This window comes from Pygocentrus nattereri, chromosome 8 (genome assembly GCF_015220715.1).
Source record: "Pygocentrus nattereri isolate fPygNat1 chromosome 8, fPygNat1.pri, whole genome shotgun sequence".
NCBI classification, from domain to species: domain Eukaryota; kingdom Metazoa; phylum Chordata; class Actinopteri; order Characiformes; family Serrasalmidae; genus Pygocentrus; species Pygocentrus nattereri.
In genome coordinates this window covers 16,023,883-16,168,061 of record NC_051218.1, presented here as the reverse complement: position 1 = coordinate 16,168,061, position 144,179 = coordinate 16,023,883, and the positions used below count along the sequence as shown (strand labels likewise).

Sequence of the window (144,179 nt, the reverse complement as noted above, 5' to 3'; positions counted from 1 at the left end):
ATGAACTGCTCTGCGTCTGATTCATAACAATGATGTACAAATTGGAAACAGGTGGAGATTTGAGCATAAATGATAAATCAGCTACAGTGCATAAAACCAGTCTACCAGCACCTCACCACACATATCATTTACATTAAGCACACACTAATTCATGCAGATGTTCCAGTAGCCAGCCAATGAAACGGCAGTGTTTAGCATGGAAGTTAATGGCCATGCTCGTGGGTGGAGTTTGATGTCCAGCAGTGCATGCACTCCTCCTCTGCTGACCAAAATTAATAGTATTAAAATGACAACAACTGGAAAAAAATAAAATGTGAAATAAACAAAATATTCTCTGTGTTGTTAACATAGTAGAGTGATTGTTTAGTGTAATTAATTCTCTAAAATAAATGCTGTATTATTGCAGTGTATGACAGCAAAAGCACAATGTAATGTGTCTTTAAACTGAACATGAAATAGTTGCAGCATTTGTTTATATCAATGTGAATGTAAAGTAAGTACCTCCACTTTTGTACTAGACTGTCATGCACACAAATTAGTATTATTGATATTTTCTATTGTTGTTCTTATTTTTGCTACTACAGATTATGTTGATAATAATTTTGGTTATGTAGCCAGATACGCCAAAGATGAAAGCGATGAATAACAAAACCCTCCATGAATTCGTGTGCACTCATCTTACGCTCACATGTGACCATAAGCATCTTTAATGAACAAGAACCAATGTGAGAAAAGTGAAGCAACTGAATATATGAAGGTGATGGAAAGTTAATTAACAAATAATTAACGGGACTAACACAGAAGTGCCAGTAAGTTATCAGGTTACTTCTTTATATAAATAAAAATGCTTATTAGTTCAACAATATAATAATCAGCAGTTAGTGCTCAGATAATGAGTAAGTAGGCCATAAACTGACAATGAACTAACGAATCAACTAATATTGTACTCCATTACTAATTGAGAAGTGCTTAATCATTTACTAAATAATAACTAATGCTTAATGAAGAGTTAACTAATAACTAAATAATGGGAAATTAATAGTTGATTATTATATAATTAATGATTAATTAGCGATTCTTAATGTAAATGTAATGGGTGTTACCCATAATACTATAATGAAAACTAGCAGGAAACCCTCAGAGAAGACCTAATAGTTTCTAACACATTTTGATTTACAATAAGGGAGACCAATTTTATCTGGAAAAAAAATCATTGCTGGCTTTATGGAAGCCTGAGATACGTCACTGACTGCTGTAGTCTTACCAGGTTTCAGTCAGTTGTTAGAAATGGAGAACAGGAGCAGCTCTATGCCAACACTCTTTACTAAAATAATCACTAGTGAACTGCAACATAAGGTGAAATGTTAATACTACAATACCGTTTCTTAGTTAATAAGTAACTGATCAGGAACGAAGGAGAAACAAAAGAGTACTTCTGCATTAATGCTATTACTAAGGTAATAGTGAACAAATGATTAGGGTATTTCACTATTAACTAAACAATAACTACTGAGTCTCATAGAGAATTTCTTAGTAACTATGGTTTCTTAGAATAACTACTGATCGATTCTACATTAAGTGCTCACTACCTGAGTCTGACATGGTTCCTGCTAAACTATTAACTGATGTAGTGTAATCCAACACTTCCAACAGTAGTGAAATACACTACACAGTGTGCAGTCTCTATAATATATTATGTTATATATATTATATAATGTATATATATATATATATATATATATATTAAGTTATACCCTCCAATTCTATTTACAGAAATAGGTATGTCCCTCATGTGTTTGTTTTGATCAGAAACCTTAAAAGTCTAATGTACATCTTCATATTTGGCAGTGTGAACCAATTTGCGCATCAGCCTACAAAAGGGACAACTGCTAAATATTTCAGTATTCAGTAGATCAGTCTGCTTACCTCTCATATTTAGAAAAGAAAACACCATTTTTTTGCATGAGCACATGTACCAGTCTTTCTTTTGAACAGTAGTTCTACTTTATTGTCCTTTTGAGGGCATGTAATTACTGTAATATTATGAATGAGGGGTTGATGTTTTTCATTCGGAGCTAATGATAATCAGGAACAATATAAAATGAAACAATGGTAACCCATTATTAATGAACTAAGAGTTATTGATTATCAGGAACAGTATAAAGTGAAATTCCTGGTAACTCATAGCTAATGAACTAGAACTTAATGAAGATCTGGAACAGTATTATAATATGAAACACATAGTAACTCACTATTAACTAGGAGTTAATAATGATCAGGAACAGTATTATAAAGTAAAACATGTGGTAGCTCCCTAAAAATGAACTAGGAGTTGTTTGATGTATCGCTCTGTGTTGGAAGTATTGGTCTGTGTTTGATGTTTACTTTGTTTCTCCATGTTGTTGGTTTGATTCTGGTATTTGTCATGTCTGTCCACCCTCGACTCGGTGTAGATTATTGGAACCTGGACTGTCTCGACTACGACCCTGGATTTGCCCTTAATAAATCTCGCTTATCTCAGCGTATGCGTCTGCCTCATCGCTCCTCGTTACACATGATAAGGAACAGTATTATAAAGTGAATCACATGGTAACTCCCTATTAATAAACTCACACAAGCACAAGCACAAATCATGTACTTGAGTTAAAGTAGAGATACCCAAGGTAAAATATTACTCCAGTAAAAATAGAAGTCCTTACTCTAGACCTCAACTTGAGTAAAAGTACTAAAGTATTTACCTTCAAATGTACTTAAGTATCAAAAAGTATAGAGTAAAAGTACTAAAAGATTAATATTGCCTCTAATGTCCTATTATCGTTGTTGTAACAAGACTCGCTTCATGAACTCATATTAGGTGAAAATACTCTGACACTATTAAAATTATGTCATTGCGAGTCACAAAACACAGAAGGCAAACAGTTTTCATCAGGTAGAACCGAGTGGCTCTAAAAGCCTTTTTACAAGCAAGCAAAGTTTCAGTTTAAGATTTATTTGTAACTTAGTTACAAGTTTAATAAAAACTTGCTTTCAACTCAGGTTCATAAATAAGTTTTCCTTTACTGTATTGCAGCTGTAGACCTCTGTTCATAAACATAGACTAGCTGAAACTAATTTAGTATAGATTGAAAGTGTTTGTATGAATTCTGAAAAAAAGACACATGACAGTCACGACTGCATATGTGATATGTGTACATATTTCTATATTGTGGTCTATTTACACAAAGCTATGTTAGTTCCATCACTTAGGTAGACGTACCTGCTCCCAAAGTTTTACGCTGCTGTGCTGACGTTGAACCGTGTGCTTGCACTGGGTCGGTATGACCAACAGGTCAAAACCGCTGTGTCCTGATTGGTGCTCTTGCTTCACGCTTCTTTCACTTTAACATGTTATGTTTTATGCACGCATAAACCAAAAGAAATGACAGATTTCTCCTAATGTAGTGGAGTAAAAAGTCAGATATTTGACTTTAAAATGTAGTGGAGTGAAAGTAAAAAGTCACCCAAAATGGAAATACTTAAGTAAAGTATAGATACGCGAAAAAACTACTTAAGTACAGTAACTAATTACATTTACTTAGTTACTGTCCACCACTGTGAGGCACAAAAGTCTACTTTCTATGAGCTTAGCTCTAGTTAGCCAGCATGCATTCATAACAGAACACCAGCAGCAGCTTTAGGTTTAATAAAGCACTAACATGTGTTTATAATTCTGAAACAACACTGTAAAACAGACATTGTGCAAGAAGACCAAACCTATTTAGCTCAGATTAGTCAGCAAGTCAGCTAACTGTGTCTCTACATTAGTGCTGCAATCTGAATAAAACCTTGAATCTGAATCAAAAGTCTCATGAGGGGGTCTGTCATGAGTCTGATTCACTCATACATCAGGAGATACAGTGAGTCGCAATTAAAATATAAAGAGAATTATCAAACTGATCCCCTGAGAATGGAGGATTAACTGCTCTCTTTTACCAGCACTGGCAAAAACCTCATGGGTGCTCAACAGAAACACCAAAGCTATCATAATAAGAGTCCTGTGCAACTCTAGTGTTAAAAGTTTACTTAATTCAATAGAACTCTGAAATGTTTATTTTATATGAAAATAAACCTCTATTTATTTATTATACTACCACAACAACAATAACAACAATACTACTACTACTACTACTACTACTACTACTACTACTACTACTACTAATAATAATAATAATAATAATAATAATAATAATATTATTATTCTTAGTAGTAGTAGTAGTAGTAGGAGCAGTATTATTATTATTATTATTATTATTATTATTATTATTATTATTATTATTATCAGTAGTGGTAATATTTTAAGTATTTGGATGAAAAATGCAGAATATTTTTACCTACATTTTTTGTGCCAGGTATTTTTGGGGAAGACAACCTGATACTTGGCCCACAGACAATTAGATTTTCTGCCCCTTTATTTTGTATTTTATTTAAAATAAAGTTTAATTGGACTTTTCATGATGGCTTATCTGGGCAGATCAGAATTTAATAATAAAAATGGATGCATGTTGTTTGGTTTATATTTAGTTGACCATAGGAGGTTTTTATTTTTAGAGAAGATTTCACAATATTTATGTCCATGTATTTATGTAAATATGTTATAAATATATTACTCATCTATATATAATGTATAATGAACAATAAGGAACATTTTAAATTTTAAATTTTAAAAACAGTTTCAGTGTTTTTTCTCTATTTTCTTTTCATTTTTAAATTCTGAAAAATCTTGTCTTGGTCTCAATCTTGCCTTGGTCTTACCACTCCTGTTGTTTTGTTTTTTGTATTTTTTTTCTATAGTAGTAGTGGTAGTGGTATATATATATATATAGAGAGAGAGAGAGAGAGAGAGTCTGACATATAAAACAAGAAACATTCTTCTACTGAACATTATTCAATTGAATTAAATAATCTTACCTTTACCAGAAGAGTTGTACAGGACTCTTATTTCAGCTTTGGTGTTTCTGTTGAGCGCCCATGAGGTTTTTGCCAGTGCTGGTAAAGGAGAGCAGTTAATCCACCATTCTCAGGGGATTAGTTTGATAATTCTGATCATATTTTAATTGGGACTCACTGTATCTCCTCATGTATGATAAGTGAATCAGACTCACAGGAGACCCCCCCGGGCCGCTAATGTGAGACTTTTGATTCAGATTCAAGGTTTTATTCAGACTACAGCACTAATGTAGAGACACAGTTAGCTGACTTGCTAATTAATCTGAGCTAAGTAGGTTCGGTCTTCTTGTGCAATGTATGTTTTACCGTGTTGTTTCAGAATTATAAGCACAAAACTTAAAGCTGCTGCTGATGTTGTGCTATGAGTGCATGCTTGCTAGCTAGTTAATTTAGCTGTGAGCTAAGCTAATAACTAAGTAAAATTTTGTGTCTCACATATTAAACAGAAAGTTGTGTCCTTATGTACTAGCAGAACATACTGTGATCATTTTCAGCTCTCAGACTTTCTCCTTCAGTAGTAATGACAGATTTTGATTTCATTTTGTTTGGGTGTGTTATTTTCAGTGATATAGATAGCTAGCCCAGAGATGTTTTCACATTTGGACTGTTCACAAATAAAAAAGGACTCAATAAACAACTCATCTACTCTTACTTTAAGAAAAATGTATTAATACTTTTTTCTACAGTATATCATTTCTTTAGCTGTTTTTATTTCTAATGTAGTTCAGTTTATAATACTGTTCCTGATCATGTTTAACTCCTAGTTGATTAATAGCAAGTTACCATGTGTTTCACTTTATAATACTGTTCCTGGTAATCATTAACTCCTAGTTCATTAATAGGGAGTTAACATGTGTTTCACTTTAGAATACTGTTCTTGATCATCATTAGCTCCTAATGAAGAACAGCAACAATTATTATCTAACAATATGTAGAACCAAGTGAATGTGAAGGCAGGACACATACGCATTCAGATATTTCTGTGAGCCCTCTCTTCAACTGACCCTAGCTTCAAGAGGACATTAAATGAGAACTACTGTTAAGAAGACACACTGGTACATGTGCTTCTGCCAAAAAGAATGGTGTTTTCTTCTCTAAACATGAGAGGTAAGCAGACTGGTCTACTGATTATTGTAATATTTTAGTAGTTGTCCCATTTGTGTAACGTATGTGTAAATTGGTTCGCACTGCCAAATATGAACATTAGACTTTTAAGGTTTCTGATCAAAACAAACACATCAGTCAGTACAGTGTGGTGTGATGCCCTCAGCCTTCTCTGAGCATACCTATTTCCGTGAATAGAATTGGAGTGTATAATTTAATACATTGTAGAGACTGCACACTGTGTAGTGTATTTCAATGAAATTTGAATACACTACATCCGTTAATAGTTTAGCAGGAACCTTGACAGATTCAGGTAGTGAGCACTTAATGTAGAATCGATCAGTAATTTAAGAGTAGTTATTCTAAGAAACCATAGTTACTAAGAAATTCTCTATGAGACTCAGTAGGTATTGTTTAGTTAATAGTGAGCTACCCTAATCATTAGTTCACTGTTACCTACTGAGTAGTTAACTAGTAGTCTTTGGAAGTTAAGAGTAGTTACTGAAGCAATAATGCTGAATTACTCATTCGTTCTTGCTTCCTTCCTGATTAGTCACTTATTAACTAAGAAACAGTATTGTAAAGTGTCACGGGTAACATACATGTTAAACCCCTTTGCAAGGACAGTCCCACTCATGGGATTCAGCCACTGGTTTAGAATGTTCAGTGTCACGAATGGAGCAACAGGCTCGATCTCCCAGAATCCTGTGGGAGATCACATGACCTTATCGCTTCCCTAAACACACATGGACTTCATTTCCCAGGATGCACATTTCCCAGTCAGATCAGCTGACTTTTGGTTCCCACACATGCTCCTATCAGCGTTCGAGATCACCCAAATTCTAATGTGTTACATGTTGTTATAATCACATGACACTATCAGTTTAGCTTATAAGCCTGGGCTTTAGCAGTAGTTAGTCGTGAGGTATTGTTTCTACTGAAAACTACTGAGCGTCCTATTGAATGTATTTACGTGTCTGACTTGTTTTTCCCCGTTTTCTCTGACTCTGGTTTTTGCACTTTGGATTATTTTCTCTGGATCTCTTGATGTGTGTACTTTGACCTCCTGTCTGTTTTTCAGCTACGATTTTGGATTCTGAATTCAACATTAAAGCCTGCTTGTTTTCCTTTATCTGCCAGCATCTATATTCTGTGCAAGCATTACATTCAGTTTAACACACTGACACAACATAATGTGCACAAGCTTAGTAGAGATGAGCATTTTCATATTTTTTTCTTTTTGGTGTGGGGGCAGTGGGGGGTTTCATTCCCCTAACTGAAGAAGTCATGTTAGAAAAAGGTCACTATTTTCTTGACCTTTGCAGTACACAATGTTCTGTCTGCCTTGAATGAACCCTTCAGTTAGAACGGCCTGCGTAGTGTCTAGTGTCACTTGATTCTCTCAGCCTTGAATTCACTACTTGAATTATTTTGTTGCCATGCAGTCTCAACCTCACCATTTTCCTTTCATCCCTCCAACCTCTTTGCATCTCTCCTTCCACCTGCCATGCCACAGTGTCCCCAGGCTTTACTGAAGACAACAGAAAAACATGACATTTTGTGTGTGTGTGTGTGTGTGTGTGTGTGTGTGTGTGTGTGTGTGTGTGTGTGTGTGTGTGTGTGTGTGTGTGTGTGTGTGTGTGCCTTCCATGCAATTACTGCTGAGATAAGTTTGCCTAAATCTCCAGGAAACAAATGGAAGTCTATTCACAGGAACAGGAGTTGTGTGTGTGTGTGTGTGTGTGTGTGTGTGTGTGTGTGTGTGTGTGTGTGTGTGTGTGTGTGTGTGTGTGTGTGTGTTTGGTATGAGGGACTACCTTCTTTCTTTGCAATGACTAAATAAAGCTAAAGTGAAAATCAGTAGCAGAGTAATGAATTCATTTGTCCTTTGAAACAATTTTGTAAACAAAAAAATGGAAACAGCAATTGAAAAAGATTAGAAAAGAAATCAGATGTTGCTGTGACTCAACCTCGACACCTTCTTAATGTTAATACAACTTAGGTGTCAACTGTAAAAGCCATTTTACTACTGACACCTTTATCAAAAGGATCATGAGTCATCTAACAGATTGACAGTGGTTAGTTGAAAGTTCAGATGGCAAGTTGCAGGTGCGTCAGTAGTAAATGTTTCTGTTTTTCCAGGGGGATGTGCCAAAGCAAGCATATACTGACACAGAAACGGAGATATGGAACAATGATATCAAGTTGAAGCCCAGGCTGAAGAATTAACAGAGTGGAATTTATGGTGCCATCTGGTATCAACTTGAAACCAAAGTCAATGCGAGAAAACGTTGATGGACCTTGTAGGGCATATTCATTGGGTTTTTTGTTGGGATTTTTTTTTGTACTCTTGTGGTTTTATGATACTAACATTTAGGTCAGAATGCTAGCACAAATCTTCAGAAGTTGCTAAGAATGACTTACTGAACGACTGAATGAATTTTAGCAACATAATTTGAAAAAAGTTGGAACCGTACGTGAAATGATAAAAACACATATTAAATTGAAAATGGTACAAAAACACAATATTTGATGTTTTACCTTATGAACAACATTGTTTTTGTAAACATACGCTCATTCCAAATTTCATGCCTGCACTACACTCCAAAAAAGTTGCCACAACACCAACTGATCCAGTTTTAAAAGAGTAATTATTTGCCATTTTTCTGTTTACAGCTTCAGCTGTGCAACTTAATAGGCACAGACACATGCTTTTGATAGAAGACAGGTCTGAACTGCAGGCAGGCTAATCTTGCACCCACACTCTCTGATTACAAAGCCATGCTGTTGTAACACATGCAAAATGAAACTTGGTGTTATGTTGAAATAAGCATGGACATCCCTGAAAAAGCAGCCATCTAGAAGGCAGCATATGTTGCTCCAAAAAGTGGTGCTTCACACACTAATGCTCCCCCATTCCATGAGAGACCCTGGCATTCAAACTTTACACTAGTGACAATCTGGATGATCTCAGAGAACATAATGTCCATTATTTCCATAATTAATCTTAAAAGTTGACTTTTCACACCATTGCACACATTACCATGGTGCCTCAGTTCATTTCAGATGAGCTCATATCCAAAGAATACAGTAGCATTTCTGAAAAATAGGGCAAAAAAACTCTAATATCGCTGGAATTCTTGGCTGATGAACAGTATTTTTAAACTGTTGGATTTTCTGCCAATGGTTTTTTTTTTGACAAAGTGGTGATCCTTAACCATTCTTGCTCTTAAAGGACCAGGCCTTTCCTGATGCCCCATTTTACAATGTGGCCAGTCTTGCATTGTGTGCAATCTCAGGAAGAGTGTATATTTATACACTGACTAAATAAAACATTATTTATCTTGTCTTTGTACTGTTTTTGTTCAAATATAGGTCAAAGGTTTCAGTTTGGCTACAGCTTACTGTCAGCTGCTTTTTGGCTCACATTTGGCTACAGGCGTGCAAGAAACTTCAGGACCAATGAGCAATTTGACTTAGTACCAGATATAGCAGACAGATCTGGGCCCAAGAAAATGCTGGATCTGAGCCTTACTGACTAGGTGGGAAGTCTTTCGTCATAGGAAAGTATGGAAAAAGGAAACAGACAAAACCACTTACTCTAAAAATCTGTTTTGCAAACACGCTTGCTGACTTGCATAATAGCTAATCCAGCTTACGTTTTAGTATGTTTTTAAAATTTGTAAAATATACTTCATTAAAACTTTAAATAGATTAGCCATGTTGGCCAGCTAACACAAGCTTACTTGCTATCCATACTACATGCTAGTTTCAAGTCACTTTGCCTCTTTCCTTCAAACATCAAATTTACTACATGTCGCACTTCAGTTCTGTCCATCAAACTGAAGGTTTTATACATGAACAGCTCGTTATTTGAAGCTGTTTCAAACTTGCAGCTGCCACGAGCTGCAGGAGAACCGCATATGACCAGAGCAAACTGACAGGCAAGGCGCATGCCTAAGATTCGAAAGTTTTATTCGAAATTTTATTTAGTTCAAATTTCTTATATATTTTTCCTCACACTGAAATCTTATGAGACATAAATTACAAATCAGAGTCAAGTCAAGAGTCAATTAATACCAAGTTCTGGTTGAGTCTTGAGCCAGTCAACATGTGACTAGAGTGCGACTCAAATCCCCATTCTGACTTCTATAATTCACCTCATTATTGTTGAAATGCATTAGCTGTGTGCAGCTCAGTGTTCATGGACATGAACGTTCAAAAGGCAAAATACTGATGTTTAGTTTATTTATTTTACCTTCTGAGACAGAGAGCATGCCTGTCCAGTTTTCTGTTGAAGTTATAAATCTGCTTTTACAGGTAGTCATAAACATACTCACTTAGTCATACATATATGCACACACTCTGCTTTTGAGTCATTTAAGCAGTTTATATGTGCCATCTGCAAGAATGTAAACACACTTTGATGTTTGATAGTGATTTAAAAGCCTCAGAATATGTCAGTTACAGTATTTCACTCTAGACTTGGCTTTTCATTGATGTGTAACCTGTAAGATGCTGCAACAAATACCTTGTTTTAGTATGGACACAGAAAGCTATCTCTGAAAGTGTGGCTTCTTCTTGAAGTGAGCAATCACCCTAGACCTTAAATCAAGGACATTGTTGTGTGACAGGAGAGGGTCACTATCTCACAGTGTTTAGTCACTCAACCATGAAGCCTTTCCTCACAGGTTTAATCAGGTCTCACCCCGATTGTGCTCACGCCAAAGCATTAAGCAATAATGAATTCAAAGATATTTCAACACAAGAGAGTGAGACATGACCAGCGTGCTGCAGTTCCACTAAAGTGAGAATCTTTGTCCGTCCCTCATTAGTTACTTAGGAAATGGCTCGATACACATCTCCACATCATCTCACAGGATGTGAGCAACCCTCATCCACCATCAGGACTTAGCTGATAGATGAGGCCTCACTTGGGCGGTGTTTTTGAACCCTCCACACAACTTCACACGGCTGAGCCTGAGGGCAGTTAAGAGACATCTAAACACTACCATCATGGCTCTGTTTCACTGTGCTGGTTCTTAGCCACTCCGGTGTTGTTGTATCTCTGTGCCATCTTCAGCTGTTTGCCAAGGTTGAGTTAGATTACCTGCTCCCCTTTTGATGCTATTAAAGATATCACGTTTAAACAGATCGTTCTCGCTGATCCATTATGATCCTCTTTCCTGTTCATTAATCCCAGGTAATGCCCTGAAAAAGAGCAAAAAACATGCATGCTACACGAGTTGTGGGCAAAGGACTCTCAAAGTGAGGATAGGAAATGAAACAAGCCATGGCTCAAAACAATGTGTATTGATTTTACTCAGTTTAATTAAATCCCACTCATAGTTAAATGTTTTTTTTTCAAATGGATAGCCCTGATTCCAAAATCTGATTAGCTGAGCTGCATTCAAAGCCAATGTAAAATAGTTGAAAACAAATACATTTAAAAACACATCCATCAAATTCTGATTCAATGCATCAAGTTGTTAAAAACCATGAATATTCTGTAAGTCCTACATATTTCTTGTCTTTTATTCTTTACCCTGGAGTCAAGTTATTTCCTTTGTTGTTTGAGAGTTTATGCCCCAAAAACAGCTATTTGAAGGGATAAAAAGAAGTTGAAAAAGGTTGGAATAATACCTGTTTTTGGTGCATAAACCCACACAAATTTGTAAGTTGACCCCAGGGGGAAAATTTTAATACAAAAAAATATATATAGGCTATGCACCAAAACAGTCATAATTCACTTTACATGACCTTTTTCCACACTCTTTTTATCCCTTTGAATAGCAGTTTTTGTTACTATGCCTTTAAGACCGTAAATGAACTCTGTTCTGACTGGCCGTCCTGCATTGTGCTTCACTCATAAAGCAGAGCTTGAATCACACTATAACTTCAACATGAATGGGCTAAACTGCTGTAAACAGAAGAACTGATATATGTAAATAAATACATCGGTTTTTAAAACATCACAGATTTCTACATATTCACTGCATGGACTAGTGAATTAATTATATATTGTGTAACTTTAGCAGTGTTAATATATTATATCAAACTCTGTTATTTCAAAAAAGTGCAACATTTTTTTTTTTTGCCATGATGTGATCTCTTTAATTGTTATATTGCCTGGCAACCATAGCCTGCACCATAACTGCACCAGCACTAGATGTGGTTGCAGAACATTGACAAAAATGCAATTATACTTCAAGCAAAAATTTAAAGCACAATTACATTTTTGCACTATTTAGAGAGATTGTGTGTGGTGTTCTGTTGTGTGAGGATTTTAGTGATAACTATGCAGAGAGTGTGATGTCAACTCTAATCATATAGATTTAATGTAATACACCTTTTAGCATTGTTCATCAGCTAACTACCTCTTCAAATGAAAAAAGGTAAAAGGTGAAGTTAAATGAAGAAAAATGTGACTAGGTTAGTAATGTTAGCTAAGGTAACAGAGCTGCCATTGCCGAATCTGCATCATTGTCACACATGCGTAGAGCACATTACTTTAACCAGCACCACACAATCTGTATCACGCATATGTAAGGATTTTATGGCAGTAGCTCAGTTGTAAGAAAACACATTCCCCAATAGTAGTGATGTATTTTTCACTCCTTCTGCTCAGTTGGTAAGCTGTCCTATTTGTTTAGCAGTGAAGTCACCTAACTTTAAAGTGTGATTTTGCTTTTTGTAAGGCAACATTCTTAGCCTATTTGGGCACTATAATAACTATAAAATGAACAAAGGTGCACAAAATATAGGCTCAGTCTCAAATAGCTTCATGCTCCCTGTTTAGTGTGCACTACATAGGCCATTATACTGCACTTTTATTCTGTCCTACCAAACATTTAATGCACTGACTGGGTGTAGATGCCAGTGTCATGGCTTGTGCAGCATAACTTGTCTATTGTGTGGTAGCCTTAAGTGATCTGATGACAACATTTTCCCCATTGCTTACCATACTGGAATTACAGAAAGAAAAGAAAGCTGCATTGAGAGCAATGAAGTAATGCTACTGGGTAACAGTGTCAAAGACAGTTAATCAGAGGCAGAAAGTTTAATATTGAAAGTAAAAAATTGATAAGGTACAAAAAGTCTGTAGCCATGACGTTTGGAAATGCTTCATAGATACTCATAGTACCACTGAGAGATTACAGGAAATAATACTGCACTTTATCTATCCTAATAGTATAACCTTTCCCACCCATCCAAAATATAGGCTGTGGAAATCCATAGCACACTCTAAATTCAAATAAAAAAAATGAAAATTGGATGTGAGATGCAAATGCATAGAATGAATAGGATGTGTAATGCCTGATAGACTTTGCAACAGTTGCTACAAAAGAACGGATTTGTGGGTGGTGCATTGCTAAGTTGAACTATTCCTTGAACATTAGCGTGTTTTATCATCACTGTATTTTTGCCTAACAACACCCCTGACCTGTAACATCAATGTAGTGCATGGCCTCTCGTGGCTTATTGTTTTATTTAGTACTTTTAGATTTCAGCATTTTATGGAGTTATATCTTGTTCCATGCTTGCTTATATGCGTGAGCATGCTGTGTTGGGATTGTGAAAGGGAGCAGCTGACTGAAGCTGGGTAATGACGTTGATTTAATGCTGTAGTGTTTGGGAGTAGATTTGCGCTAATTTATCTGAAACATGATAGTGCTGCAGCTGCAGTTTTCCTGCACCTAAACACACGGCCCCATAACACACTCAGAAATGGGCACACACACACACACACACACACACACACACATATACTCTCTCTCTCTCTCTCTCTCTCTCTCTCTCTCTCTCTCTCTCTCTCTGTCCATCTCTTCTTCTGTTCCTACAACAGTCTTACACATGACAGACATAGATAAATTACATACTATTTGTAGCATTCACTATTTACAAGGGATGCACAATATTGTGGGACAATATTTAATATTTTACATGTATACATCTGCTGGTTTCAATGCATCTATAAAACTGGGACTACATCTGCCTGATAGTATTACAGAGAAACAACATGATTTTCTAAGTAAAAATACATACACATCCTCTACAAAGAACACACTTCTGCACATTTGAATGCACTGTTTATTTGCTTGACTTAACACATTGGGGACAAAATAAAACATAAAATGTGTCCTGTGCAAAGGCTGTGGCACATTTTTTTCTGAAATGTTGAACTCAGACAGTGAGTATGTTTACTTATTTACACTTAGAAAATCAAGTAAATGTGTTTTTTGGATGCAGATTGTTCAATGTTTTTGAATACAGCTGCAGCATGTATTTATTATGTTTGCAAATGCAGCAAAAAATGAATTACAGACACTTTAATGTAGCATCTCAACATATTCTTCAACAAAATTCTGCACTTCTGGAATACAAAAAGTCATCATCAAATATCTGCTTCAAATACTGAACATCTGTCCGATATTTTGTCCTAAACAATTTTCTTCCAATACCCATGTGAATCTGATATCATTGTGAATCTCTTGTATTTATAATCGCTACTACTTTTTAGGCTTTATACGTTTATACGTACTTTAGCTACGTTATGTTCTCAAGTTAAAGTACGAGCAGTTAATCTACTTTGTTGTGACAACACTCACAAGCTTAAGACTGAAGACACATTCCAAAGAATTGGAAGACACTCTCTCACTCTCTCTCTCTCTCTTGCTTCTGTTCATTAAAACCTGTCAGTCATCTTGCTCATGCTGGGGTTTTTGATTGTGGTTCAGCTGTCAGAAATGAAACACCTCGCCTGAGTGCTAAACGCTTCATCTCACAACACTGCAGCCAAAGTGACAGAGCTCCAATAGCGTTAAGCTATTCTCTCCGACCCAAAATGCATTTTCGAGAGGTTAAGCTGTGGCTCAGTGTTGTGGCAGTGCCTGTCAGAGATGTGTTTTGTCTTCTCCTCTTACAGTGAGCGCCTGATATTTAATCACCTCTTATATGGTCAGAGAAGGCCTCCCTCCAGAACCAGACCGCTTTGTCACTGACATTTTGCTGATGTCAAACAGATTACTTTGGCAGGATCCTTGGATGGCATATTCTTTTCTGTATGTCTAGAATTAAAAAAGAAACAAGACATTCATTAGGAGCGCCACCAAAGTCAACAAAAAATATAAATTCAGATCAATATTCTATATTGATAGCTGTTCGTTCCCTGCATCTATGACAATAACGTGCTGGTTTTTGGTGTGTCTGCTGCAGGTGGGTTTAAATATAGCGTTATAATTGCTAAATGCAGCCAGAGGATGCAGTGCAAGCCTTGCGTGCAGCAGGACTGGGCTAATGAGGCAGCAGGTATGTGCAGCGGGAGCTAACGCGATTTAGCCCGAGTGCTCAGCGGATCCTATGGCGCATAAGTGGCTATGATGGATGAGCTGGTCCTCTCACCCTTCTGATACACCATCCACACACGCACACACACAAACACACACACACAAATGCTGCCCAGAACCTCTAGACCCAGGCCCGCCTGAGTGGTGCCGACCCTGGTGTGACATCACCCCACACTGTGGATTGTTTCTGTTGCCTGTAAGTGCTACCCTTGTCTCCAGCATGAATTATGCAGCGGGCCTGAGCTGTTGGGGCTGGCCAGTTGGGCTAGCATGAGTGCTGCAATTAAGGCAGTACGGTCTCCTAATCGTCTGCAGCTACGCTCCCTGGGCCTTGGGGCAATGGATACTCTAGAGTCTGTCCTCTCAAGGGCAAGACAGAATGTGGTTTTTAAACAGAGAGACTAAGGACCATCTGGCAGGGGGGAGGTCGGCTGTGGTAACTTGACCAAACATTGGTGAAGAGGAGATGGTTCCACACGCCCTGTTGTCCATTAGTACAGGGATGTTTTCAGAAAGCAGTACAGCTTTATCCCACTGTAGGATCTCTAACAGGGCTACTGAAACCTTAGCATGGTGTAAAGGAGGACAATAGACAGAGATGAAGCATGCAGTCTCAAGGTTCTTTAAAGATTAAGCTTAAATTAAATGGCAGAAATCTAACACTAGAAAAAGTGATGCATTGAATTGACATACATTGAAAGTTCCACATAAACAAAATATATTACATCAATACAATTACTGCCAAAAGTTAAGCAAAAGACACAATCATGTCAACTCTATAGACTTTATTCATTTAAAAAATCATGTGTTCAACTGAATCAAGAAAATTTGCAAAATAATATCCAATTCTGATCATCTTTTTATGTGCCTCCTCTTGTCATAGCTTAAGACTAAAATGTCATTTTTGTCCCTTGTTTGTTGTTGTCAACTCTGCTGCTGATTTAAAATGGAAATTACCCAAGTGTAATGATTTGCATTGGAACAATTTTGAGTTTCAAATTTTAACATGCTTTTGTGAGATAGATACAGTGAAGACTTGTCAAACAAGATGTTGTCTCCCTCTGTGGAATTCTACAGGAGGAACTGAGGCGTTTGAGCAGGTGTCTGTTTTGCAGAAGATGTCAACAGCAGCGTTCGTCAGTTACGCATCACCTGCATTTTGGAGAGAGCATGTACAGGACATGTCAGTCATTGCTGTGGTTGTAGAACAGGATGCTGAATTTTGGTATAGTTATCCGTTGTTGCGGTTAGAAATATAATCTCTGACATCAGTGATGATGTCCTTTATGTCACATATATTCCTCACTGTTGATACATGTTACATTTCATTTTGTATATGATGTCATGATATGATTCTGCTTTTGAAGATAAAACTATGAAACGTTAACACATTGTGTAAACTGGCTGTGCATAGCCTGGTTTCAAGAAGGAGATTCAAGATTTAATTATTTAGTGAAAGGTATTTGAATAGCCACATTTGTCAATTCATATCCAATTATTAAATTTAGTATGAAAAGGACAGAACACATTCTGATTGGTTTAAAATTATATTTATGGTTATACATTGGTTTAATATCCAACAGTGCAATTTTTTGTGTTTACAAGTAATTTATTCTCAGTCACGTGTGTCTGCCCTGCAGTGGACTGGTGGCCTGTCCAGGGTGCATCCTGCCTTCCACCCAGTGATTGCTGGGAAAGGCTCTAGCACCCACTGCAACCCAGGAGGATAAGCTGTTTTTAAAATGTTTGTGTGTGTGTGTGTGTGTGTGTGTGTGTGTGTGTGTGTGTGTGTGTGTGTGTGTGTACTTGTCTTGCTATTCTTGTGAGGACCACCATATGATAAACGGCCTTCTTGTGAGGACATTTTGGAGAGTGAGGACCAAAATCCCGGTCCTCACTTGATTTTGCTAGTAACGGCCCCCAAAGGTCATGTGACATCAGCTGAGCGAATTTCGTGGTGGTCCTCACTGGAATAGAAAATTGAGAAATCTGTGTTTTCGGCGTGCTCCCTACTGCCCCTGGTGGACACACTCCACTGCTTTAGTGCCTGTTTTCTATTGGTTAGCAGAGAACGCCTGCTTATTGAATATTCGCGCTGTGGGTGGAGTCTGTTCTTAAAGGCGCAGCAGAGGTGCCCCTCAGTGGGGGGGGGGGGTGAACAGTTAACTAGTTGAGCTGAACTTTTAACCTGAGCGGCTCTCAGAGTAACAAACTGAGTCCTGCAGCCTCTCAGAGAGAGTTCTCCATATAAAATACACAGCGTGGTGTTCAGCCTGTACTGCTGGTCCAGTTCACACTGACAGAGATTTCACTACATTAACACAGAGAAAGGGACATAAGGCCGACATGACCTCACTGGAGTAAATCATTACATAGCTACACTTAGTGATGTATATGTGACACAAGCATGCATATAGAGGAGATGCAGAGGGCATGATGTTGGGGGGGTGGGGGAGGGGTGAACAGTTAACTAGTTGAGCTGAACTTTTAACCTGAGCGGCTCTCAGAGTAACAAACTGAGTCCTGCAGCCTCTCAGAGAGAGTTCTCCATATAAAATACACAGCGTGGTGTTCAGCCTGTACTGCTGGTCCAGTTCACACTGACAGAGATTTCACTACATTAACACAGAGAAAGGGATATAAGGCCAACATGACCTCACTGGAGTAAATCAGTACGTAGCTACACTTAGTGATGTATATGTGACACAAGCATGCATATAGAGGAGATGCAGAGGGCATGATGTTGGGGGGGTGGGGGAGGGGTGAACAGTTAACTAGTTGAGCTGAACTTTTAACCTGAGCGGCTCTCAGAGTAACAAACTGAGTCCTGCAGCCTCTCAGAGAGAGTTCTCCATATAAAATACACAGCGCTGTGTTCAGCCTGTACTGCAGGTCCAGTTCACACTGACAGAGATTTCACTACAGTAACACAGAGGAAGGGATATAAGGCCGACATGACCTCACTGGAGTAAATCATTACGTAGCTACACTTAGTGACGTATATGTGACACAAGCATGCATATAGAGGAGACATGATGTCTCAGATGTGCTCAATCGGATTCAGGTCTGGGGAACGGGCGGGCCGGTCCATCGCTTCAATGCCTTCATCTTGTAGGAACTGCTGACACACTCCAGCCACATGAGGTCTAGCATTGTCCTGCATTAGGAGGAACCCAGGGCCAACCGCACCAGCATATGGTCTCACAAGGGGTCCGAGGATCTCATCTCGGTACCTAATGGCAGTCAGGCTCCCTCTGGCGAGCACATGGAGGGCTGTGCAGCCCTCCAAAGAAATGCCACCCCACACCATTACTGACCACTGCCAAACCGGTCATGCTGAAGGATGTTGCAGGCAGCAGATCGCTCTCCACGGCGTCTCCAGACTCTGTCACGTCTGTCCCATGTGCTCAGTGTGAACCTGCTTTCATCTGTGAAGATCACAGGGCGCCACTGGCGAATTTGCCAATCCTGGTGTTCTCTGGCAAATGCCAAGCGTCCTGCACGGTGTTGGGCTGTGAGCACAACCCCCATCTGTGGACGTCGGGCCCTCATACCGTCCTCATGGAGATGCAGAGGGAATGATGTTGGCGGAGCAGGCAGGGTTGATACTAGGTTTTGCGGGCAGGAGTGACCCTGTGCCCTTGCACAGCTCTGCTTGGTGTGTTTAGATAACTTTGGTTTGTATTGTTGTGTCCAAAATTCAAATGAACAAATGAACTATTGAGACCCACCTGCTCAGTTCAGTGGGCAGTGTTCACACTTACGCTAAGGAACCGCACTAACAGGTTCACTTTAATCTAACCAAAGCTGATACGTCTGCTCTTTGTACTGTTCTGCAGTGTCCATTCCCTCTAAAGGGAATCACTGGACTTCTCACTGCATGGTTTGAGCATGGTTTCTTGTGATTTGGATACAACTGACCACTCTGATGGTCATTTATCTTTATAACAGTCTTCTGCAATGTAGCATATGCATTCCATGCATGCTTTCAATAAATTTTTATTCTCAAAAGAAGCATCACTGAATGGTTGAGTAAAGATGAAATGATGTGTAAACCACATGCTATGGCCGCCTTAATCACCAGATATCAGTCCAGTTGAACATCTACTGGACTTTGTACTTATTAATATGTACACTGCTCAAAAAAATAAAGGGAACACTCAAATAACACATCCTGATCTGAATGAATGAAATATTCTCATTGAACACTTTGTTCTGTACAAAGTTGAATGTGCTGACAACAAAATCACAAAAATCATCAATGGAAATCAAATTTATTCACCAGTGGAGGCCTGGATTTGGAGTCACACACAAAATCATCATCTCTATCGTGTTTTAAAGCCGGTCTTAAAACCTATCTCTTCCAGCTAGCATTTGAGTGAGAATTTCTCTCGAACTTCTATTTATTTTAGTTAAGTCTTTTATTATTGTTTTATTTTTATTGTTGTTATTTTATATATTTTTTTTTTCTTAGTTTATTTTATATATCGTTATAAATCTTAATGAATTATCTGTTTTACTTTTTTTGTATTGTACAGTGTCCTTGGGTCTCTTGAAAGGCGCTTTATAAAATAAAAGTATTATTATTATTATTATTAAAATTAAAGTGGAAAAACACACGACAGGCTGATCCAACTTTGATGTGATGTCCTTAAAACAAGTCAAAATGAGGCTCAGTGTTGTGTGTGGCCTCCATGTGCCTGTATGACCTCCCTACAACGCCTGGGCAGCTCCTGATGAGGTGGCGGATGGTCTCCTGAGGGATCTCCTCCCAGACCTGGACTAAAGCATCCGCCAACTCCTGGACAGTCTGTGGTGCAATGTGGCGCCCAGGGCCAACCGCACCAGCATATGGTCTCACAAGGGATCTGAGGATCTCATCTCGGTACCTAATGGCAGTCAGGCTACCTCTGGCGAGCACATGGAGGGCTGTGCGGCCCTCCAAAGAAATGCCACCTCACACCATTACTGACCCACTGCCAAACCAGTCATGCTGAAGGATGTTGCAGGCAGCAGATCGCTCTCCACGGCGTCTCCAGGCTCTGTCACGTCTGTCACGTGTGCTCAGTGTGAACCTGCTTTCATCTGTGAAGATCACAGGGCGCTAGTGGCGAATTTGCCAATCCTGGTGTTCTCTGGCAAATGCCAAGCGTCCTGCACGGTGTTGGGCTGTGAGCACAACCCCCGTCTGTGGACGTCGGGCCCTCATACCATCCTCATGGAGTCGGTTTCTTTCGGCACGTTTGTGGCCTGCTGGAGGTCATTCTGCAGGGCTCTGGCAGTGCTCCTCCTGTTCCTCCTTGCACAAAGACGGAGGTAGCGGTCCTTCTGCTGGGTTGTTGCCCTCCTACGGCCTCCTCCACGTCTCCTGGTGTACTGGCCTGTCTCCTGGTGTACTGGCCTGTCTCCTGGTAGTGCCTCCAGCCTCTGGACACTACGCTGACAGACACAGCAAACCTTCTTGCCACAGCTCGCATTGATGTGCCATCCTAGATGAGCTGCAATACCTGAGCCACTTGTGTGGGTTGTAGAGTCCATCTCATGCTACCACGAGTGTGAAAGCACCACCAACATTCAAAAGTGACCAAAACATCAGCCAGAAAGCAGAAAGGTGCTGAGAAGTGGTCTGTGGTCCCACCTGCAGAACCACTCCTTTATTGAGTGTGTCTTGCTAATTGCCAGTAATTTCCACCTGTTGTCTGTTCCATTTGCACAACAGCAGTGAAATTGATTGTCAGTGTTGCTTCCTAAGTGGACAGTTTGATTTCACAGAAGTTTGATTTACTTGGAGTTATATTGTGTTGTTTAAGTGTTCCCTTTATTTTTTTGAGCAGTGTATATTGTCTCTCTCCACCACCGTCATATCTCCAGTTCATAGAATAGGTCAATGCATATATCCAAGAAAATCTAAACTGAATATCACTTGAATATCACATGTGCTCTGGCTGCTGGGGTGATTCAGTGCCTCCCAAAGACTTTGTGTTCTCTTACTGACTGACTGATCACTTTTGCTGAAATACACATGCACAGCTATGGATGACAAGTATCTGTGCTCCCGAGAAGAGATGTAATCTTAGGGTAGCTGATGTTGTGTCTCCTTCCTGTAAATATTACTGTAAAGGGAAGTGATAAGACATACCATGGCATTAATATGTGTCAATATTTGTAGTGATGGCATGTCAGCTCTCAGCCTCATCCAACATCACTACCTCAGTGATAGCTTGGCATCTACAGGCATTTGTCCAACATTGCTACCAAAGCTTTGTAGTGAGGTGCGTGAGTGATTCACAAATCATGTTCATGAGGCCCACCATCAGAGTGGTCAGTTGTACACAAATCACAAGAAACCATGCTAGAACCATGCTGTGAGTAGTCCAGTGTTATGTGTAAATACTTTTCTGTGGTACCTTAATTTAAATCTGCGCTCTACAGTTTAAGGCTCTGTGGATACAGGGTTGAATCCCTGACCAGGCAGAGGAACAAGAAGGTCTGAGTTATGTTTGAAGTTCTAAAGATACGTCAGTCTCAAACTTCCAGTTGTTGAAATGCCATTAATGATTCTACATTGCCGATGGTGGTGCAGCAAAACCTGGACTGCCTGGTCTCGCTGTTAGCCGTCTGTATGTGGTTGTTCTTATTTCAGCTACATGTTTAAGCACAATAGTTTACGCCTTTCTGTTTCACTATCCTATCCATATGAGGAGGTATGCAGACTAGACACTCACATATGCATTATTAATTGGCTAAGATCAAAGAATGAAGTGAGGCAAACAGTTGTTGACCTTCATAAATCAGGCAGTGACTACAAGACATGCTAATGTTTCAGGTGACATGCTTCACATCTCCTGTTGTTTTTCTTTGTCTTAATGGTAGAGACTGAAATGCTCAGTTGTGGGGACAGATGTTTATGTGTGGGAACAAGGCCTCTTTCTCATTTAGTGATTCAGTTCATTCCACAAGTACAGGAAGTGGCTGAGGTCGGGGCCCTGTGCAGGTCAGTCAGAGCGGTCTTTATGGAGCTTGCTTTGTGCGCAGGAAACAGTCATAACAAATATGTTGACACAAAGTTTGAAGTATATATTTGTTGTTTCTATGCACGTGTCCCAGACTGTTATTTGTCCTTCATCAAACTTTAGTCTTGGCAGAGCGTATTCAGTGAAGAAGCATTTTACTGGCTAGCGCCAAATCCAGATTTGTCCATCGGACTGTCGGCTGGTTAGGCAATGATTCATCATACCAGAAAACAATGTGTACTGCTCCAGTTGCAGTGTGATTTATGGCAGTCCATCTGACGCTTAATATTGTGTAGATCCTAGACCCTATTTACACCTGGTCACTTCATGCACCTTGAGTATCAGAATCATATCTGGATCAAACTACATAAATATGCAAGTAGTATATCCAAGACACATTCAACAGCCCCCCATGTACAACCAGAACACCAGTTATAATGGCCTCACAATGAGGCAATATACATATTCTGCCCCACACAGTGACTGGATTCCAGTCTACATAACTGGAGATGCATGTCACTTCCCCGTGTACATGCATGTGACTAAAACCACATTTTTTAGGCTCTGTGGATACAGGGTTGAGTCCCTGACCAGGCAGAGGAACAAGAAGGTCTGAGTTATGTTTGAAGTTCTAATAAAGATCCATGTCTATCCTGATCAGGATACAGTCCAGATGCTAATTACATGAAGTGGCTTGGTGTAAACAGGTCCATTTGATTGTGTGTGGGTGATCTATTAGCTTATCGTGTAAATCTATTCTATGAATCTCCCTGTGACCGCACCTGCTGACACTTCTCAACGCCAAACTAGTTCTCTTCCCTACTTTAATATAAACCCACTGCTGGTCGTTCTGGTCGTGAAAGGTTTTGGTGCATTAACTGTTTGTTTTGAGTATAGAAACAGTAGTAAGTGTAAAAAGTGTACATATACTATTTAACAACAGTTCAGTCTACTTTAAAATCTGTAATAATATTTAAAGGGCAGGAGTTTCTGTAAAGGCCTGTTGGTTTCTATGTTAAGCGTCTCCTGTTCTCTTCTCAGTACAGATAAACGTGATGTAATGATTGTGTAGTAGACACTGGCAGTAAAGATTCTGCAGTACGGCTTTAAGGTCAGTAATTCTCAGTGTGAGGGGTGAACAGTACACAAGGCCTACAGTCACTCTGTTTCAGAATGGATCGTTTTATAACGCGATTAAAGAAACTTCGTGAGCATCACAAGAAGCAGGAGGAGAAGTATCAGCACATCCTCAACCAGCAGGAAAAGGAGCAGCAGAAGACTTTAGAGCTGCTGAACAAGGTAAGAGAATCTCAGGTAAACCTTCTAATGAACCTACTTGGGCTCCATGTCTGAAATAAGTAGCTGATATTTAGATGAGTCGCGTGACTCGGTTATACTGTTTAACTGTAGTGGATGAAGTTCAGTGTTAGAGCAGAGAGTCGCTCTTTAACTCGCTTTATTTATTTCACAATTTAAACACTTCAGTTCATTAAACCGCTCAGACGCCATACAGCACGTGCCGGTTCAGCGCGAGTCGGTTCAGCAGCTCGTGCTCGTGTATCTAACGGCTGTTCGGCTCGTGCGCGTTCACAGTTCAGCGGTTCGGTTCGGTTCGGCACTGCAGTCGCACACGCGTGGTGTAAGTACAAACATCTGTACATGTATCTGACAGTGTAAGCAGCTTCTGCTGAGGAACCGGGTCTCTGTGGGGCGGATTTCGGGGGAAATGTGCGGTTTGAGTGGAATGAGGAGAAAGTTAGTTAGCTAGCAGTAGTGAGCTAGTTAGCTAGCGCTAGCTGCTATAGCGTTGACTGTCCGGCCGGAGCGTCTCTGGTACAGCAGCTCGTTTATATGTTGGTTTATATTCGGTGATTATTCAGCGCCGTGTGTGTCGGTGGTGGAGTTTAGTGGTAGATGTTGATCTCGTGTTGAGTTCAGTACAGAGCTGGTGTGTGTGGTTGGTGGAGTTTAGTGGTAGATGTTGATCTCGTGTTGAGTTCAGTACAGAGCTGGTGTGTGTGGTTGGTGGAGTTTAGTGGTAGATGTTGATCTCGTGTTGAGTTCAGTACAGAGCTGGTGTGTGTGGTTGGTGGAGTTTAGTGGTAGATGTTATTCTCGTGTTGAGTTCAGTACAGAGCTGGTGTGTGTGGTTGGTGGAGTTTAGTGGTAGATGTTGATCTCGTGTTGAGTTCAGTACAGAGCTGGTGTGTGTGGTTGGTGGAGTTTAGTGGTAGATGTTGATCTCGTGTTGAGTTCAGTACAGAGCTGGTGTGTGTGGTTGGTGGAGTTTAGTGGTAGATGTTGATCTCGTGTTGAGTTCAGTACAGAGCTGGTGTGTGTGGTTGGTGGAGTTTAGTGGTAGATGTTATTCTCGTGTTGAGTTCAGTACAGAGCTGGTGTGTGTGGTTGGTGGAGTTTAGTGGTAGATGTTATTCTCGTGTTGAGTTCAGTACAGAGCTGGTGTGTGTGGTTGGTGGAGTTTAGTGGTAGATGTTGATCTCGTGTTGAGTTCAGTACAGAGCTGGTGTGTGTGGTTGGTGGAGTTTAGTGGTAGATGTTATTCTCGTGTTGAGTTCAGTACAGAGCTGGTGTGTGTGGTTGGTGGAGTTTAGTGGTAGATGTTGATCTCGTGTTGAGTTCAGTACAGAGCTGGTGCTTCGCTGCGGAGGGGTCAGTCCCACCGCCGCTGTACATACAGACCCGGTTACAAACTCGCTTTAAGATTAAACTACTCTTCAATTCCAGCACAGCTCAGATACAGAACAGCAGCTCCTCATACGAGTTATTCGCAGTAGGGGTGCAGGAAGTGATCTCTACTACAAGTTTAAAGGTCTAGATATTTTAAATGGTTGCCAGATATTGTAATAGTATGAAACGGTGAGACCAGTGTTTTATATGCCCTGCTGAAAAATCCAGATCAGGACTAGTTTTACTGGTTGCTGGTTTCAGCTGGTAAAATCATACCCGTTGCTAATTAGCAAGCTGGTTAAGCAGCTTCTGACCAGCATAGTACAGTCCAGTGCTTTTCAAACATGGCCCTGTGGACCCACTGCCCTTCATATTTCAGAGCTCTTCCTGTTTAACACAGCCACTTTAACTCAGGAACGGCTGTTAATGAGCTGATTAGTTGGATCAGTTGTGATGGGAGCTGGGACACCAGGACTGAAAAACACTGATGTACATTTGATTTGGTCATACTGGTCAACCAGCTCGGTCTTGCATAATCAAGCACGGTCATACTGGTGGTCTGTCTCGGTCAGCTCGATCATGCAAGTAGACCAGATAAACCATTAAACTCATAAAAACACAGGATCTAAACTGCTTAACCAGCTCGAGCTGTTTCCTGTCGTGTTGGTCTCTCAGATAGAAGAGATTTCATGTTACACCCAACAAAATGTGAAGTGCAGTAGAAGTTGATTTCCTTTTGTGTAACAGCTGTAGTACAAGTATCTCTGAACAACAAAGCTTTGTACTTAGAATAATTACAGTACTTTACTGATGAATTGCAAATGTGTCTTAGTAGATGGATGATGTGGTGATTTGTTTCTCTTTTCAGAGCATGGAGAACACAAAGCCTGTTGGCAGAGTGAGGCCAAACAAGAAGGTATGTAACACAGCTTTCATCAAATGAATATTTTAAGGAATAATTTAGCATAAAATAAAACCTAGATGGCTGAGACATGTTTGAAGTCAGAATTTTGCTTCGTTATAGTTGATCTAGGCTGCGAGGCCTTTTTACTGTGTAAAAATCATCAAAACTTCTCCAAGTGCATCTATTTGTTAGTTAAGGCCATAAAAGTTAATAAAAATGAAATGAGTTGTCAAAAACGCTGCCCAGTAAGAGTGCTGATCTAGTATCTGCTTTAGTGACCATGATCGTAAATAGGGAAGAGTCTGATCTGAGATCAGTCCTCTGATTTACCAGTTAAGTTCAGAAGTTTTTTTTAGTTCAGTATCTACTGTATCCAGAGGCACAGCCACTAGTCTGTGGGATCATTGTTATAACTTATAATGAGTTGAGAAAAGGGTTGTAGATTGATTTTTATTGAATGCAGTTGGGGCTGTTTGGTGGACTAATGGGATGTAGTCCTCACAGCTGCAGTTCTAAACTCAAGGAGCAAATTTTAGACTCCAAATGTGTCTTTGGCAGATTTTTATGTTTAAGTTAATCCAGTTTAATTTGACTGTTTAATTATTCTTGTTTTTTTAATGTTTCTGTGACAGGCTGAGCAGGAAGAGAGTGACGACTCCATTAATTTGTCTGAAGAGGATCTGGTGTCATCACATTCGGAATATGAACCTGATGGCAGCGAGTCTGACTCTGAAAGTTGTCTCTCCCTTTCAACCCAGCTGTCTTCCAGCTCGGTCCTGTCCAAGGAAGTTGAAAACGGTACGTCCATGTCAACAAAACAAAAAAAATCAAAGATTACAGTAAAATGCAGCACAAAAACTGACAATGGCAAACGGATCTGGAACAAGAAACATTTTTGTCTGTACTGTAAAAAACCAAACAGTAAAATAGCTCGCCACTTGGAAAGAAAACATGGTGAAGAAACGGAGGTTGCCCAAGCTCTAAGTTTTCCTAAAGGGTCCAAGCGAAGGGCAGCTTTGCTTGAGGAAATTCGAAACAAAGGGGACTTTGAGCACAATATAGACGTTCTTGAGAATGGTGATGGGCAGCTGATCACCTGGCGACAACCCAAGGCCAACGCAAGTCCAAACAATTACCTGCCATGTCCCCAGTGTTGGGGATTTTTTGTTAAAACAGATCTGTGGAAGCACGAGATTTCCTGTAGGGTAAGGCAAGCAAAGAACTTAAAGAAGACAAAAAGGATTCAGTCATGTGCATCCCGCCTAGTTCCAGTGTCATCTTCAGTTTCTTCAGGCTGCAAGGATGTGTTACACAGTATGCATCAAGATGAGATCAGCATTTGTGTCAGAAATGACCCTCTCATTTGTAAATTTGGAGATGTTTTATTTGAAAAACACGGACATAACAAATTTCAACATTCCTACATCGCTCAGAAAATGCGAGAGCTAGGGAGGTTTTTGATAGCCGCCAGAGAGATTGATAACAGTGTATGTATGCTCCAAGATGTCCTTGTGCCAGGAAAATTCCAAACTGTTGTGGAAGCGACAAGAACAGTCAGTGGCTTTATGGCTTCACAGAACGAGTATAAGACACCTTCTCTAGCATGTAAAATTGGATATTCGCTCAAGAGAGCAGCGGAAATACTGGTAGGGGAGAGCCTAATAAGTGGAAACACTAGAACAGAGAGGGATGCAAAGAAGTTCATTGAGGTGATGGAGACACAGTGGAACACCTATGTGTCAGGACGTGCCCTTAACACTCTAAAAACAGCCAAGTGGAACAAAGATGAAATGATTCCCCTGACTGAAGATATCATGAAGTTGCAGAAACATCTTAAAGCACTGGAAAAAGATGCAGTGCTTGGACTCTCGGTTGCACCCAGTGTTTCAGACTGGAAGAAACTTTGTCAGAGCCTTCTCACACAGATAATCCTCTTCAATAGAAGGAGGGAAGGAGAAGCCTCAAAATTACTCCTGGCAACATACCAAACACGGAACAGAGCTCCAGCTCACCCAGAAGTGTACGAGAGCCTTTCCAAACTTGAAGTCACTTGTCAACAACTTCACGCGACTGGAGATACGAGGGAAGAGAGAGCGAAAAGTCCCATTGCTCCTCACACATGACATGGAGGCATCGATAGACATTCTGATAAGCAACCGAACTGCAGTAGGTATCTGCAGTGAAAACCCTTTTGTGTTTGCCCGAATTTCAGGAACCAGCCATATGAGAGGGTCAGACTGCCTCCGCCAATTTTCATTGGAATGCCAGGCCAAACATCCAGAGTGTTTAAGATCCACCAGATTAAGGAAGCACATAGCCACTCTTTGCCAAATGATGAACTTGAAAAATTCAGAAATGGATCAGGTGGCAAAGTTCATGGGTCACGATATACGTGTCCACCGTGAATATTACAGACTCTCTGAAAACACCATTCAGCTTGCTAAAATTAGCAAACTGTTGATTGCCATAGAGAAAGGAAATCACACTTATCTGGGACGGTCTCTAGAGGAGCTGGAGCTGGATGGAGACACTCTGGATGGTGAAAAATCAGGTATGTTACCTACTGTCAGTAGTACAGTGATTCCCAAACGGATTGTCAGGACACGTTTATATCAGCGTATCGTATATTTGATGGTTGTCTTGTACAGGGACTTTGTATGTGATGTGTTCAAACTGTAATATGAACTGAATTAAAGTAATTAGAAATATTTATTGTGCAAATTGGTAGGTTTTAGCTGAACAGTATAAATACATGTTAGCTAATAAGCTTTCTAACCCCTACCACACCATGACATCGGGCGCCACGTCATTGTGGTGTGACGGCAATGGGCAGTATATAGCAAACGGCCTCACAAGCCTGGACCTTATGTAGACGTTTGCCCAATGTACTGGATGAACTGTATTTCCAATGTTTTGATTTATTTCAGATGGTGAATGTCCGCCAGGCGAAAAGAAGCAAAAGACATCCTCGAGAGCTCCATCCCCTCAGGATCATTTGGAGACGGGTGTCGAGGGTTCTTGTGGAGAACAACAATCAGGTATGTCAGTGTATCAGAGTAGTGTTTTCCAGTGTGCGCAATGCATTTCTGTTAAATGTTGTATTCTGTCTGACTCAGATCTAGTAACTGATATGTTGTGTTTGGTTATTTGTGTTATTCCAGATGGTGAATGTCTGCCAGGCAAAAAGAAGGAAAAGAGGTCCTCAAAGGCTTCATCCCCGAAAGATAAGTTAGCAACATGTGAAGAGGATTCTTGTGGAGAAGAAAAATCAAGTATGGGAAAGTAGTACAGAGACACATTTTCAGTTTTCCAACAGTTCAGATCAGTGACATGCAGTTCAGTTAAAAATTAGCAGCTCTGCCTTCAGACTTTCTTCTTCTATATAGATATATAGATAGGAATATCCAGCTCCTGCTGATTTTTCAGGAAAACTTTTTTGCTGTGATTCTCCCGTTCTGCCGTGTGTCAGATGTGTTCTATCGGACTCCTAGTAACTGATATGTTTTGTTTTGTTCCAGACCGTGAATGTTCGCCAGTCAAAAAGAAGCAAAAGATGTCCTCTGGAGCGTCATCCCAAGAAGATCATTTGGAGACAAGTGACAAGGATACTTCTGCAGAACAACAATCAGGTATGTCATTGTAGCAGAGTCATGTTTTCAGCTTTCCAATGTGCAATTTGCAGTGTGCAGTGTAGTTGTAATAGAATCAACACTGTGCAGTGCATTCAGAAAGTATTCACCGCGCTTCACGTTTTCCACATTCTCTTATGTTACAGTCTAATTCCAAATTCAAGTTCTACACACAATACCCCACAATGACAAAGTGAAAAAAGTTTGTTTGAATTTTTTGCAAATTTATTTAAAATAAAAAACAATAAAATCACATGTACATAAGTATCACAGCTGAACTCCTGAATGCCAAGCATCATGTCTGGAGGAAACCAGGCACTGCTCATCACCTGGCCAATACGATCCCTACGGTGAAGCATGGTGGTGGCAGTATCATGCTGTAGGGTTGTTTTTTGGCAGCATAAACTGGGAGACTAGTCAGTGTCGAGGGAAAGATGAATGCAGAAATGTACAGAGACATCCTTGAAGAAAACCTGCTCCAGAGTGCTCTGGATCTCAGACTGGGGCGAAGATTCATCTTCCAACAGGATAACAACCCTAAACACACAGCCAAGATAACAAAGGAGTGGCTTCGGGACGACTCTGTGAATGTTCTGGATTGGCCCAGCCAGAGCCCAGACTTGAACCTGATTTAACATCTCTGGAGAGATCTGAAAATGGCTGTGCACCGACGCTCCCCATCCAACCTGATGGAGCTTGAGAGGTTCTGCCTCTCAAGAATGGGAGAAACTGCCCAAACACAGGTTGTAGCATCATACTCAAAAAGACGTGAGGCTGTAATTGCTGCCAAAGGTGCTTCTACAAAGTATTGAGCAAAGGCTGTGATACTTATGTACATGGGATTTTAGTTTTTTGTTTTTTATTTTTAATAAATTTGTAATAAATTAAAACAAACTTTTTTCACTTTGTCATTATGGGGTACTACTGTGTGTAGAATTTTGAGGGAATAAATTAATTTAATCCATTTTGGAATAAGACCATAAAATGTGAAAAAAGTGAAGCGCTGTGAAAACCTGTCAGTACCTACCAAAGATTCTCCAAGGAAGGTGCACACTGCCACAATGCAAATGATTCCAGAATGGTTCTAGGAACACAACAATGAGTTCAAGCTCAATGTTTTGGTCCAATCCAGTATCTGGGGAATATTTTGGACAAACAAGTTTGATCCATGGAGACCCCACCTAACAACTTACAGGACTTGCTTAAAGGATCTGCTGCTAACGTTAGTCTTGGTGCCAGATACCATAAAACACTTAGAAGTCTTGTGGAGGCCATGCCTCAAATGCTCAAGCCTGTTGTTGTGGCTTTTATGAAGAATGTTGATGGGGTTTGTGGTGTGAGTGCACCACATAATTTAATGTGACTGCTGTCCAGTGTATTTGACCACCCAAACTCAAGATCAAAATGATTTTGTATAGACTTGCAGTACACAGTTTGTATTTTGTTTTCTAGAGAACGTTCGTTCCCCTGTCCGAAAGAAGAGGCCTTCCTCCAGGACTCAAAATGCAGACCTTGTTGAAGATGTAGAGACAAGAAAATCAGGTAAGTTACAACAATTAAGCCCTTTGAGATTTCCTTTCCAAGTGTCTGGTTTATTAGAAGCACCTATATTGTAGCTTCATCATGTCCATCTACAGTTGTGTGGAACAGGCAACTTTGGCTTTTTTTATAAAGGCCTTGGGCAGATTCTCAAAAGTAGTCTAATCATTAGCATCTGGTCAAGTTAACCTGACTTACAAACCTTTTTTGTTTGGGATCACTTTACTGGGATGGTCCATTGTAGATGCTCAAGTGACATTCAACTGAATAGTAATTAAATACAAGTTTAATGTAAATGATGGTCCATAGAATCTCAAACTATACCTAACCCTAACCCTAAACTTAACCTGGAATCAAGCCTAAAGCCTACACCTAAGCTTGGCAATGGAGCTGGGCAATATGACAATATTTTATGGTGTCATGATAAATTTGTTCTCAATATAGATGATATACTTTTCTGATCATATGGATATCATCAGTGCATAAAACACTGGCCAACTGCATGTTTCATTAGAGAGTGTAATTAGTGCTGTTTAATGGGAAAAAGTGCAACACATTTTAAATATTTACTCATCGTACTGCGACTAATGATCTGTGTGTCAAAATCTCACTGTAACACTATGTGTAAATATCATGATTTAATATTTTTACCATAGCGCCCAGGCCTTGACCTTGAATCAACCCTAAAACCTAAACAGAATCTTTTACTTAACCTAAAATGAAACCCAACCATAGCTCTTACTCGTGAAAGATTGAGGTTAGGGTTAGGGGTATGGTTAAGTTTAGGGTTATATTCAATAGAGAGTTATTTACGTTCAGCTTAGCGTTCAGACGCATTTAATAGAAATTCTGTTGAATGTCATTTGAATGTTAGTTGAGCAACGGTGATGCATCTACAATGAACCATCCTAGTAAAGTGAAACCATTTATTTTTATATGACTGGGTGTGCTGCGTTGCTATATATTTACTCGCTGTCATTCATGTCGTGCTGCACAGGTTATCAGTCCTCTCTACCGAGTATCTCACTGTAACTGAGTGTCGACCTGTAGATAGATATGTAAATATGTATCTGCTTGGCATGGTATGGACATCCTTTGTATCTGCAATACTGGAGAAAATGCCCTCTATTTTATTTATTAACCTTATTTTAAAAACTAAAATTCATTGCATCTGTCTGTGCTTTTTGTTTCAGATCGTAAACACACAGTCCAGCCCAGGCGACCATGGACCGACAGAGAGAAGGAGGCAGTGTGGCGTCACCTGACAAAGTATCGTGCCCTAAAGAATGTTCCAGGAAAAGCGGACTGCCTTCGGTGCATCCAAGCAGAGCTTGCTTTGAAGACAAGAACATGGAAAGACATCAAAAATTTTGTTTACAATAGTATTACAACAGAAAAGCGAAAGGCTGCTTCTCTCATTACAAAAACCTAGACAGTAGATCTGTTTAAGGTACTTTGCACTTTACAGTACAGTTACAGTTCAGATCAGTGCAGCTGCACACCACTGTTCCAGTTAACCCTGCAGCTCCACACTACAGTTCAGGTGACTGTACACTACTGTTAATATAAAACTACCTCTACACAACTGTTCAGGTGACTGTACACTACTGTTAATGTAGAACTACCTCAACACAACTGTTCAGGTGACTGTTCACTACTGTTAATGTAGAACTGTTCAGGTGACTGTTCACTACTGTTAATGTAGAACTGTAGCTCTACACAACTGTTCAGGTGACTGCACACTACTGTTAATGTAGAACTACCTCAACACAACTGTTCAGGTGACTGTACACTACTGTTAATGTAGAACTACCTCAACACAACTGTTCAGGTGACTGTTCACTACTGTTAATGTAGAACTGTTCAGGTGACTGTTCACTACTGTTAATGTAGAACTGTAGCTCTACACAACTGTTCAGGTGACTGCACACTACTGTTAATGTAGAACTACCTCAACACAACTGTTCAGGTGACTGTACACTACTGTTAATGTAGAACTACCTCTACACAACTGTTCAGGTGACTGTTCACTACGGTTAATGTAGAACTGTTCAGGTGACTGTTCACTACTGTTAATGTAGAACTGTAGCTCTACACAACTGTTCAGGTGACTGCACACTACTGTTAATGTAGAACTACCTCAACACAACTGTTCAGGTGACTGTTCACTACTGTTAATGTAGAACTGTAGCTCTACACAACTGTTCAGGTGACTGCACACTACTGTTAATGTAGAACTACCTCAACACAACTGTTCAGGTGACTGTACACTACTGTTAATGTAGAACTACCTCAACACAACTGTTCAGGTGACTGTTCACTACTGTTAATGTAGAACTGTAGCTCTACACAACTGTTCAGGTGACTGCACACTACTGTTAATGTAGAACTACCTCTACACAACTGTTCAGGTGACTGCACACTACTGTTAATGTAGAACTACCTCAACACAACTGTTCAGGTGACTGTTCACTACTGTTAATGTAGAACTGTTCAGGTGACTGTTCACTACTGTTAATGTAGAACTGTAGCTCTACACAACTGTTCAGGTGACTGCACACTACTGTTAATGTAGAACTACCTCAACACAACTGTTCAGGTGACTGTTCACTACTGTTAATGTAGAACTGTAGCTCTACACAACTGTTCAGGTGACTGCACACTACTGTTAATGTAGAACTACCTCAACACAACTGTTCAGGTGACTGTACACTACTGTTAATGTAGAACTACCTCAACACAACTGTTCAGGTGACTGTTCACTACTGTTAATGTAGAACTGTAGCTCTACACAACTGTTCAGGTGACTGCACACTACTGTTAATGTAGAACTACCTCAACACAACTGTTCAGGTGACTGTTCACTACTGTTAATGTAGAGCTACCTCAACACAACTGTTCAGGTGACTGTTCACTACTGTTAATGTAGAGCTACCTCAACACAACTGTTCAGGTGACTGTTCACTACTGTTAATGTAGAACTACCTCTACACAACTGTTCAGGTGACTGTACACTACTGTTAATGTAGAACTACCTCAACACAACTGTTCAGGTGACTGTTCACTACTGTTAATGTAGAACTGTTCAGGTGACTGTTCACTACTGTTAATGTAGAACTACCTCAACACAACTGTTCAGGTGACTGTTCACTACTGTTAATGTAGAGCTACCTCAACACAACTGTTCAGGTGACTGTTCACTACTGTTAATGTAGAACTACCTCAACACAACTGTTCAGGTGACTGTTCACTACTGTTAATGTAGAGCTACCTCAACACAACTGTTCAGGTGACTGTTCACTACTGTTAATGTAGAGCTACCTCTACACAACTGTTCAGGTGACTGTTCACTACTGTTAATGTAGAGCTACCTCAACACAACTGTTCAGGTGACTGTTCACTACTGTTAATGTAGAACTACCTCTACACAACTGTTCAGGTGACTGTACACTACTGTTAATGTAGAACTACCTCAACACAACTGTTCAGGTGACTGTTCACTACTGTTAATGTAGAACTACCTCTACACAACTGCTCAGGTGACTGTACACTACTGTTAATGTAGAACTACCTCAACACAACTGTTCAGGTGACTGTACACTACTGTTAATGTAGAACTACCTCAACACAACTGTTCAGGTGACTGTACACTACTGTTAATGTAGAACTACCTCAACACAACTGCTCAGGTGACTGTACACTACTGTTAATGTAAAACTACCTCAACACAACTGTTCAGGTGACTGTTCACTACTGTTAATGTAGAACTACCTCAACACAACTGTTCAGGTGACTGCACACTACTGTTAATGTAGAACTACCTCTACACAACTGTTCAGGTGACTGCACACTACTGTTAATGTAGAACTACCTCTACACAACTGTTCAGGTGACTGTTCACTACTGTTAATGTAGAGCTACCTCAACACAACTGTTCAGGTGACTGTTCACTACTGTTAATGTAGAACTACCTCAACACAACTGTTCAGGTGACTGTACACTACTGTTAATGTAGAACTACCTCAACACAACTGTTCAGGTGACTGTTCACTACTGTTAATGTAGAACTACCTCAACACAACTGTTCAGGTGACTGTACACTACTGTTAATGTAGAACTACCTCAACACAACTGTTCAGGTGACTGTACACTACTGTTAATGTAGAACTACCTCAACACAACTGTTCAGGTGACTGTTCACTACTGTTAATGTAGAACTGTAGCTCTACACAACTGTTCAGGTGACTGCACACTACTGTTAATGTAGAACTACCTCAACACAACTGTTCAGGTGACTGTACACTACTGTTAATGTAGAACTACCTCAACACAACTGTTCAGGTGACTGTTCACTACTGTTAATGTAGAACTACCTCAACACAACTGTTCAGGTGACTGTACACTACTGTTAATGTAGAACTACCTCAACACAACTGTTCAGGTGACTGTACACTACTGTTAATGTAGAACTACCTCAACACAACTGTTCAGGTGACTGTACACTACTGTTAATGTAGAAGTGCAGCTCTACACAACTGTTCAGGTGACTGTACACTACTGTTAATGTAGAACTACCTCAACACAACTGTTCAGGTGACTGTACACTACTGTTAATGTAGAACTACCTCAACACAACTGTTCAGGTGACTGTTCACTACTGTTAATGTAGAACTGTAGCTCTACACAACTGTTCAGGTGACTGCACACTACTGTTAATGTAGAACTACCTCAACACAACTGTTCAGGTGACTGTTCACTACTGTTAATGTAGAGCTACCTCAACACAACTGTTCAGGTGACTGTTCACTACTGTTAATGTAGAGCTACCTCAACACAACTGTTCAGGTGACTGTTCACTACTGTTAATGTAGAACTACCTCTACACAACTGTTCAGGTGACTGTACACTACTGTTAATGTAGAACTACCTCAACACAACTGTTCAGGTGACTGTTCACTACTGTTAATGTAGAACTGTTCAGGTGACTGTTCACTACTGTTAATGTAGAACTACCTCAACACAACTGTTCAGGTGACTGTTCACTACTGTTAATGTAGAGCTACCTCAACACAACTGTTCAGGTGACTGTTCACTACTGTTAATGTAGAACTACCTCAACACAACTGTTCAGGTGACTGTTCACTACTGTTAATGTAGAGCTACCTCAACACAACTGTTCAGGTGACTGTTCACTACTGTTAATGTAGAGCTACCTCTACACAACTGTTCAGGTGACTGTTCACTACTGTTAATGTAGAGCTACCTCAACACAACTGTTCAGGTGACTGTTCACTACTGTTAATGTAGAACTACCTCAACACAACTGCTCAGGTGACTGTACACTACTGTTAATGTAAAACTACCTCAACACAACTGTTCAGGTGACTGTTCACTACTGTTAATGTAGAACTACCTCAACACAACTGTTCAGGTGACTGCACACTACTGTTAATGTAGAACTACCTCTACACAACTGTTCAGGTGACTGCACACTACTGTTAATGTAGAGCTACCTCTACACAACTGTTCAGGTGACTGTTCACTACTGTTAATGTAGAACTGTAGCTCTACACAACTGTTCAGGTGACTGCACACTACTGTTAATGTAGAACTACCTCTACACAACTGTTCAGGTGACTGTACACTACTGTTAATGTAGAACTACCTCAACACAACTGCTCAGGTGACTGTACACTACTGTTAATGTAGAACTACCTCAACACAACTGTTCAGGTGACTGTACACTACTGTTAATGTAGAACTACCTCAACACAACTGTTCAGGTGACTGTACACTACTGTTAATGTAGAACTACCTCAACACAACTGCTCAGGTGACTGTACACTACTGTTAATGTAAAACTACCTCAACACAACTGTTCAGGTGACTGTTCACTACTGTTAATGTAGAACTACCTCAACACAACTGTTCAGGTGACTGCACACTACTGTTAATGTAGAACTACCTCTACACAACTGTTCAGGTGACTGCACACTACTGTTAATGTAGAGCTACCTCTACACAACTGTTCAGGTGACTGTTCACTACTGTTAATGTAGAGCTACCTCAACACAACTGTTCAGGTGACTGTTCACTACTGTTAATGTAGAACTACCTCAACACAACTGTTCAGGTGACTGTACACTACTGTTAATGTAGAACTACCTCAACACAACTGTTCAGGTGACTGTTCACTACTGTTAATGTAGAACTACCTCAACACAACTGTTCAGGTGACTGTACACTACTGTTAATGTAGAACTACCTCAACACAACTGTTCAGGTGACTGTACACTACTGTTAATGTAGAACTACCTCAACACAACTGTTCAGGTGACTGTTCACTACTGTTAATGTAGAACTACCTCTACACAACTGTTCAGGTGACTGTTCACTACTGTTAATGTAGAACTACCTCTACACAACTGTTCAGGTGACTGTTCACTACTGTTAATGTAGAACTACCTCTACACAACTGTTCAGGTGACTGTTCACTACTGTTAATGTAGAGCTACCTCAACCCAACTGTTCAGGTGACTGTTCACTACTGTTAATGTAGAACTACCTCTACACAACTGTTCAGGTGACTGTTCACTACTGTTAATGTAGAGCTACCTCAACCCAACTGTTCAGGTGACTGTTCACTACTGTTAATGTAGAACTACCTCTACACAACTGTTCAGGTGACTGTTCACTACTGTTAATGTAGAGCTACCTCAACACAACTGTTCAGGTGACTGTTCACTACTGTTAATGTAGAACTACCTCTACACAACTGTTCAGGTGACTGTTCACTACTGTTAATGTAGAGCTACCTCAACCCAACTGTTCAGGTGACTGTTCACTACTGTTAATGTAGAACTACATTGAGTTTGTTGGTTAATGAATAGAATGGTGTTGTGTGTGTTGAACACTGGAGCTGAAGTGAGCAGTTGTTGTTGTGGTGAGTGTGTTGTGTATGAGGAGCTGAGCAGTGTGTATAAGTGTGTATATGTTTACTGTAAAGCTGTCTGTATAAATAATGAGCAGGTCATCACCGTGTGAGTGGACGCTCTCAGTGACTGCTGTACTGCCCGCAGTAGCCTTAGCTCAACAGAGCTCACCAGCTTGTTGGAGATGAAGTCATTCTTATTAAATATCTTGTGCGTCTGTTGTGAGTTTCAGGCGTCTGTGTTGAAGCTAAAATGTAATTGAATGACTGCTGACTGCAAATTACAGGTTTATACTTAAAATATTAATATGTAAATATATACTTTATTTGGATAACAGAGCACCGTCCACAAACTTTTGGCCAAAATACAGGGTGCTAAAACGTATTTGTACAGCTCTTTACAACTGAATTCATATATGAATTCACTAATAATGTTCAACAAAGCATAAAATACAAAGAGCATGAAAAAAAACAAACAATAAACAGCCCCCCCCCACCCCCGCGAGCTGACTGACACGAGATTAAGATTCGGGGCTTTAATGAAATGTTTCGGAATTTAGACCCGGAAGCTCCGCTGTGACTCGCGCGCTGCAGCCGCTGTGTAAAACGGAGCGGTCACTTTTTTAAAATAACGGCTCAAAAACGACTTTCAACATAACACGTAGCGTAACGTAACGACGTATTTCAACGCAACACGCTTAAAAAACAACATTTCCCATGTAGCCGCGGTGTCATGCCTACATTCTGGCCACGCCCACCATCCGCAGCGCTCCGCTGCCAGCTGTCCAATCAGAGAAAGCGAATTAGCATCCACCAATCAGCGGCCGGTCCTCGCACGATTAGCGTTCTACTTGTTCTTAAAAGTTGAGTTGCAGCTAAATACAAAACGGGTTGCAGTTCCTACGGACATCTAGTGGCGAACTGCGTTATTACTTTTTCGCTCAGAGGTCTGGAACAGGGGGCCCTCACAGGCTGGTAGTATGTCATGGTCCTCACAGCGGATGCCAAACCTGTATGTGTGTGTGTGTGTGTGTGTTCAGTCACATTTGAATTTTCTCTTAATCAATCAAGTGATAACTCACTTTTTATACATTTTATTTTGATGGATTTGATTTTCTTTATATTTGGGTTCAAGCAAGTACAGAGAATATATGGACCATAGGATATGTAACATTTCATTTATCGACATTAATATGTTAAGAACTATATATTATATAAGGAGAACAAGAGGAGAATATTCTTGTTTTCCTGTAATACAGACTAGAGTTTTGATCACTGTATACAAAAGGACAGGGAAAATAAAGTTTACCAAGCATATTTCCCCTCCCATTTCCAGCTGTCATTGAGGGAAATATTTAGCTAGCTTAGCCTTAGAGGGAGGGAAAGAAGGAAAATGCGTTATGATTTCTGATTTACACTTTAATTACTGCTGTTAACTTGGCTTAAAAGCATCAGCTTGAGCTTAGCTGCTATCGGTCTGGTCTACTGTATTTCAAAAGTGACAGTTTCCCATCAATATGTCTTCTTGAAGCAATGTTCTGCCACCATCTGGTCAATGTATCACTAAACTTGACCTGCACTGTCCAGGGGCCTGACCTTTGGGATTGGCAAATGACCCATGCAGTGTGGTGAAGTTCAGTAGAGGAAAATGTGTGGTATAAATCCCACTATGAGCTGATTAGATACTGTGATTTTTTTTTACATTTTCTTTTACAGTGATTATGAAAAGGTTACAATGATTATACAGGTTTTTTTGCAATGATCATATCAGTGTAAGAGATTGAATTGCTGTCCCAGATCAGTTTTAAAGAGCTACAATATCCACTGTAGCTAAATCTGCAGAATTTATCTAGAGTCTTCTAGAGTTTGGAGGCTCATTATGGCCCTGCTTTGGTTTCCATTTCAGATAATCCAAAAGTGGTGCCATTAGGTGTCAACATATCTCAGAAAAGTCAGCGCAGTCCCTGTCTTTCAGCATATTGGATGTGATTGATGTGAAGTTTAGTCTATGCCAGAGGTGGATGGACTAGCCTAAATCGTGTTCAAGGGAAAGTGCCGTTACCTCAATAATAAAATGACTCCAATAATGAAATGGAGAATTAAAAGCAGTCTAGCACAAAACATACCTAGGAAGAAGTAAAAAAAAACAGGTAAATAAGTTCTGTTCAGTGTTATTGTTGTTGATCTGTTTTTTTTATCCTGATGGTCTAAAATAAACTGCTAAAGTTCACAAGTGTGAGCAACAGCAAAGCAGTCCAGCTGCTGCAACTCAGCAAAATGAAGACTCAACAAAAAGAATTAATAACTAGAATTGGTACAATGTAAATCATTGTAATGTAACTTACAAGTATGCCTATACATGTAAACTGATAAATGTATATAAAAGCTTTGAAAATACTCAGAAAAGAACAAATCCATGAATATTTTCTTAAGTTCATACAGGGGTGGGTTACATGTTACATGTATTTAAGTCAAATTTTGATGGATTTGTATTTTCTTGATTATTTCAATCCATAACGCTTTTACTGGTATATTTGTACTACAATTTTTTTTGCTTAAATTCATTGTGCTACATTGTGACCTCTCACTTTTCATTTTTACTTTAATGCAAGTCTTCAGCTCCCATGCTGATTGATGTTCAAGAAAGTTCCACTCCAGTTCTATGTTGCTCAGTGTTCAGCTTTTCAGCTGCGGCTATTGTACTTACACTTTTTCTGCTTTCCTCTACCTTTTCTTCTACTTAAATCACTATTTCACAGAAGCAGCAGTACTCTTAAGTATCAGTTTGGATCAGACTGCCCACCTATAGTTACATGCAACTGAGTAAAGTACTAGTATTTACCTCTGAACCATGGCAAGAATAGATTCTAATGATTTACTCTTTTAGTTTCCAACATACAGAAAATACATAGATTTTCAGCCATTCTATTTTTTCTAACTTTGTGAGATGTTCTCTGAGACACTTCAACAGAGCCGAGAGGCTTTTAATTAGACAGGAACACAGAGGGGGTTGGTGTTTTCATCAAAAACTGAAATAACATTACTGAAGAGACTTTCAGCCCTTTTTTGTCTTGTTTTCCCTGTATTGCAGGGTATGTAAATATATGCAGGGAAAATTACAAGGTCATTTGCATATTTCCCTCTGGCCAACTGATACATCCAACAAAATTAATTTGAATAAAATGATATGGAATTGTTGAGGAAATATCACAGCAGTATGTTTTTATCATACGAAAGAAAGAACATGTTGTGTATACTTACAATATCATGTTAGCTTTATTTTAATCTTTAGCCTAATTGTATGCTATCCAGTTATGCCTAGCCTAATGGTTATGTGCACCAGTCATGATTCTGAATAATATTATCTTGCAAAATGGAAAACTTAATAGCATTTCATGAGTCTCCTATACAATTCCTCAGAGTTAAATAGATGTACCATAGAAACATCCAATAATTTTTGGTCTGAAGTCATGAGAAAAGAATTTGTCAGAGTTTATTAGCACATATAAAAAGAGTTTATCGCCATCATTGGCCATTGTTCCAGCTATAATCCGTGAAACAGCGCATCAACGAGTAAAGTACAATAACTCAGTTCTTAACGGTCAGTGCAAACAATGCCAAATCACATTAAATTTCATTGAGATTGCTGCAATAAAGATTGTCAGACATAAAAAGGGGCATCAGTCGCCCCAGCAGAACCATTCAGCAGTGGCAGCAAACATGATCCATGTCTCAATACTGTCCTGAAGAGCATGCTGGGAGTCCAGCGCTTTAGCACCAACTAATTAGACCACCATAATATTAAGAGCTGCTGGAAGCAGTGCATCATGGGAAACGTTTACACTATTAGTTCTGATGGTTCGTCTGAAATTTAATGGCTCATATGAGTCACATGGCGCAGGCTGCATGGCTGCAATCTCTGTCATTCGACTCCTCTGTTGATTCTTCATAATTTAACTGGGAAGGGGGAAAAAATTCAAATCATATGTAATTGTTACATCACAATAGGGAAATAAAGCAGTGTGCTACAAGGGGCTGCTCCAATTACTGTTCTCATTAAAGCAATTGAAATGACATGATGATATTATAAAACTCTAATGTGAAGGAGCGCTGAGGCCTGTGCTGCAGTATAAGAGAGCAAATGGCTGAAGAAACACACCAGGGCTAATGTGTGGGTGATATTTATATTCATATGGCTTGATTGGTTTGTATTCTTGCTTGTGGTGTGGAGATCCGGTCTGGAATTAAGGTTTTAATGTAAAGAATTTTAATGTGAATCACTTATTGCAAAGACTCTAAAGCAGGGCTACTGAATCTTACTCTTGGAGTTCTGCTACCCTGTAGAGCTCAGCTCCAACCTTCATCTATTACACTTGATCCAGGTAATGATGATCTTCAGGAGTGTCTAAACATTAGAGTCAGGTGTGTTGGAGCCGAATTCTCCAGGGTGGTAGATCCCCAGGACCAGGAATGGGCACCCCTTGCTCTAAAGTCAGGGGCTTGCAACAGCAGACCATTTAGCCCCCAACAGGGGCTAAACAGGACTGTTCCCTTCTTTATTTTTATTTTTTAGTCTTACTGAACGATTCTCAATTAAAACATTTCAGCAAATAATTGAAACAAAATTAATTTAGGCCTAATCGTAACTACACAAGTGTGAACAACAATGAAAGGTTACATCTTACAGCCAAGTTTTCAGCTCTCATAGGTCATAAAATAATGGCTTCTACACCTAAACAGTGAATTATATGCTGAATAAACAGGAAGTTACATTTAGCCATTAGCTGCACAACTTCTAACAAACATGTGGTACTGCTCTATAGATCCCCACACCCACCTCAAGTGGTTCAGCCCTGGTGTGTTGTGTCTTGTACAGTGGGTAGAGAATAGAAGATGTTTAAGTGAGCTTCTTATTCTCATTTCCAGTTCCACCTTACCTGGTGTAGTAGTTATATTCAGATGTTGGCGTGGGTTCTAACATGTAACTGCTGCTCTTCTTAAGGTGGAATGGTAATTCAAATAGAAAGATAAAAAAAGCTTTGAGAGTTTAGCATATCAATGTCAGTGTGACAGAGTGGATCTGTTACACACAGATGTTTCACAACAGACAATGTAACACAGCGTTCATTGCTTTTATTACTGATGTAGCAGGTTTCATATGTGAATCATCTAAAGATGGACAGCAGCATTAAGAAAATAAGGTTCCACCAAGAAGACAAGAAAATGAAGAAAAGCAGGTGGGCAGTGAGAAATGCAACCTTAAATAGTTTTAGTTTATAGCATTTTGACTGTCATGATTGTCATGTAAAAATAAAAACTTTCAACAGTTTTCATCACTAACTAGCAACCTTGGTTATTTCAGTGGAGCATATAAACAATAAATACGAATGAGAACTGAACAAAATGCACAGATTGTAGAAAAAGTGATTCTGGACAAAGGCAATGCTGTGTGTGATAGGAAAACTTACTATTTAAGTAGTTAGGATATTTTGCTGGTCCTCACTTGAGCCTTTTTCCACCACAATTTTTATTCATTTTTTTTTGGGTGGGGGAGGGTGGACAAACTAAAAGAGCAGAAAGATTTCCTTTTTGGTACTTAGCTTGGGTATAGATGTTCATGACATTGGTAATACAATACGTGGGTATAGAGTTTGGGGTGGGCTGGTCTTCATCATGTAACTCCTGGTCTGAAAATATGTCCCACTTTTGCCCTGGATGGAAATGATGTGACAGAGCTGTCTAAACTAATTGTACTACTGCAAATGTTTTGCATTTTTTCATGTTTCCCTAATACATCGATATTATAACATACCCTCTGTTTTTGTGTTGTCATGTTGTATCAACCATTGAAACGCAAAAGTAGAAAGTGGTCTGTAGATCATTATATAATCTAAAGACACTCTCTAATCTCCTATTCTATAATTTGGCCTGGAAAAGTGCCAGTTAAAACCAGAAGAGTTTCATTATTCCATGTCTAAATTTTACAATTTATCACTGGATAAACATGTATGTTTGTGGAAATTTTAGTGGTCTTTGAATAAAATATATCTGTCCATATAGTTAAGAACAGTTCATTATAAAGTTTCAATCAGTTCTATACAGTCTATACAGACATGGCAGGGTGGTGAAAGGAAGAATTGGAATTATGGAGCTATAACATACATATTATGGTATTTCTGCAAGTGAGATGAGGTACGGTGTCCATGCATGAAATTTTAAGGATGCCCAAAAATTCATGGTGACCCAATCTAAAGAACTGAGGGAGGGATTCATCAAACTTGTGGATGCTGGAATAAAGTCTTTTTTTTTTGGTGTGTAAGTGTTTATGTGTGTGAACATTGTGTGTGTGTGTGTGTGTGTGTGTGTGTGGTTGTGTGTGTGTGTGTGTGAGTGTGTGTGTGTGTGTGTGTGTGTGTGTAGGTATGTGTGAGTGTGTGTGCATGTGTGTGTTGCCCCTGTCTGCTACCAGGTTTAACGTGTCAATAGCTCCTTGCTTTAGCTTATTGATCTGTCCGATCCCAGCCATGTGAACTTTGGAGAGGGGTGCTCATGTTTCCCCTGACAACTGTGGCCAATCTGCCATGTACCCTAGTTTAGAAACCTCGGACATTAGAGAGGCCAGGCAGTCATCTGGGGAGCAGCAGGGTTTGTGTCTGTGATCTCCGAGGGTCTGAAATGGAAAAGGAATGTATGACAAGAACATGGAGGCTAGACTCCTCTCACTCCATCCAACATTCTACTGAGATTAGCTCAACTCATTCTATGGTTCGGGAATGTAAAGCAGCATATAAGCCTACTTAAACAGAAATGGTATTAAAGGGCTCATAATATGGAAAAATAATTTTCTTCATTTTTATACTTAAAAGAATTTGATGAAATTAATAAAAATGAATAAAGTTTTAAATGTCCTATTTGGTCCATAAGGTTCACATTGTTAAATCAAGCTGCAAAGCCAGTTCATTTTGAATCGCTTGTCTTCGGGATGTCACAAAAACAAACATATTTGCATATACAGCCTAAAATGCCTTAGGATCACTTTTCCAAATGTGCAGATTAAAGCATTTATGTTCATTTTTTATTACTAGATGTGGCTACTCAAGATAGTTGTTAGCCATGACCCCTTACATCTCAACCCCCACCCCTCCAAAATGAAATGCACTAGAACTTCCATTTCTGCAGTCACATGAGACATGAACTTTGTAGCAGTGGTAGATTGACTTTATTGTAATATAGCAATACCACACCTTGTGGCTATCAAACATGACAATAATAACCATAAATCAACCAAAAAACAACCATGTACACATCTGATTATATGCATGTCATCTAGTGTGCAATAAGCTCAATCATTCTGAACAAAGTGATACTTTTTGCTCATCTTTTAGCATTGTTAGCTGATTTTTAGCATTGTTAGCTGATTTTTAGCATTGTTAGCTGTTAGATATAATATTGGCATCCATAAGCTGGCACATTTCGGCTTGTAATAACAGCAGTCATTCTCAAAAAATATTATCAAATGATGTTGGCAGCCCCACGATGTTCACTGCCTTAAACAATAGTCACTTAAAGAAACATCTCAAAAAATATTAAATAATTTCTATTTTGGTAATAATTGAAACATAATTAAATAAATTAAATAAAATATATATTTTTTAATTTACTGTTTAATACACAGAGCATTTTGCATTTGAAGAACAGTAAACGACAATGGATACATTCTGTCCGTCGGATAAAGAAATGATTTAAAACTAATTAAATTAATTTAAAAATTAGTACGTTAAATTACATACTTGTATGAGTGGTGGTTCGATTTTCCTTATTTTCTTTTTTACCACATTCTTGTGTGTTTTAAAATAGTTGCTTAATAAGGTGAGACAGTGAAACCAATGAATCTAAGAATTTAACAAATGTAACATATTGGCATTATCCTTAGAGATTACTGTTGAACAGTTTCATGAGTACGACTATGGTATTTTTGACTAGGCTATCATACAATGAAAATGTTAAACAAAACACCTTTACCTCCCTGTTCTCATTGAATGAAGTAAAAAAACAAAAACAGGGCAGAGCTGAGATCATTTACATATATCAGTAAAAGTCTTATGACCAGCCCATTTAATTCTAATAGACAAAGACAGGATAGAAAATGGTCATGTGGTCAGCAGTGACTGCTAGGGTTCCAGCTCCCCCCAACCACACACCAACCCCCTCCCAGACCCCTGCCAGCCAGAATAATAAGTGGCTTAGAAAATGTGTGTGTGTGTGTGTGTGTGTGTGTGTGTGTGTGTGTGTGTGTGTGTGTGTGTGTGTGTGTGTGTGTGTGTGTTTCTGGTACAGTATATAAAACAACAAAAACTTCAGAAGTGGAACCTCAGGTGAAAACAAATTTGGAGTGCAGCCACATGTTGTGCCTGTCCCTGGGTATCAAGACTGACGGTCAACAAGTGGCTGCATGTATAGGAGCAGAAAGAAAAACACTAATAGCTTTGATTTACAGATAAGCGTCATATTACTGACCCATGATTAACCCTCTGTCTGTATTTTGTTTGAGGGAAAGTACTTCAAATGCAAATATTTCTTTGTTCTGGTGAAGCAAACAGGCATGTTGAAGCAGGATTTGCTATGATGCGTCCACACTTTTGATGAATGACGAATGCCACCAATCAGATTTCTTCTCTCAATTCCACTGATGACCTTATAACATACTTAAAGTTGTTATTAGGTACTGGATGTAAAAGACTTAAGCATATTTATGTAGGTAACCAGCTTTCAGTGTTAATCAACCATGCTGCAAATGTGCTAGATACAGAAGTGTTTTCAGACACTTAATAATGAAATGGCCAGCAAAGGTTCTTTAAAGCAATGCCACTGAAGAACAACTTTTGGTTCTCAATCAGTGGATGGTCCATTAAAGAAACATACACTATATTTCCAAAAGTATTCACTTGTCTGCCTCCACACACATATGAAATTGAGTGAGATACCATTCTTAATCCACAGGGTTTAATATGATGTCGGCTCACCCTTTGTAGCTATAACAGCTTCAACTCATCTAGGAAGGCTTTCCACAAGGGTTAGGAGTATATTTATGGGAATTTTTGACCTTTCTTCCAGAAACACATTTGTGAGGTCAGACAGTGATGTTGGACGAGAAGGCCTGGCTTGCAGACTCCACTCTAATTCATACCAAAGGTGTTCTATCAGGTTGAGGTCAGGACTCTGTGCAGGCCAGTCAAGTTCTTCCACACCAAACTCGATCATCCATGTTTTTATGGACCTTGCTTTGTGCACTGGTGCGCAGTCATGTTGGAACAGGAAGGGGCCATCCCCAAACTGTTCCCACAAAGTTGGGAGCATGAAGTTGTGCAAAATCTCTTGGTCTGCTGAAGCATTAAAAGTTCCTTACACTGGAGCTAAGGGGCTGAACTCCTGAAAAACAACCCTACACCATAACCCCCCCTCCACCAAACTTTACACTTGGTAAAATGCAGTCAGACAAATACCATCCTCCTGGCAATGGCTAAACCCAGACTCGTCCATCAGATTGCCAGATGGAGAAGCGTCACTCCAGAGAACATGTCTCCACCGCTCTAGAGTCCAGTGGCAGCGCTTTACACTGCTGCATATGACGCTTTGCATTGGGCTTGGTGATTTAAGACTTGGATGCAACTGCTTGGCCATGTAAACCCATTGCATAAAGTTCTCTATGCACTCTTCTTGAGCAAATCTGAAGGCCACACAAAGTTTGGAGAGTCTGTAGTGACAGACTCTGCAGAAAGTTGGCGACCTCTGCGCATTATGCACTTCAGCATCCGCTGACCCTGCTCCACTTCGTGGCTGAGATACTGTTTTTCCCAATAACTTTCACTTTGTTATATTATCGCTGAGGGTTGACTGTGGACTATTCAGTAGCAAGGAAATTTCATGACTGGACTTCTTATCATGGTACCATGCTGGAATTTACTGAGCACCAGAGAGCGAGCCATTCTTTCACAAATGTTTGTAGAAGCAGTTTGCATCTCTAGGTGCTTGGTTTACTACACCTGTGGCCATGGAAATTATTGGAACACCAGAATTCATTGATTTTGATGGGTGAATGAATACTTTTTGTAAAAAGGTGGATTTGTTTATGAGATTGTGAATGAGTGTAAAGAGTCTTTTTTTACCTCTACACAATGTAGATGTTCTTTATTTTCATGTAGATTTTACTTACAAAGGATCATTTAGGATTCTTTATTTGAGTGCACTTTAGTGGTGGACAGTAACAAAGTATATGTGCTTCATTTCGGCATGCATATACTTTTTGGAGTACCTATGCTTTCACAGCAAAGACTTAAATAAAGGGTTTTTCTACTGTTACAAGCTGAAATTTAAACAGTAGAAGAACCCTTTTTGGTGTTATATAGAACCATTTTCTGAAGGTTCTATTTAGAGCCATAGACAGCACATTCTCCATCAGTCTGAAAAATTATTTCGACATGCAAAGAACTGTTTAAGCATGAAATTTTTATATATTAAATAAAAATTGTATATATTATATATAAAGTTTTATATAGAACTCATGGTTCTAAATAGAACTTGAAGAACCATCTTAGACTTTCCATGATAAGTTAAATAATATGATTAATTTTGCCGAATGTCCAGTCCTGGTTTAGCAACCATAACTAGGCCCAGGCTTTTCCAGAAAGTTTTCAGAATTAAAGAAAGTGCTGTAATATTGTGCAATGCATTTTTAAATCAGATACTTGATATGCGAGCATTTTGGATGGGGAGTAAAATTTTATCTATGCCATAAACTGAAAACATAAGAGGAGAAGCGGTGGATTGTTCGAATATGTCACAGTGCATAGTTGCTTACTTTGGTACCTAATTACATTTAAAAGCAAGTATTTTTACTCAAGTAAGAAATACAAATAGAGCACTAATACTTTTACTTGACTAATATACAAATATTTTCCTTTCTCTCAAATACTAGGTTTGTGTCCACTGCTGCTTTACACTGTAAGGCAGAATTACACCATGGAAAAGGCATTCAAGATTAAACCACTGACGTAATATGAAAAGTATTTGAAGTATTTGACATACCAAAAATGGTGGACACAGATGTATTGTGTTAGAAATGTAGTCCCTTTTTTTTAGGGAGATGAAACTGAGTCATTTGAAAAATGAGCCTCTGTGTAGCTGCACATCAGCCTCATATGGGTTATGTGCACAGTGAGATGCAAAGACATTAGAAAGATGTTGGGCAGCTGTGGATCTCCCAGACACCCAGCCTTACAGAGCACAATGCAGACAGCAGTCCCTCAGCTTAGACCTTTTGTTTGGGTTCTTTCATAGTCCCCTAGTCGAAGACATGAAACATGGGTAGTTGCTTGAAGAGTAGTAGTGTAAGACAGGGAGACATACTAGTTTGTCCTGTAACAGGCAGTCATAAAACATTACAATAACATTCCATTTTGATAACCTCAACCTCATTTGCACCAATATCCCAATCTAGCAACACTGATTTGTAATGTTGCCCACATTTTCTTAATATTTCCAGAAGGTTTGTCTTCATTTAGATGAACATTCACTGAAACTCTACTTTAATCTCATCTGCAGTGCACAAGAAAACCAGACCTATATATGTTGTCAGAACAACATTCCTAGAATGTTAGACTGTCACTGCAAATGAGGTTGAGGTAGTTCTGCTATACATTCTTCTAACTTAAGAACAATGTTCTAAGAACACTAAGAAAACGGGAACTTTCAACATAACATTAGCTACAGAAATGTAAACACTGGTTTAAAGGTACAGAGTCTGTGGAGACATTTCAACTTATAAAATATAATTTCAATGGATTATGGTACAATTATGTTTCCTGACTAAAGGTACTAAGATGTACCCTTGAGGGGTCCTGCCCTAGTGACGGTTTTGTACCTTCTTTTATTCTGGGGTGTACACCCCCAAATAATCCACTGCAAAAGAATTTGTAGTTTTTCAAAACTTACTACAACTTTTGACTCATCATAAGTATAGTTTTTTTCTGGTCTGACTGAAGTGCCAAAAAGATTCTTTGCAGCTATGCAGTTAAAGAACCATATTAATTTCCTTAAATAACCTTTCAATGGGCTGTTCTTTAAAGGAAACTTATCTCTATGTGTTGTTCATCTAATCAAGTAATAATTAGTGTATCCACTGCCAAATATGTTTTGTGTGAACTGATTTTTTGATATGTTAAACCTGGTAGCAGCAGACTGGAAAACCTAAATCAGAGGTACTTAAGGCTGTTCCTGGAGATCTTCCACTCAGGAAAGTTTAGTTGCCATACACCTGGCTCTAATATTCAGTTCTTAAAAGCTTTTATTTCCTGGATCAGGTGTGTTAGGTTAGAGATGGAGCAGAACTCTGTAGGGCAAAAGATGACCACTAGGACTGGGAAACCCTGTTCTGAGCTATTGTCTGTGTTAAATGATAATACACTTATGATGCAGATGACAGAGATTAGGTTGAAAACAGAGCAATTTACTGAAAGGTTCTGTAGTGAATCAAAGACAGTTCTTGTACGACTCATTCCACAAACCATTTTGGCACCTTTACTTGTATGACTGTAGCACAGAATGCAATGATAAGTATTTTCTCACTAACAAATAACAGATCTAAAATGAATGTTGAAATTTTATTAGTACTCAAATTTTAATAGTGAAGATCAGATTCTGGGGAGAATCTCTGTGCCCAGTTGTGTCCTTAAACTGCAAATATGTGTCAATAAAGGAGGAGTGAGTGAAATAAAAAGAGTAGAATCATTTCCCCAAGAAAGACATGATTGATCATGTGGATGATTGCACCAAAATGGGGCATCCAGTGTGTCTCTTAAAGACGTCCCCAGGGAAACATCATCCCCACCTCTGGCCACTGGCTCCTCTCAGTAACGCTATCCACATCAGAGACGTGGAACCATTGATTTAGCACTTAGCTCTCGCGTCCCCTATGAGCGCTTATCATTTCTGGCCCCTGGCCAGAGTGAAGGCGTCAAAGTTACAGATCGATTCGCCGAACTTTGAAGATGCAGAAGTGCCAGAAGGAGAGAAGGGAGGGAGGGTCAGATTTGTTTGCTTAAGTGACAGGGTGGTGGAGGGTATGAGGGGGAGGTTGGGGTTCCAGGCAAAAGACCAAAGCAACAGATGGCATTTTCTGCATCTCAGTCTCTTTCAATCATAGTCACTTGATAACAATCTTTCAGCATTTTGCAGCCAGAAATGAGCTCAAAAAATCAATGGTAAATCAATGATGAAGAAATGTAAAGATATGCATCTGAAATTTTGGTTAATCCTTGTCATAAAATGTAATGTAATAACAAAGTATACAGTTTCTAAAATGCTATATAATACCTCTGTAATAATCTATGATCCACCAATCACCACCTGCCTAATATGTTGTTGGTCCTTTGCGTGCTGCCAGTATAGCTCTGACCCATCAAGGCAGGGACTCTTCAAGACCTCTGGCCAAGACAACACCATCACGTTAACTGTAATTTAAAAAGTGTGACTTGTGCCACAGTAGCCATTTTGTTGGTTCGGACCAGATGGGATAGCCTTCATTGTCCTCTTTCTTCTTTGAGCCAATGCCATATCGCCAGTTCATGGTTCGTCCCTTCTTGAACTGCTGTTGGCAGGTACTCACCACTGCTGACCAGGAGCACCCCACAAGCCTTGCTGTTTCAGTGATGTCCTGAACCAGTCATCGGCCTTAACGATTTGGCCCTTGTCGCAATCAGTCAGGTCTTCATGCCTGCCCCAAGTCTTTCTCCTGCATCCAACACATTGACTACAAAAACAAACTGCTCGCTTACCGGCTAATATAGCCCAGACCTTCGCATGCACCACTGTTATGAGATAACCATCTTTATTTATTTGAACTCTGAGTAGTAGTATAATGTTTTGTCTCCATTGTGTCACCACTATATAATATACCTGTAGCATTACCTTCATCATACTCTTTAATACTTGAGTACCACGTAGTACACTGCCATCTAGGCACTAACAACACAAGAACAGTGTTTACCTGCATCTATCCAAAACATATTCATGGGATATTAAAAGATGTTTACATTCATTGGCATTTATATTAATTTATTAAACTGCACTATTTGCAAATAGAAACACTACCATCCACATTTGTGCAATACCCTCATGTACAATAACACCTGCTGCATTCTTTTATATTCACCCTTTTTATTTTATTTTTATGCTATTAAATTATATAGTCTTTTGTTAAATATCTTGCTTTTTATATTAGCTTATTTATTTGTTTAAATCCTAGTTTAATCTGTTTTTTGGCAATGCACCATTAGGTGTGCTGCCCAATTTCAAATTCTGGAATGGGAAATGGAAGCTGGTGAATGACAAACTGACTTTGGCCTCGTAAAAAGTCAAACATTGAGAGAGGGAAACTACTTTGCTATTGTGGAAAACTCAACTGCCGCAGACTTGAGAAAAGCAGCTATAGCTGAACTAAAGCTTAAAGCAGAGCAAAGTAAATCTGCATTTTTGTTTATATTTTTAGCCTGTGCTAGTGCATTAGCACATACTGAAACATATTTACGGCCAAGATGGTAAAATAGACATAGAATATTGTGGCTCCCAAGGTGGTTAGATTTTTGTTGAAAGGGTAAAATGGCTCTTCTTAACATTTGGGTTGCCAACCCCTGGTATAAGAAGAATCCTGACGGAATTCCTGAAGTATTACTATGACATTTTTCATAAGAAATGTAGTTAATTTAAGCAGTGGAAGTCAAAAGAAGTCAGCGGCATATGTTGGTAGTATGTAAGTACTTAATAACAACAACTGATCTTTTTCACAAAGCAGTCCAACAGAGGCCTCTCAATGTGTTTGTGTTGAAACAAAAACAGCACTCTGAGCTGAGCTTAATAATGGTCTCTTGTTTTGGCTACATTACTACAGTGCAGCAGCTTCTAAAGAGAAGAGATTTGTTCATAGTTCATGGAGAATGAGAGTTAATGGATCATGCAAACCATTTGATGGTAAGCAACAATCTTATAAATAGATAACAGTTCATTTTGTAGGAAACACTTTGAGTTTTTCTCTGCAAATGATATGAACTGACTCATAACTTTACCGCCTTTTGATACCATTGTTGCATGTTATGAGCTGGATATATAGAGGGCAATACTATGGTAAATTCCTGACACTGTTACAGAAAATATTTATAACACTGCATTAACTTCCATCTATTATTCAAAAACCACTTCTCCTAATGGCTTTTCAGGACAAGAGAATTTTAATGAAGTTTCAGAAGTTGGATCAGTATGACTTATAATGGATTGCCATGTGTTCATCTTTTCATTTGAAGGATCTTCCTTGGCATTGTAGGCCAACAACTATGGGCTATAGATTTGAGCCAATGTATAGCACTGTGGAAAAGTCAGAGACCACCCTGTCATTTATTTATTGTCCTGCCAAAAGGGCCTTTAATTATTTTCCCAGTCATTAATAAGAGAATCCAGAATTTCCAGAATCCAGAAAAATGCAGAAAACCATGCTTGACTGACCTTTGCCTTCTTTTACTTCCAAAGAATCTGAATTTAGATTGAGTAGCGCATAAAACCTTAACCCTCATCTCAGATGTCCATTTTCTGTGTTCTAATGCTTTTTTATTGTTTCTACTTCTTTTTCTCAGTAACAGTTTCTTGACGTCTATTCTTTCAGACCCACAAAGTTTTTCTCACAGTGTAATGATGGACAGAATCACCTGCTGATTTTCTTCAGATCTAAAGCAAGTGTGAAGCTCCTGTGTCTCAAAGATGAAAGGCTTAAGCACTGTTTATCTGATGGTGATAATTTTGGTCATCTACCTGGTCTTGTCTGGTTGTTAGGAGTCCCAATTTCTCTAATAATTTTAATGATGGTTTGAATTCTAGCTTTGAAAACTTTTGTTTTTGTCACTTATTTTCTTTTGACCTTACCTTTCCTTATTTAAAGTGGATGACTTTGTATCTAATCTGTTCGAAAATGTTTTAGATGAAAGCAAAAACATTTTTTAGATGCACATGAGGAAGAGATTGGCATGGCAGCTGAGGTGAATTTAGGTAGTTGCTTGTGTGACTGTTAATGTCTCTATGAAGGGTAACAATGTCAGAGACTCTTTTGAGAACAGCTTTTGTTTGAGGAGACAAAGCTGTAAATTGTTTTAGTCACATTGGAAGATTGGAAGTATGGAAAAGTTAAAGTGGGAGTACGTTGCACAAAAGCAAAGAGTGGACAAGTTAAATACTGATAAATCTGATGTCATATTTAGTGTTGGAAGCTATTTTCTCTTAAATATATGTTTCCTGCATTATTCTGAGTGTGAGAAATTAATAACTTAAATGAATTGTACTTAGAGGCCTTTTTGACTGGAAATCTAATATGAAAGGGTGACCTCTGACTTTTGCACAATAGTGTATGTTTTCAACCGTTAACATTCAGTAGATTGAACAACTATGTTTTTTTTATGCTCTTTGAATAATGCGTGACAAAAGAGAGACTACTTCTTAGAACAAAAAGGGGTCCAATCAAAACATTTAACGAAAGAGAGAGAGATAACGTGAACGTGCCTTGAAAGCAACTGTCAACTTGTGACAACATGCTCATATGTTGTGCCAACATCAGTGTGTGATTTACACTTATGAGTGAAGCCATTAACTGTGACAAACCCATAAATAAAATGAATTGCATGCAGAGTGCCAAAAACAACTCTGTATGCATGCTGAATCTCTAAAAGATACATGTGAGAATTTCACATAGCATTCAGTCCAAGCTCTTGTGTTACTTCACATGCTGTTCTTCTGGAAGAGGCCTTATGCTAACTTACACTCAGGCTGTATGCTAGCGGCTCCAACGTCCTGCCTGCTATCCGGTTCCCCAGCGTCAGCCAACAGCCATTACTCTCCATAAAGGATGATGAATTAAAGGCTGGTACAGAGAGCGGCTGCAGCGCTGCTGTCTCACTCCCGCTCATAAGAATGATAAAGTGCACTGCATCGCCCCAGAGCCCAAACACTGCACACGCCGCAGGGCTAAGGGATGCTGGAGGAAATCAGGTTTGAGGAAGACGTGCCTTTAATCGTACGGTGTACAGAGTAAGTGCAGCCTTGAATCCCTCTTCAATTGCCTTGACTGGCTGTAAATTTTAAGGACATTTGCTTCACTGCCACAACATAGTGAACACTTTTAAAAATATGGATTTCAAAAGGGTTCTTTTCATGCAGTGCCATAGAAGAACAACTATTCAATATATTGTACTTTAGTGGAATAATTCATCGTTTTTCAGTCTAAAATGTATCTGCTGCTGTTGTGTTCTCTCTGTTTAGGGAACGTACATAAAACCCATTGGGATCCTGTTATAAATGTTTTGAGCAGTGTTGAAGTAGTCGCTCAAAAAATAACCCATCACAAATTACAAGAGGGAAAACCTCAGGGCCTTCTAGGCCTAATGATATCTGGGAAAAAAATACATGTCTGTAATTTTTAGTTTATGGAATCATGCTTGTATTTCAATTCTACAGTTATAGATGGAAACAAAAGGGTCAAATATTTTAAACGTCTAGTGGAAAATTGGCCAGACCGGAATATTTTTCTCCGTGGTATCTCAATAGAAAGCTAAGCAAGTTTTCCTATTGATTAGGACTTCACAATAGCTGAAAAGAAGTCTTAACATGTAAGAGGAACCATCAGCATAATAAAGAAGTGGCAGAGAAATCAACAATCACATTTCAATTTCCAGTAGACGGGAGAAAAACATCACTCTAGGCCTTCTATAACTAATGGGAATCGCTGTTAGCACAGCGCTAACAAATGACTAGAATAGGGAAGCTAGCAGAAGTGAACATTTTTATGGTGGTGTATTTTTTCCTCATAAAAACAAGTTTTGACATTTATATGATGAATTACTTCTATCAAACTACAAGGAATTACTTATAATCTCACTATTCATTACTTTACTTTTGTGTTACTCTCTAAAAGCCAAACACATCTACAAACCAAATGGTCCTGTCAGTACTTTATTAAGAAAGAAATAGTATATCACAGTATATATCATTTACAAGGCCTGTCACTTTTCCTGCCTTGGAATAAGACAGAACTATTGTGCTTAATTAACATTATGAATGTCTGTTGCTCTTTAAAAACTAGAAACTATCCTCTAGTATGGGTCAAAAATAGTTGTCTCAAAATAAAATGAAAACAATAAAATGTGTAGACTGTAGAACATTTGCTGTACAAAAGATGATGTTGCGAGTCTCTGTTCATCAACAAGGGGGATTTTTATCCATTACTTTTACAGGGATTAAATGCTTTGACATTCTTACATTTATAAACATAGTCACACAGTCAGCTGTTGCAGATAATATATAATGTATATAGAGATAATATATGTTTTAAATGCATTGCACATAATTAATCTTGGACGCTGGAGACACATGAGTAGCACAGGTAACATAATTCCTGTTAAGTCAGTAACTATTATGTGAGTACTTTATATTGTGTTACCATCCAATCCATTGGTTTTGCATCAGTGGGTTTTCTGTTTGCATTTGTTGTCCATCGTAAATGACCATATGCTACAAATGCAATACTTAGAGATGAGCTTGAAAAATGCTGAAATATTCCTTTAAAGAATGATCTGCAGAAAGGCTCTTTGGCAACTGAAGGTAGTACTTCTATGGCATCTTTCCAAAGAAACTTTTTTGGCTCCTTTGTAGGCTTTACGTTTCTAGGCTGTATTTTACACAGAATTCAGCATCTGAAGGGTTTAATTGCAAAACACACTATAGATCTCTTTCAAGAATGTTCTTTTTCATGACATACATTTTTGAGAGTAGGCCTTACTCACACAAGAAAGATCAATGCTATAATTATGATTAATACTACCTTTAATAGAGAAATAAAACGTGCCTTCATTTCCATTATGTGTCAGTTGATATTCCTTTAAAAAGCTTTTTATATCTAAAACTGTTACAAATGGATCTGCAGGATTTTGGAATGAAACTCTTCATTTGTTTCATCACAGTTTAATGTAACCCATTATATAGTAGTTACAAGGTGCATAGAATCAGTTCTATTTTTGCCATAACCACAGTTTTAATTGTCAGCATGTGCAAATCTTCCTGCAAATGATTGACATGTTCTGATTTCATACATAATGTTCGTCTTCAGCTGTTTTTACTGTCAAAGCTCATTATAATAAATGATCTCAGGTTCATCTTCTAACCATCCATCACCAGCTGAACAGTTCTTGCCTTCCACTAAATGATGCTTTATGCTATTATTTGTCATTCAGATGATTAATCTTTTAAAATGTAATTGTCAGGCAAGCTGATACAGCTCCTGTTAGTGCACTGATAGGGGTTTATACCCCGGAGGACAGCTAGACTTAAAATGAAAAGTGTGTCTTAGTGCAGATGGTGTTTTTTCTAAGAGCCATTATTATTAAAGTAGCATGGTTAAAAAGTTGATACAGCAGTATTTCCATCAGCTTATCAGTGGTATTCATCAGTGACTTTATCAGATTATCAGTAGTCATTTTAGAGTTTTAGTAACTAAACAACAGTAATGACCCTCTCATTCTCAGTTTAAGAAACATGATCCTTTTACCTTCAAGTGTTGACAGTGAATCAGTACCATGAGTAGCAGGCTAACAGCTGAAGCTGTACTCAGATGAAGTGGTTTGTAGTGTAGTTCTTTCCTACCAGTAGTCACTCGTGTAGTAGTCAGGAGAATCACTGGGCCACTCACTACCACAGAATAAAACTCTCTCACCACCATTAGTGTCTCTTTGAAGCATTACATTCACCATAAACCTCATTCGTCTTTGTCACAAAATGGAAACGTTTCATAACCTTGGAACTTGCCCCCTTTTTCACATTCAGCATTTTTTTTTCCTGAAGGGCCACGTTGCATGCATGCTTTCATCGTCTGTGCAAGTGTGCCAGTAACGGCTGTCAAACCACTACATAAGGAAGGTGGATGAGTCTCTCAATTGGAGATAAATGACCTTTGCAGGTTTAAGTCAACACAAGCTAATTACAGTACCTCCTGTTTATTTGTTATTCTTTTCATGCAAGGCTGACGTTCTATGCTCGTTTAAAAATAGCTGCGTTCTTGAACTTATTTTGCTTTCAGCATTCAGTGAATGAAGAAACTAAATTCCTTTCACATCCTTGGCAGGTTAAAGTTGGAATCATAACATTATGATAACATTGTTGTGCAACAAAAATGTCCACTCTTAAAAATGAGTGTTCCTAAATGTTGTTTTATTTATTTATTTTTGCATGGAACTTCACTTCTACACACTTAAAAAGATGGTTCATCAAGAGTTCTAAATGGCTCTATGCAAAACCATGAACACTTAAAGAACCCTTTGCATGATTAAAGAGTTCTTTGCATCATAAAAAGGTTCTTCGGATTGAGGGAGAAAGTCTGCAAGATGAAAATTGTTCTATATAGCACTAAAAATGGGTTCTTCTGTTGTTAGAAGCTTAACATGAGCTGCTTCTCCACAAACAGTCAAGAAACTGAACTGGCCAATAAACTGAACCATGACCCCAAACATACAACAAAATCACTTGAGACAGGTTTCTGAAAAAGGAGGTGACGTTGCTTGCAAGTCTTCTGACTTGAGTCCCGTTGACATTGCAAGTCCATCTGAGGGAGCTTCATAATCTTGCAGAATTTAGCACAATGTGCCAAGAGGAGAGGCTAAAAGTGAACCAACTAATGTTGCAAAAAGCTAGTATTTCTAACCATAAATGTCTCAAACTGCAACTGCCAACAAAATATTAATATTATTAATTTATGGTGACTTTGTTCCACACCAACTGTTTTTAATCACATTTTTTCTGGTTATGAAAATATACTTTTTAAATTCTTTTTTAAGAGTATAAAGTCAAAAGACATTCGGAGTGCTGATCTAGGATCGGTCTGTCTAAAACTAATTCCCTCTCCCTGCCTTTTTTCCGAGTATACAACCGCCCACATGTCCTGCCAGACACTGAAGGACGACTGACTGTCAAGCCCTCCTGCTACCCACTTCAGACCAGCTGCCCACACCCCAGCTACTACCACCTACCTTGGACTAGCTGCCCACCCTACACTGATGTTTTCATGGACTCCTAGCTATTACTACTACTAATACTACTGCTATTAATATTAGTAGTATAATCACTTGTAGGTAGTTTGACCAGAGGAGGATGGGTCCCACCCGGTGAGCCTGGTTCCTCCCAAGGTTTCTTCTTCAGTTCTGAGGGAGTTTTTCCTTGCCACTATTGCCCCTGGCTTGCCCACCAGGAAACATTCTTGTTAAAACTTTGTCTTTTCTGGAATTCTGTGAAGCTGCTTTGTGACAACATCCATTATAAAAAGCGCTATACAAATAAATTTGATTTGATTTGATTTGTCTTAGGAAAGTCATACATAAGAAAGGACTTCTAGATTAGCTTTCCTACTCTGAGAAGCTTTTTTGATTGTAGGCCATTATGTGTATAAATATGAAGGGGACCTATGCACTGGAAGTAAATAAAATAGCAAATACAAAAGTGCCTGAATACTTGTTTTTGCTTACTGTATCATTCAAATGTCAGTAAAGCTATCACAGACACCTATATTCACTCAAAACTGCGGATGGGTCTACAATAAATAAGTTACCAGTTAGAGAAATTGTTAAATGCGCTCAATTTGTTTGCTTTAGTATAACTATTTTATATTTATAACTTTGCAGTCAATCTAATTAATGAATTGTATTATTTATGAAGCCTATTCTATCTAAGAAACCAAAACCATATCAACTATACATATTTCTCTAGCTCAAAGGTGTACAGAAAAGTGCAAATTCTTTTTGGATCCTTTTTTCTCAAATAAAAAAAACAATAATTGAGAAAAACCAATACCTGGAAGAATGTTATTTGTGGCACGAAGGCAGAGGGTAACTTTGATTACATCAATTACGAGTGAGGTTTCCCACAAAGAAAATGTGACGCTCATAGCTCACTGATTAATCTTCATCAAGTAATCTCTCTCTCACACTCACACGTACTCTTGGGTCTCCTGCACATATACCACATACCATTCTGAACATCCTCAATCAGCTCCAGAGCTGAAGATGATGGATGGGTGTTTGGGCACTTACCCAGTGTTTTGCATGTGTTTGCTTAAGCCTTAACTTGCAAATTCATACATCAAATGTCTTCAAGCTCTCTGGGGCGCTTTAACAGCTACTTTAAAACTGCTTACTTGGCAGCTAATCCGACTGGAAGTGACTTGTTTCCCCTGACTCACAGACAGGAAGTACACATACATTCAGATATCTGCATGCAACAGAGTCACCCTGTGAGACCTTCTCAGTCATGTTGCTCAAAGCTCATGAGAATGTGCTCTCAGGTCTTAGAATGTGCCACTTACATAAAACATTTTACGTTTTCACAAGTTTAACAGCATACTTAAGGGTTATATCTACCTAAACTAAAAGCATTGCAGTTAAACATAAGTGGCACTATTAGTTTAAGGTCATATTTTCGCAGCACTGTCGCTTAAAAAAATCCACAAGAACATGATTGTCATGGTTACCATAGTAACAGTGAGAAACTCATAACATCATGACTTGCTCCAGGAGATTTTGCTAATTGTCGCAAGTTTTATGTAAGCCTCTGCTAAATGTAAATCAGTTTGTCCTGATTAACTTTTTTCAATTTCCATGTAAGTAAGTGATTTTAACCAGCAAAAGTGTGGAAAGTAATTAGTTACACTACATCATTTACATGAGCTCAAGGGTAATTTTGATGGATCTGCACTTTTCTGGGTGTTTTCACTGGGTAATTTGTAAATATGCTCAAGTATATTTGTGAGGTAAAAAAAAAACATTTTTACATTTAATTACATTTAGTAATTAACATTGAGTTACTAATATTGTTTTATACAAATTTCATTCTGTTACATCTTATGGCATTTATTCTACTTTGCAATTTGTCACAATTCTTTTGAGGTTTAACATTTTATTTTAGACCAAAAATCCATCAAAGGATAATGCTTAAAGTGGCACTCTGACAGTAGGAATGTAACCATTCTTACATCTGTTGTGAACATGCTTATTTGCCTGCTATAGATGTGCAGAGCAAGATTTCCAGCTTAAAGATTAGGAAAACCTCAAGCTGAGAGGACTATTTGAAAATGTTTTGAAAAGGCTATGGGACGAGAACTTGAGTACTTGACTGAAATGTTTTAATGCAGAAGGAAGCCAGCTAGCTATCATTACTGCTAGACAGAAAAATACCACATTTGCATTTACTAGCCTCTACATCAGTGACTATGTTAGCAGTCAAGATTTCTCTATTAACTTGAGGGGATTCTCAGTATTTGTATGACACTTTCATAATGCATGCTTGATATTGTAGTCAGGGAACACTAGTAGAGGAAAACACAAAAAGGCTACAAAAATGTGAATTCTGTCAGATCGATAAAGCTGAGGGATGCAAGAGAATATTGTGTAGCATTACATAATAACAGCATGTCAGAATAGTCAGAATGCCACCTTAACAAATGAGGGATGTACTAAAAAGTTCTGTTGCAGTTTGGTAAATTGTTTCTGTTCTAATACTTTTTTGACCTTTTACTTTTGTGCTCAAATTGTTTCAATAGAAATGTACCTTTACTTTAGTTTTAACTAAACTAGAGTTCTGAGTATGGCTTTAGGCTGCTCAGCTCTGTACATATCTCACTATGTAAGTTAATACAAAAAGCCACTTTCATAAGTTAGAAAAAAAGTCATGAATTTCCAAAATGGTTGTTCAAAACATTTTAAAAGATATAGAGAAAGTAAGACTCCTAGCAATTGTGCAAGACCAGGAAGACAACCAAAACTGTCATGACCAGTACTTATAGCGTTCATTTTTGAAAGAGAGGAGAAAATCAAGCTCCACTCTTGCTTCAGATCTGAAAAAATCCACAGATGTTTTTGTCCATTTCACTGTGACTGTGCTGCTGTCAAGAAGCCTTTTACTGAGAAAAGGAAATAGACAGAAAAAGAATAGCATTTGCAAATCAAGCTAAGAAGCTGCCGGTGCTCTCAGAACAATGAAGCGTCCACCTCAGAGTCCAGACCTCAACAACAACGAATGCGTTTTGCATTACTGAGATCATGAGAAGCAGAAAAGGCAACCAGCTTCTAAGACTGGAGGTATGGAAAAATATCCCTGCGGATTTCTCAAAAACATTTCACTGAAAAGAATGGAAGGTGTAATAAAGGGAAAAGGTGGACACACTATATTTACAAACTTATATACTTATATTTTTAGGCTCCTGTTTAATATTCTATTGAATATATGTTTCAGCTTCACTCATGGATCATTTTGACTGGACAATAAATCACGGAAGTTAGCCTTCTGACCTTTGCACAGTACTGTAAATGCAGGATTCTTTACATATGTCAGGACTCATCAGCTACACACCAACACAGCCAATCTTTCCTCATATGATGTCAAATGATTAACTACATGTTTGCTCATTAAGGACTATAATCTTCCCTAATTCTTTTGAAAGTGAAATTAGTAGGGCTCAAATGTTGCCAAAAGTATACAACAGTAGCTTACTGCTTGTTTTTGGTTCTGCTACAGAGGCCCCGAGGCTTATCCCCTCTGTTTCTAGTTTGGCATGTGTTAATAATCAGCAGAGTGATGAGACTCAGGACTGTAGAGACAACCACAGTTCGTTTAGTCTACAGACTTCCTGATGACATCGCCTTCTACATCAACTCTCTTCTCGACGACAGATGCAAAGCCTCGTGGGACATGGCTGTCTGTGGCTCATGGCGAATGAATCGGAAAGGGAAGTTACTAGCCATATTGTGAGGGACAGTGTCCGCATGGGCACTGACAGCACGTCAGCGATAACGACTGAGGAATAAGGATAGCATCACTATCCACACAGACGGCACGCAACCCTCGCTGTCGGTGGACAAACTGAGCTGGCAGTCAAAATACCAAGAGTGGCCTTTCACATGTATACTGTTGAAAACAATATATAATGTTCGAGGACATGTTCTTGTCTGATTTGACAGTGAAAGAATGATAATATCTATGCTTTTGAAAATGCATTTAGTTGGCTCTCTCGATCCAGACCGACTTTTGATTGGCCGTTTCATGCATGCTGGTTATGTGAGCCATCCAGCCAATGAAACCTCGAGATGTGATGTGTCGTAATTGGTTGTCTGCATGTGTCTGTTTTAGGTACCTGTTTTCCTTCCTCCAGAGTCTTCTAGCATCCGTGCTGTCACAACACAGCGCATGTCTGTACAATGAAGATGGATTACCCTGCAGACGTTGTGGGGGAAGGGGTGGATAGAAAGTGAGAGAGCTAGCCATAGAGAGAGACAGACAAAAAGAAAGGTGTTTACAACAAGGAAAGCAGTGCACTTAGGAAAATTTCCTTCATGCACCCTCTAGATCCCTGTTTCAATCAAGCTAAGAGTAAAAACTGTAACAACTCAGACATCACGCCAATTATGTGTCTTCTCTTGCACTACCTCACTCATTACCCATGACCTATGCCCCAGCAGGTTGCAGTCATGTGATCGGATTACAGTGTGGCCTGAGGCGTTGAGAGGGCATGCTGGGTAAAAGCAAGATGTCCAATATTTCAGTGCTGGAGGAAGAGCTCTGACTGTGACATAATCTGGTCATTCTTCATTTGAATGGTGTCATTTCAAATGGCGCTTCATATCCAGATGGACCATTTCGTTGCTCTTGTAAGGAAACCTTGTATCTGTGAAGAGGCAATTCTGTATGAGACAGAACAAAATGTTCTTAATTATAATGCACAGATGAAACAATGATGTTTTATTCCAGGTAATTATGGGTCATTTCTATTGGTCCATTCGGGAGGAAATGAAGAGCATACACGACAGCTTGGAAAAAAAAATAAAGTTGGAAAAAATTGAGTTTTGATTTGACAGGAACTACTTGGCTTCTATCAGCGTTGGGATGTAATGGAATACAACTACTGGGAATACATATTTAGGATACTTTAGCAATACTTACAAAGTAAATAAAAAACAATAAAGGACAAACACAATTAATGGCTGTTTACTCATTATTTTACCATCTGTGTATGGCATGTAAAGATATAATCTAAAGTAGAACAGAGAAAAATGGCTTCTTTACAAACAGCAGTTTCTGCTAAAGCCTGAGAAGATGGATAAAGCACTCACTCTGACCTCACTGAGTGTCCATTTGTAACTTTGCCTCACTGCGTCATATTCTTTTCCATGGAAAGCTCTGTTGTACCGTGCAGCACTTTATGGTTTCTGGTGCAGCAAAATCTGCCTCGCTTGGGAGCAAAAATGTTCATCAGATTCCGACTTTGTGCAAATGAATGTGACTGCCGCATTATTTTTAGCCAATCAGGCAATGGCAGCCTAGGCTTCATCACAAACTGTTAACACAACTTACTTCACTTTAATCCATGACAGTTTTACATAATAGTAAAACTATCTGGTTTTATACAGAACTATTGACAGTAAAGATTTGGAGAGAAGAAGTTTGGGTGGGAGAGGTTTACATGATTTGAGTGAGAAGGTATAAATTAAGTCATACAGAGCTTGTGGGTTACTAGCTAGGGTAGCTCTCATGCTAGTGAGATTGAGCATGCTTCTAGCATGTGTGGATGACTGATGCATTCTGAAAACTATAAAAGCATAAAAAGCACACATGTATGTTTTACTCTCATTGTAACATAGATTGTTTGCTGACCAATATGTTTCTTCATTTGCAATAACAACATAAATACCGACCAGTCGCAAGCAAAGCCAGCTCAGCGGAATGTGATGAGAAAAAGTGGACACTTACGAGTGATTTTCAGGTCAAGTCAAATTTATTTGTATTGCGCTTTTTATAACTGATGTTGTCACAAAGCAGCCTCACAGAATTCAGTAAAGACAAAATTTTAACATGAATATAAAAACTACCAGGTGAACAAGCCAGGGGTGACGGTGGCAAGGAAAAACACCCTCAGAGCTGAGGAAGAAACCTTGGGAGCAACCAAGGCTCACAAGGGGTGACCCATCCTCCTCAAACTACCTACAAAGTTATTATACTACTAATATAAATAGTAGTAGTATTAGTAGTAGTAATAGCTAGGAGTCCATGAAAATGTCAATGTAAGTTGGGCAGCTAGTCTAAGGCAGGTGGCGGTAGCTGGGACATGGGCAGCTTTTCTGATGCGGGTAGCAGGAAAGCTCGACAGTCAGTCGTCCATCATTGTCCGGCTGGACAGGTGGGCGGTCGGAAAAAAAGTTAAAGAAATGGAATTAGGTTTTTAGTGTTGTACTGGACTTGTACATGCGTTTCATGGCAAGTTTTATACATGAAAATCATATAGCTACCCACTTATAGTCAAATTTACAAACTTTTCTTATTGGGTTATGGAAAATTGTTTCCTTAGGTCCTGAGATGGCAGTGGGATTATGGTAGCAGCAGTGGACTGAAGGACCAACATGAAACCACCACATGTTCAGCATTTCAGAAGAGGCTTTAGGGGCATGGTGTATAAAGCTGTGTTGCAGCCCTACATTCATTCATTAAAAGACTGTGCATTAGACTGTGTTCTATTGTGTTCAGCTCTGGTAGTGTGGGTCTGTGTCTCTAGCTTCGAGAGGAATTATATAGCTAGAAGTGACCTTTCTACTATTCTGTTTTTTTAATAGTGCTGGGCTGGGCAGTTCCTTTGTTGTTTGCCTGATAAAAGAGCACTCATCTGTATGTTGTAAATGTTTCTTTTCTACACCACACCACAATATTAACAGAATTAAAACTGCAATCCGGTAACAGTGAGAAACAGTGTGAATGAAATAAAAATGATGACAACTGAGTTTGTAATATGTGCCTTATCAACATGTATTCTCAATGATTTCTGAATATGTTACTTTTAATATGTTGAAGTAGTATAAACTGTTGAATATATTTAGTGTACTCAGTATTCAGCCATCACTAGTTTTTCTAAATATTCTGCCCAACTCTATCCTGCTATCCTAATTTTGCAGCCCAAAATATTTTTTATTATGGGACATCATTCAAAGCTGCTTTGAAATTCAATCTAAGTTTTGGGGATTTAGAGACCTCTCTGGTGTAATTGCAGAAGTACATTTTTGCTTATGATTTAAAACAATTTAAAACAACACTTTACCAAAGTGCTATACATAAAGAAATAAATGAAATTTCAAAATCCAAAAATACAGAGATACAAAAATGTAAATTTGATTGTAAATACAATCAAAAAGACTAAATAGTTTATCAAAAAAATAATGAATAATCAAATAAAAAAGAAAGAAACAATAATTAACACCATTTCAAAACACTAATGCTAAAAACGTTTTCTGTTAAAAATAATAACAGATAAGGCATTTCTAATATGTAGAGCCAACCTGTTCCACAGCCTCAGAACTGCAACTGTAAAAGTGTAGTCAACCGACTACATAAGCGACCTTAAGGACTTAGGAGAAAGTAATAGTTTAGCAAGTCTGCAATGTAGGAAGGGGCTAGTCCCTCAAGAGCTTTAAAAACAAATAGAAGTACCTTAAATTGAATCCTGTCATGCATAAGAAGCCACTAAACAAAAAGTAAAACTGGGGTGGTGCAATCCCTTTTTGGTGGGTGGAAGGGCATTTTGTAACCTTGGTCATGCTTTGGACCTCTTCCCCAAATCTGATGATTGTGAGAGTGTTGAAAGAATATTCAAAGAGAACACAGTCAAAACTTGCTGATCAACATCTTCCAATGATGTAAGTGGATCATCACACACTATATTGCTAAAAGTATTCATTCACCCATCCAAATCATTGAATTCAAGTGTTCCAATCACTTCCATGGCCACAGGTGTATAAAACCAAGCACCTAGACATGCAGACTGCTTCTACAAACATTTATGAAGGAATGGGTCGCTCTCAGGAGCTCAGTGAATTCCAATGTGGTAACGTGATAGGATGGCACGTGTGCAAGTCCAGTCATGAAATTTCCTCACTACTAAATATTCCACAGTCAACTGTCAATGGTATTATAACAAAATGGAAGTGATTGGGAATGATAACAACTCAGCCACGAAGTGGTAGGCCACATAAAATGACAGTGTGATGTCAGCGGATGCTGAAGCGTATAGTGCACAGAGGTCACCAACTTTCTGCAATCAATCCCTACAGACCTCCAAATTTCATGTGACCTTCAGATTAGCTCAAGAACAGTGCTTAGAGAGCTTCATGGAATACATTTCCAAGGCTGAGCAGGTGCATCCAAGCCTTACATCACCAAGTGAAATGCAAAGCATGGAATGCAGTGGTGTAAAGGCCACTGGACTCTAGAGCAGTGGAGATGTGTCTCCACTGATGTGTGGGATGGTCCCTTCCTGTTCCAACATGACTGAGCACCAGTGCACAAAGCAAGGTCCATAAAGACATGGATGAGCGAGTTTGGTGTGGAAGAACTTGACTGGCCTGCACAGAGTCCTGATCTCAACCTGATAGAACACCTTTGGGACGAACTAGAGTGGAGACTGCGAGTCAGGCCTTCTCGTCCAACATCAGTGTCTTACCTCACAAATGCGCTTCTGGAAGAATGGTCAAAAATTCCCATAAACACACTCCTAACCCTTGTGGAAAGCCTTCCCAGATGAGTTGAAGCCATTATAGCTGCAAAGGGTGGGCCGAGATCCTATTAAACCCTATGAATTAACAATGGGATTTTGCATTGAATTTTAAATATCAAGTCATGGTCTGAAAAACTCTGGGCCACCTTTGACTTGCAAATCATTATTTCAAGATTTGCAGTGACTCCCAGCAGCATAGCATATTTTAGCTTGAGTCAGTAATGCTACATCTTTCAGTAATTTCAACAAAAAATTGTATAAAGTGTAGCTTTAACTATAATAACCTTTCTTGATGCATCTCAAATCCCTTACTTAATCAAACTGTTCTTACTAAAGAGCCATTAATTTTCTTTACTAGTCTGAACACTGATATAGTGTAGCTTATGGCAGTACCATCCTAATAAGCATTATTGTGCTACCATAATGATCACTTCTAATATACAGGCAATTAAGATGCTACTGTCCCTGGGGATGTATCTTTGGATGTATGCATTATACCACATCCCCAGTGAAAAGTTCTTCCACTGACATTTACTACATTATGCTCATGGTGAGGGACTCTAATAATTTACTATGGTAGGTGATTGATTCCCCCTGCCTTGGCTCAAACCAGGCAATGCAAATGAAAACAGTCACAGCAATGTGCTCACGTGCGATTCTTCAACTGCTTACACGCTGCTATGCTCTTATTTCAGGGCCATAATAAATACAAGACAGGGATTTATCATATTGCTGGACTGTAATGTGATTCAATTCATTTCCTGACTCACTGTTTAATGAAATGGAGTAAACATCTCAGGCAGGGCCCTTTTCTACGGAAGCGATGGCGAGATTAGGCCCTATTGGATAGCAGCAGTGCATTCTTTATGCTTATGATTCCTCCTATTTTCAGCTTACAGAGGTATTCGCTGATGCCATGGTGTTGATTATAAGGAAAAGACAACGAGTGGATTAGATTTTTAATCTGCTGCAATGATGTTCAGATCAAATATAACATGACAAGATGCAACTCAGCAATTCCACATCAACTGTACTCTTCACGGTCAGGGAGATTGCCGGTGAGGGACGATTGTGATTGTGGCACTGAGATTTACAGAGAGAGGGAGAGAGAGAGATAGCAAGAGAGAGGGAGAGAAAGAGAGAGAGCAGCTTTTAAAAGGATTTTGTCGGTTATTGACTGGTTGCACTCTTCTGCTAATAGCCATTTAAAGATTATAGGCCTGCTGGTGGAAATCAAGGCCTCCATTGTTCTCCTTATTGCATTCTGGCAGATGGGGGCTGACACAACAACACTCTGCCTCCCTGCGGGCACACTCACTCTGCGCAGCCCTCCATCAGCACAGCTTCTATTGAACCAGCCCTAATAACTGCCCATGAATTATTAATCTACATGTGATATTGAAGGCCAAGAGGAGGAGAAGAAGAGGACAGGAGGAAGGAGGGGAAGGAGGGAAAAGGGGGGGGGTTGCTTTGAGATTAGTGTGCAGGTGCCGTGCCGGAGGATCTGCTGGTCCATCCCAAAACACTCCCAGGGTAGCTCTTTCTCGGAACACGGTGGGCATTCCGATAACGGAGCCTAGCCGAGATAAAATATATATTCATTAAATGTCAGTGGGTTGATGAAATGAGAGCGATCCATTAGAGGCTGGCCCAGGCAGGAGCAGCGAGGGCTAATGTTTCCCGGTTGTTTGGAGGGGCCGGACCGCTTTTAGTGCGGCCGATGGTGCCGCGGGGAGCAAAGCTCTTCATCTGGAAAGTTGGGCTGGCAGGGACTGCTGTTTAACATCAAAGCAGGACAGATGATGTGGGGAGAGAAGGAAACATTTCAGCTTAGATTGTGCTCAAACAATAAATATATCAAAGGGTTGTGCTACAGTTTCACACTCGCATAGCATAATCTTTTCTCCATGAAAAATTACCACTATTAGGCATTATTTGGTTTTGAATTATGCTCGCATTCCTCTAAGGACTTTTGCACTTTTCACATAGTTTCACAAAGTCAGCTGAGAATATTCCTCCTGAATTACATGGCCAGTGGCAAATCTATTTTCATATTCCCTACGATTCAAAATTAAATATGCACGCAGTTTGATGAATTTGATTTTCTCTCAGTCCAAATTTAGAGGAAAATAATGAACAACGCCTGAAGAATCCTCCACAAATATTCATTATAAAAGAGAAGGTTTAATTGCTCGGAAATGCAATTCCTTCTTAATCCCTCTAGTTTAGATGGAGCTATGAAGAAAACATCCATTTTCTTTTCTACAGCAAACATTATATGGCAGTGTTTCTCTGCAGTATGCAATGTTTTTAGGACTGTGATCATACACTTTTCAAAGACTCTATTGACCAGCTAAGGCCTTAAAATAGAAGAATTTCTCCAAAGTGATATCTGGTTTTCAGCCTGTGGAGGACTCCATGGGTCAGATAGTTATACTCTGTCAGCAGCCACTTGAGTTTTAAACAGCAGCATGGGCCCCAAAATGTCTCGCTTCCTCGCTTAGCCTGTCTCTGGTTCAGCGCCCACATTTCACTCTATCCAGAGACAACAGGAGAAAGCAAAACTTTAATAACATTCTGGAGTTTAGCCAGAGTCGAGACAAATAGCCTTGGCCCACATCCAGTAAAAACACGCCAACGGTTCACCACTGGCATCATTGCTCCCTTTTTCACACTTAAAGCAAACATGGCTAAACAAAGCAGTCTCCACGCATGTGAACAGTCATGGATAGGGGGATTGATGAAATAGATGGAAGCAGAGGGAAGACAACAGAACATTTAGACCGAATGAATGCAGCATATTAGGAGAAACTGAGAAAAAGAGTAAGAGACAGGGGTACATGTGGGTTTCTAAGACCGTCTCATGTGGGCTTTGATGAACACCACTGAAGCAGAGAGAAACCTTGCATATATTGCTACATGCCTGGCGCCATGCCTTTCTTTCTCGCCATCAGTTACACATTTAAATGTCCTGAATTTTGAAACCCTGATGGCATCATATAATGCAAAGTGCTTCTATAGTTACTTCTTGCTGAGGCACATTTGTATACACCGCATTTGTGTACAATACAGCGATTCAAATCACCCTGCAAGTGCAAGTGCAAAATGCAAACAAGGCAAGTTGAAAACACAAAAGAGATGTTCTTGACTACAAAACATATATTTCAAATGATGGACTGAAAAGGGGAACAAGGGAGGAGGAAGCCTGAGTGAGAATGAGAGGCGGATGCCTGTAGGGCAGATGAAAAAAAAAACAAATAAGCGTGTAGGGGAGGAACCAGCAACCAGCTCCTTCAAAATGAACCATCTGGGTACAAGAAAGAGAGGGAGAATGACAACAAACAAAAGCATCAGGGATGCCAGTGTTTTTCAGAGACCTCCTCCTCCTGTCCTCTATCAAGGAGTGAGAGGAGGGGGTGAAGGGTCGAAGAGGGTGGACCAGTGCTTCTGTAAAGAGCCAGAGAGAGGGAGAGGGCTGAGTGGTGCTTGTGAAAAGGCTCGTCTCCCCTAAGGCAGTGCTCTCAGTGCCAGAGGAGTCACAGGGCCCTGCAGGCTGACAGTCATCCAGCCTAATGGGCCTGGCTGTTTACTCTGCAGAGCTGGGAGTGGATTAGAGGGGTAATTAAGGTTAATGATCCTGCCGCTACGCTCGGGTGATCTGTGCTCAAGCACCGCAGGCTACATGCTAATGCTAACGTTAAGCCCCAGCCACAGAGGCATTCACATTGATTTAACACTGTGTCGAGCATTTATTGACTGCTTCAGAAAACTCAGAGCTAGTGTCTATGGTTGTTAAAACGTTTATTGTCTTCTTGTCATTGCTTGATCAGCCATGATAGGTAGATATGTTTTTCTTACACCAGGATTAGACAAAAGCTATTTAGCCTAATCCTAGCTGTTCATTTTAGTGAATTAAAGTGAGAGTTTGTCATGTGAGCAGTTTTAAAGAGGAATTCCACTGATTTTTCAACACTTCTGCGTAATTAAACAATTAAGATGTAAACAAAGAGATTTGTAGTGGTTTGATGTTAAATGTACCATTATAGAGACGTCATTTTTGACAGTGGTGGTGATAGGAACCAGAAAACTGAAGCTTTCAATGCTCCAAAAGTTACATGAAGTTACATGGAATGGTTATGAATACACTGCCTGATGCCTTGGATGTTGACATAAGATTCATGGTGTAAGGTACAAAAGTTCCCAAAGAAAGCTTTTTTTTTCAGATTTGCCTAATTTTACCACTATCTATATTACACATGAAGATACATGTATGTTCACTGGTTAGGTTGGATTATGAATGTCGTTGTAGATATCGCAACCCCAGGTTCCTATCACCACCATTGCAAAGAGAAACAGAGTCAGGATGTTTATCTACAGCGCACCATTTCACATCAAATCACTCTGAATGACTTTGTTTCTATCTCAATTATTCAATTCTCTAGATTTTTTTTAAGCGGAATTTCTCTTCAAAACTACTTAAATGACTAATCAAAAACATGTAAAACATACAAGGATGGAAACATAAATAACCCCGATTCAAAGGATACAGTTTGTTATGAGCAGCCCACTGTGTGCTCGAGTTTCTAGTGATTTATTTGATCAGATCACATATTTCTGTTGAAACTTTCTGTGTTGCCTGAGTGTCGCTGCATTTTTGCTGACAGAAAATATTCATGATTCATTATCGACTCCTGCCACATCTATTCCTTTAAAGAAAACATTTCTGGCTTTCATAACATGTCAAATATCAATTGATATAAAACAATGCTGTCAAAATAATTAATGTTTCTTTTATGCGGGTCTAATAGTTTTGTTTGAAGTCTGCATAGCAGACGTCCCATATTTTCTCAAAGATATATGAGAATACAGCGAGAGCAGGCCGTCTCCATGGATATAATCTTTGGCATAAATCATCTTTAATGTAACCTCCGTTATCTAATTATGCTGCATTGCATAGTACATGTAACAAAAGGCCTTCCCCTCTCTGGAAGGAAACATGCTCGTTTTTCACTGTATAAACTGATCAATTGAATGGGACATCAAAAAATGAAATTTGAAGCACCAATTTTTTTGCTCTTACTCCTCTTTGAAACACCACAGTAATAGCAACAAAGTGCTTTTTCGTCAAAAGTGTACTTTCCGCAGATGGAGTGAGGGCTCGGGGCAGCGCATTTGAGCGTGTGAATGACGGGACACATCAGGCCTAAGTGAATTATAGCCCTGTTAAACTGGGTTTTAGTGCCATCCATGGCAGACACATTTTCCTGACTTTTCCTGTAATTTTTGAAAGCCTTTTTGCTGTAATAAAATATCACTTTTTTCCTGCATTTGTGCATTAAACGTCCATCGTCTTCGTTGCTTTTTTCCGATGATAATCGCATTGTGTCTCGTTTCCCTCTCCAACCTCTGTGCTCCCTCCGTTAGATCACTTTTCTCTCATTCTGTGAAGATGACACTGGGGCCTGTGAACCACTCTCTTTCTCTCTCTCTCTTTCTCTCAAAGGCCCTCTGTGATGATGTCATTGCACTGTCTTTGGGTGCTCCAGGAGGCTTTTGCAAAGTGCTCTAATGTCCCATAACCCTGCTCTTTACCCACAACGCCCTGGGACCAGGTCCTGCACAGAGATGTGTCCACTGCTGCGTTATGTCCCGCTGCAGGCCCTCAAATGATCTGTTAGCTTCCAACAGCGTGTTATCAGTGGTGATGTTTGTAAAGCTCTGATGTCCCCTCCAGGTCCTGTTACAGAAAGAACAGAACATACTCACCTCTTATAACCCATGGTCTCCCACGGATGCTACCCACTGTTATTAAGCTGTGCAAATATGACAGCTGGCGAAGAGGCGACTGCTGAGCCATTGAAACCCAACTGTGGATGGCTGCAATCAGGCTGGGTCTAATTGTTTGCAAATGAGAACTGGAGATCGTTAAAAAAATGGCAGAACTGATGATTACTGCTTGAATGAAGCAGCTTAATTTCCCTTGCTGTGCAATGAGCAATCAGTAGTGCTCAACAACTGGTTAGAGTTTTTTACTGATAAGTATTATTGCAGTCAAACACAACACCGTCATACTCCATTTATCACTGCATCCTGCATCAGATTCTAATAATGAGTGTACAGTCTTGATGCCAAAGGCAGCAGAGCATGTCTATCTCTAACCTCAGCCTCATCACCTGCAGTCACCTGAAGATCCTATTCATCTTGTCAGCATGCTGTTGTCACTGCTCCTGCACTGAACTCAATCCAAGCATGCACTGTGAGAGGGCTTTAATTACTGTTTTTCTGAAGATACAGAGCAAACCATGCTTGTGCTGTCAGGTACTAGAAAGTGAACTGAAGATCATGCAGGGGAGGAAAACTTTAAAACTTTACCCATGCGTCTCTTAAAGAGACCATATCAAGGGCAGTTATTTTTTTTAATGAAAGAGTTTGAGGCAGGCTGTTAAAGTTATGTTCACTCTGTTCAGTCCTCATAAATATATGTATCCAGCTATATAGCCTGCACCATCTATGTTGAAGCTATAAAGAATGAATTGCTTTTTGAATAAGGCACAAAGCAGGGCACCCAATCAGAACAGAGAACATTTACATATATCAGTGTTAAAGGCACAGAAACACTCTGTATAATTCTAAATGTTAAAGATTTTATTAATTAGAATTTATGGTACCTACACCTACACAAATGTTAAAAGTTTATAAAACAATAAAAATATAGGATCTGGACTAAGCACTGTCCAAGCTATACTAGTTTTAATAGAGGAGGCTCTGTAATTTGTGACTGGCCGAGTCTGATGAATTATCTGTGTAATTTCACCAAATTACAACAAATAGCCCATATTGAGACATTATAGCCCAGATATATACATCAGCATTACATGACAGGCAACACACTCAATAACAATAACAACACACTACAGAGTACAGGAGGTCATTATACAGGTATTACTGAGTGTTATACAACAGTTAGTTCCAAACTCGAAAGCTGATTGGTTGAGAAGCATCCTAACCACACTGTTATTTCTCCATAACATCAGGGTTTTTCACAAACACTGTATCACTCTGCTGAGACGCCTTTGTCGCCTACTACTTTGACGCTCAAGTCGTTTGACTGTTTTAACGTCATACTTTGCACACAAACAGAAAATGGATACTTTCAAGATCACACTCTGAAGATGAGACTACACTAAATTCCCAAACTGTCAGTTTGGGAATTTATTTATTTATTTATTTATTTTTTCATTTTATTTATTTAACTGTTGTAAAAAAAACAATAGAACACTCAAGGTCGTCTGTTATCGCTATAACATCACGGCTGTGATTTGGCCATGATGATATTTCACAATAGCACACTCCCTCTCATGTTCTATTGCTTAATAAAAACTATGAATGTTCTAGATTTGTACTAAATTAAAATAACAAATCTTGTTGATAATTTAATTCTATTACCTCAGCATATAAAACTAACCCAGCTCAAACAGGACTTTAAAGACCTTAAAGGGAATACATAAGCATATTAGAACCTAACCTCTATCAGTCTCATCTATTACCTATGCTCTGTTACCATGGACAGTAATTTTGATGCACAACAGACAAGAGCGGAAAACTGGTTGACTCAATCATATAATAGCAGTCGATGGGCAGGTGCTTCAAGTCAACAGGTTTTCTATTCTTTTACCTAGTACAGGGAAGAGTGTTACAATTATTGTCCATGGTAATCAACTTTTTGCTACCTATGTGGCTGATGTAGATTAAGTTGAAAATACTAAAGGAGTAGTCCTTTAATCAAGGTAATAGGAACTGGAAAACCTTAGAGAGAGGAACAGAAAAGGCTACGAACTGTAAAAAGGGGAAATAACCAGGGCAAATGCAAATAATGCTGAAGAAAAGAGGCTCATTTTATAAGAAAAGAGTTTGACCAAATGGCAGAAAAAGCAGGCCAACTGTGGAACATGCCGAAAGGATTTGTGTCAGACTGGACCGATGCTTCATTATGTCAGTGACAGCTGCTGCAGGTGTGGCTGTCATTCTCCCCAATGGCATCCTCCCACCACTGACAGTGAGATATCGAAAGCTGCAGCATCCCGCTCGCGTCACCATGGTCACCGCACCTCTCTTTCCTCCAGCGCTGCTCACGGGTCTGGCAGCACCACCAGCAGCTGCTGGTTTAGATCAGAGAGAGACAATAAACAACAAAACACACCCACATATCACCCTCCCAGCGCCTCTCTCAGGGGATCAATATACCTGTCAGTCATTGTGCTCCTTCATTGGACTAAAGCAAATGCATGTGTGATTTTAATAATGGTCTGTCAAGCGAGTAAACTGCATACAAAGTGATGCCTATAGACATGAGGGCTGGGTGCATTTCACAGAAAAAACAGCCAAATAGAAATGTAAACACTATTTTCTCACATGCTAAGTATTAGACATTTACTAATGCTGTCAAATTAGACGCTACAATGTTAACACAAAATAATATGTAAAAGTATATGCTTTTTTATAATTCAAAACTTTTCATGATTTTTTTAAATAAAAAATAAAAATAACTATTCTTTGGACCAATGACACGGAAAAAGCACTTTTTGATAGGTGCACAGTTGCTCCTACACTCTTACGTATATAGAAACACTTCATGCTTAAGAGGTGCATGGTGAGAGGGTTCTTCAGGTTCTATATACAACCCCAATTCCAATGAAGTTGGGATGTTGTGTAAAACATAAATAAAAACAGAATACGATGATTTGCAAATCCTCTTCAATCTATATTCAATTGAATGCACTACAAAGACAAGATATTTAATGTTCAAACGGATTAACTTTATTGTTTTATATTATATTATTATTTTATTATATTCACTCATTTTGAATTTGATGCCTGCAACACATTCCAAAGAAGTTGGGACAGGGGCAACAGAAGACTGGGAAAGTTGAGGAATGTTCAAAAAACACCTGTTTAGAACATTCCACAGGTTAATTGGAAACAGGTGAGCATCATGATTGGGTATAAAGGGAGCATCCCTGAAAAGCTCAGTCGTTCACAAGCAAGGATGAGGCGAGGTTCACCTCTTTGTGAACAACTGAGTGAGCAAATAGTTCAACAGTTTAAGAACCCAGAAACACCACCCCCTTCTCTGGGCCCGAGCTCATCTGAGATGGACTGACGCAACGTGGAAAAGTGTCCGGTGATCTGATGAGTCCACATTTCAAATTGTTTTTGGAAATCATGGACGTCGTGTCCTCTGGGCCAAAGAGGAAAAGGACTGTCCGGATTGTTATCAGCGCAAAGTTCAAAAGCCAGCATCTCTGATGGTCTGGGGGGGTATTAGTGCCCATGGCATGGGTAACTTGCACATCTGTGAAGGCACCATTAATGCTGAAAGGTACATACAGGTTTTGGAGCAACATATGCTGCCATTCAAGCAACGTCTTTTTCAGGGATGTCCTTGCTTATTTCAGCAAGACAATGCAAAGCCACATTCTGCACGTGTTACAACAGCGTGGCTTCATAGTAAATGAGTGCGGGTACTAGACTTGCCTGCCTGCAGTCCAGACCTGTCTCCCATTGAAAATGTGTGGCACATTATGAAGCGCAAAATACGACAACGGAGACCCCGGACAGTTGAGCAACTGAAGTTGTACATCAAGCAAGAATGGGAAAGAATTCCACCTACAAAGCTTCAACAATTAGTGTCCTCAGTTCCCAAACGCTTATTGAGAGTTGTTAAAAGGAAAGGTGAGGTAACACAGTGGTAAACATGCCCCTGTCCCAACTTCTTTGGAACGTGTTGCAGGCATCAAATTGCAAAAAACAATAAAGTTTATCCATTTGAACATTAAATATCTTGTCTTTGTAGTGTATTCAATTGAATATAGGTTGAAAAGGATTTGCAAATCATCGTATTTTGTTTTTATTTATGTTTTACACAACGTCCCAACTTCATTGGAATTGGGGTCATGTAGCACAAAAAAGTATTGCTATTGTTACAATGTCAAGCTTGAAATATTAGAAGAACCCTTGTTGATGCTATATAGAACCACATACAACACATTCTCTGTCAGTGTGAAGAACCATTTCACCATCAAAGAACCATTTAGACATGCCAATGGTTCTTTGAGAGTTCGTGGTTCTATATAGAACCATTGTCTTTACTAAAGAACCCTTGAAGAACCATTTTAAGTGTATTTTTTGTCACAAGGCACATATCCTACATCATTCTTACTTTTCACCTTGAAGTCTGCTTTAAAAGTTTAAAATGATTTTATGAACCAAAGCATTTCAAATTTATTAGAACCATTTTCCAACCTCTGTTTATCCCTTAACATTAGACCTTCTGTTTTTCTGTTTTGGTCATTGTGCTTTCAAGACTAATATATGTAATTGACCCTTATTCTGATTGGCTGTCCTGTGTTGTGCCATATTTAAAAGCAGTCCAGGCTGAAACACTCCTTATAACTTCAGTGTGAGTGGGCAGGGCTGAACAGCTGTAGACTGAATAGCTGAATATATATGTAAGTGTATAAGTTTTCATGACATCACAGAAAATATGAATTTAAAATGGGCTGGTTTTGCAGTGTAGTTCCCATATCAGGTCATGCCCAGGAACACAAGTGTGAGACAATACAAAATACACAGTGCAGACAATACAGTACAATAAATAACTATGTAAAACTTACAATAAATACAAAACAGAACACAGGCAGTACTCGGTACTGAGAGTATGTGGAGCTGTGCAAAGGAGAATGTAGCATACTATGACATATTAGCAGCTTAGCAGATAGTCTAGCATATAGCCTAGTATATATGAGCATAACAGTCACTGAGGTAGCAACCAGAGCAGCAATATATTGTATACAGTAATTGGTTGATACAGTCATTTTAGCAGCTAACTGTTAAAGTGAAGTAAAATGGGCAAAAATGCAAGTATTCAGATCTACAATCATAACAAGTGAAGTGTTTTAGTGAAATGTAACTATATTTATACAGTGTTCCATAATTTAGAACTGCAAGAGGTGGGAATGAGTTAGCCCCATATTGTTATGTATGTGTGTGTGTTATGTATGTGTGTGGGTCCATGGGAGTTGAGGACTGAATGGAAACTTTTTAAAGTATAACAATGTTTACATACATCAAACTCTTTTGTTTCGTAAAAGTGAGGTAAATGTAGTTTTCCTCTAAATGGGCTCTTTTAAATAAAGTTTCCTAAATGATTCTTGGCCTGGATGCAGGAAAACACTTTAAAGTGATATAGAAACTTTACATGATGTGGAAGTCCTCCAAACTCCCACATCTCATTTACAAAAATAATTAATCTATTGCAGCGCTCCAAAAAAACCTCTTTTGGCAATTTTATTTTTAAGAATATGGTTTTGTTCTAAGAGAACCGTCCTTGTAAATAAGTGAAGAATAATGAAGAATCTTTTTAATGTTTAAGGAAGTTCTACATAATGGAGAAACTCCACTGCATCTTTTTTCTAGATGCAAACGTTGAAGCCAAAAACATATGTATCGCTGCTGTCGGAAGAAAACCTTTTATCTCCGTTTCTGCTGATTTTTCAGTTTTTGACATAATTTAAAAGTACCTGTTGCCCTTTACACTGTGTGAACATGCCATGAAGAATGAACCAAAAGAAACGGGCCAAAATGACCTGGGAAAAAAAATCTGGTTCCATTTACTTACATTAAAGTAAAGTAGGTTTTTTCCTTCTCCTGTAAAGTTGGCATTTTGGAGATACAAGGTTTTCTTCCGACAACAGTGAAATATAAACTCTTTAAGATTATATACCCTTAAAATGGGTCTTTGTCAAAATCTCAAAGAAGCATTTTAATGCATAAAGGGTTCTTTTAACCATTTAAAAAACAAGTTCTATTTAGCACTAAAAGGATTCTGCTATTTTCACGTCAGAGCTTTAGAACACATTAGAACCTTTGGTACTATATAGAACCTAAGAGTTTTCTAAGAGTGTAGCCAAGATAATGAAACATATGATAATGTTTACAAATATCTAGTGGAGATATAAAGGAATTCCTCAGTACACCTCTATGAGGTGTTTCATTCAGGTCATGCAAGACAACCGTTTGACTTGTAGAGATGAATGTGCTGGTATGAGAACAGGAAGGAGACGGATTGGTGTGGAAGACTGCTGAGCAGCCACTGCTACCAGGCCCTCAGCGCTGTGTCTATGAGCTGCACAGACAGAGGGAAATACCTGCATCAGCCTGGTAATCAAATCCTGCCCTTCACAGGAAAGGCTAAGTGAAAGATTCCCTCTCCAGGGAGAAGACTACAGGAGATTTCATTCTTAAATGATACAATGCTGCAAATGGAAGTTTGATTGGCTATTTGTACACAAGGCAAGAGGTCTGTGCTCTTGTGTATTGTGTGGAAAAGAAAGAAAGAAAGAAAGAAAGAAAGAAAGAAAGAAAGAAAGAAAGAAAGAAAGAAAGAAAGAAAGAAAGAAAGAAAGAAATTAGGCCAACAAAATGTAATGCAAATGCTATCAAATTAGCTACCATGGAATTTTCCCGATATATTTAGTTTGTGCTTTATGTTTCCATATAATAAACAATGTAATGAACAATGCACAAATTATTATTATTATTATTATTATTATTATTATTATTATTATTGTCACTACGACACAACATAATCCCGTCAGCCTAATCGCAGCCGCTTGTCTCCCACATTAAGAGCGTGTATTTAAAAGTGTTCTGTTAATAACTTTTAATCCCATAATGAACCAGCCCTGTGCGTAAACCTGAGAAATTCGCCCGTGGCTGCGCTTTAATGCGCCTCTCAGAACTTTAATAGCTGCGGTTTAGCCGTTAAGCCGCATGTAAACAAAGCACTACATCATCCTCATCAGCGGCCTAAAGTCATTTGCACCTCACATGAGCGGACAGTAATAACCTCTCATTCTCTCGTTTGTCAATTAGGAGCAGGGCAGGGAAAGCGCGTCCAGCTGAGAGCGCGCAATAACGCGCAGCTGGGCTGAAACGCGCGCGCCTGCTTTATTACTTCGCGACAGAGGCAGACAGAGACATATTTCAGTCATTGGGAACTTAATGAGGGCGCCCCAAATCCATAATGGAAATGCCAACCAACGGCGGAGCAGCGCGCGCTCTCCGCTGCTGTCCGTCTGCAGGGGGAATCCGAGAGCAGCACGCGCCACCTGACGGCCAGTACACACACACACCACCAGGATTAGTGTGAGCCCTGAGCTCATGATGGATGCCGTTAACGAAAAATATTTGCCTTTATTTTACACACAAATAACCACAGGATCACTACTACACAGAGGAAAAGAGTTCAGTACTGCAGCAGGAGGGTGAATGAAAACATAAACACAGAGCAGCACAACAAACGCTACAATAATAAATACTTTAGCAGCAGGACTGGACAGTTAAATCTGGTCCACGCAAAAAAAACTGATAGATCTTCACACACTGGCAAGCATAAATCTACACTAAGCAATGCCCCTTAGCAAACTACACCAACCCTTTAAGAAAAACTAAATGAAACATGTGTTTGGAATTACTTAGATCATGTGAAACAGAAAATACAACCAACTTTTAAGACTGAACTTTGGAGATGACAGCTCTAATAAAAGTAAAAAAAACTACAAAATTAGTTTCTGTGTAATTTTCATATGTTTACTTTTACTGATTAGTTGGCTGGTCTCTATTGCATATATATATATATATATATATATATATATGTGTGTGCAAAATTCAGAGACCACCCTTCATTGATTTAACTTTTAGTGAAAACAGCAATTTTGTACAATTTGTATGTATATATATATATATATATATATATATATATATATATATATATATATATACAAATTGTACAAAATTGCTGTTTTCACTGAAAGTTAAATCAATGAAGGGTGGTCTCTGAATTTTGCACACTACTGTGTATACAGTCGTAATCAAGAGTTTGTACACTCCTGGTCAAATCACATTTTGTTCATTTAAGTGAAAATAAGGCAACACATCCTTTACACATTTAAGTACACTTAATATGATAATAATTTTCTGCTAATTATAGTGCACAATTTTTCTTTATTTACTGAGTTTAACATATACACAAAAAATAAAACATAAAATATAAAGATCCATTTCTTTTGCACAGGCCACATTTAAATGTTTATTTCCCAATGTTAAATTCATCAAATAAACATAAATTATGCAATAAAATGTGAAAAAGCTCTGTAGGGAATATACTTATTTTTAGACAATCAAAAAATGTCATTTGACAAAAGGCACCCAAACTTTTGCATAAGACAATATATATATATATATATATATATATATATATATATATATATATATATATATATATGAAATTGTTTTGAACTTTTCCAATAGTGGGATGTTAACAGTACCATTTGTCAGTTTAAAATGTGAGGTATTTGTTCGAAGACATATACCCATCAAGTTAGCTGCTTTATCTTTTAACCTTAAACTAAAATCAGGTCAACCTCCAGTTGCTCCAAACACAAAAGAACTGACTTTTTAATATGAATAGTTCCAGCAGCTGTGAACATCCAGAAATGCTCCATAAAACATCAAAATCAGCTCAGTCACTAGCTGGCAGCTCTATAGAGGCTGTCAAGATCAGCAGTCAATATCAGTTCTGTCCATCTCTCCTGTGTATATTCACAACGTAGTCCATCGACCAGTGCATATTAAAATGCCCTTCATAGACTGTCTGGATGGGTTCATTAAATGCGCTGTTTTTCCAGCTTTCTGTAGCCTCAAAATTTCCCTCTCACTCTGTCCACTTAGCGCATTCGGACTGAGATCAATCACACTGGCTACCATCAGAGGTGGGCTGTAATTAGGTCCAATGATTTTGTTACATGTTTGAAGATTATTTCTCTGATAATACTGACAATAAATATGACCATACTTTTACTTCTATTTGAAGACAGTTTGTCAGGAAAGAAATCTACTTTTTTTTCTCAGTTCCACTTTTGCCAATCAGATTAACCCTATAAATGGCCATGACTCACCAGCGGGTCCAAAAGTTCCATTACATACTTCTATAAATAACTCTATCAACTCTATGAATAACTCTAACAAATGGCACTTTTTTAGAAATCTGTTCCTGTGTTGAGTGATGCTATGCTAGATGTACTAAGAATTTCCACTGCAGTTCTATAGTGTTTTTACCCCAAGTCACGTTTATTTATTTATTTATTTATTTATTTTTGTTTGCTCACTCAGCTAAGATATGTTTACTTCTTGTCAGTACAGTATAAAAACAGAAAAAAAGAGCGTTCAAGAGTCTTGTATTTTGAGGAAAGTCATGAAAACTAGACATCGGTGCATGTCCTGTATGCTGTCACTGTGCACAAATATATGCACCTCCATTTTTGTTGATTTTTATTTTTCTACATTATTTGAACACAGCAGTTCTCGTTTGTATCTTATGAAAGTTTCATAATGCATGGACCAATAGAAATGCTTCAAATTTGCGTTGGAAAAAAAACTCTTTACATTTGCTTACATTAAAAGTCAGGAACGTTTTAAATTCTCCTGTAAAATTCCTATTGTGTAAATACATGTCATTTTGCAACACTACTGGCTACCATTTCAAAATTTACTCAACAGACAGACTCTGTCATTGTTATGGTTGATAGTATCATCACAGACTTTACTTAAACCTCAGAAAGAACTTTACTTTCTCCCACAGTTTTTCTTCCGTGTGAAAGCAAAGTGAGTGGTGTTTAAAAGAGCGTGTGCATGAAGGGTCAAGATGAACAGTGGGTAACTGAACCCTGCACTTTATTCAGATGTCCATTAATAGCAGCCTTCTGCCCATGACCTTTGGCCCTGGCTGACCCCTGCACATGGTGTTACTGGACAAGGGCAGCAGGCGCTGCTGCTCATGCGCCTCTGATCCCAACAGCATCGGGGAGGGAGTCATTAAGCTGGCTTTGAGGAAGAGGGCCAGGGGAGAGCTTTAGCTTCAGCCAAACACTGCCCTGAGAAAGAGTGTCCACTCTAATATCCACAGATACAGTTACATGGAAGTGAGAATGAATCATCTTTTAATTGCATTCTCTCCCCCCTCTGTTTGGTCTCTCCATCCATTACCTCCCTCTCTGTGCCTTTCTCTCAGGCTCACTCACTCTCGCTCACACATACACATGCATATATAGACTCTGTCTTTCTCTCCATTCATTAACAAACAACCTTTGGAGAATAAAAGCGTGACATTTTAGCTTGAGATTCACTTTCAATGAACCTCATCAGCGGACAAATTTGACAACTACTTATTTTTAAAGGATTTGTTTATTTAAGGTTTGAGACAGATCGTTTACCTGCCAGCCATGAAAAAAAGCTCACCTGCCATGTGTATCTAAAAATAAAAGTCCCACTGAAACATTATATAAGCATTTAAGAAGGACAGTGTTGCCTTCTCACCCTATCTCTCTCTCTCTCTCTCTCTGAGGAGCCAGCAGTGCTGAAAGCTAACACCAGCCTGCTCGGCCATCTCCCTTTTGCTGTTGTCACCTATCTGAGCGCTGGTGAGCTATCACCTGCACCGTCAGGATCTCGCCCGAAACAGATTGAATTCTGATTGATTTCTGCCCAGGAAAGAGGGGAGAATTTAAAGGTCTTCCTTCTTAATTGGGTATTTGGTGTGTGCTGATGAGAGGACTGTGTGCATCCCCGGGGATCCTTTATGGGGCAATAATGGCGCTGGGCTACAGCTTGGGCTGCTCTCTCTCTGCAAGGCCATAACCCCGCATTTGTTCTGAGTGCTTTTCTATTATGCATTGATAGTTGAGTATCAATCAATACGAGAGAGGGAAACAGAAAACCCAGCGAAACCAACTTCTTAAGTGTAAAACGCCTCTTAATACCAGAGCTTTCAAACAACTTAACCTGGGCTGGGTGCATTTTTTTCTTTTTCTTTTTTTCTCCTGCTGTGTCTCTTGCAGGACAAGGAAATGGAGACTCTGATGGTTTATTCAGCATTAGGGGAGGTGCTTGGTGTAAGTGCACACCAAAGTACAGTTTTTAGTTTTTAGTGAGACGTGCTGCTTAGGCAGATACATGCAAACACACAAAATACACTCACTCAGTCACAACTGTCATAAAAGAGTTTATATGAATTATGGAGCTAATGATTAATACAGGATGAAGGAAACTGTACAAGAATAAGATGATGGCATGCTGAACATATAATCATATGCAACAGTTTGAAGCCCTGGTCAAATTACATGTTTTGTTAATTGTATAAGTAAAAATAAGCGAACACAAAATATTAATTGTGCCATAACTTTTGCACCGGCCACTTTCTTTTTTTCATCTATATCTTAAGGTTAGCTAAGAAACAGGAATTGTGCATTTAAATGCGCAGTTATATGTTCTCTGTAGAGGATGTTTTAACTTAATTTCACTCTACAAAATCTACAAAACCTTTTTGAAAGGGGTGCCCCAACTTTTGCATAAATCTATCCATGTTTAGAAAAATAGAAAAAACAGAAAAAAACGGAAATCACGCAACCTTAAAGAACAGCTGTACATAGGTTAAGTGGGTTGAGAGAAGTTTTGGTATCTACAGAAAAGATTTGGGTGACTATTGATTTCCAGCATTTTTTGACAACGTTAGTTCTGTAGCTGCAGCGCTGAACTAAGAAAGCTAAATTTGGACACCAAAACTGTCGTGGCTGATCAACTACATCTAAGGTAAGTGGAAAAACATATGCTATATGCAAGCTAATGCCCCATCTTGTTTCACTAGTTGCATGAAAGTAAGTCTAATGCCGTTTTTCAACACTGTTACATCATAACACTCGGTACTCAAACTGTAGCTCACTACTACCAAAGCCACTTAATTGCCACAACTGATGACGAATGTCAAACCACAGAAGTCTGGTTCTGGTTTGTTTTAGCATATTTTAGCAAAATATGAAATTGAGACAGCGTTTCACACCTTATGTTTTTACATGATTATAACTAGGAATCATTTGTATAAATAAAATCAAGTTGAAGAAAATGAGTATAGAAACATATAATAAGTATTTATTTACAGTGCTCAAATAATAGGTACTTACTCAAGTAAGACATCAAATGTTATAAAAGTGTTTAAAAATTATGCTATAAAGAGTCTATTTTTCAGACAGGCCTAAAATTATGACAAAACTTTGTTAAATGGATTTGCTGTATGATCATCACAACATCTTACAAATACATATAACCACTTGGTTGCCCCTCATAATCTTCATCATCTTCACTTTCAGCATCATTGAAGGATGTGTTGTGGGCTTCATTTTTCCTTTTGGGAATCTCTCTGTTTTGCGGAGATCCTGGATGATTAGAAAAGAGAGTTATAATACACTAGTAATCAAAACAATTGCTCAGCATGGCCAGCACAGTCACCACATGCAAATCCTGATGAACCTGAAAATGTTTAGATTAGATCTGTATATTTTTGCGACACACCAAAATAGCAGGTGCCCAAAAAAGGGCTCTATGCCTCTCAGACAGCATTTTCAACAGAATGATTCAAAGCAGTAATTTCAGGCCTCTTCTGCATAACCTGATAGTACACTTTGTCCTAAACTCTTCTTAGGCAAAGCTCAGCCAATAGGAGAAGGCCTGCACTTTGTCCAGAGTCACCTTTCTCCACCACCAGTCCCAGAGTTCAATGCGAAGGGGACATTCCGGGAAATAGTGGGAGGGAAGTGGAAGGGGGGGTCTGCCTGTGGCTCAGATAAGAGAAGCAGAGTAGAGGAGCAGACCCCCCAGAGAAAGAGATAACAACCAGACAGTCACAGCAAAGGCCTGCCACATAATACACAACCGCCCCCCCCCCCCCACACACTTCTTTCCTCTGCATCTCCTCGTACAAATCGCCCCCATCTCCATCCTCTCTCGACCTCCTGTCATCACTAATGCTGCGTTCCTTCAAGAGAAAGCCTGTGACTGGTGTAAAGTTATCTGCTGTTCTGTGGGATTTCTCGGAAAGCCAAGTTCACCTTTACTGGTGTGGAGATGCTGGGTGCAGATAGTTAGAGGTGAAATCGATTGGTCCCACTGTCGACGCTCATGCATGTCTTTGTCTACTACTGTGCAGACCACAAAGAGTGGACACAGTGTGCTACTGGCACTGCTGCAAAACAACACTGTGCACTGTCACTTGTTTTTAGCAGAAGAAAAATATTTAGTGTTGGGATTTTATATTTCGTTTTTCTACCTAGACCTGCGGTTAGTAATTACACATTTAGAATCACTGTTTTCAAAAATACAAAACCAATTTAAGTGCAGATAAATCTATAAAATGGTTCTAATTTGCCTCTAATACTGTCGCTGTCACAAGAGAACTTTCTGGAAAATGGTAAAAAGTTTGTAAAGTCATCTAGCTTGTTTGTTGTAAAACAAGTTACATGACTTTAGATACACTGTGAAAGCTGTACAGCACCATGAACAAATTAATAGTAAAGTCAAGAATCACTCTTATTACAAAAATACGCATCAAATCTTGTGTGTGTGTGTGTGTGTGTGTGTGTGTGTGTGTGTGTGTGTGTGTGAGTACAATTATTTTTAAATAGATTGTTGTTAAATAAGACTGAATAAAAAAATATATATCCAAAATCTACTTTTGGATATATGAAAATGAAAAATTAGTTTAAAAATATTTTTCTATTACTGTTATGAGCCAATATAATTCTTTTCGTCTGAGATATTTATGTGAATGTGAAACAGGCAAGAAAACAAGAAATATGTTAATAATTTTAATACAGAAGTTAATGAGTAAATTAAATGAAATATTAGTAAAACTGTATCTATAAAACTAATATAGTTCACATTGCGCCTTCTTAGAATCATTGTTACAAATTTCAAAACGCACTCGCATGGAATACATAACAAAGAAATGCATTAAGTAAAACAACAGAATCACTGTCGACCAAAAACTCTAGTTAGTTAACTAGTTGCCTTACAATCCCAGCTAAAATACATTAATTTTTTCATTAATAATATCATCAATTATTACATTTATTTCATCTGTTTATTCTGAAATTAAACACTGACTGGCCTTAATGGGACACAAGAGAGCTTAAAGGGTATAAGACTTTTAATCTTTTCTGTTCTTTGTTTCAGTCTTTTGAAGTAAATATAATTTCCTTGATTCTGTTAAATGAGAGACTAATCTTTCATTTTAAGATGTATCATTAAAAACAAAGGTCCTTATGAGAAATGCTTATTTAGATTTAGGTTAGCCCACCTCGAGTATACAGAGAGAGACTGTGTGAATGTTTTTCTACATGTAAGTGTGGGAGACCAAGCTGTAAATGTCTGTTTTCTCAGGCAGTTGACCTCTGACACTGTTTGCTAATGGCTGTGTGCATGAGTGTGTGTATCAGACATACCTCTGTGCATAACCCGTAATCGAGCGGAGGCAGACACCTCACCGAAGGCGTTCCTGGCGGCGCATGTGTACACCCCTGCATCGTCAGGGCCGACCCCGTGGATCTGGAGCCAGCCGGTGAGCTCAAAGCGCCGCGGGCCTCCGCGTGCCTGTAATTACACAGAAAAGCAATCATCCACTGTCTATGTGAATTTCTGGCTGTGTCACTGCATGAGTATATTTCTCCTTCAACATGCTGTGAGGACGCAAGTGTCACAAATAACACTTAGTAGCTAGCTTTGAGTAATAACTCACCCTTAATTACAAGACATGGATATATATATATATATATATATATATATATATATATATATATATATATATATATATATATATAAAATATGTCTTGTAGGGCATGATATGGACAGAATGCTATAGTGTGATTTTATGAAACTGTGATAGACTGCAATAAGTCCATAAAAAGAATGTGCCGATACTCATTAATTAGGTATACCACAATATTCAACAATCATGATGTTGTTGTTGTGGACAGTTTGAAATACTGCAACTAAATTTTAGTCAAGTAGCAGTTTTACTAGAGATTTTTTAGCTATACATAATAGCTTTGGTTTCACAAGGTTCTTCTGTGATGTTACATTGTAATCTTGTGTTGTATTTGATGTTTGCGCAGCTGTTTTGCTGTGTTATTGGTCTGTGCAGCTCATAATAAAGGTTGCAGTGCTATACTTTTATACTTGGTATGAAAAAAAAATAAAGCAAAGGGGAAAACATATGATATATATATATATATATATATATATATATATATATATATATATATATATATATATATATCCATCCATCCATCCAAGTCGCTTCTCCGTCAGGGTCGCAGTGTGTATATATATATATATATTTGTTCAATCTTTATTTATTTGCAAAGATTAACATATTGGAAAAAAATAAAGTATAAGCCGTGGTTTACTTTTTGCACAGACCACACTTTACGTTTCATTTTCCCCAGTATGTTAAATTCAGGAAATAAACAGTAAATGTGCATTGAAATGTTCAGAGCTGTATTTTCTGTAGTGGACATGTCAACTTATTTTCACTTCAACAATCAACAAAACATGTTATTTGACCCAGGGCACACAAACATTTGCATACGGCTAAGTAAAGTTACTATTTCAGAGACACATAGGTTTTGTTCCAACAGATTGTTCCAGAAGAAATTATTTGCGTAATGCGACCTCTTGCAATATCATTATCACAAAGGCCTACATTGGAAACATAATTAACAAACAATATATTGTGCAGAATTAAGACATTGAAAGTAAACCTTGGCAATATCTGAAAATAATTAGCATAGCATTAGCATGAATTTAATACTCTATTAAATTCACATTACATGTGAAGGTTTTTATTTACGAATATTACAAAAATGCTCAAGTGCATGTGAGAGAGTGTTGCTCCATTTTAACTAAGTTGGTAACAACTGTTGTGATGGGCCTGGATGCTAAACAGAAAATATACCAGAATCTTGTTGCAGTGCATTACAACAGTCAGGTTTATTTTATTATAATATAATTACCATATTCTCTTCTTTTATAAGGTGTAAAAATTATAACTATTTCTGAGCAATTATACAGGCTTATGCCTAGTATTTTAAGCTATTATATATAATGCCTTATAAGCGCATTTATAAAGCACTGTGTGAAGGAATAATAGGCTGTGTGTGCATATACCTGTATGGCTCTGCTGGAATCATCAGCAGTAAGGAAGACGCTGTCCCCCTCTTTCCTCCACTGTATGGATGCCAGTGGGTACGATGAAACCTCACAGGAAAGGAGGACATCACTTCCCTCCAGAGTGATAATGTCACGTGGGGCATAGGTGATGATTGGTTCTGCAGAGTTAACGGAAGACATATATCTGTGGTTAACACTGCTTTATAAATACACACCAAAATCAGGCTCTGGTCTCCCTGGTGCTAAGTGAGCACTCTATCATTTCACAAAAATCGATGTCAGCAAAGAGGCAGAATTACTCACAGGACATGAGAAATCTGAGGGACTGCACAGCTACTCTTGCAAGCTATATATAGATTCATACAATAGAGACAAATGCGCTTTTAGCATTTATATTCATCAGTCTCACAAGTTTAGCATATAGGGGTCACCGTACATCCTATGTATCTCCATTAACTCAAACAGCCAGCAATACTGCAGCTTTCTTATCTGTGCTTTGTGTTGCTTATGAGGCCTCGCTCAAAAATCTGAAGAAAGAACAATAAAGATACATGTGGGGCTAACTATTCTAAATAAATAGAGATGTTGATGCAAAAAAAAAAAATGCAGTTCATTTGCAAAAGCATGTTACTGCTTGCAGTTTTCATGAAGATTTATGGGATATAAGAGAGTATGAAAGCTCTCTAAATTCAGTTATAAATTTATTCTTAGCTTATTTTATTGTTGACGGTATTTGAATAGGCTGGATGAAGGATGAAGTTTTAAACCATTAAATGGCCTGGACTCACCACTAGATCCAGACCTCTATTGCTCACTTGTATAAATTAGGAATAACACAGGAAGTTTGCTTTGTTTTCTGTGTAATTACTGAATAATAAGGCCTAGTATATAATAAGCCTGAGATTTTACAGGGTTCAAAGCAGTAACACATCTTTGTCTGCTAAATAATGAGCCTTATTGATTTGTTATGATGCTTTCTAAGCATAAAACAACCATGTACTATGGATTTGAAACTCACGATCAACTTAACTAAAGATCATACACTTACTTGCTTTGCAGGGTCCATGATGCGCCACAGTAACCTTCTGGCGCTCACCTAGCCTGCGCTGGGCTGCCCGCAGTTGGCACACGTTTTCATATGTCTTCCCATCCGAGCTGCACAGCATCTCTTGCTTGGTGCACACGCACACTGGCTTGGGCTCTTCTTTCATTGAGGGGTCCCTCCTTGGGGCTTTACAGCGGAGTCCCTCAGCGCAGCGCCCAAAGAAAGTGGACCCGGTCCAGGGTTCGGGGTCACACAGCTGACCCTCTCCATTCCCACATTCCCAACAACACCCACACGGGTCACGGACCTGACCCGACACACAGCTCTGGAGCAGCCTGGCGTCCGGACACAGCTCGGGCTGGCACTTTTTCGGGCACCGTTCACCTGGCCTCATGCCGCGCTGCCAGTCTAAGTGCCTGAGGTGCTCCAATGGAAGAGGCTCAGAGAGGCAAGCCAGCAGCAGTGTTAGCATTGCTGTCAAACACAGCATTCTCTGTTCCCTTGGTTACGCTTGTTGACAAACAAGATGGCTCCTTTTTACTCAAGTGAGAAGTGATTTGGAGATCCTCCCTGCAACTCAAACAGCAAGAGAGCCTTTCATCTCCAGCAGAACACAGTCTGTCAGACAAACTCTTGACAGAGATGAGTGATCCTTAGCAGGCTGTAGGCCTGCAAGTCCCAGAGCACTGGTGTTAAAAGTTGGCCAGAGGATTCCTGCAAGCTAAGGTAAAGCAGCTTATCTGCCTTCACTCTTCCAACCTAAACTCACCCTATAAACAGAGCAGAGAGACGTCTGTCGGTATTTGCTGCCCGGACAAGAAAGAGGGCTAAAGAAATGTACAAAGGAGAAAACACAAAAGGCAACAGACCCCTCTTAAATTGCAGGGTGCTCCCTGAAGGTGCGAGAAAGGTGTGATCAGAAACCTACCAAGAGCCAATCACAATCGTCTGTTTGTGTGCGTAGAGGGGGTGGGGTGCATGGGCGCTGGTTCAACCCAAATGTTGCACTCAGCAGGAAAGGTCATAAATTCAGCCCCTACACACCTGGTCCCAGCAATGGCCCAGTTACTTGCAGGCCCTGAGGGGGGTTTCAGGTTCAAATGGGCTAGTAAAACATGGCTATGTTGCAGAGTCTTGCCATGACCTGTGCTCATTTTCTTTGATGAGAGATCATTTGATTTCTGCTGCACTAGCAATTATATATATATAAAACAGGCACAATGAATCATAACATTCTATCTGATGAATGTTTTCAACTTATAAGCACTTCGGCCTAGTTCTTTTCCACTCGTTTAGCTTGAGGTATTCTAACAAATATAAAGTATGGCCTAAATAGCTAAAGTAGCCTGAGCTCGCAAAGTAGCCTGAGAGGTGTTGCCTCCTCTGAACAGCATTGAATAGTATCTATAGACTTTCAGGCTAGAGTAATTGAGAACACATTTAGCCCACCTCTGACTAATCTTTACATTCTACCTGCAATTCTCACCTCTCCATGTTGGAGCAAAACAAACAATTATGGGGCCATTAAAGGCCCATTGTTAATTGTAAATAATCCATCATTAATATTGATTAGCTGCAGTGAGCAGAGCTCATTCAGCGCATGCCTCCTAATGAGTTGGTCTTAGTGGAGCTAATTGCTTCAGGCCATCTCAATGGAGCTCTGGAATGAATGGGTTATTTCAATGCATTGCTAGAGAACCTGCAGGTAGCACAGAGTCATGGCTTAGTATTATTAGTTATTACTAAATATAATTAGGAGTATTCATTAACAAGATGATAAGGTCAGAACAAATCAGGTAACTTATGAGAACAGACAACTTATTTATTTACACAGGAAGAAAAAGCGAATTTATGCTCTTCTCTACAGAAAGGTTATGCAATCATGTCCCACTAATTTATTTGCATAAATATAAAGTGTAACTAAAATGCTAATATACCTCTTAACATTGACCACTCTGGTTGTTTGTTTCCTGTTCAAAACAAAAGCTCTCTTCTTATTAAAAGGGATCGGCATTATTAGTGATAAGAGACTGACTCTTGCCTCAGTTAGGCCTCTCTTGATGTAAAGTATTGAAATGCTCAAATGCTCAACAGCTGTTTGCACTTTTCAACATCTTGAAAACAAGGCAACAAAAGGCAGCTTGTTTCTGCTTGCTAATCAAGCTGTCTACTAATGATGAATAAAAGTAACATTTTGTCACACTGCAGCTACAATACTTCATATCCAGACCTAAATATCAAAATAGAATAATTTAAAAGTAACAATTTTGATTTATTTAAAAGATGTTCAGGTAAAATCGGTTGTCGTAGTAATCCTTTGGAAAGAAGGAAACACTGTCCATATGTCATCCTTTGCAGCTACTTGTTATCACCGTTTATTACTAAAGGCACTGTATGCTTTTAAGTGGGATGATGATGTTAACATACATAAAACGACTGCATGTAAAACGTGCTGGTCTAAATCTCACTGGATTTCAGTCACTGTATCACAATATGTCTGCAATTTTCAGGCACAAAACCTCTAAACTCATTATTATTTATTTATTTATTATCTTTTACATACTATAAATGGTTTCAGTAACATGGTTGTAAATGTCCTCTATAATGGACGCATGCCTGATTCATTTTCAAATGGACAGCCGATGTCAGAGCTATGAAGATCTATGGCATCATCCCATCTCATCCTTCCTCTGTCATCTCTCTCTCTATCTCTTTCTTTTTTCTTCCACCCCCCCCCCCTCTCTCTCTCTCTCTCTCTCATATCTCTCCCTCTTGCCTCTTATAAAAGCAATATACAAGGAGGCAAATAGGAGGAGCAGCCTTACAGTCATCGCGGAGCCTCCACAAATTCAATTCTTTTATAACAATGTCACAGAGGGGAGGTCACAGATGGAGCAAATGCTTGTAAAACCATGAGGCCAGGCTGCAACTGCAACTGTCCTGTGGGTAGCACATACAAGGAAAAATAAACCTAACTCTAGGGATTTTTCACTCTGCCTTATGATGACATAAATGCTGTAACCACTGTACTGGAGGATGAATGTAATTGTTTTCAAAGCGATTCATATGAGTAAAGCATTTCCATGTTTTAATTTATTTGAAATGAGAAAATAATTCATGAGAGAATGATAGCTTTTCCTAGCAGATTTAAAAACACTAAATGACTTTACACGAAAAAAACAAAAACATTCTTTACGTTTAATATGATTTAATGTAATAATACTACCCCTCCCCCACCTCCCACCCCCCAATAATGTAGGAAATTAAAAATGGAAGAAAAATTGAGAATATTTCTTAGAATAGTTTTATTGTCACCATCACATAAAAACTGTCTTTTTTCTTTTTTTTCCACTACCATTTGAAAAGGCCAGCTGCTCTTTATTTTATAGGAACGTTTCATGATGCACAGACCAATGGAAATGAAGTGAAATGACTTGGAATAAAATCTCTTATTATTGACATGCAGCAGCGGCAGCGACCAGTGGCATAACTAGGGTCCAATGGGCCCCGGGGAAAAAAAATATAAGATGATGGCATAAAAATACGGAAGCTGTCAGCAAATAAACATGACAATGTAATTTGTATGTTTACTTCCAGTTGGTATGTATTAAACAAGCTAAACGGTTACATTATATTACCTGTTATGTCAGTATCTATGTGAGGTGGCCAATAAAGATTTTAGAAGGCCCAGTTACCAAGGGGCCCAAGTCTGATTGTGCATCTCTGCTCCCATATCCCCCACCCCCCCAGTAGTTGCGCTGCTTGCAATAGCTAAAAAAAAGATAAAAAAAAAAAAACATATTATCTGTAAATTCAAGCATATAATTTGAGCTTTTAGAGCCCACCCGTGTGTTAAGAGAGATGTAGTTCAGTGGAACAATAAGTAAAAATTCTGCACGGCACTTCAGGGAGCATGTGTTTGCCTGCCATTCTCTTATTCAGCAACTTTATTTGAAATAGATCATCATTTTCTAGTAAAGCTCCAAACCATTTCAGCCATTAGTTATTATTATGCACAATGCACACTGTTATATTCCTTTGAAATTGATTTAAACTGCAGCATATTTCTTGTTATCGACATTAGCCTCACAGCATTAGCTTAGGTTTGGGGATTCTGCCTGGATCCTTTTTTGCAAACCGCTCAGTATGATACCACTGCTAATCTGCCCGTAACTGTCGATGCTGGATGTTTTAAGTGCATCATTCATCATACTGTTACATTAATCATATCACTATATAACAGGTAGATCTGGGCAGCGTGCATGGTATTTCCCAACAGTCACACCCAATGCCTAGCTAGAACTGAATAATTAAAGTGATTGTGTATACAGTAATTCATTTGAAGTGCTCTCTCATTATTTGCCCTCCTGGGAAGGGTTTGAGCGGGAAAAACTGTACCATGAAACACTGTTAAATAAATAAATAAAATAAGCACTCCACTTCATCCTAATGAGGCTTGGGGAAGATATACAGCTCTTTACAGCCATTATACAATTCTTACACAGCATTCTGTTCCCCTAGATAAGGAAACTGTGTGCGTGTAGGCAGTGGTGAAAAGCAGTAGCAAAAACATCCATCTGTTTCATGGTTATGTTGCTCTGTGTGGGTTCTGTAGTTCACTTCATTAGTTTTGTTTTTGCAACTTTAGCTTCTACTCACAAATGTTTTGACAGAGCAAATCCAGACAGATTTAAAGGGCATTCCAGCCTAAAACTACAGTTCAATATGTTATCTGTCGTGTTATACAGTATTTTGTAGCTTAGCGTTATATCCCTCAGCCTCGATTTGACGGAATTCACGATTTTATATTGTTTTCATGTTTTCATTCATCAGTGCTCTCTTTCTACGATACCTTGCATGCATTACACAAATACATCATACAACCACTGGTAATCCCTGTGGTATCAACCAAACCTGAAAGCAAGCCCAGCCACTGCTCTATAAACTATACAACCATGACATATACAGCCAACTATACAACCAACTCTTACTCAGTTGTCTAACACAGTCATTAAGAAAACAGCCATTCTATCTTTATTCAGCACAAAAATGATCAGTATTTTTAGCCTTTCAGTCAGAGATAAGAAGCAAAACTGAGTAAGCATGCTAATTTTAGCTTTTAGCTTTGCCTCCTCCTCTGTTGAGTTATTTCAGTTGTTTGATTAATCCATTCTATCCACTGTAATGAAGATATGAAGGCACCCTTATATTATTATATTATTATATTATTATTACCCTTATATGGCCACAATAAAATATTCAATTTAATAATGCAATAAGCTAACATCCTAGCAGTAACGCCAGCTATTTGGCCTTCCTTCCTTTTGCATTCAGCAGGTACCGAAAATAATTACAATAAAGAAACACTCAGCCACCCACAAAAATCCACCCCAGAGGAGCTGGAGTTTTTCAAAGGTTTTACCCACTTTCATCAGAGGGGAATTTTCCTAGGTCTAAACTGGAAAATCCCAGACATGTTTACAGTGAATTTGGAGTGTCCCCTTACAATAGGAAGAAAGAAAAACACACATATTTAGCATTATATTGAAAATATTGACATCATCCATCACTTTTTTGGAGCAATTCTTCAATTCTTTAACAATAAATGTTTGATTGAATTTGTGATTTCATCAATATAGAAATTGTTATTTTTTTCAAAATATTTGTTTTTCCAGGGATGTATGCCACCTTGGGTATAACAGTAATAGATTAAGTTTTTTCCACTGGTAATAGTGATGAGTAGAAATATGACTGATTAAAAAGCAGATGAAATTAAATTAAAGCATTTAATCCAGCAGAGTGAACATAGATGAGCATCATCAAGAAGGAAACATACCATTATTGGACTCCTGTGGGCTGTTTAGATCCTCCTAACTGTCCTGTCAATACATCTCTGTCAGTACAGGCTACGTGTCTCTATGCATCCATTATTTTTTCCATGCATTTATTATCCCTCCATCTAATCTATGCCTTCATCCATCCATGTTTTTATGTCTCTTGGTCCATCACTGAGAATAATGCATTTTCAGTTTTGTTATTATGAATGACTTTACTGGTGCTGCTTATCTCAAAAGCAGACAAAAACAAACACTAAATGTACACAAACTCCATCTCCCAGGCATGGCCACAGCCCGGCACCGAAGTTCTACAGTTACACAAACTTTGCTTTCGTCCACTCTCAATCAAAACCCTTTCTCTTCGCCTGCCATCTGTTCCACAAGAATCTGTTTCACTCTCCAAGCCAAGCCCAGCCTTTATTGGTCTTAATGGCGCTATCAGCTGAGCCGCCAAACCCAATTACTGCTTAAAAAGGGAGGCCACCCCAGCTAATCATGGCCGTCTAACCTGATTTGGCTGTGATGAAGAGACGGGATAAAGAGCAGTTAATGGAGGGAGAATGATCTCACAAATACAAAAAACTCAATTCATTTCTCTGGGAGGGCAATCTGTCGAATTCAGCTCTAATGGAGTGGAGTTTCATTAGACTCAGGGTCTAAGCAGCCATCCCATCTCCTCTTATCATCCCAATGACAAATACTATCAAATATGCGTGAGTTGTCATTTGGGTCGCGTTTCAAAAAAGCTCTGAATTCTTTATGAAAGTGTTTTTGTACCATCGAGCAATGCATTTATACAGAATATGCTGATTGGAGTTAAATGAATAGAACTAATTCAAACGTTCAGAATCTCAGATTCAGTCTTTAATCTTATTGCCAGTATTACATAACAATAACTGTAACAATTTGATAATAATTAGCACTACACAATGACTGGAGGATGAGGTGAAGACCCACAGCTCATGTTGAATAATCTATTTTAGCGTCTTTTCACAGACTATAACAATGCTAAATGTCAAAAGCACAATAGTCTGTGTGTAGACAAAGATTATAAAGTCTTTCTAAAGCCTGTTAGAACCCCTTCCCCTACACAAGGCCTTTGAAAACAAATAGTCCTCTCTACCTACCTTTCACTCAACTTTTACAACACAAACCTGCTGAGACATTCCTATCCTACTCACACACAGTATGTATGTATTCACCTGAAGACTCGATTTCAGTCAGCCTGCTTGCTCTGTACCACACTGCAGTGAGAGGCAGAAGGGCAGAGGGGCAGTGTTGGGCTAGCGGAGCAGGGCCAGGCCGTACAGACGGACATTAGGCCAAGCTGGAGTTAAAATCCTATTAGTTTGAGTTGGGAATCGGATTATCGTCGTCGAGAATCACTCGTCTGGCAACTAGGGTCTAATTTGCGCCAATCAACGGCAATTATTGAGGGGAAGGGGAGCCTCTATTAGGGAGGCTCATCCACTTAGGCTAATGAATGGGGCAGATTCAATCTCTTGCTGCAGAGACATATTGGGGAGATGCAGCTGGAGGCGAATGCACTGCGCTGAAGAAGCACCACTGTTATTTATCAGTGTGAGAGGAAAAGAGATGGGCTTATGTTGTAGGGCTTGCTCCCTTAAAAAGAGAGCTATGGGCCTTCATAGCTCCCTAGTTCATTTGTACTTTACAACTGTTATTAGTTTTCCTTATGAAGGCCTCAATTATATATATATATATATATATATATATATATATATATATATATATATATATATATATATATAATCACAAAGTTGCTGCTTTTAAATTTAAACAGGTAACTGGGTTAACTTGAAAGTTTGAGAACTTGTAGTGTATAACAAATTATTCTTCTGGTAACTAAATATTACAAGTTCAGTGAACTCAACATATCATGTTAACCTGGTTCATTACATTTTTAAGTTTAAAAGATGCATTTTTTTTTACAGTATAAGGACGATTCATGTGATTCACTGATACCCACTGCAGGGTAATTCATTATCCATTGTTTCCCCAACATTTTCAACAGGGAATTTCTTTTTAGATATTACGTCTAATTTTTTCTTCCTCATATTTATTTGGACATAAATGATAAAAGTGTCCGTGTTTTTTTTTTTTGTTATGAAATAGAGGAAGACATAGTTCAGGAAATATGAAAGATAATTGTGCCCTCTAGCGTGTAAAAGCTGTCAGTCAAAATAAGGCACTTCACATAATTCTTCAAAACATATAAGACGAACTTGCCTTTTTGGTGATGCCACGCTACTGTTTGTTGTAGTGACATCTTGGATATCTCGGCCCAAATCTTATAAAATTCAAATGTAACATGTTTATTTTATCACTGCACTGTTTGTTAGCGAACCCAAAGCTAATCCAGTGACGGTGATCCAGCTGAATATGGCTTTACATTGTCCATTATTCCACGCTACAAACAGGTGTTTGAGGCTGTCTGTTTTGTAGTGTATCTACTGAAAAGGTTCCCAAATATCCTATTATAAGCAGAGAAACTGACTAGATTATGTCTCCATGCGTGGCGAAGGAGGCTGACCATATTTATCTTTAGCTAACGTTACACTGTGGAGCAGCTCTCACAGTAGATACTGTTAATAGCTACGCTTACCTTGGGTTCATTAGGCAAAAATGAAAAGTGAACTGTGATGAACGTTTCCACAAATAAAAAATGTGTTTTTTAATACAAGAATCCGGTTGAAAAGCAACCCGCTATGGCACGTACGGACGTTTATTTTGAAACTGTTGCACGCACTCCTTTACACTAGATGTCGCTCTTTAAAAAGAAAGACATGCATCAAAAAGCCTGAGCTGTCCTTCGGAAAACCAAAGCGCCGTTGAACTTGCGCCGCTGCGCTGATCTGGGAACAGTTTCAAATTTCTCCCGCAGTGGCTGAAACGGGAGTTGGTAATGCAGAGCTGGTCCCACGTCAGTGTAAAGGGCAAACCTACATCGGTAGCTTTCTGAATATCAAGATTGCAATATGGCGACGGAGGTATTGCAGATAAATAATACAAGCTAACAAGCTAGCGAAGCAATCTAACGAATAGGTTCTAGCACCTCGCAGAATAGCATGCAGGAAACTAACCAGCCCTTAGTGACAGAAGCGTACAGAAAACTTGCATAATGGAAACACGGGGCATAGAGCAGATGTTTGACTTCCAGCGGTAAGATTCACTTTTACCATCAGCGCTAATGTTGCTATCAGTTAACCAGCTGGGTTAGCTTGAGTCAGTCAGTGGGCTAACCTTGTTAGTAACTTAGTTAACCTAGTGGATCAGAGGAGACTGAGCGACGACAGCAGGCTGACTAGGCACATACTTCTCTTAGCACGTTGTTACTGTGTCTTGTTTACATACTAGTTAAATCAAAGGCCAACAAAACACCTCATGGGTAACCACAGCGGTCATTTTGGTTCTGTCAGTTTGCACATTAACAAGTGTAGCTAGCTAACTGTTAGCTAGTTAACTACCTAGCAAGCGAACCTAGCACAGGTTCCTTCATTTGGAAACTAGCTTACCAGTTTAAAGATTCCCTGGCTAGTAGCTATTCTTCACAAAACTTATGGAAATAACGTTTGCCGGCTAGGTTAACTAGTCAGTTAGCTAGGTTACCTATTAAGAAATATCAAGAGAATGCTTTCCAATTCAGCAGGGCGTTATTATTCTTAAACGTCTTTAACATGTTGCCTGATTAGTGAACTGTATAGGTTTGCCAGCAATGTTAGTTAGCTAGCTAACTATGTGGCAGTGCTGTATATGCTTAAACCTTAAGTTGAAACCCTTGCAGTACACAAGTATATCGATCTCTTCCTTGCCTACTTAATATTAAAGATGGCTAGCTAGCTGGCTGCTCTAACCATGTGTTTTTCCGTACTGACGTCTGGTTTAGTGTCATATGTGGTTAAAGCTTGTATTGCCAATTGTATTAACAATGTAGTAATAAGCGATGCAAGTAGTTGTTTCCTATTGCAGCATAGTCTGTACTCAGTTAGACTTCAGCAACACAATAATGTAGTTTAATAACTACCTGATTTAATAATAAACTACTCGGTACAGGTTCTGTTTGTACCGTTTTATGAAATCAACCCAGTTCAGGGATGGGATTATTTGCAGGGGCCTCATCTGGTACACTTTGGCCAGGCATGTACGTGTCCTGTTACTGCAGCCTGTATGACAGAATACTTAGTATACAGGTTGTGTGTCATTTAAGAACCAGCTTGATCGACAACTCAGCCAGAGCAAGAACTGTCCTATGGATACATAACACCAAAGACAGGCTATACAATAGTACTGTCAGAAAGACAGTAACAGACATGCAGCGAATCTTTTAGTTTCACATTATTTTTTTTTTCAGCTGTCATTTGTAATTATAACTCTTATAGTCACAAGTGAGCTATGTTCTCCATAAGGAGCTGTAACTATAAAAATCAGTTCCATTTTTGTTCATGACTGAAGTGTTCTGTATTTGCAGGTTGCCAAGTGACGGCCTGATCCTGCTGCTGCTGCTGCTGTATTCCCCAGTCGGCCTTTGTTTGATGTTGCTGCGGATATTTATTGGTGTCCATGTGTTTCTAGTGAGCTGTGCACTTCCAGACAGTTTTATAAGAAGGCAAGTTGAGGAGATGCAGACAGGTCACAAATTGTCTTGCTAAAGTGTTGCACCAGAACAGCTTCAGTGCACTTGCATAGTGTCTATGTGAAGACCATAGCATATGATGTACATAATTTTTATGGTGGGATGTTAGCTGCTTAATTCCATCATGCAGTGCATCTGTCTGGAAATATCTGCACTCCTGTTTCTCCACTCATTTATTTGAGTTTCTCCTTTAAACTGTATGTATATTCAGCTTTATTGTATTTCCAACATTATGGTTATTTATTCATGTTTAGAACTGAGTTTTGGCAAGTATTTCATTACACAAAATACGTCTACAGGGACGTCTATGTGGTACATAAAAAAAAATAAAAATTATGAGGAATTTCTATTACTTCTTTTAGCATCAAGACGTAAGATATATAGGAGCATGTGCTTTTACAGGAATTATGTTTCATTGTGCACCACAGTTGTACTTTAATCAGACTTTGAATATCATGACAGGATTGAATCCTAACTTGCCTGAATGGCTTGTCTTTTTCCTTCTGTTTCAGATTCATCGTACGAGTCATGTGCTCTGTACTAGGTCTGCATATAAGACAGAACAGCCCTCGCTTAAGAGACAAAAGTGTCAAGTTGTATGTCTGCAATCATGTCACTCAGTTTGACCACAACATTATTAACCTCCTTACCTCCTGCAACACTGTGAGTGTACCCTATATACATATATATATATGTATGTATGTATGTATGTATGTATGTATGTATGTATGTAGGTGTGTGTGCGCATGTGCCTGCATGTGTGTGAACATACACACGTGTGCGCTTGTGTATTTATATAGATGATTTGTTAACATAATAGAATCTTTCATTTCATTTGTTGTTATGCTCTTTTGTCTTTTGAGTTTGTGTCAAGGCAGTATTGATTTACTTGATTGTTGTCTTCACAATGAGGCCCATTAGTTACTTTGCAGCTGTGCTGACTTAATGTTAGGCCAGTGTCCAATGACTTTGAGTCGGTTTTTTTTTTTTTTTTGTCTTTTTCTGCACATCAGAGAGTTTACTTGACTAGTATGGAAGAGACTGCAAAATTATATAATAGTTGCATGTCAATTTGTCATTTAATTTTGCTAAACAGGTTAGTTAAAATCACAGCAATTACTATTATCATTACCTTTTAATATTACGCTAATGATTACCAAATATTTTAACAGGAGATAAAAATAGTTTAAAACAATAAAGTGATTATCATTGGGCAAAATGTATGCTCTAACTTGCGATTCCCAACATATATCAAAGTTCATGGATCATTTATGTGATTGATAAAAGTCTCAAATAATGCCTCACTGAAAAGAACTCTGTCTTAAGTCTTCTAATTCTTGTTTTCCAGCCATTGCTTGAAGGCCCTTCAGGGTTTGTATGTTGGGCACGGGGCTTTATGGAGCTGGGTACTATGGCAGGTAGCAGAACTGAGCTAGCAGAGACACTGCATGGGTACTGCTCAGCTCCTGGAGCACTGCCTTTATTGCTCTTCCCAGAGGAGGACACCACTAACGGCCGTGCAGGCCTGCTCAAGTTTAGGTGAGTGACGTTGATGATGATCACTGCATCTGTTTTTCATAAGAAATTATATTAGAAATTGGTATTAAAGCTGCACTGTGTATGTTTTTTTTTAATTAAAAAATTAGTGTTATTGAGTCAGGAAAAAAAATGAAAATATTGTGTGCTGCTGTGAATCGCTAGGTAAAGCCTGAAACAGTCATTGAAAAGTCAAAGGTGCCAAGTCAGACTTAAGAGGAGCTTTAATGTCTTAATGTAGCATGAAAAGCCAAAAAAAAAGGTGTGGCTCGAAAGATCAAATTCATCTATTCTGGGAAGGAGTTCGAAGCGCAACAGTTACAAAATACACTTCCTTATGTTGCATGCAATTATACTATTCCACCAGAGATGTCTCAAATCACCAAATCTTATATAGTGTAAAAATAAGTTATTGCAAAAATAGATTGATAGAACAGAAGGAAAAATCAAAAGCAGATTATGCAGTTACTATAAACTTTGTTGTTTATAGACTCTAAGTCTTTAAGATACTGTATATGAAGTTGTTCAGGCTTCTCAATACCGATGTGCTAAGAAAATTTAGTTTTTATCAAAGAACTTGTAATGGCCAAGTTTTGACTTTTTTTTTTTTTCCTGCATTAAGGTTGTCTCTGTGTTCTGAGCTTGAGTAAGTAAAAGCTCAGTATGACTGCTCAGTTTGACCATAGTTAGGTAAGGTCTGTCGTGTAAGAGCTTAGGTGATTAGGTGCCGAGCTGTCCTAGGACAACTGCCAGGCCCTGGCTAAGCTGCTCTAAAGCAGCTCACATCCGCCTGACCACCAATTAATCACACAGTGTGAAGCTGTGACTGGACAGTAATGCAAGTTTGCTCATTGCAGTCAAAGCCATTGAGCATGTCTTGGTCCCTCCTCTTTCTCAGAGTGCTATTTCTTGGTACTGTAACATGACACAGATCGGGTTAGAGCCATTGAATATCTGATTATTTAGGCAAACCAATGCCTGAAAAATGGGATTAGAAGTTTGTAAAATATGTACATTTAATATAATGTCACAAAGAGTTTAAGTTTTCGAACACTGCAGTTCTGCATATTATATTTTCTCTCTCCCTCTCCCTCTCCCTCTCCCTCTCCCTCTCTCCCTCCCTCAGCTCCTGGCCTTTCTCTGTGGCGGACTCTGTTCAGCCTGTGGCCATGACAGTGAAGAGGCCTCTCATATCTGTGGTAATTGTCAATATTATTAGTGGCTTGTGGGTTTGATCTTTTTTTTTTTTTTTTTTTTTTTTTTGTATTCCAAAAGTATTAGCCTATTAACTGTTGTGAAAACTACAGGTTTAAAACTTTAAACATGCCTCGTTAATGAAATAAACTTGTAGGAAAAGGAAAATCATGTCAGCATGATTTTCTTCTTTCCTTCATAGTGAAATTGTCAAAGTGCATCTGGCCTTCCTATCTTACAGTGGTCTTTGTGCTACAAGATGCAGGCCTTGCATTAGCTCATAGGCCTCCCAGAAACGAACCCTTTCAATCCTATTGCTCCCCACAGCGTTCACACAGAGGGCCCTTTCTCTAAGCACCTGCCTCATTAGGGGGATATTTATAGAAGCCTACAGAGACAGTTGATAATAAGTGTCACACAGTGTAGTGTGAGAGTTGGTGAAGGTCATCAGATCAGATAGTGAATCCTTTGCCCTTTGGTTTTTCCACAGTGACAAATTTTCACTTTGGGACATTTTTATACCCCAAGATGCCATTTAGTGATCACTGATATTTCTGAAACCAGGCATCATTAGGGCAATTGGCAGGCGGAATATACACTATGATTCAGCTTGGTATAGCTTCACTGGAGCGGCGCATTGATCAGTTGCACAGCGACAGTGGTCAGGGGAAGGGCAGAGACCTCCAGCTGTCTGACACTAATAAAACAACATCCCTTGATGCCTGTTTCTATTTTCTTTCCTTTAGAATGTACCAGAGTCTTCATGGCTAACAGAATTGCTGTGGACGTTTTTTGTCCCGTTCACAGTGTATCAAGTAAGGTACTACATATTACTTACTATTTCTATTACTGGTAGTACTTCAGTGCTGCTTTTCAAACTGACTGCTTTGTTTACACTCCTGTTTACTGTTTTTGAATTTCTTCTATTTTGTAAGAAAATTTCTCTGTTTAATTTTGTTACATTATATAATTTATTAGTGCATACCTTTGTGTGCTTAATGCCATCTTTCTTTAATCTAAGCAAATAAAACCTCATTCATGTTTTAGTAATTACGTTGAGAACCTTGATTTCAGTTCCATTGTAAGGTTTTGAGTAAAAATCTTAAATTCCTTGATATAATATATAAAATTTAAATTGAGCCCCGCCCCCCCATCCCTCTGACCTTCTTTACATACCATCAGATGGCATCTTCCAGTACATAGGCAAGATGGAGAATCACATCAAGAATTTGCCAACAGAGTCCAAGAGGTATGATGTTCACTTTGATATGCTTATTCATTTAAAATGTAGTAGATAAATAAGAGTAAATGTGTAGTTCTACAAAGCAACTCAAGAGAAATAATACCGAAAACATGGGCGGAGATGCTCTCCTTAAAAACAATGTCCATTTGCTGCAAAGCTAAACCATATCTGTGCGTGACTTTAGCTTCTACAGCAGATATGCATGTCTTTGGTCCTGCGGAGTCAGCGTGCAACACAATTTAGTGATTTTTCTGCTTAAACAATCCTGACTTATGTTAATTGCCAGTTTTTTTTGGTGCATTTAAGTAGGGGAATTGCCCAACTGTGTTGGACGCCAGCCTTCCAGGACCAGAGGTGTGGACCCCTGCTCCAAAAGATGATGATGCATAAAACTATACACAGCAGAAATAAAGTTAAATTTCAAAAATTGTTATTAACCAAAAAATAACACTTAAATATTATATTTTAATAAAATCATGTTTTTGTCCACTTTATTTTAATAAAGTTATTGCTGTTACTAATGTTTTTCATTATATTAACTTCAAATCAAGCAATACTATTCAACGTTTAATTAATAAGTGCAAATGTTTATTGTTCATGACTGAAAAGATCATGTGTGGATGTATAAACTGTAAAGCTCACATTAAAGACTCATCTTTGGTAAGACGCCTGGAAAGGTTGTCTAATTCTAGTTAAGTCACCTCAGCTAGCATGTAATGCTAATGCAAGCTTGTTGTGTTTTGAAGTTGAACATCTGACTGAATATTTTTGAGGGGCATTTAAGGTCTGAGTTTTGATTTTAAAAAATCCTCTCAAAACCAAATGTACAGCTGCTTCCACAGCTCCCCAAAATCATGTGTAACAGCTTTTCTTGTGCTCAATATCATTGCACTTAATATAAATGAAGAAGAGCACTATTGTAAATCAACTGACCCCAAAAAGTTTCCAGAGCAAGACATCCAAAGAATATGGGCACTGAGATCATTCCAAACTAATTAGACCACAGTCGTGTGGGTCAGTGTGTAACTGGGACAGAAGTGATCTTGTCTGATACTGTGAACTGAGAGAATACTCTCTAAAAGTAGCCTCAACCTCTGATCTCATCAAAACTCTTCTATTTTTCTTCAAAAATCATTGTTAGTCTGTATGAAGTTGTTGGTATAGTGTGCACTTTGTCCTGTACAAACAGGTGCAGTACATCAATTGAAGATTGACACAAATGGGAGTATCTCTGTGTTTGATCTTGTTTTATCTGTATTCAGCTTCTAGCTACTGAGCTTGGTGTGGTCTCAACACAGATCACTAAGGCAGACAAAGCAGAGCACATCAAAAGGAAAAGGCATACAGTTCCACATACCACACAATTGAGTAAGTGGACTTTCGATAGTGGGGAAACTCAATGCTGACCTGTGCTGTTCTTTAAAGGCTACAGATATGTTGAATGAAGATGATCCATTTACTTGTTAGCTATAACAATAAGTTAACTATAGGAGTCAATAAGAGTCCTCCTTCACATATACTAATTCTGCAGTGAAAAGCATTAATGATAAGGGCTTTTTTATTTGCCTGAATAGATTTGGGTGCTAGACCTCGCACCATGGCACAGGGTTTCCTAGGTTCAGGCCCAGGGGCAGAGAACCCTGGAGTGGTGCGTATGGCACAGCAGGTGAAGGAAGTGCTACCTGATATTCCCCTTAGTGTCATCACCAGAGACCTGCGTAAGTCATCTTTTGGCTTCTCTTACAACACTTTCCTTGCACTAAACAAACAAAATGGCTCTCGTCTAAACACATCATGACAGTTCTGTGACTTCTGTTTACCAATTCTCTTCATAAATTATTTCTGTTTATAGTTGCTTATGGTTAGTTTTGCTTTACATGTTTAGTGAAATCACAAAGTTCATATTAATTTCACATTTTCCTGCACTGTTGCATGATGATCATTTATGCCCTTGTAGTGCAAACAAATTGTGTGGATGCAACTATTACCAACCTGCTGGAGAGCTCTGACCAGTATCACACAGATCCTGCAGAGGGTGCTACATCAGGTCCAGCCAGGCCTCAAATCTCCACAACCCCTTCTGTTGCTGCCTCCTCTCCCACCATAAAGGTGGGACTAACCTTTCAACCTACATCCACACATTACTCTAAATAAATATTAGTCAGAAAATGTATTCATCATCAGTTAGTACTATACATATTGCTTAGTCTTACTCAGATTCCAAGGTATTTACATTAGCTTAAAGTTACAGATGTATTGATTACATTTAGGAAATTAAATATGAAATGTTGTATATTGTCAATGCATTGTTCATATTGCATGGACTATTCTGTGGAATTAGTTCAAAATGCAGTCCAAAAGTAAAAAAAAAAAAAAAGAAATAGAAAGTAATTAGACCATTATTTACAAGGATTATGTTACGATCTTTTAAACTCAAAGCATTAATTTAGGTAGTAATTATCTAAATATATGCAAAGCATTATTTATGCGATACTTTTTATTATTTTTTAAATTGTCATTCAAAGCCAAAGGATTTCAGCCCTTTGAACCAATGCAATGATTCATATACAATGTATGTAGTGTGTATATAGTCATTTTGATTAATGAACAAGAAAAGTACTCATGTGTTTTTAATGTATGAACTGAGACCTAAATGTCTGCTGAACCAATATTTATGCTTGTTGTGAACGTTTGCCCATGTTTGGCAGGCAGTTTAGTTCATTTCTTTTGCTTATTCGATCTACAGCCAGCTGCCAAATCTTTTGGAAGATTGCCAGCAGACAGACACATGTCTCTACAGGAAAGAAAAGCGGCCTTGTATGAGTATGCAAGAAGGTGAGCCCTGAACATCTGATAGCAATGACAACAAGTAGTGTCATAAAAGCAAAGCTCTACTCTTTTATAGCATCCTGGTGTTCTCTGCCAGACCTAGGAAACACAAGAGATTGACTGCAGATTTTTAGTTCGGTAGCTGATGTTGTTTACTGTCCTTATCGGACACTTAACGTTGTAAAATAATTTATTATCTGGGTTGTACTAATGTTTATGGAACGCTTTTGCACCAGTTGAACAGGGGAAACATTACTAAGCGATAACGAATTTGTAACTTGGCATAGAGCTGTTGGAGCTCTTAGTGTTTATTTACACAATGCAACAAAATTAAACGGGGTGAATAAATGAGTTCGGCCTACAAGTCTGGTTACAGCATTCAAGCTGTTAACCGTTGAAAGATCAGATGCTTAGACCATTTTTTTCAGCCAACCAACAACAATCCAGAAAAGCAAACTAACTGGAAAAAAGACACTAGTACACTACTTAATAACAATTTTCTTCAAATGATGGTGTTAACATTAGCAAATTAATGTATAAAAAAAATAAATAAATCTTTCAACTTGAGTTGAATGCAGGAATGCCCCTGTAAAAGGTTTTAGTATGGGTGCTTTTTTTTTTTTTTGTTTAAGACCACTGTTTCATAAGATTTGATAACTTCCTGGGAGTCATGATCCAGGAGGCAACCATAAGCACATTCTCAGCTATGCAGGTTGGCAGGTCACTTGTGAGCATTCACGTTTACCGGAAAAGTAAGCGTCAGAGGGGAGGAGGGACAGAATTATCAAGATGGTTATCCATCCACATCAAAAGAGGTGGGTTTTCAAGGGTGTTTAGTAAAGGAAATAGTTCTGTTTAGAACCATGAGTTGTATATGGAACCATTTGATGCTTGCATTTGTTTTTTTGTTTTTTTTAACCCTTTTTTGTGCTTTTATACAGAAGTGTATACAACACATTCTCCTTATATCTGAAGAACCATTTCACCATGCAAAGAACCATTTAGGCATGCAAATGTTTCTAAGTCTTCGTGGTTCTATATAGAACCATTTCCTTCACTAAAGAACCCTTGAAGAATCATCTCTAAGAGTGTAGAACTGACTTCTGTACAGCACCTATCACATTGCTTGTATATGATCTTATCAAATATTCAAGGTGATTAGAAAAGGCTCGATCAGACAAAGATAAACTTGCTTAAGTTGTAGGAAGAGAGGCTGGAAGTAATGTTATTCCTGTTAGCTTCTCACCTTTTGTGTGTGTGTTTGTTTTTTTTTTTTTTGTGCCTTCTAGACGTTTCATTGAAAAACACGGACTGGAGGAAGACTCATGAGTTTGGACAAATCACCGCCCCAGGATGTGTTTACCGAGAGACAACTGACTTCACACACAATGTTACCCAAACAAGGAGAAGATTATTGTGTTGACTTTACCTGAAATATTTGTGTTAACCAAACATAAAGATTGAACTTCAGTGGATTTTTTTTAATCCTCTTGCATGGCAATCATGCATGTCTTTTTAATTATTTCTCTCTGCTACAGAAAAACAAAAAGATTATTTTGGTAAACAATTTGTACTACACCCCAGTGACAGTGGAACATCTCATATTATTTTTATAAAGGTGAGAATTAGAAAGCAGGGGGTCGACATTGTGTGGTTCAAAATAAAACACAGTTTGAGGTTATGTTGTAAGGATATGTGTTGATTCAGTATCAGCTTTTAAAGACATTAAAGATCATTTATAAATGCAAAAAGGCTGTTTATTCTGTTGCTCGTATAATGTATCAATCTGTGGATTGTACTAATGGCATTTTCTGCTCAACTCTCAATATGATGAAACGTGGGACTGCAAGCAAAACGTGAGCCAGAAGGACAGGCAAGTGACAAATGTTTGCAGGCAGTTTGTGCATATAATAATGGCATCTAATCAAAACAAAGTTGTGACTGCATGTATTTTCTCAATACAAAGTTTGTCAGAAGCTTTATTTGCATATTTTGTGACCGGCTGTACAATTTCGTGGCTGTAGTTTTCAACACGCACTGTTTACAGTTTCGGGGGGCTGGTGTCTAAAGAGCCGTTACAGCGTATTGAGTAAAAAACGTACTCTGGTAAAGATAACGAAAAGAAAAATTTTGAAACTGTTGTGACGCCCTCCGCCAATCAATGACTGCGGCTGCGTCTTCAGCCAATAGTCGTAAATTTTGTCAGGCGACTCCCTTCAAGTGGCCACCAATCAAATTGAAGAGGAGGCGGGTGCAAGACACGGAGCTACCAATGGGAGTCGAGCGTATCTAGGCGATCTCTCCAGACTGAATAAGTAGAAGCACTTCTCGAATTACTGTCTCATTGTCTTTGGACTTTGCTGGACGGTGTTCTTCTTTCGGTTATCTTGTTTGATCTACAGCAGGCAGAATGAGGGAGATCGTTCATTTGCAGGCAGGACAGTGTGGCAACCAAATTGGTGCCAAGGTAAGAAATAAAGGGCTCCTTTATTCCCTTTTATTTAATTTAGAGCGGTTGGCTTGGTAAAGCTGACTCGCTACTCTCTGAAGGCCTTGGTCTATTTTGGCTGTTACTGTTGGTTAGACCGCGACGCCTTTATAAAGATGACTCTTTTTTTAACGATAATCGTTTTCAATGTAATTTTTTGTACCTTGTGAACTGAAAACTGGGTTTATCGCCATTCTACAAAATGCAACAAGTAGCCCAAGTTTTCTCAAAACGTGCATGTCTGTTAGACCGTCGACGTCGAAAAAAATCCCGAACGTGTGAAAAAGCCTTCTTGAGCCCTTTTCGGTGTCCGGAAAGCGGATTGCTGTGAATGAACTAATGGTGAAACAATGCAGTCTGCTGAAGGGTGTTGGCCCGGCGCGCGCGCTGTCGTAACATGGCCGGCTGTATCTGGTTCTGCTCATGGTAAAGGCGCTCGGCCGAAAAGGCCAACACCCAGCTCCCGTTCTTGGAGAACTGTTCGTGGCTTAAATACGGTGTTTCTGTCTGCTAAGATATACCTTTTTTTTTTTTTTTTTTTTTTTTTTTTTTTTTTAGTTACGTCATTGACAGGGCTTTGCCAAAGCCGGTCAGCGCCGGTCGTATAAAATGGCCCCATGACTTGGCAAACTCCATTTTGCCTCCGGTGTCATACCGTTACAAGTGGTGGCCTGATTTGAGGAATCTCGTTTGATGAAACTGAGGTTTTAGATATGCTTCCACTTGTGTTCTCTTAGTGATCTTAACAAAACAAAATACTTGTTGTGACTGCCATTCTCTTTTGTTCCCAATCAGTTCTGGGAAGTGATCAGTGACGAGCATGGTATTGACCCAACGGGCAGTTACCATGGCGACAGTGATCTTCAGCTGGACAGAATTAACGTGTACTACAATGAGGCCACAGGTGAGGCAAAAACAGGTCTGAGTGAGAAGGTGATGTCGATTTATTTGTGTTTTATGTGCCCATTGTTTTGTACTTTTGTGTTTTTAAAAATCTTAAATGTATTTCAGGTGGAAAGTATGTTCCACGTGCTGTGCTGGTGGATTTGGAGCCAGGAACCATGGACTCCGTGAGGTCTGGACCTTTTGGGCAAATCTTCAGGCCTGACAACTTTGTGTTTGGTAACTTTCTCTTTTTTTTTTTTTTTTTTTAATTTTCCCCATTCCACCCGGTTTACAGTACACTTTTTGCCCACTGCAGTGATGCAAAGTAGTCAACTCTAAATATGGTTCAGTCCATCTGTCTGAAGCCTTGCAGTCAAATTTACTCATTTGACTGTCAAGGTGCTGGTTTGGTTTGCATGTAGTTGCCTCTTGATTCATGGCTGTAACTTTGCATATAACAAGTGCTTTTTTTCTGCAGGTCAGAGTGGTGCTGGTAACAACTGGGCCAAGGGCCACTATACAGAGGGAGCAGAGCTGGTGGACTCTGTTCTTGATGTAGTTCGCAAGGAGGCTGAAAGCTGTGACTGCCTGCAGGGCTTCCAGCTCACCCACTCGCTGGGTGGTGGCACCGGGTCTGGCATGGGCACCCTCCTCATCAGCAAGATCCGTGAGGAGTACCCTGACCGCATCATGAACACCTTCAGTGTTGTGCCATCCCCCAAAGTCTCAGACACAGTGGTGGAACCCTACAACGCCACACTGTCAGTCCATCAATTGGTAGAAAACACAGATGAAACGTACTGCATCGACAATGAAGCACTGTATGATATCTGCTTCCGCACGCTCAAACTCACAACACCCACATATGGTGACCTCAACCATCTTGTCTCTGCTACCATGAGTGGTGTCACAACCTGCCTGAGGTTCCCTGGTCAGCTGAATGCTGACCTACGCAAACTGGCCGTTAACATGGTGCCATTCCCCCGTCTGCACTTCTTCATGCCCGGCTTTGCCCCGCTCACCAGTAGGGGTAGCCAGCAGTACCGCGCCCTCACTGTTCCAGAGCTCACGCAGCAGATGTTTGATGCCAAAAACATGATGGCTGCCTGCGATCCACGACATGGCCGTTACCTCACTGTCGCCGCCGTTTTCCGTGGCAGAATGTCCATGAAGGAGGTGGATGAGCAGATGCTGAACGTGCAGAACAAGAACAGCAGCTACTTTGTTGAGTGGATCCCAAACAATGTCAAGACTGCCGTCTGTGACATTCCACCCCGTGGCCTCAAGATGGCTGCCACCTTCATCGGCAACAGCACAGCCATCCAGGAGCTGTTCAAGCGCATTTCTGAGCAGTTCACAGCCATGTTCAGGCGCAAGGCTTTCCTGCACTGGTACACAGGAGAGGGCATGGATGAGATGGAGTTCACAGAAGCTGAGAGCAACATGAACGACCTGGTGTCTGAGTACCAGCAATACCAGGATGCCACCGCAGAAGAGGAAGGAGAGTTTGAGGAGGAGGGAGAGGAGGAGCTGGCTTAAATTAATCTGTCGGTCATTTCTCTTTGTATGTTTTTCCGTTCAGAACTTTCCTTTTGTCACTTTCTTACTGTTTGTCACCTGCATTCTGGGTTGTACCTTATACTATCAATAAAATATGCAGTTAATGATGAGGTCTGCAGTGATTTAATTTGTTTACCTAATTTTTGGTAATTTTTTTTTAATCCAAAACAATTGGCAGGTTTTCTATGGGCTCATAATCTTGAAAAATTGTATGCAATTTAATATCAAATTTTTTTACACCTAGTCAGATATTCATCTATGATGCCAGAAGACCAGGTTGGAAAGGGTAATTATGTTAATATTTGTAATGGTCAATCTGCTAAAATGGCTGACTCCTCCCCCCCACTTTGGTCACCTGACATCAGCTAGCAAATGGGAGCAAATGTCTTGAGCTTGCTGTAAGTATTCTTTAAAAAAAAAAAAAGCATTGAACTCATGTTTCAGCAGGTACCACTGGTGCTTAGCATTCTCAGTAAAACTAAATTGAGTAGTTTGTGATCTAAATTATGCTAACTACTAAGGGCCAGCAGAGTCAAGTGTCTTTCCAGAACATCAGTGTACATGTAAATTCAAGTGTGTTTCTCCAGCACCTTTCAGATACAATTTAAACACATGCAAGTCACCAGCTGAGGAAAAACTGCTTAGTGGCAGCATATTGAGCATTGGAAATTGTAACCAGTAATTAGGAAAAACGTATGGCAATCTAGCATGTTTTGGGGGAACTCTAAACTGAACATGGTTGCAGAGATACTGGAATTGAGGTGAAGAAAATTAACAAAAGTTTGCATCCATCTGGCACATACTGGGCTTCATTTGTGTAGTAAGGTTGGCTTTGTGGAAGGGTGGCCTGGATTGTAAGCCTGGTTTATTGGATTAGCTGTGTTTTATTGAAATTGTCTGGCTTTGTTTAAATACCCCTTGAGTAAGAGCATGTTCTGGAATTGTGTTCAAGTCAGACTTTGTTTATATTTAGATTTAAAGTTATATAAAGGTAATATTTGTATGTTCAATCTCATACACAAATTACTTGTCCACTTTTATACATTTACATACAGACATGGCAGCTTCTAGCAAAAACTAGACTCCCACTATACAAAGTTTGTCAAAACACTGAAAATACACTTTTTACTCAGCATTTATATGGCATTCATTACATTAATTTAAAAAAAATAAGATGACCTGATTTTTCCAGTAGGAAACCTGACTATTCAGTCAGTTGAAACAAAGCTGTAACTGGTCAGGCTCATGCAGGAGGAAGTGCTCTCTTGTGCATTTCCCTTTAGCCCTTTCCTTTTATTCAAATAGACAAAGGGCTAATCTAAGATCCTTTCCCCAACATTGTTTGGGTAGATATAATCAATGATGCAAACTCCTATGCTGCTTTTTGTTCGCTGGTCAGTTGTCCGTGTTGAGGTAAAGCACCCAGAGACACCTCTTGGTAGCGGAGTAGATAAGGGGACATTTCTAATCAGTACTTGGTTTACAATAAGAATAAATAAAGTATATGTATTATAAAGCTCAAAGTGGTTTAAAGCAGTTCCGGTTATGGGCTATTTGTGTTATGAGATCTGATTATTCAGCTGACCGGGATAAAGTTCAAACTGCTTTTCTGCCTCCTCGCTGTACGAGTCACCTGAAAATACAACATGAAACAAGAATGAACTTTTACATTACCGAAGTTGCCAGTTGATTAGATAAACTATGAGCTAATAGGTTCTGCAATACTCTCTTAAAAAAAGATGGCGCTTTAGTAAAGAAAGTGGTTCTATATAGAATCATGAACACTTTGTAGGACTTAAGGGTTCTTTGCACAAAGAAACGGTTTGATGGAGAACATGCATGAATGTGCTATAGACAATTCTGTGTAGAACTTCTATGATAAGGGTTCTATATAGCACCCAGGCTTGACTGTCAACAAAAAAGAACCTGTTTGAGTGCTATATAGAGCCATTTTCAAAAAGGTTCTATATAGTTCTATCTGAAGAACATTCTCCATTACTCTGAAGAAATGGGTCATGCAAAGAGTTCTTTGAGTCTTCATTTCAGTAGTTGTGTGATTATGAACACAACTGTTCTCTATGAATAGGGATGCTATAGCTGTGACTTACCTAGATGGCATTTATGCAACCAGACTCTATTGCCGTCATATTTGCAGTTGCAGCGCATGGCATTATTGGTGAAGTCACTCTCTGCAACCTCGAAGTTGGGGTTTATTATAACCTGTGAGAGAGCAAAACCTTTTATTTATAAAGCAAAATATCTATGCAGTGAAAATCTAGGGTCAGCTGGGGAGACGAAAGTAAATAACTGGTGTTCACGACCAGTTTAAGGTTAATCTTAATCCTGAATCCACTAAAAGAACCCCCCCCCTCCCTTTGTATACTCAAAGGTTCATTACGGCAGAAAATCAACCCAATCCTATTAAGAGTCTTGATCCTTAGATTCTTAGGAGTTAGCTGTGCAGTCGCAATTGCATGTGTCTGCCACAAGACGGCACTCCATCAACACTTTTATACAACATTTGAAGCAAAGTGCCTGTCAGTAGGGTCCTTTGGGACCACATTTGGCATGGTAATGTGGCTCAGCACTACAGAAGTAGTATTTACAATAGCAAAGACTTAAGCTTCTTTACACTGAGACTGCCTCTTGTGGGCTGTGAATGCAGTAATGATGTTTTAATGAATAAATAAATTAATAAATGAATTAGCGTTTTACCTGTAGTATGTAGTTGCCTGGTTTAACATCAGTGATGTCAATCCACTGGCAGTCAATGTCATGTCTATAGGTGTCCCAGCAGCCAACTGTGATGCCCTGCTCCCCAAAGTTGGCACATTCATATTGTTTTAAAATACCTGCCCCAAAATAAAAGTAACATTATGATGTTTGCTTCCTATTTATTGTAGACAGATAACCTAGACAGACATCCATGCATCCCTAGTAATGTTAAAATGGTCCCAGCCAAAGTCCCCACTTCCTGAGTCATCATGGCAGGAAATCAACTCAATCCTTTTAACTGGCTTGACTGGTTGCAAGTGCTGTATGCCATGTACCTACAGTGCTGCAGAAAAATCAGAGACCACTCTTCATTTATTTAATTTCCAGTCAAAATGGCCAATTTGTTTCTTTTTCCAGAAGATCACATGACAAATTGAACGTGTTTGGGATTGCTTGGATCAAGTAGCAGAAAAAAAGTAACCAAGTTCTAAGACTGAACTTTGGTGGTATACCCCAGCAGATTTCTTTGAAAAACTGGAAGTGAATCACCTGTAAATAATGAGAGCTATAATGAAGGCAAAGGGTGGAAATTATGTTATATGATTTTGTATTTAGTAATTCTCTGTAAAGTATATGTTTTCTGCTTTTCCCCCTAAAGCTGAAAAAGCAATAACTTGCACATAATGGCTGTTTTGACTGGAAATTAAATAATTGAAAAATGGTCTCTTATTACCTGCATTAATATTCAAAATGAAATTGAAACTTAAAACTGCATCCACTTAAAATCCAGCCCCTTGATAGCTTCAAGGGCTATTGTCTCTCATTTGCTGTCTTTTGTGGAAAATAGGGGCTGACATGGCAGGCACTAATCTTGACTTCAGAATTTTGAACCTGACAATATATGTATAAACCAACACAACCAGAATGTAACCTCAGCCTTACCTTCATGGCACTCCGTGTCCTCCAGACAGAAGCTGGCTTTGTGACCATCTGCCACTTTAGTGCCATTGAGATCCAGCAGGTCGTAGTTGGTAAAGATATCCATACTATGATAGTGCCTGAGAGGGAGATGACCACACACATTTAATGAGCACTGTAGAGAAACAACAGAGCAAGTTCATGAAAGTCTACAAAATCATCTCCATAAATAAAATTAGTTAAATCATTTTTGTTTGACCATAACTGGTGCCTAAAATGTGAATGACTGCAAGGGTAGTTCTGTATGTAGTTCTAAGCTGCTAGTTCTAGTTCTAAGATGCATTTTCCAGAAGCAAATTGAAATTAAAAACAAGTTATCCCATCCAAATTCAGCGATGTGGGTGGGAAACTGAACCCATGGAATAAACACTGGTCTCTCTCTCTGGCTGAAGGCTGAAGCTGGGCTTCTTTGGCTACCAGCATGCACCAGGTTTTCCTATTAAAGCTGCATTAAGTACAGAGTGACCTAATGTGTGCTGGAAGACCTGAATGGATTTTGGAGCAGACGTGCTGGTCACCACACACTGCTCTAGGCCCATTTTGAGCTCCTTCCTCTCTTGCCAACTCTTTCCAAAAGTAACAGATAAAGAACAGAGTTCAACAGAGTTAAGAGCAACTAACCACATAGCAAAATCAGTTCAACAGCTGCCATATAAAACAAAAATCACTTTCACTATAGGAAATTAGATCCACTGTTGCCTCTGTTTCAGATATTCCAGGAAAATCACAATTAATATGTGACAGCCTAAACAATGATGGCCTTACAGCAATAACTCTTCACTGTTAACATGTTCAGTAGCAGTTATTCTCTACATCTATAGTTATTCTACATCTGCATCTTCCATTCACAGAATTCTGTGGATTTGTCTTCAAACAACAGAAGAGTGAAAGAAACTGCACCAATGCACCCACATGTTGTCTGTGCATGCAAACAAATGTAATGTGTCTTTACTCAAGCATGCTTTTAGGGTTGCTTTTAACTGTGACTAAAGCAAACTACACTGACCCACCCCTGTCAGCTTGAGAAATGATGGATATTTTCCTCTTTTGATCATGCCCATGCACTCACTGAAACAGACAATACCAGCAATAGATCTCATCAGTTCTGTGAACATGTAAGACTCCAGTACAGATACTACTCTGTAATTTACTACAAGCCAGTTTCTAGTCAGTACGTCTTCTGTGAATATTGTTTAAAAATGCCTTTCCTCTAAAGTTGGGTACAGGTTAATGTAGCTAAGTAATGAAGGCTTATAGCCCACCAGTCAGCAGCATGCTAACTGCACACCTAAAGCATCATACATTAATATTTTAATTTAAATATGTATTTATTTATGATTTCTTTATGGCCAACCAATTTTTGTGGACACTTTAATTAGCCTTTTTAACCCAAAGGTCACGCTGTTGTAGCAACAAAAAAAAGATGCCTATTTAAATAACAATCAAATAAAATACTACATGAAAAACAACAGGAAACTGGCTATTTAGCGCAAAGAGTCATGCTATGATATTTTGGCAATTTATTATACAATGACATTTGGCTATAGGTTTAATTTGCTATGACTTTTTTACTTATACGTGCTGCAGTAGCACAGATGCAGAGCAAGTGCAATTACCTGACTCATGTCATTTACATCATAAAATTCCAAAACAGATCAGCCAAAATGAATGAACTGTGTTTGGATCAAACAAACCTCCCTATCTAAAAGGTTAGCCCTTGCAATATCTATAGCAGTCTGTGCTTTTGTCCACTTTTATTAAAATAATGTTGCACCGTCAGAAACCACATCAGCAAGACCATTTTACGTTATTTCCATTAGTTGCTAGCTACATAATTCTGCAGCTGTAGCAAAACTAACGCCAAACACATGGTGACTGATCAACTACATTTGGTGAAAGGGAAAATTTGTGTAGATTAGATTTTATTTGCACAAAATATTCCTTTCCTTTCAGCTGGATAACCATCTAGCAATCACCATGCAGACTCTGATAAGCATGCACTCCTATATGCTAATACACAGACAGCCAACTCTGATGATCAGCCCATGCATTTACCTATGGCATTCATGCCACACCCAGGAGTGACGGCCCAAACGGGGCCGGAAGTCAGCTCGCCCAACATTGTGGATCTCAGAGGAGAAGCGGAGAAGGCGGCGATGGCCGTAAGGCCAGTTGGCTCCGACAGCAGATTTAGACAGGCAGTTCTCTTCTGCCGCACAGTATAGCAAATGCAGGGGCCGGTCCTCGATGTAGACACTCCGCTCCACCAGAGGGGCATTCAGGACCATGTCTGATGCAGCTGAAGATTGTGAGAAATGACATAAATGAGTGATAAATGCAACAGACATCTGCTTTCAATCTGAGTGTCTCTGTATCTTTTCTATGTCCTCCTATTTAAGTTTTAGCAGTTTTTTAAACATATCACTCTTACTACTGTTTACTACACAGTAGTCAAGCAGAGTTGTAAGTACATAGCAGATACAGACTGAAAGTACATACAAACATAAGAAATAGACAACTAAGAATGCCTTCCATTATATTGTAGGTCCTCCTCTAGCCTTGCTCACCATCCTCACTGCTGCCATGCTTTTAAGTCTAAACAAACTGCTTTCCACACATTCTTCTACACAGACCATCTAAAGTGGTTGGTTTTATTCTCCACACATTTCCACTCATTTTACAGAACCAATAATAAATAATGAGGAATCCTACTCAACTGTCAGCATTAAGAAGCAGAAATGTAAGTGTGGCTGGCTGGTGCACGTGTAACTCACACTCTGAGCAGATAATTCCAGCAGCAAACTGAGGTCCTGCCCTCTTACAGCTGACGACTCGATGATGTTGACAGTCACTTAAAGTCATCTCATCTCCCCGACACTTAACTCCACTCATCACCATCTCAGTCACATTACTGCTGTCCCAGTACCACGTTTCCTTAACAACACAGAGGACACCGCAATGCACAGATTAGAAGTGTAACCATACCTGTTACATTACAATCAAATCTAGAGATGAGTGAGGAAACCACATGAGGTATATTTCTCAAAGCAGGGTTTAGATAGCCAGTTAACCTAAGCCAAAAGTCTAACTTTGTCCAATTGGATGAGAAGTAAAAGAAATTTAACCTCAAATAAACCTCAAAGTTTGGCTTAAATGATTCAAAAGACTGAGGAATTTATAAAATGATAAAAATACTTTATAAAATACTTTATGTAGTGTTTCTGTGGTGTTCACTTGCAGTACAGCTCCACTCACTCTTCACCATTCTTTTAGCTACAACACCTTCCGTATTTGCAATGTCATAGCATGTGATCTATACTACATTTCAACGACTCATACAGTACTCCTCTTACTTACTGTAATTGCATGCAGGGCATAGCCGAGGCCTAGCTGTCCACAGGCCACCATGGCCTCTCTAGTGCTCCACCCATCACTGCACAAAGTACCCCATTGGGACCCGACCTGAACCTCCACTCTGCCCTCGTAATCCGTCCTGCCCCCAACTATACGCATCTGCACACAGATCCCCACTGCAAGAACTAAGCATGCAACCTATCCAATGATCTATGCAAAGAGAGTGTGACTCAGAGAGTGTTGCCCAGTAGGGTTAACAGACAGTCCATGTTTATGCTCTGCCTCAACCTGAAGAACAGCTGCACCAAGTATTCAGCAATCTCCTTGGTTTAAGTGTGTTCACAGGTGGGACACTGCAAAAATGTGGACTGCCCGAAGCTTCCAAAGACTAGATTAGGAGACAGTGAGCCTAACCTACTACATAAGTACATGCTTTGCTCTCTACAAGCTTGACTCCTTCTGTCAGTTATGAACAGAAGAGCTTGCATTATTACTATTTTTATGCATTTATCTCTGGGTTACATTGCAGGATGGAGCCTGTGTTACACAAAAAATGTGAGGCTTTTTGGGGCCCTGCTGCTGCTTGATGGTATTGATGGTGTCTTCTAAAAGACTTTTTCTTCCAGTGAAGTATAACAGATTGTGTTAACACCAACTGCCTAGCCTTCAGAAAGCGTTTTAAACAAAGAACAGTATTTTATGTATTTATTTCTCACAGGTGACAGAGTAATTTCTGAGTGTAAATTTTTTAGAACATCAGGTTTAGTCTGTACTTGCTGTCCTTGGACCCCTAACCCAATTTGTTATGTGCAGATGCTTCACTCTTAAAAATAAAAGATTCAAAAAAGGGCTCATTTGTAAGATGCCACAGAAGAACCAATTCTACTTCTGAAAAAAAATAATAATGGATGGTCCTTTGTAGAAAAACTATTTTTAATAAGACGTGTGAGTGTGAAGAACCTAAAGAATGTAAAGGCTCTAGGAAATGGTACAGAACAGGGCTGGTCAAAGTCAGCCCTCTTGTAAGTGTGATTTGGCCCACCTTAGAGTTACCCTCACCATATGAGAGAACATATAATATAATATTTTTATATTATAAATAACTTATTGGTTTTATAAACAAATGATTGGTTTCCTCAAAAAAATATTTCTGAAGTAGCAACAAATAAGTGTTTTGTCATAAAATACACGAAATCTTCTTACTCTTTTTAATTTGTATATTATTTTGTTTTTTTGGCCCTCAGTCTACCACAAACATTGCACCCAGGATAGAACCTTTACATTATGCCAAGGTTCTTTAAGTCTTTAGAAGGTTCTTCAAGCTCTCAAATTTTTTTTTTCACCCAGTTCCTCACAGAACCAAACATGGTTCTTTAATTGGCATACCTCAAAGAACCCTTTGTGGCTTTTTTTTCTAAAGTGTACGTTCCTTAGGGTTTCAAAATTCCAAAACTTTTCTTCTTGCACCAGAGCTGCTTCACCATATCTTTATATATTTTACTTCCCAAACTTATGGTCATGAACATCACAGTGATGTATTTGTTCAATGATGTATTTGTGCAACTTAGCCAAGCTCCTCAAAATCCATCTCCTGCAGAGCTAAGTTCTACCCCTACCCCCCTTCTACCACACATCTGATCCAGTTTACCAAGGTTAAAAAGAGCATCTGAATATCAGAGTCAGGTGTATAAGATCAGGGTTGGAATGTAACTCTCCCTACAGGAGGGTGAATGTCTTGCAGTGGAGCAAGGCCCCTCTCCTATACTCTGAGGATTCTCTTACACTGAGGCCACTGCTAGCATATCCAAGCCCCAACTGCCTGCAGGCCACCATGGCCTCCCGAGAGGTCCAGCCGTCCCCACAGATCAGTCCCCACTGCCCTAAAAGACTGGCGTTAGGGGCCAGGAGCTCCACACGCCCTTCCAACTGCGTACGTCCCCCGGTCAGCCGGATCTGGGATTGGGTTAGAGATGAGCAGTGAAGAGCAGAGGAAAGCAACAGGTCAAAAGTCAAACAGCCTTGACTTTAAACCAGGAGGCCAAAAGCAGTTCAGCTCTAGTTGTTCAGGGCTTCAGTGTCTTTGGTAATTTTGTCCCATGCATTAACTACTTCGCTGATGCCTAATGATAAACATTAATGTACAGTATTTGACCATAAGAACAGTGTCTATCCGTTCCAATAAACTCAATTTTATCAAATTGACACTTTCTCAAACATTGACAGACTGCTCTCTGAGTTGAACAGCCCAGTACAAACTCATTGCACTCAGATCTTAACCTAGCTACTAAGCTAGATTATAGCTCTGTACTATAAGCATATTTCATGGAGCTTCATGAAGAATGCATTAGTTTCAAGCAGGCCACATTAAAAAGCAAGTCAAGCATGATTTTTCATAATACTAATTATGAAAAACAACATGTCATACCAAAGGTAAAGCCAAAATACTGCTTTGTTACAAGATTAGAAGTTGCGATTCTTTTATATATGAACAGTTTTGGGGGAAAAAATCTATCATATATAAAAAAATATTAATTTTGTTCTTTGATAGTACACTGTATTTCTGTGCATTTAAAACTCACTTCTGTCTATGTATTTATTTGTTTACAGTTTGCTAAAATAAAGCTACCAACTCAGCTACACAAATTGATTTCTAGTTTTCCTTTTGTATGAGAATTTTTGCTGGCTACACAAAGTGTCCTTCACATTACTAATCTAAAACTTGTACTAATGTATGAAATGAAGTACAAAACACGAACTGTCTGACCGCTTTTTCAAAGCCCATGTAAGGGATGTTGCACTTCACAGACACATCCTCCATGTGCTTGCAGTCCTTAGCAGTGATGCTCTTATGTGGACATTTCCGCAAGCTCTTCTCATCCCCAAGACACTGCACCTCATTCATGTAGATGGGACCCATGCCTGCAGTCACACCGCAGATTCAGTTTGTTTTCACAGGTTTTACACAGGGTTACACAGGGTTTACACAAATATGTAATAATAGACCAGCTCAATAATTTACTTATCCTGGCTTTGGGTACAGATCTGCTCCATATAGTAAGCACACAAGGAAATACCCAACCTTCAGTGCAGTTGTAGAAATACATTAGCCTAATCATAGCTATAGTTTTTCTCTCCAGGTTTTAGGCTTTGGAAGAATTTGACCCACCTTGGCCCATGCGTGCCCCAGTTAGCGCTTCTTTAGCTGTACCAAAGCCCAGCTCCCTGCACACCACGCTGGCTGACAGCAGGTTCCAGAGGTCATCACACACCGTGCCCCATTCAGAGCCTATCAGCACCTCCACTCGGCCCTCGCCAGCTCTTGCACCTCCCTTCAGACGCACCTTAGTCTGGACCAGAGGCATAGAATTGATATCTTTAATTCATTCTGAAACTCCTTACAGTGCCAATACTGTTTAAATACTGATTAATATTTACTGCAAAGCATGGTTTACCTACAGCATTAAGATTTACTGCAAAAGTGGTAGAGAATTGTGCTTGAGTAAAAATATTTAACTTATATTTTCAATTAGTGCCAACATGGGGTTGGCTGGCACAACATTAACCTATAGTTTAAAAGAATAAAGCAACTAATAGAACTAATCTGATCTTTTTCATTTAAAGCACACCACAAATAAACAAATCAATAAAACATTTAATGGCAAATGTGTCAGATTTTTAATCAATTCAATGTTAAGTATGTTTTCTAACAATATGAAAAGTATTTTCCCTTATTAGCCTATATCAAAACAATATATTAAAACACAATGTATTACGAACAACTTTTCTATCTAGTGCGTTAAACAGTATCCTGTTAAAATAAAAAAGTGAAAACATTTAATATATAAAGAGAATGCATTTAAAGTATTTCTATCTTGAGATAGACTCACTTATCACTAAATGGTCTAAAGCCTAGAGGTCAGAACAATTTGTTACAAATGTAATGTATATTACATTTATATTAAACAGCAATATAGCAGAGTTTGTATGGTATTTGGAATGCATTCCCCATACTGACCCAGAAATGAACACCAAACAATCCATGTGTCAAACAAGACTCAATTTTTAATTGGGGAAGCCTAATGAACTCTAGTTACCACATGATTTGGCTTGTTCTTGCGCCCACGACCTTGAGCGAACTGGGGCCCAGGCACACAGCTGACAACAACAGGTCCTCCACCAATGCAGGGGGCGCTGGTGTTCTTACTGAACTCCATAGTGCAGGTGGAGAGATGAGCCTCATTTCCAGTGCAGGCCACAGAGTGAATTTTGTACATGCTGTGGTCACTAAACAGAGATGATATGAGCAGATGAGTAAGGTAAAACTACTTTGTCCCTCTTTTGATGAATGGATTCATTGTTAATCTTTCGAACAAGATCATATAATACATTGCAGTAATATAACTTGATTGAAAGCAGAATTGCATAGACCTAAACAACTCCTTTTCATATATAATTTCATTATTCCAATGCCAATTAAAAAGCAAAACCAACAGGTTTTAATACAAATGTTTCTAATAGTCTTTTTTTCAGCAGGGTTCTTGGGTCAATAAGAGTGATTCTGGGCAAGAAGTTAATCTGAGAGTGCCAACTCTACTCATTTGACACATTTCTAACATTCTAGCAGTTTACCGATGAGAGGAGTAATGAAAGGAAAATGGGTACAAAGAGAGCATGTTGACCTTCCAGTGAGAGCCTGTTTTAGTCAAATTGACACCAAGGTAAAACCTTTACTACTACATATATTTCTTTTGACACAGTTTATGTATAGTGGCTGGATATCAGTGTTAATATTTCATATTTGAGCAAGTTTAATCCCCATTTAAATTCTTCCACAAGGCCTAAATTCTCTAAGTAATCCTCAAATAATCCCTAATTAGTAGCTACCAATTACACTGTCTAATTTTTAAAGCTAATTTCTGTTTTTTAGTTTTTCAAGTAGCTTGTCTGTCACCATCCATGTACAACACACCCATCAGGCTCTTGACATGCTCAGACATTTACAGTTGAAATGGCATAGCAATTGGAAATTCACTATGACGTAACTTTGCTGTGCAGCATGCTGAGGTAAAGTTGAGTCACTGTGGTTTTCGCACACCCCTGCTGACCTCTCACACACGTGTGTAGGTAAATGTGGAAGAGTGTGTGTGTGTGTGTGTGTGTGTGTGTGTGTGTATTACACAGACAGGTTTATGATCTGCTTCACCTTCAGTTTAGTCTGTATTTTACATACAGTATCATGCCAAAGTAAGAAATCACACTTAATTTATTTAATTTCTGGCCAAAGGGGCCATTAAGTACATGTTATTCATTTTTCAATGCCAGGAAAATAAGCAGAAACATATATTTAGTAGAATATTATGCAGAAGGGTTTAAGAACACCATTTGCCTTCATTACAGCTTCCATTCTCTTCAAAAAGCTTACTTTAAATTTTTATACCATTGATATTTTCTTGTAAACATTTCTAAAGTTCAGTCTTAGAAGTTGGTTGCATTTTTTGCATCTCATGATCCATGTAATCCCAAACACATTCAATGATGTTGAGGTCTGGGCCCAAGGGTGGTCAGGCCATTGTCTGAGAACACCAACAGCTTCTTTGTATAATTTGCATGTTTTCTTTTTTTGTCCATTTCTCAGGAACAGCTTTTTGACAGGGAACAGACACATCCTTTCAAGATCCTTAGCACAGAGTTCTTCTCACAGTGAAAGGAAAGAAAAAAAACGCCTGCAGTCTCTCAAAGATGATAAAAGTTTTAGTGGTCTACCAGGTCTTGCATGCTTGCTAGGAGTCCAAGTTTTTCATCTTTACATATTAACTTGTTTTTTTTTTACTTATTTTACTTTGACTGTCTCTTTTCTTTTTCAAGTGCATTATCTTATATCTACTCAGAAATATCTCTTGGAAAAAAGTTGTACTTAATAGCCATTTTGATTGGAAATTAGAAACAGTACTTTTGTACAGTGCCATAGAAATCAGTAAAGTTGCTTATCCAATTTCTATTGAGGAACAGAAAGTGATCTGTTGCATAAACATTGAAACAGCATGAGAACTAAACCCAGGTACCAGCTCCACTAAGACCATCAACTTTAAAAAGAGGCCTTTTTTAATAAGATGACCTAATGAGGCAGAACATAAAGTTATAAAAACTAGCATTTGATTTTCATAACGCCCTGATAAATGTAATAATTACATAAAAAGCATACAAAAAATTAGATGACATATCTAATCTTTTTGTTTAGTAAGGTAACACACTAATATTGTGCAGGGTAAGCAAAAATAAAGTGATTTTGGCAGAATACTTTCATAATTAGTCATAAAAACAAATGGCTTGTGTAGGTAATTCTGGAGCTTAATGACTGAGGGGTATTTTTCCCTTAGATTTTTAAATGAATTCTCCAGAGTGTGAGTCTCTTATTTAAAATAACTGACTCAGTAAGTTCAGTCACTCATAGACTCTTATCAGTCTTTCACTGTCTCTGTTCTTTCTCTCTCTGCCCCTTTTGTGTACAGTTTCTCCCCTTCTCTGTCTCTGTCTGCTTCTCTCACGTGTGCTCACATGTCCTCTATCGCTCACGGACATGGTCTGTCTGTCACAGCACTCACTGCTTACATTTTACCATCTGGTGTGAATCTGTAACACTTGTCTGTGCTCAGACGTGGACGGTTGCTTCAGCACAGAGAGAAAGAGAGCCAGACGGAGTGAAAACGAGAGAAACAGAGATACAGGGGCTTGAGGGACTTTGTTGAGAACTCAGTAAAATTGCATCACATCAACGTGACTTCAGGACATGAACTAAGACACTACTAACATGGATCTGTACTCCAAAGCTAACGTGGCCTACTATAGTTATTAACGTACTATTAAATGTGTTTACCTTAAAAGTACAGAACTGAGATCCACTAAGATTGTGGAAATGCGAGAATATAACTGTCTATTAATAATATAGTCTACATTTTGTCATGAAACCTCACATTGCTATCAGAGACTGTGTAATTGATAGTTCTATACACACACACACACACACACACACACACACACATATATATATATATATATATATATATATATATACACTACAGAACTCATGATTTTGCACCGTTTTTTTGTTTTCATCTTTTAGCAATCCCCGATACCCAGCATGCATTCAGCAAATACATTACACAGTCATTGTGGATCCTCTCAACAAATTCCAACAGCTAGTCACTGACCGTTTAAGTTTAATTTGTGAAACTGCATTAGCAAAATAGTATTAATCTCAGTGAATTGTTTGCAAAAGTCCTCCCTCACTTGGTTACTGTTGCTTGTTTGTCAAACTATCGGTTTAGGCTACTTGGCATCTGTTGCACTTACAGAATAATTAAAAAGTATGGTGTTGATGTCTAATAAGGGAGAGGTTTGAACAAGAAAAGTTGCCCCCTTCAGACAAGCTCATTTTAAAGCTAACACCAGAGCTAGTCAGCGCAACGTTAGATGCTGAGGAGGACTCATCATCTTGTACACAAGATCCTTTAGACTTTAGTGAAAGAATATGAAATTTGTTATTAGCCATTATTAGTCATATTAAAATAGGTGTCAGCCGTTTTAAAGTTTACCTTAGCGTTTACACTAAGCTGTTAGTATGGTCTTTTAAATAGTTTCATCATTACAAACTTTCTCAGCTTTGTAAATAAAATTAAAACAGCACCAGCCTCCAGATTTGAGTTTTTCTTTTGCTTGATGGAGAAAGCAGTTTGGTCACAATTCTGACTGACTAACAAGTGTGTCAATCATTGTTTTACAATTGGTCACAAAACCTTTTCCTCTGTTAAAGGAATAATTCAGCCGGTGATTGACAAACAAGAAAATCTCATTTACGAGTCCAGAGCAGCACTACTGTCAAAGACTGTGAGTAAGCATGTTTCCAAAAGATTTAGCAAGGGTTCATTTTTATTTTTGGCTGGAATGCCCCTTTAAGTTTCATTACTGAATATCATAGCTTTGTTCTATAACCAGTCGCTTATAAAGGTGAGTTTTTTCCTGCTATCAGTTCTGGTATTATGATATACATAACTGCAACAGCAACTGAATCCTGAGATTTTCCACCCTAACTTAGCAGTCTATAAACACATAGATCTTGCACTGGAAGTTGTGAGTTGTTTACATGAACCCATCATCACAAATTCTCATGAAGCTTTTTATAACACAAACAACCACTCCATAACACTTTGCGGATTAATTTAAGATAGACATTCAATATGCCAAAACAGAAAACCAGAATCTCCAAAGACCCGACAGAAAAAGAACACTCTGGGTCAGACAACAGGCAGCTCATACCAAATTAGGCATCTCAGCTTGTTGGAACTTTTCGCTGACCACAACAATAAAATGCTCCTTCAATCATCTATGCAGGACAAAATACATTGCTACAGAATTCTTCAGGAAGGCATTTGGCAAGTTTATCTCTGAATGTAAATACATTTTGCTGTCAGAAAAGTGTCCTGTGCTCCTGTGTGGCTCACAGTAAGGAGTGAAACTTCCACCTGGCTAGGGGCTTTCGTGTAGAGTGCTGTAGAGGAGAAGGACTGTAGGCCATGATTTACTGCCATGAGGAATGTTCTCTATTAATGATTGTCCTATCTGCGTTTTATTTCCAGAGACATTACTGGCTGAAAAATGCAGAGAAGAACATTCAGTGTCATCACATGTCTAAGCACAAACTCCCCACAGCATCTCATCCACACTCGGATAGAAGAAATGTACTCCTACCTGTGTGGCTTTTTTAATGTGATCTTCTCTGAAGGGAATCCCATCATGCCACAGATCACACGTGAATTTTTGATGGTCCAGCCAATGTTGCAGATTTGACTCCAGCCCTCTTTATACTTCACCTCCACTACACCCTCAGTAACAGGCATTCGGGCAGCATGGGCAGCAGAAAGGGGGCGTAAGCGGATCTCCTCCATCCTGTTCTCATCCACCTGCATCTAAAATACCAACACAGTTAATGAGGATGACAATAAACTGTATGCCAGCAATGGAATCGTCCCTCATAGAATTTAAATCTTTATTAACTTTACAGCCATTTTCTTCCCTTCAGCCATCAGAGGCTAACTCTGATACACAACATATAATAGTGTAGTAATATTTGCACACACTAGATTACAGCTGTATTTGCTTATCTCAGACAGCAGTAGTTCAGACATTATTATGTTACATTGTGATATGACTTTATTACTTATAATGCAAATGTTTGGCACCCCTGATCAAATTACACGTTTTGTTAAACTTCTGAGTGAAATTAAGCAAACACATCCTCTACAGAGAACACGCTTATGCACATGTTAATGCTAAGTTACTGTTTATTTGCTGAATTTAAAGTCATAAAGAAAGAAATCATGCATAAAATGTGGTCTTTGGAAAGGTTATGGCACTAAACTTTGCAGAAAAATGCCATATTTAAATCTGTTCCCTGTAGAAGATGTGGTCACTTATTTTAACTTAGAAAATCAACATAACATCAACAACAATGGTGTATGGGGTCTTTTTAATCTCTTCTTGTACTTAATTGTTTACTCTGTTATTTATTGGTTGTCGCTCTGGGCAAGTGTGCTCACTGCCCAATAGTGTGTATGTTCACTAGTGTGCATGTATGTGGATGTTTCACGGCACATATGGGTTAAATGCGGAGGTCTAATTCCACAGTGTGCAAACACAGTTGGCTGATGGTTCTGAATTCAAATTCAAAGCTGTACCGAATCCAAATATACTGTGTGGTGATAAAAGAATCTTGATCTTACAGTGCTTTGAGCAACTGCTACCAATACGTGTATCAATATTGAAGCCTTCATAGCGATACTGATCTGATATTTTCTTCTTTGAAAGCCACAGGATGAAATACACAGCTAACCACATCACATTGCACAATGTAATGATTCTTTTTTCCTTTGAATTCGATCCAGCATTTTCTGCAGATTTCCGTCCAACACCGATACATACAGTGTTGGATCAGGGCCATTTTTGCTTTCTGAGTTACAGTGACATTGGCCATGTATCACCTCTGGCCTTCACTAATTCAGCCTCTTTTGTGTGGTTTAAATGTGTCTAGGCTATTATAACCATGGCATAATACTGAGCTATCCAACATAAAATCCATTTAATAAAAGCTCAGTAGGAAGGCACATGGTGCTACTGTTGATGTTTTTAATGAGATAATAAAACTACAATGGACTCCAGTAAATTTGAAGTAATAATATCTTCCAAATACAAGATTTAGTTCACGCGTGTGGCCTCTAAGGCCATTCAACGCACTTACTCCACAGTCTTTACAGCTTACTGTCTTATTGCACAGAATAGTTTAGCTCTAATTACGCAGGTCATGCTGGTCTATGTAGTCCATCATGTCCAAGAAAATTGGTACCATTTCTTGCAAATTGTGTCTCACTGCATTAGGACTGCAACATAGGCAGTTATTCCAAACAGCACTCAATATTCTGTACAATAGAATTACACATGCTTTTACCCAGTACTAGCGTAAATAAACCTGACAGTTTATGCAGCTTGTAAAATGAATGATCTATGGACTCTGCTCACACAGGGACATGTAGAAGTTAATTAGATAAATATACAGTGACAGCTAGAGAACATAATTTTGTGCACACATTTGCTGCATTTACATTTATGCATTTGGAGACCCTTGTATCCAAAGTGACTAGCATAGCTAACGCAGGGTTTGTATTGTGAAAGACTGCCATCTAAAGATTTATGTCCCCTTTATTTTTTTTCCAGAAGAGATTGAAGACAGTTGACAAATTGAGTATTTGTGAAAACGTTGCACTGTAGCCCAATCTAGTGTTGTTTTTGGAATCTGTGAAAAGAGACAAACATTCTAAAGAAGTTTGTTACTTCGTTGCCCCTTATGTATTAGAGTAAATATAAGAAGTTAAGTAGTATCACAAAGCCACAATAATAAAATAAAATAAAATACAGCTACAAGCATAGCAGAAAATAGCCAAAGATTAAGCTCAATGAATGATGCTCTGTAAACGGATTTGTGAACAACGTAATATGAACAGTAAACTTCAGCTCTCAGTAACACTTCCAACTTTGAGTGCAAACTAAACTGAACAAATAATTTTTGTTAATAGTTATATTTTGTTCAGTTTAGAAAAACAAACAAACAATGACCTATTGTGTCATCCATGCACAACAGATGATAAAATAAAGGCAGTTACCTTTACTTGTTTTTACTCGTTTCAAATAGTCATTGGAACTTTCAGTGTCATTTGCCTTCCAGCTCCAGCTGTGTCCTAGCAACCACCTCTGGACATGCAAATCATTGAGGCAGAGCGAAAATAGCACCCCAGTCTGCTACGTAGAGGGCAGCTGTGATATCCACTATGCTATAACAACTGCTTTTACTATAACCCAATAGTTCCAAATATGAGGACATACGCAATACTCTCTCACTCATTCCTTGTTTTAGCTGATTTAGTATTGGCATACAATTGCACAAAAGTATGGGTTTGAACTTTCTATTTCCAGCTTTGAAAGAAAACCAACTTGTGGACATGTGCAAGAAATCCAGACATGAGCAGCGAGTACACGTGCACACACACATACGCACATAGGCAGACTCAGCCTGCTGAATCAGCGCCATGGAATGCTTGTATGTGTATAAGCAGACAGTGAGAAACTTTTTCTTTAGACTTGTATCTGTAACTCTAATGAAATCCAAACCCATATTCCTATTTGCATGTGTTGGCATGCATGTGGGTGGGGGCTGGGTAGCCTGTTTATTTGTGTTTGGCTTTGTGGTAGGCATGCATTATGATTTATAATTCACAAAAAGAAAAAAAATACAGACTGGTCAAAATAAAAAAAAATTGTTTACTAGTGACACTTCTCAGAATTCTTGTTAATGTGTTTTGTACTTTATGCTGAATTTGGAGCTGAAATCTTTAATTTGCAGCATTCCAGTCTAAGTTTACACAGCAGTGTGTGTGTGTGTGTGTGTGTGTGTGTGTGTGTGTGTGTGTGTGTGTGTGTGTGTGTGTGTAGCTGAGCTCAGTGTTAGGCAGCTGTTTCTAACAGCAGTCTTGAGTTCTCCGTGTTCTTTCACTTTTCCGGTACAAAGCAGCCCATTGGACAGCAATACATGACCCCTTACATATCTTTCCCCCCATTCACTGTCTGGCTGTGTCTCTGTCTTCCTTACTGTCTCTCACTCTCTCTCACTCTCTCTCATTACTCCTTTCCCCTCATTCTTTACTCGTTCTTTCGGTTCCCTCCATCTACCTCCCTCTCTTGCTTTCTCTCCTTCTCTGTCTATCTCCCTTTCTTTCTCTTTGTGTTCCTCACTGTTTTTTTCTTCTTTCACTCTCTCTTTCTCAGTCTCTCTTGTTCTCTTACTCACACTCCCTTTCTCCCACACTTGTTCTCTTTCTTACTCTCCCTCTGTTTCCCTCTTTCATTCCTTTCCTGCCATCTTTTTTTCTCTCACTCTTCCTCATTATGGCTCTCTTACCCCTCCCTCTCTCCCTCAGTCTGCCTTTCCCTTTCCCTCCCTGTTTTTCCCCCTCATATTCTCTCGTTCCTTCTCCCATCTCTCTCACCCCTACTGTCTCTCTTAAGCCTCTTTCATCTTCTTTTTCTTTCTATCACTCTCACACATTTGTTTTCATTCTTTCTTTCTTTTCTTATTCTGACTCCTTCTACTTTCCCTTACTTTCTTTTTCTGTCCTTCCCTCTCTCTCTCTCTCTCTCTCTCTCACTCTTACTCTCACTCACACTCTGTCACTCACACTCACTTGCTCACTCACTTTTCCTCTCTATCCTTCCTTCACTCCTCACACATTTGTTCTCCCTCTTTCTTTTTTGTTTCTTTCTTTTTTCATTCTCACTCCCTCTATTGTATTCTTCCTCTTTTTCCTTTTCTCTCTCTCAGCTTCTCTCTCCTTCCCTCTCTCATTCTCTCTCTCCCTCCCTTTCCCTCTCCCCCCAGCTCTCTCTGCTGGCAGATCATATGAGGTTAATTTAGAGCAGAGTCGGTATCCTGCATTGTTGCTGGCTCCAGCACAGAGCACCCCCCCACCTCCCCAACCCCAGGCTAACCTACAGCCTGTGGGCTCCGTTCTGTGCAGAAAAGGGAAGAAAAGTCTAGCAGAGAGAAAGAAATGACTCTAGACAGTTTGAGACAGTGAGTGGAAAGAAGAGAGATTTAAAACTGAGAGAAAAGGGAGGGAAAGAGAGTGAGAGAAAGAGAGAGGAGTGAAAGAGAGAGGTTAGACAATAAACAGAGGGTTAGTCTGCACCACAGACTGCACGAATGAATGAGCACATTTCCCCTGAGCAAATGGAAAAATCACTTGGAGTGAGAGATTAGAAAGTTTATTAAATAGGAAGTCACTCATGAATAACTTAATCGAATTACTGACACACAAAATGGTAAGCTAACTTTCTATAAGAAAACAATATTCACAGTGGGCGTTTTGTCTGAACTAAAACACAGCTATGTTCTCAGTTTGCAGCAGCTCTGTAATCATCACAAGGATTCAGTCAAATAATGGCATGGCTTTGACAGAACTCTCCCTATTGTTCTCTTTCCGAGAAGCTAATTACTTGCTTTAATCACTTCAAATGGCTCTTTTCAGAGCATAATAATTGGATTTCATATGTGAAAAATACATAAAAGAAAAAAAATACAATCTGCTTGTAACAGTGTACTTCACAGTTCGATATAACATGACCAACATGTGTACAGACTTAGTTAATTAAGTAAATCAATCAAAAGGAGATTTTTGTGCCTTTGAATGTCTTCTCCCTAATTATCCCCACTGTCTATAATTTTCAAACAGCAGGATTCAAGTTCTGGTCAATCAAACGTTGCAAAGAACATGGTTCAGTACCAATGAATACTGACTGTTTCTTCAATGGTAATTCAATTTACAGTTACTTTGTGTCCCCTGCCTTTCTGTATAGCCCTGACTGATGGCATGTTCAGTGTACCTCAATGATGTTGGAGTCCAGGAAGCCAGGCAGCCTCTCGTCTTTACAGACAACCCCTGCATCCTCCTCATGAGTGCAATCACTGTTACCCCAGCCTCGAGACAGACATTTCTCAATGCTCTTCTCTGAGCCTGAGCACATCACATTATCCAGCCAGATCTTACCTGCAGAGATAGTGGTATAGCATGGTGATCTTGCCTAGACAAGGAAAATGAAGCCCAGTCTGATCTGTGGAGTGCAGCAGTGTTATCAACAACATTACACCAACTGCATACTCAGTAACTACTTTTATACATTATTATCAGATGTAGACACCTAACCATCACTACTATATGAGATTTTTGGACATCCCATTACTACTTTTTGAGTCTGCCATTATTTGCAGCTATAACAGCCTTCTTCTAGGAAGGCTGTCTACAAGAATGTGGAGTGTATCTGTAGGAATTTGTGCCCATTCAGTGTTCCAAACCCAGATCCATCCCTAGACTGCTATATAGTGAAGCGTGATACATCACTCTATAGAACACGTTTCCCCTAGAAGCTCCCAACTCACAGACATTATGCTGATGTTGTTTCCAGAGGCAGTCTGGAACTCTGTAGTGAGTAATGCAACAGAGGATTGGTGACTTTACATGCGACATGCTTCTGCTTGGTGTAAGTTTGTTGATCTACCCCTTTATGGCTAAACTGTTGTTGCTCCAAGATGCTTCCATTATACAACACATACAACTTACAGCTGACAAGGGCAGACCTAGCAGGGCAGAAATTGCACAGACTCACTTGTGGCAAAGGTGGCTTTCTATGACAGTGCTACATTTACATTTACATTTATGGCATTTGGATGATGCTCTTATCCAGAGCAACTTACAATTTGATCATTTTACACAGGTAGGCCAAGGTGGTGTTAGGAGTCTTGCCCAAGGACCCTTATTGGTATAGTGTAGGGTGCTTGCCCTGGTCGGGGATTGAACCCCAGTCTACAGCATAGAAGGCAAAAGTGTTAACCACTACACTAGCCAACCATTTGCTATATTTAAGTCACTGAGCTCTTCAGTACAACCTCATGTAATCAATTAACATCAACTGTTCATGTGCCTTTTCACTAGTAAGCATATCAACAATAATAACAAAATCTCTGAAAAACTTTGGTAACTTTGTGTTAATATATGGAATAATGTTTCATTTTAAGTCATTTTGGACCATTTCTATTGTTCTGTTCATTGTTAAATGTTCACCCAATATAAAGGGCATTTCTCTTAATAACTGGTGAAAAAATGGAATTATGAGTTTTCGGAAAGTCACAAACATCATCAATGATACCAACCCGTGCCTGCTCCATACTTGGCACTATGTGACCAGCTGAGGGCCTCCACAAAACCCAGATGGCGGCACAACACATGCGCATTAGAGAGAGTGAAGTCATCATCACAGATACTGCCCCACTCGCCGTTATAGAAGACCTCCACTCTGCCCTCGTTGTGTTTGCGTGGGTAGCCAGCCAGACGGAACTTTAGCTGGTCATGTTGAGGAGAGGATGTCTGGCACAAACAGGAGGAGAGCCACATACACACCAGTAATATCACTATATCCTGAGATTTCACCATGGTCTGAAAGAGAAAAAGAGAGAGAGGGAGGGAAACACGAAAAAATCTATTGTAAAGTGAAAAGAGATATTACAAGGAGGATTCAGGTATTACTGGACCTCAGGTAATATGGAACCTATTTTAGTCTTATAAACGTCATTCTTCTCATTCAATTTCCCACTTAACTTACCTTTTTAGCTCAATTTGCATAATCACACTATTGCTTTTTGCTGATTTACGATTGGTAAATTTATAGTCAAAACCAGCTTAAATTGGAATAAAGTTTCTAAAGTGTCCCCATTATGGCCCATAACACCTGAATAAATAGGAATTTTGCTGATTTTTCAAATTTTCTGCCTAAATCAGAGGTTGAGATGTAAAGAAAGTCATTCAGAGTGGTTTTATGTGAAATAATTAATTGTGGAGAAACATCAGATTTTTTTACAGTGACAGTGATACGAACCAAAGGTCACAATGTCTGCAATACAATACACTGTTAGAAATAAAGGTACCAGGTAAAACATACACTTTTCATTCATTAAGGTACAAACAATGTAAATGTTCCCTCAAAAGGTACCACAGTGGTTTTAAGGTACAATTGTTAAATAAGTTGCTTCAGGTGAAAAGTACATATTTGTACCTTTTTAATAACCTGTTTTAAAACAGAATAATAAAATAAAAAGTGTGAGGATGAGATGGGGTGTGTGGAGTCAGTACAATTTAGAAAATATAATTTCAATTGATTATGGTACAATTATGTTCTCAGACTAAAGGTACTGGGATGTACCCTTGAGGGAACCACCCCAGTGTGAGGGGTACTGCCCCAGTGACAGTTTCATACCTTTATTTTTGAGAGTGCATAGCCATTTTATATATTATCCAAAACCACCAGTGATCCTACATGTGCCTTCTCGGTTCCTGCATACATTGTTGATAATAATAAAACAGTGATAATTGTGAAGAACATTCTCTTTCAGGAATATTTTACCTAGACTAGTATTAGACTAAAGGCTCAAAATGATCATGAAACATGTGTTTCAAATGACTTTCTGTGATTTAGCTTTTAGAGGTATTATGCTCTTTAGACATCTGGTTCTTATTATAACCACTGTGAACAATACCGACCCAGTAAGTTCCCCTCGAATCAAGCATTTCACATCAAACTACTCTGACTTTGTTCACATCTTTACCATTTGATCATACAATTTGAAAAAAAAAAAAATCAGTAGAATTCCCATTTAACCTTTTCCACCACAATGTTTTGTTGTGTCCACTCTTTTAAAGAAAAAAAATGTATATTGTACATATAAATTGTACTTAACTTGCTGTATTATTCTTACAAAGAGTGTTCTTGAAGTGTGTAGATGGTGCACAGCTCATCTTACCTGTCTTTAAGAAGAGTTCACACCTGCAGAGTTTGCCTGATGTTACGAAGGACTTCTGTGGATTCTCTGTGACCAAATTAAGATGATGTTAAAACGTTAAACTTCCTTTTCAATAAACCGACCTGTCCTGAAGTTTCAGAGCATTTGGGGATCCATCGTGAAGCCAGAAAGATAGCGCCTGTTTGGTTGAGTGGACAGAGAGCTGGCGGGAGGCTGGGGTTGCTCTGGGACTTTGGTAAGCTCACTGTCTGCTTTCAACTATTTATAGGGGGAGGCGCAGACTCCTCTATACAGAAGAAACATCTTGACAGCAGTTCACGTTAAGTCTTGGTTTGAAGAGTTTGCCAGACTACTCCTGAATGCACGTGTGCTGGGAGGGGAGAAAGACCACTGCAGGAAGCTCGTCTTGTAGGATTTTTTTTTTTTTTTTTGCATGCATTTTTGGAATTGCCATGTGAGAATGTGGTTTGCAGTTTTTGCAGGTTGTTTCAAGTATAATAATGTTTATGATGGGAGAAGTGGAAAGAAATCACAGACTTGCAGGCTCACAAACTTGCAAATGGTTGCCGGTTGTCAGTCATTAATGGCAGGGGCATTGAGGAACAGCGCCATCTGTCGGGCATTATAACTTAGATCCAACGTTATCCATGCGCAAAGCCGCCTCAGACACTTCCCCCCTGACCGCTCCCAACACCACGCACAAAAAAGTGCTTTTTGAAAAGAACATAACTAAATATGACAAAATAAAAGCCATTCTTCGGCAGTGAAGCTTAATGAGAAATAATGGAAAGAAACAACGGCAGAAGGTACACAGTTTCCCATAATCACAGCTTGAGTCGTCCAGCTGTAAACTCTCAGATTTAAGATGAACAGGCTAGCTAGAGGAGGACTCTGGTTTTCTGTCAGTATTGGAAAAAAGTAACTTGGAGTTAACGTTACATGTATTCAAATAAAACCTAAAACTATTGAGTTGTATTTATTTCTTTGGTGTTTTTCAATAGATCAACTCTTACTGTAGAGACCGGGCAGTCCCGGTCCTAAAAACTGATTGAGCTGCGTTCGGAGCCGTTAAAACATCCTCCATCTACGCGCACCTATGATCGCCTGTCAGCAGCTGAGCTGTGTTTCTGTGCCATATGCCAAAAAATCCTTATCCTGTCGAATGAATATTTCACTCGAATGCAGCTTGCATGGACCACCGAGTGTGCTAATGAAGTAAGAACCCAGGTGAATTGTGTTTAACCTGAGGACATGACAAAGTGTTTTCTTAACTTGGAGCTAGGCTACGCATTTAACGTTAGCTAACAGGCTAAAAGACAGGGAACATGCTAAACAAGCCTTCACTAATGTCACAGGCTTGTCAGCGGCAATATAAAAGACTAAAGAATATATCTTACAGGCTTCAAATGTCTGTTTTTCAGTTAAAATTGCCTTAAATAGGATCAAACCCAGACTGAATCTCAAACAGCTCTGTACTCCCAAGCTAGCTACATAATGGAAATTAGCATTGCCGTCAGTGGTAATTTGGTGTAAAAACATCTTATAAAGCGAAGGTTTTTGCATTGAACAATGCTTTGCTGTGATATATTCATTATAATTACACAGCAAAAGTTCATGAAATGACCACAGCATAAGTTACAGTAACGGGTGACCCATCATAAAGTCAGATTGCTTGTCTAAGTAAATTAGTCAATCATAAATTATTTACTGAAATGTGTATCATGTTTTATGTTTTCCACAGTTTTATAAAGGCAGTAGGCTAATCCACTCAAAGATGTATTACTGTGATTTTTTTCACTTTTTGTTGCTATAATAGTCATTTTTTGTGTTTAATTTCATTACGTCTCCTTGGTGACAGCATCTGTACTGTTTTGCAGTTGGTCATATCTCAGATTTTTGAGTAGGAACTAATATATTTGAGTTCAAATACTGATAGATGTTGGATGCACTAAGCCTGCTGAAAAGCAAAGTAAAACAAAGAAAATGGCACAGACCGTGCTGTTTTATGTTGGTCTAGTGCTGGGCCTTTTCTGGTTTAGCTTAACACCCAGAATGGTCAGCATCCAAACCACAACATATGCTCGTTTTGGTGACCATCCACGGTAGTCTGTGCTGGTTTCTCTAGCATGGAAGTTACACTGCAGTTCTTTAACATTACCCAGGACAAACAAGAAGTTTTTGACCTTTTGTACTTCTACTCAGGTTGTTTTCATAGACATAACAATACTTTTCCTGAAGTATAAGTTTAGGCTACTCTACCCACCTCAAGTGCTGAGTGTGGATGCTGATCATGGTTTGGATAAGAGGCTAACAACTGAATGCTGATGTGTGTGAGAGAGAACTTTTGCTGTTCTTTGCTGTTTTGATTCTGCTGAAGCTGTGATAAAAAAAAAAAAACTGCTGGTTCTACAAGATTCACAACTGATCTGCGATTAGTGATAAGGCCGTCTTTACAATCTAATTCTGTTTGCTACATAATTTCAGTTGTGGGTACAGGATAAAATGGTTGTTTTGCATACTTGTGTGTATATTATAATTATGTGATGGTAATTTCATGGTAATTAATGTAATCAACAAGACTGTTGATTACATTCCAAATTTCATTCCAAATTTTAACTGTGTAAATTGGTTTCTATTCTAAAAGGGGCATGAGGCAAGGTGGTCCCCAGCAATAAGTTAACATCGCATTTTACTCTCAGCAAGCATTTCACCTTTTTTGCAGTCTCCTTAGCTTCCCTGGAACAGCTTAACAAGTCATAGTAATGTCTCATCGTCTCTCCCTCATTTCTCTCACAGTGTGAAATGTTCACCAGAATGATCTTCAGAGGCAATAGCCTGGCTCCACATGACCCTTCCTCTTTCCAGGCTGCCATGCCCTCTGAGCAGTTCGACAGGCAGGTAGGCTGCTCTCTCTGATCAGCTCGTCTTCATTCTCCTCACCCTGCTGAGGGAAAACCAGCCCTGCGGCACAGGCCGTGCATTTAACAACCATCATTCTCTCTCTGCTTCTCTCTGTCTGCCTCTTTCTTTTACTCTGTATTTCTACACATCACTCAGGGACTCTGCAGAAGGCCTGTTTTGTCTGGAGACACTGCATCACTACAGGCACTGCAGAGTGGTGATGGGTTAATGGTGTTTGATGCTTTATTGGAAATTTGGAGGTGTTTCGAGGAACTCCTCTCTCTCTTCTACTGTACACATATTTATTCACTTCTTTTCTTAAAAAATAAGGAATTCCATCAATGTTTCCATTCATTTTTAATGGGTGGTGGTAGCCTACAATGCAAAAATAGCCATAAATGAATTCAATTTCAGGCTGAAACCTTAACACCCAGATGGTCAGCATCCAAAGGTATTGAAAAGACAACGTCTTAGGCATCAGGCATAATGATTTTGTTTTTAACATTCTGTGAAGTAGCTTTTAGACTCAACACCTCAAACGTCTGGTTCCTATAACTACTATTGTGAACAGTTTTGACTTTGTTTCCCGAGAACGAAACATGTTCTTCAACCATTAAATTATGCAGAATTTTAGAACTCCCCTTTAAGATTTAATCAGTAATTAATTATGCATTAACTACTGTAAAGTATTTAATGACTTATTTAGTTATGCGAGTGAGAAATCAGCTCACATATAGGCTCAAAATATGGACTTAAAATGGTTTGAGCAATGAGGATATGTTCTTTCTTGCTTCGTTCGTTTACACATCCATGAACATGCGCCAGTTTAATTTACGCAATATGTCAAGGTGGGCAAAGAAGAGGAAGAAATGCACAGACTTTATGGCCCCATAAAGAAGACATCACAAGTAGGCCAGCATGCCATGAAGACACGTTTTGACATTCATTGTGTCATTGGCCATACTCCATTACCCCTGTGATCAGGACGTTTGCCTCATGAGCAGCAGCTCCAGAGGGCAGGTCAATGTCACTTACTCTGTCTCAGAGCCATAAAGCAGCGATGCATACATCCTTAAGCACCTACCGAGAAGCTAGCAGGGTTGGTCCCTCGCCTTAGCTCTAAATGTAATCATGGGGCTAGAGTGCAGCGCACGCCCCGGAGTGTGAGAGCGCTGATTGACTCGGAATTGAATGTGTGAAGGGAGGATAATCAGCTGGCAGAGAAGAGGTGATCACGTTCAGTTGTACGATTACACTGAGAGCCCCAAACTGGGCTGATTTTCTCTGCTTCCCTATTGGCAGTATCAACACCTTATCTGCTGCATAGCGAGCTGTGAGCTATAGACCATAAGGCACTATTTTCCCCCAGTCTCGATCCCCTTCTGCCTGATTCAGTTCATAAAGGACATGGTAATTAGTGGATGAGCTGAATAAGATGTGTTAGAGTGAGGAAAAACTGAACGGTGCGCTAGAGGAGGTGGGGAGGCTGCAGATTGAAAAGCACTGCAGTTAGGGGAGGAGAATGAAAGATGAGACAGAGGGAGAGAGAAAGACAGGTAGATAATGGTTAGAGGAATAGTTTGGTCAGAAATCAAATTTATACTTTTTTTGACCAAACTTTTATTCTTTAAAAACGGGCAAGAATTCAGGTTTCAGCTGATAGCATCTAAGTGTTTCCTTTTTTGAATAAAGAGTGTGACAGAGTATATAAACACTGTTAAAGCACATTGTTCACTCCCCAGCCCATGAGTCCAAGCCCATCAGCGAAAACAGCCTGTTTTTCATTCACTGCATGTAACTGAAACCAAGCCGTTAATGTGTAATCCTTCTTTTGAGCCTACATCAGTTTAGCTCTGCCCATTCATGCTGAAGTTTTTAGCCCAATACAGAACAGCTGATCAGAACATAACTAATTTCTGTATATCAGTTTTAAAGGGGTAGTAACAAAAACAAGCGGTTTAATTCTGAGGAATAAAGAGATCTTAGAAAATGGTCATGTAAAAGTGAACTGTTACTATTTTTGGTGCATAAACCACAGAAATAAGATATGGACCCTTTAAGAGTACATAATAATATGGTATGATTTGAGTCAAGTGTGTGATTACTTAGGCACGCAATTTAGGTTACATTTACATTTACAGCATTTAGCAGACGCTCTTATCCAGAGCGACTTCCAAGAAGTGCTTTGTCAATCTAGAGAAAGTATCTTTGCTAGTTACCAATAGCTTAGAAAAAACGACAGCACTGAGCTCAGATCCCGCTAGAAACAAAATGTCACTGCAGACACCAAGAGAAAAAGAAACTGAGAGAAAAAAGTTGAATGCAGAACTCTGCAATGTGCCATTCAATGCAATACAATAACAATAAGATACAATACAATACAATAAACTACAATACACAGTGAAGTACAATAAAATAAGTGCAGCTTATAATTCAGTGCTCATTTAAGTGCTGTGTAAAGAGATGAGTCTTCAGTCTGCGTTTGAAGACAGCAAGAGACTCTGCTGTTCGGACAGCCAGTGGGAGTTCATTCCACCACCTGGGTGCCAGTACAGAGAACATTCTCGACGCTTGTCTTCCGTGCACCTTGAAGGATGGTGGGTCAAGCCGAGCTGTACTCGAAGCTCGAAGGGCTCATGGTACAGGTCAAGATTTCACCATTGCCATCAAGTAGGTTACTCACTAGCTAGCCTCATAGTTTCAAAGAAGCAAACTTCAGACACCAAACTTGTCTTGGCTGAATGACTACATTTCAACTCCATGGAAAATTGGGTTTGTTTCTTATGTCAACATTTCTTTAACGTAAAACCAGTGTATATGTGTGATAATACTGGAATTATATCCATATTAACTGGTCATTGCTTAAAGAAAATAGATTTTGGAAAAAATTTTAAATTTGAGATTTAATTTTCAAATCAATATGGTATGAGATATTTATTGTACCCCAGGATAAATTGGGCTGCACTAAAAAGTCTGTATTTTATTTAACGTATTACATTTGTAATCCTATAAAAATTATATGATTATATGTATATGTGTTTCATGAATGTTTATGTATTGGTGTTAATATAATGGCCAAATGTGTATGCGTATGTATGTGTATTCCAACAAACTTTAAGGACCAATGTGAAAACTTAAGGTCTAAGGTCAATCTACCTGTCCAAGCCTCTGGGCTGAGTCAGCATGCTGGCTGTATACCAAGTAGAGAGCAATGGCCTGCCGCAAGTCATTAGGCCAGATCAATTAGCCCATTCTCAACCCTCAAGCAGATACCAGCCACCTCCTCTCACTGCTAATAGCCAAGCAGACAGTGGATTGAGTGTGGATATCGACTTGGCATAATTGCCTCCCTGTGAATTAACACAGCCACGATAAAGGAGGAAAGGATCAGCATTGAAAAACAAGGTGTTTATTATTTGCTGTTTATTCCTTGAAAAGCTCCTTAAGGCAGGACAGAGTGCTTAACATGACACTGATAAATGACTGGCCACTAAAGGTGTCATCCAGAACCGTATGCAATCAAATCAGCACTATTACAGGAGCAGAATTTGGGTGAATTTGATTCTGTATAAGACTACTGAGGTTACTCTTTAATGTAAATAGCTTTTCTGTGTTGTTGGTGTTGAGTATATTCTGCGTCTTGGCAGGAATTGCCTTAGATATGCTAAGCTGAAACAAGCTGGCATAACTAGAACTGGTCACAAAGTACCAGTCTGCGTTGGTGAGAAATGGTGAGAGAATGTGAGTTTGTTTGTGTCGACAAAGCTGTTGATTCTCATCAGGGAGTCTTTAATGATGATGCAATGTGCATGGTGCAATGTTTACTGTGTTACTTGGTTACAATGCTAAGGTAAGACTGCAGCAAAATACATTAGATTTGAGTCTATTACAGCAACGTTCACTTCAAAGGAAGTGAGAAATTAGTTTTTGGTGGAAATACTGATGCTGATTAAGTGGTATTAGCCTTTAAATTTTCTTATTTCACACAAGTTCAGTCTCATGTCTGGTTCATTTTGAGTCAGTCATTATTGCAAATGCCCATTAGATGGAGCTGTGGTATACTGGATGTGAAAGTTGTCTATGTATATGTGTG

General features: G+C 39.0%; 5 protein-coding genes across 14 annotated transcripts; 3 read left to right on the top strand and 2 right to left on the bottom strand.

Annotated features, from left to right (window-relative positions):
* The first annotated feature begins 21,207 nt into the window (after positions 1-21,207).
* On the top strand, positions 21,208-32,827 carry LOC119263848 (claspin-like). Of its 4 annotated transcripts, XM_037540420.1 has the most exons (9): positions 21,208-23,749; positions 26,007-26,054; positions 26,675-26,840; positions 28,255-28,593; positions 28,970-29,080; positions 29,204-29,314; positions 29,561-29,671; positions 31,124-31,213; positions 32,404-32,827. In XM_037540420.1, the coding sequence occupies exons 1-9, from the start codon at positions 23,624-23,626 to the stop codon at positions 32,640-32,642; spliced, it is 1,341 nt and encodes a 446-aa protein (XP_037396317.1). In that variant the 5' UTR covers positions 21,208-23,623; the 3' UTR covers positions 32,643-32,827. The 4 variants fall into 4 exon arrangements, with proteins under 4 accessions (XP_037396317.1, XP_037396318.1, XP_037396315.1 ...); XM_037540421.1 differs by lacking the exon at positions 28,255-28,593; XM_037540418.1 differs by lacking the exons at positions 28,970-29,080; positions 29,204-29,314; positions 29,561-29,671; positions 31,124-31,213; positions 32,404-32,827 and having other exon boundaries at positions 26,675-28,358.
* A 52,076-nt stretch (positions 32,828-84,903) lies between these two features.
* kazald2 (Kazal-type serine peptidase inhibitor domain 2) lies at positions 84,904-99,536 on the bottom strand. Of its 6 annotated transcripts, none has more exons than XM_037540346.1 (5): positions 99,425-99,536; positions 90,965-92,039; positions 89,914-90,074; positions 88,191-88,338; positions 84,904-86,126 (listed from the first exon to the last, which is right to left on the bottom strand). In XM_037540346.1, exons 2-5 carry the CDS (start codon positions 91,449-91,451, stop codon positions 86,002-86,004), a joined length of 921 nt encoding a protein of 306 aa, XP_037396243.1. In that variant the 5' UTR covers positions 91,452-92,039; positions 99,425-99,536; the 3' UTR covers positions 84,904-86,001. The 6 variants fall into 6 exon arrangements, with proteins under 6 accessions (XP_037396243.1, XP_017545269.1, XP_017545275.1 ...); XM_017689780.2 differs by having other exon boundaries at positions 90,965-91,731; XM_017689786.2 differs by having other exon boundaries at positions 90,965-91,531.
* Positions 99,537-99,774: 238 nt separating this feature from the next.
* Positions 99,775-110,005, top strand: aup1 (AUP1 lipid droplet regulating VLDL assembly factor). The gene is made up of 12 exons (XM_017689800.2): positions 99,775-99,981; positions 101,288-101,425; positions 101,965-102,115; positions 102,801-102,991; positions 104,115-104,187; positions 104,929-105,002; positions 105,365-105,431; positions 106,688-106,793; positions 107,000-107,143; positions 107,383-107,534; positions 108,172-108,260; positions 109,544-110,005. The coding sequence occupies exons 1-12, from the start codon at positions 99,941-99,943 to the stop codon at positions 109,581-109,583; spliced, it is 1,266 nt and encodes a 421-aa protein (XP_017545289.1). The 5' UTR covers positions 99,775-99,940; the 3' UTR covers positions 109,584-110,005.
* Positions 110,006-110,562: 557 nt separating this feature from the next.
* tubb4b (tubulin, beta 4B class IVb) lies at positions 110,563-113,297 on the top strand. Its single transcript, XM_017689795.2, has 4 exons — positions 110,563-110,721; positions 111,538-111,646; positions 111,754-111,864; positions 112,106-113,297. The coding sequence occupies exons 1-4, from the start codon at positions 110,665-110,667 to the stop codon at positions 113,164-113,166; spliced, it is 1,338 nt and encodes a 445-aa protein (XP_017545284.1). The 5' UTR covers positions 110,563-110,664; the 3' UTR covers positions 113,167-113,297.
* An 836-nt stretch (positions 113,298-114,133) lies between these two features.
* loxl3a (lysyl oxidase-like 3a) lies at positions 114,134-137,534 on the bottom strand. Of its 2 annotated transcripts, XM_017689812.2 has the most exons (15): positions 137,186-137,534; positions 135,542-135,824; positions 134,218-134,381; positions 128,980-129,197; positions 124,329-124,518; positions 123,401-123,581; positions 122,999-123,153; positions 122,017-122,187; positions 120,238-120,393; positions 119,655-119,814; positions 118,936-119,179; positions 116,845-116,960; positions 115,903-116,039; positions 115,296-115,407; positions 114,134-114,820 (listed from the first exon to the last, which is right to left on the bottom strand). In XM_017689812.2, exons 2-15 carry the CDS (start codon positions 135,819-135,821, stop codon positions 114,747-114,749), a joined length of 2,358 nt encoding a protein of 785 aa, XP_017545301.1. In that variant the 5' UTR covers positions 135,822-135,824; positions 137,186-137,534; the 3' UTR covers positions 114,134-114,746. The 2 variants fall into 2 exon arrangements, with proteins under 2 accessions (XP_017545301.1, XP_017545295.1); XM_017689806.2 differs by lacking the exon at positions 120,238-120,393 and having other exon boundaries at positions 137,186-137,531.
* Between the last annotated feature and the right edge of the window lie 6,645 nt (positions 137,535-144,179).

Excerpts from the sequence above, each read along its gene's own strand:
- LOC119263848 (XM_037540418.1), top strand. The coding sequence starts at position 23,624 with ATGGATCGTTTTATAACGCGATTAAAGAAACTTCGTGAGCATCACAAG. Across the intron at positions 23,750-26,006 it reads CTTTAGAGCTGCTGAACAAG|AGCATGGAGAACACAAAGCC; the intron begins GTAAGAGAATCT and ends TTCTCTTTTCAG. Across the intron at positions 26,055-26,674 it reads GAGTGAGGCCAAACAAGAAG|GCTGAGCAGGAAGAGAGTGA; the intron begins GTATGTAACACA and ends TTTCTGTGACAG.
- kazald2 (XM_037540346.1), bottom strand. The coding sequence starts at position 91,451 with ATGCTGTGTTTGACAGCAATGCTAACACTGCTGCTGGCTTGCCTCTCT. Across the intron at positions 90,075-90,964 it reads TCATGGACCCTGCAAAGCAA|AACCAATCATCACCTATGCC; the intron begins GTAAGTGTATGA and ends TTAACTCTGCAG. Across the intron at positions 86,127-88,190 it reads ATTACGGGTTATGCACAGAG|GATCTCCGCAAAACAGAGAG; the intron begins GTATGTCTGATA and ends CTAATCATCCAG.
- aup1 (XM_017689800.2), top strand. The coding sequence starts at position 99,941 with ATGGAAACACGGGGCATAGAGCAGATGTTTGACTTCCAGCG. Across the intron at positions 99,982-101,287 it reads CAGATGTTTGACTTCCAGCG|GTTGCCAAGTGACGGCCTGA; the intron begins GTAAGATTCACT and ends CTGTATTTGCAG. Across the intron at positions 106,794-106,999 it reads TCCACATACCACACAATTGA|ATTTGGGTGCTAGACCTCGC; the intron begins GTAAGTGGACTT and ends TTGCCTGAATAG.
- tubb4b (XM_017689795.2), top strand. The coding sequence starts at position 110,665 with ATGAGGGAGATCGTTCATTTGCAGGCAGGACAGTGTGGCAACCAAATT. Across the intron at positions 111,647-111,753 it reads GTACTACAATGAGGCCACAG|GTGGAAAGTATGTTCCACGT; the intron begins GTGAGGCAAAAA and ends AATGTATTTCAG. Across the intron at positions 111,865-112,105 it reads GCCTGACAACTTTGTGTTTG|GTCAGAGTGGTGCTGGTAAC; the intron begins GTAACTTTCTCT and ends TTTTTTCTGCAG.
- loxl3a (XM_017689812.2), bottom strand. The coding sequence starts at position 135,821 with ATGGTGAAATCTCAGGATATAGTGATATTACTGGTGTGTATGTGGCTC. Across the intron at positions 116,040-116,844 it reads GGACACGGAGTGCCATGAAG|GTATTTTAAAACAATATGAA; the intron begins GTAAGGCTGAGG and ends ATTTTGGGGCAG. Across the intron at positions 115,408-115,902 it reads CAGGCAACTACATACTACAG|GTTATAATAAACCCCAACTT; the intron begins GTAAAACGCTAA and ends GCTCTCTCACAG.